We start from the raw sequence: 144179 nt of genomic DNA, 5'->3' as shown, positions 1-144179 counted from the left end.
CTTCAGCTCAGGTCATGATCTTGGGGTCCTGGGATTGGGCCCTACATCAGGCTCTCTGCTTGGCAGAGGGCCTGCTTCTCCCCCCACCCCCGCCTACTTGTGATCTCTCTCTCTCTGTGTCAAATAAATAAATTAAATATTGAAAAAAGAATCCTTAAAGAGAACACAGGCAGCAACCTTTTCTGACCTCAGCCACAGCAACTTCTTGGTCGACACATCTCGAAAGGCAAGGGAAACAAAGGCAAAAATGAACTATTGAGACTTCATCAAGATCAAAAGCTTTTGCACAGTAAAGAAACAGTCAACAAAACCAAAAGACAACTGACAGAATGGGAGAAGATATTTGCAAATGACATATCAGATAAAGGGCTAGTATCCAAAATCTATAAAGAACTTATCAGACTCAACCCCCAAAGAACAAATAATCCAATCAAGAAATGGGCAGAGGAAATGAACAGACATTTTTGCAAAGAAAACATCCAAATGGCTAACAGACACAGGAAAAAGTGCTCCACATCACTCGGCATCAGGGAAATACAAATCAAAACCACAATGAGATACCACCTCACACCAGTCAGAATGGCTAAAATTAACAAGTCAGGAAAAGACAGATGTTAGTGAGGATGTGGGGAAAGGGGACCCTCATACACTGTTGGTGGGAATGCAAGCTGGTGCAGCCACTCTGGAAAACAGTATGGAAGTTCCTCAAAAAGTTGGAAATAGAGCTACCCTCTGACCCAGCAATTGTACTACTGGGTATTTACCCCAAAAATACAAATGTGGTGATCCAAAGGGGCACCAATTTTATAGCAGCAATGTCCCCAAGAGCCAAACTATGGAAAGAGCCCAGAGGTCCATCAAAAGATGAATGGATAAAGATGTGATACACACACGCACGCACACACACACACACACACACACACAGAGAGAGAAATATTATGCAGCCATGAAAAAATGAAATCTTGCCATTTGCAACAACGTGGATGGAACTATAGGGTATTATGCTAAGTGAAATAAGTCAATCAGAGAAAGACAATTATCATATGATCTCACTGATATGCAGAATTTAAGAAACAAGAAGAGGATCATAGGGGAAGAGAGGAAAAAATGAAACAAGATGAAACCAGAGAGGGAGATGAAATGAAACAAGATGAAACCAAAAGAAACTCTTAATCTTAGGAAACAAACTGAGGGTTGCTGGAGGGAAGGGGGTTGGGGGTATCGGATATCTGGGGGATGGATGTTGGGGAGGGTATGTGTTGTGGTGAGCACTGGGTATTGTGTAAAACTGATGAATCACATACCTGTAGCCCTGAAACAAATAATACATTATATGTTCATTTATTTTAAATTTTAAATTTTAAAAATAAAGTAGTCTAAGTAATTTCAGAATTACAGTTCTCTTACTTGCATACATTTTCTTTAAATTCCTATAAGATATTACATTTTTTAAAATATATTTAGATCCCAAAATGTTACGAGTTTCACACTATTTCATACAATATCAAGAATGTTACCACTAATTTTATCATATTACTTATTCTTTCTCATCAAGGAAATGACGTCTTGGTTATTTAGAGCCCGGATCCATTTCACGAGCACCATGTTTCTATGAGGGAATTTCAATGAAAAGAGTGGTTGTCAATCTTTGCTAAGTATTAGAAACATTTGGGGCTCTTTAAAGAATATGAGTTTCACCAAAAACCTATTAATTCTGCAGGAGGGGTTGGGAACTAGCATCAAACTTTATAAAAGCTTCCTATGAAAGTCTAATGATCACCCAGGGGTATGAGTCACTGCAATAAAGTCATACTTCTACCCTTTCTCCTCATACCTCACTTACTGATCCCCAAGTGAGAAATTTACCTGCCTTGTCAGTGTTTAGAGTATAACATGCATTGCTTCAAGTCCCTCTATTGGGAGGAATTAATGTTTTAAAAAAGCAGTACACCATCTCCCTTCAAGTCAAACACATACTTACTATGCAATCCAACAATCACACTCCTGGAAATTTCCTCAAGAGAATGCAAATGTAAGTCCACACAAATACTTGTGGAAAAGTGTTTACAGGAGAATTATTCATAACAGTCCCAAACTGCAAACCCAAATGTCCAGCACCTGTTAAATGTGTAAACAAACTGTGATCCATGGTAATACAATTCAGCAATAAGAAGAAACAAACTACTAATACATGCAACAATGTGGATGCTATACATTGTACAATTCCATTTATATGATATTCTAGAATCAAAACTATAGGGACAGAAACCTGATCAGGATTGCCTGGGTGTGCAGGTTAGGGTGAAAATGAGAGGAAATTGACTACAAAAGCATAGGAGGGAACATCTTGAGATAAAGGAAATAGTCTCTATCTTGATTTTGATGGTGGTTATATGATTCTATATATTAATCCAAACTCATCCAACTATTCATTGAAAATGATTAATTTTACCATATTTATATTAATTTTCAATTTTAGGGACAAAAGTACCCAACTTACAGTCTTTTCCTTTCTGTGCTCACACTATAGGGGCTCACAGAGCATGAGGCAACAATTCTAGTTGAGTCTGATAAATAAATAAAACTTCCCCTCTAACTTCCCCTCAGGCGAGTTAACCCAAGGTCGAGAACTTGTGGGGAGGAAGCCCAATAGTGGATCCAACTGCATTTTCCAATCCACTTTACAATAACAGGGCTGGTATGTCCATCTCCTGAGTGACCCCTGAATCTACTTCTCAGATGGTTCTGGAAGGAGAAAGGGAGGAGGTGGAATTAACCATCACTCTAATACTATACTAGATGATATATATACCATCTAGTTATATGTACCCTGATATATGGCCCTATTGCTCAGGATATCTTCTAAGATCAATACCACACTAGGTGAGGACAATTGAAATAACACAGGAAAGATGAAGGAAGACACACGGCCTTGGACTTCAGTACTTTATAACTGTTGACCATTGTAGGCTTTAACACATTACATTTTGGCTGATGTTTACAGACAGAAGGCAATTTTTACTGTAAATTAGTAAGAAAGATGTTTTTTCTGACAGACTTCGAGCCAAGCAGATTGACTGAAATGAACATTAGCTTTGCAGAAAAAAAGTATTTTCATACCTATAAGACTTACAAAGCTTCATTGTATAAGATTATTAGGTATTGGTGAAATAATTTTTGCTCCCTATAACCTATTCTTTTTTTTTTAAGATTTTATGTATTTATTTGACAGAGAGATAGAGATCACAAGTAGGCAGAGAGGCAGGCAGAGGGAGAGGAAGGGAAGCAGGCTCTCTGCTGAGCAGAGAGCCAGATATGGGGCTTGATCCCAGGACTGTGGGATCATGACCTGAGCTGAAGGCAGAGGCTTTAACCCACTGAGCCACCCAGGCACCCTCCCTATAACCTATTCTTAGAAGGACAGTAGACTAAGGGCTTAAAATTACAAAAGACAGTGAATTGCACATAGACCACAGAGGATTGGCCTGTTAATTATAACATCTGGACATTAACATGTGGCAACTGTTCAGCAGACTCAGGTTTCTTTCCTCCCCAACTTATTCTGATCTTCAACAGTTCTAGGAACAAAGAAAGAACTGAGTATAAATCTCTTGAAACCCAGGTGCCTGGGTGGCTCAGTTGGTTAAGCATCTGCCTTTGGCTTGGGTCATGATCCCAGGGTCCTGGGATGGAGCCCTTTGCCAGGCTCCCTACTCAGTGGGGAGTTGGCTTCTCCCTCTCCCTCTGCCTGTCACTCCCTCTGTTTGTGTGCTCTCTCTCCCTCACTCTTTCTCTCCCAAATAAGTAAAATCTTTTTTTAAAATATTTTCAAATAAATAAATCTCTTGAAATAATTTGGCTTGTCCACTGTAATGTGTTAATTTACATAAGTTCACCACAGCTTTTTTATTTTAGAGACTCAGATTTTGGCTTCAAACACAAATGAGAAGTATCTTAGTAGAAAAAAAGAATTAGAATGCAGTGCATGAACTTTGATGGTTCTCAAAATCAACTTAAAAAAAAAACTATAAAAGACAATTTGGGGAAAATGTGAATATAGACTGAATATTAGAGGATATTGGGAAATTTGTTCCTTTCCTTTGGTGTGATAATGCTATTGTGATTCTATAAGAGACTATCCTTATTTTTATGTAATATATGATGAAAAATATTGGACAAAGTGTCCTGATATCCATAATTTGCTTTCAGGCAGTACATAAAATCATGTATTTTTTCATACACATACATACATTCGTAAACACAAAAATACATAAATATATATTTATGCATATAAATACATATAGATAAAACAAATACAATTAAATAATATTGTTGAATGTAGGTATATGAGTGTTCATACTTCTTTCAACTTTTCTTTATGTCTAAAAATTTTCATAATAAAAATTAAGAGAAGAACATAGTATTCATTCTATAGGGTGTATTTCATCTTTTTGGTGCAAGGAAGACAAACAACGAAATTGTAAACCAAAGGTTAAAAATAATTAAAATGCAACAATGTTGATAGACTTTATATTTGGAACTATACACTTAAAAATGGTTAAGACAGTTAATTTGACGTGTATTTTACCACAATTGATTTTCATTTTTCTAATTTAAATTTTAAAATGAAAAAAAAAGTTCAAAGGCCTCTTCCTGGCACACTGCCTCTGGGAATTAGTTTTGCCCAGAGAATAAGAGAAGAAATACATTGATTTTAAAGGACATACTTCAGTTTTCCTAGCAGAGTAAGAATGGGGAGGGGGTGGGTAAAAAAATAAGAGAACAGCAGTTGGCCAGGTAAGACTCTAGAGAAAGAAAGAGAATTCCTTAGGAGAAAGGAAAAGGCCCTAGAGAGAAAGATAAATCGATATAAAAGGAAAATAAGAAATTTTTAAAAACAAGCTAGAACACCAAAAAGAAAAAAGGATATACATATATTCCCATCTAACTGCCCATAAAAATTATACTCTATAATGAGAAGAGTTGATACCAGAAGAGAGAGGATATGAGGGGTACAAAGAAACCTATGGAGGAAGGGCTAGGTAAGGGAGAGAAGCTTGAAGGGAACTGTGTCCCCTCAAAATTCATATGCTGAGGTCCTAACCCCCTGTATCTCAGAATGTGACTTTATTTGGAAATAGGATCCTTGCAGATGCAATTTGTTAAAATGAAATTAGGATATACCAGATTTGGGTGGAACCCTAATCCCCAGTGTCATATTTGGACACAAGACACAAACACACATAGAGAGAAGATGATGTGAAGAGACACAGAGAGAAGATTGCCATCTACAAGCCGGAGACTCAGAGGGTTGGAACAGCTCCTTCCTGCAGAGCCTCAGAAGGAACCAATTAAAAATAAAAAAATTTAATTTAAAAAAAAAAAGGAACCAGCCCTGCCAAGACTCTGATTTCAGACTTCTAGCCTCCAGAACTGTGAGAGAATAAATTTCTGTTGTTTAAACCACACCAGGTCGTTATAGACTATGCAGGCAGATTGGGGAGGGAAAATTGAGACAGCCAGGGCAGAATTCTTAAAACCTACTGAGTCAGTTTCAAGATGACATGGCTATTTTAAGAACAGACACAAGTATTGCTTATATCCTGAGGAAACAGGCCTAGAAGTTTTAAAGTTAGGATTTTAAGATGCAGAAAAAATGAGAAAGGCTAAGAGGGAGCCAGGCAAGAAAAACATATATAGTGAGTCTAGGCCTGGACAGGTGCTAGTCTCATGGAAGAGTATCTCCTAGATGGAATTATATGCTTGAAAGTTGAAGGCAGACAAGATGCATGTCAACAATGAATGTTTCAGGCAAAGCCGAACTCCTTGATTTCATCTCTCTCATTATGAAGAAAAGCCACAGTAAAAAATCTAGAAGTGTGTGTTATGAAAAGATGACTGGTCCAGGAAAAAGAGAAAAATAAGTAAAAAGACAGGCAAAGAAGGAGGTGGTTTTGTTCCCCTGATGTATTAGAAGTTAGTCAAGCCAATGGGCGCCTGGGTGGCTCAGTGGGTTAAGCCGCTGCCTTCGGCTCAGGTCATGATCTCAGGGTCCTGGGATCAAGTCCCGCATCGGGCTCTCTGCTCAGCAGGGGGCCTGCTTCCCTTCCTCTCTCTCTGCCTGCCTCTCTGTCTACTGTGATCTCTCTCTGTCAAATAAATAAATAAAATCTTAAAAAAAAAAAAAAGAAGAAAAAGAAGAAGAAGTTAGTCAAGCCCAGAAAAAAAGGGGTGGGGGGGAGACAAGAAAAGCAAGTTCCAAGATAGAACTCACTATAGAAGTATCTATATTCACCAGGTCCCTAAGAATACATCAGAGACATTAATAAGAGTTTCAAGTCAGGGATTGGCTGAAGGAGGCAAAACTTAGGTGCCTAGGCTAGTAGTCAGCAAGCTTTTCGTAAAGGGTCAGCTAATAAATATGTTATTAGGCAATACAGTCTCAGTTGCCAGTATTCAACTCTGCTGTGGCATGTGGAAGAAGTCATAGGCAATACAGAGATGAATCAGCATGGTTTTATCACTATAAAAATTTGAATGTTAAAATTGGATTTTTCATGTCATTTTCATGTATCACAAAATATTATTCTTTTGATTTTTTCAGCCATTTAAAATGTAAAGAACATTATATTTATTAATGTTTGCAACAAATTACCATTATGTTTAAGTATAAATTAAAAAATACCATATAAAAACAAGGGAGTGGGTTGGACTCTGCCTGAAGACCATAGCGTGCAGACTCCTAGCCAGGATGATTCCAAAGCATGAGCCCGAGAAAACAGCCATTGTAGTAAAGGACTAGAAATGCCTCTCACCAAAAAAAAAAAAAAAGTGGAAGCAATGTCTTATAGAGCTCATGTTCAGTTCTACCCTAGTGGAGCGGAGACACAGGCCTCAAAAGATGGGACTAAGAAGATTTTGAAGATGTTGAACAGGAAAGGACACCTCATGTAATTGTCTGGGCATGTCACCTTTGTAAATTTCTAAATTTTACAAAAGCTATTCCCTGAGACAGGATGCATTATGCACAGATAAATTTTCCCCGAGATGCAGCAAAACACAGGGCCTCATGCCATAGTTAATCCATAATTAATCTCTTGAGGAAGATTCCCCTGAGTTTCTATTTATTGGCCATGGTCTCCAAGCAACTGACAGAGACTGACTGATATCCACCTGGTGAAGCCAAGACTAGGATGACTTGCTCTTCGCAGATGTGTGTTCCACTGTCTCTCTCCCTCCTTCAAATCCTACTGACTGTCTGGTCAGGAGCACATCAAGTTCTGAACTATCTATTACAAGCAATAACTACTCAAGAGATAAGGGATTTGATTATGTTTTAATTTTTTTTGTTCATTGCATTTCTATGTGACCTAGTCATAATTTAGACTCCTTAAAAAGTGGGGCTTTTGAAGGAATTTAGGGTGAATTAAATCAGTTTCAATATTCCTGAGTGCATCAGTCAGTATGAACTAGATTGCTATGCAGTGACAAGGAATTCCAAAACATAGTTTAGATCATAGTGACAGTTTATTTTTCAGTCCACACTGCATGTCTATTACCATTCAGCAAGGGGATTCTGCTTATCATAATAAACCAGAGACCTCATCTGCTGCAAGTTCCAACTCAACCCAATATTTCCACAAGTGCCAGGACAGAAATACAGAGCTAAGCAAAGTGCGCACTGGCTTATAAATTTTCCACCAGGAGGTGACACATCATTTCAGCTCACATTTCGCTGGTCAACGTGAGTCACATGACAAGGCCTAATTTCAAAGGCTGTTGCCAAAGTAAAATGCAATCATGTACTATGAAAGAGCAAATATTTAGTTTATGGTGCTGATAACTCTTACAGGAAACAATATCTATTCCAGTGGGGAAATGCCAAAGCGGCCAAAGGTGAAGAAATTGAAACTGATTCTACCCAGAGTCTGAGTGAAACCCCTCTGAAATTGAGCAGAATGACAAGTTAATAAAAGCTCTAATTTCTGTACTTAAATGTATATAAAGGAAATAAATGTTAGTTATTGGACTTTTGATTTGGGGACATTTTTATATTGCTGACATTATATTATTTGAAAAAGTTTATGCTGTCACCCCTGCTCACTGCCTGACTTCTGATATTCTCTGACTAACATAGCTGGGCATGAATTGAAACAAGAAATAGAACGGGGACTCGTGCCAAGAATGCAGAGCAGCCATGCTGACCACCAGTCTCCTCTTCTGTCCTGTTTCAGAGCCTTCTCATGGCAAAGGATAATCCACAGAGGAGTTGTGGTTGGTATTAGAATTGTGGTCTCAGGAAGAAAGAAGTAGGACCGTCTCGAAAAACTGACCATCTCGATCAAGGAAATTTGCCACACTGGACATAGAAAACACTAAGAACTAATAAAAGATTTTTTTAAAAAACTGAGGACTAGGGTGCTGGAGTGGCTCAGTCAGTTGGGCATCCAACTCTTGATTTTGGGTCAGGTTATGACCTCAGGGTCCTAGGACTGAGTCCCACATCAGGCTCCATGTTCAGCAGGGAGTCTGCTTGTGATGTTCTCTCTCTCTCTCTCTCCCCCTTCCCACCATGATCTCTCTTCTCTTCTCTCTCTCTCTCTCATATAAATAAATAACTTTTTAAAAAAAAACTGAGGACTATCAGAGAAAGGTATTAGTCCTACAGGTGAGTTGTCCTAAAGTTGAGTCTTGGAGAGATGGTATTGGAAAACCTGATTGTTGCCATGGATCCGGGCTGCAATCCCCAATTGAGCACTACTAATTATAAAGCTGATTTTTTTAACTCTCCATCTGACTACTGTATTTACTTCTCAAATGGTTTGAAAGTTGGAAGAGGAAAAGGTATGATTAAAACCAGAACAGAACTGGGTGTTATACGCAACCGATGAATCATTAAATTCTACCCTGAAATTAATAATACAGGATATGTTAACTAACTTGAATTTAATCCAAAAAAAGAAAAGAAAGAAAGAAAGAAAAAGGAAACCCAGAACAGAGACACTTAGAAAACCTTAGAACGTTTCTTTCAAATATCTCTTAATTTTCTTCCTGTGCTCGCACTCGTGGCCGTGGCCGTGGCTGCCAGCATGCCCTCAACATGCAGAACGAGGCTGGTGAGCCTGTGGACCTGTCCCTGCAGCAGAAATGCTCTGTCAGCAACTGCCATCATGGGCACCAAGGACCACACACCCATGCAGATGAACATGGCTGAGGTTGACAAGATGCCAGGTAGGTTCAATGGCGAGCTTATTTTTTTTAAGATTTTATTTATTTATTTGACAGAGACTGAGAGATCATGATCAGGGAGAAAGGGTAGAGGGAGTAGCAGACTTCCTGCCGAGCAGGGAGCCCGATACAGGACTCAATCCTAGGATCCTGGGATCATGACCTGAGCCAAAGGCAGCCACTTAACCAACTGAGCCACCCAGGCACCCTCAATGGCCAATTTTAAGAGTCTCTTGCTCTACCGACTGAGCTAGCCAGGCACATGCAATGGCCAATTTTAAAACCTACACTATCTGTGGGGCCATTAGAAGAGTGGGTGAGTCTAATGGCTTCATCCTCCGACCGGCCTGGAGAGGATCATGGATGTGGAATATTGTCATAAATAAATAGCAAACCCCCCACAAAAATAAAAACAAAAGACAAAAACCAGATATAATCTTGGACAGAACCTGAAAATGTAAAGCAGATAAAAATGCAATTATTTTAGTGAAAGTAGAGAAAATGAAGTTATGAAGCCCATCTCAAAATCAGGTGCCCCTCACTTCTGTGGGCCTCTGATTTTCCTCAGAGCACAGATTGAAAATCACTACCTTGAAAAAAGGAGAAGAGGAGAGGAGAAAAGAGAAGGGAAAAGTAAAAAAAAAAAAGAGAGAGAGAGAGAGAAACACTGCCTTAAAGAATTAGGGGCTTCTGGGTGGCTCAGTCCTTAAGCATCTGCCTTAGGCTCAGGTCATGATCCTGGGTCCTGGGATCAAACCCCGCATCAGGCTCCCTGCTCAGTGGGAAGCCTGCTTCTCCCTCTCCCTCTCCCTCTGTCCTTCCTCTTGCATCTGCTCTCTCTCTCTCTCAAATAAATAAATAAACTCTTGGGGCGCCTGGGTGGCTCAGTGGGTTAAGCCACTGCCTTCAGCTCAGGTCATGATCTTAGGGTCCTGGGATCAAGCCCCACGTCAGGCTCTCTGCCCAGTGGGGAGTCTGCGGCCCCCTCTCTCTCTGCCTGCTTGTGATCTCTCTCTCTCTCTGTCAAATAAATAAATAAATAGATCTTTAAAAAATAAATAAATACATAAATAAATAAACTCTTAAAAAGAAAAGGAAAGAAAGAAAGAAAGAAAGAAAGGGAAATGAATTAGAATCACCAGACTTTTGATGCATAGGATGAACTGGCCATTTTTAATGGCAGTGAAACCCCCAGAGAAGCCTAATCCCTACCTTAACCTATTAAAAAACAACAACAACAACAAAACAAAAAAAAACCACTCCTGATCTCTCTTTCCAGAGTATCCACAAAAATAAGGACTCTCCTTTTCTTCACCATTCCTGACTATACAGGGTACAATCCTGAAGTATAACATGTCTAAGAAGCAGCTAGGGTTTCTGTTTTTAGTACAGATTGTTGAGTCCCTCTCACAGAGATAGCATTCACTGTTTCTAGTGAGGTTCTTAAGAAACAACTCTCAACAAGGTCCACGTAAATCTGGGTCAGATGTCCTGAGGACAACTCTTTAAGAAACACAGACTCAAAGACAAAAAAAGAAAAATGACTGGGGCGCCTGGGTGGCTCAGTTGGTGAAGCGACTGCCTTGGGCTCAGGTCATGATCCTGGAGTCCCGGGATCAGGTCCCGCACCAGGCTCCCTGCTTAACAAGGAGTCTGCTTCTCCCGCTGCCCTCTCTCCTCTCATGCTCTCTCTCTCTCCCATTCTCTTTCTCTCTCTTAAATAAATAAATAAATAAATAAAATCTTTAAAAAAAAAAAAAGAAACTTTAAAAAAAAAAGAAAAATGATTGGAGAACATATTAAAAAGCATCCATTGGCCTACATCATGAAGGGCCTTGAATGCCAAATGAAGACATTTGAATTTTATTCAAATAACCGTAGGGAGGTATTATTTGAGCAGCAGAGTAAAAAAAATGAACTTTAAGAAAGTTAGTCTGGAAGCAGGATGTGAAATCAGCTGAATAGGGAAACATATATTAGGAGGTTATTATAAGTGAAAAAGAATATAAGGAGTTTCCAGATTTGAACAGTTACAGTGAGAATGAATACTAGGTAACAAGTAATCGCCCATGTTGTGGACTGAATGTTTGTGCCCCACCATAACTCATACTCGAAGCCTAACCCCTGATATGATGGTACTGGGTGATGGGATCTTTGGGAATGTAATAAGGATTAGATGAGATTCTGATGATGGGATTAATGCCTTTATAAGAAAGGACACCAGAGAGCTTGCTTGCTTTCTCACTCTCCCGCTCTCTCTGCCATGTGAGGACACAGCATGGCCATCTGCAAACCAGGAACACAGTCTTTATCAGCACATGACCCACGTGCTGGCATCTTGATCTTTGACTCTCCAGCCTCCAGAATCATGAGAAATAAATTTCTGTTGTTTAAGCCATCCAGTCTATAGTATTTGGGTATTGAAGCCTGAGCTGACAGTCTACAAAGAATCAATATTGTTGTGCAGGTACAAATTGGAAATCAAGAGAAAAATGGATTCAAATACGAGACCAGGGCTTTCCAACTAACTGGAATACAAGATGATTGTTTCTTTAACAAAAGGGAAGAGATTGACCCACACTGATCATTATGCTCACCCTGACTTTGGGCTTGCAAGAGGAATGAAGGACAATCTTCAGGGACCACATAATTCCTCCAGCCATAACTGGTTAGACTAGTCAACATCTGACCCAGAGGCAGCCAACTTACCGGTTGATCAGGGACCTGTGACCAGCCCTGGCTCAAAAACCTGCTCCCAGCCAATCAAATTACTTGTCTCAGGAGTCTGGGGAGAAAAAACCCACATACATACAAGGAAATCAGGCGGTTATATGTAGGTGACCCTGAAAGGATGCCAAGAAGAGTCATAAACTTAAGAAGAACCATAAAGCATAAGTAAAATGAAGACATTAAAGCTGTGAGACAGAGGGGAAAACCCAAGCCAGCAGCTAAGACAGAAGGAAGCAAGACATACAGAAAGTGAGGTCCATTGAGAATGAGTCACTAGAGTAGAAATCTACCAACAGCTACAGCTGAGGTCCTTTACTGGGTGTTTTGGGATTCCTTCCTTGCCTAGCACTTAATAAGCACTCAAAAACAGGTCCTTTGAACATTTAAAACGAAAGCCATTCATGTCTTGTCCCATCCTCCAGTCCCTGCTCTTCTGGAAGCCTTGATGTTTGCTTTCCCAGGTCCCCAGGTGCATTCTCCTCGCAACAGATCCCTCATCGCTTGGCAACCTGGATGAGAATTTGTCCACACCCAAGCAAGAGAGTGACTGAGGCAGAAACCGACTGTATTCAGGGTATTTCCAGAAAACTGAGGGGTAGAGGATGAAACCGCTGGAAATACAGAACTGAATGAAGCTCAGGGGAGAGGCCATAGCACATGTGTACATGAAGATCACGCCTCTGAAAGTATTATGTTATGCCTAGTTAGCTTGACAAAGCAGATCACACAGATCAGGAAAAGAGACAAGCATTAAGTCCTGAGGAAATCCCTCACTTAAAGGAGGAAAGTCAGAGGAGGCAAAAGACACAGGATCCATACTTTCAAAGGTCTAGCCGATTTTGTATCAGACTTATACATGATCATTTGCACTGACGGAACACGGCTGCTTTTATCCTTCACAAATCCGAGTTTAGTGCGACACCTCTTTCCCTTGGCTTTGTTTTCATGTACAGTGAAAGTAGCAAGAGTTAACAGTCCTGGCTCCTTGCCCATCCCCTTCCAGCTCCCAGGAGGAAGAGGAATGACTTACCGAATTGAAGAACAGGTGACAGGAACAGCTATAAAAAAAAAAAAAAAAAGCTTATGCGACACTCTGAGTACATTCGATTGGGAATGACAGATGAGCAAACCCGTTAGGCTCTGACCTAGCCACGTTCTCTAGTCTCCGCTCTTCAATAATCAATCTAGAGAGATCTCTGTCTTTTTGATATGTGTTCCAATCTCTCAATGAGTTCTGAAATTTGGGCAGGGCAAGGAAAAGTGTTTTGATTCTCTATCGCAGACTCATTACAGAGAAAGCTGACTCAGAGACAACAGTTAGCATGCAGGGAGCTGGTTGGGGCTGTTCTCAAGAATCAACAGCTGTGGAATAAGGAAAAGATGCATGCTTCCAGGGGAGGAAATCAGGCCCCCGATGCCTCATTGCTGCCAGATTGAGCAAGTAAACACAGAGTTAACTTTGAATTTGAGATAAACAGCGAAAAGGATTCTAGCAGCAATATGTCCCATGCAATATATAGGACACACTGATTCTAAAAAATTGTTGTTTATCTGAAACTGAAAGTTAACTGGGCATCGGTATTTACTTTATCTGGCAGCCCTAACGCTTCGGCCACCCAGCACGGAGCTTGGAAGCTGGGAAAGCCCTTTCAACCTGTTCTGAGTTGGGCAAGGAAGCTAGGGTTTTAGAGCCCCACGCAGGCCAGCCATTGGATGCAGCTGCTCCTGGGAAGGGTGCAGAAGCTGGAGCAGGGTGGTTCTTTCTAGCCATGGGCAATTCCTGGAAAGGGTTGGCAGCTGAGAAGTGTCTGTCAACTATAATCCAGGCAGCTGGGGGGATAAATCCTTCCGTCCTGAGAGGGGGACCAGGGCAGGACAACACAGCTACCATGACCTACCTCTCTCTCCTCCCCAAAGCCCTTGAACAATGATACATGATTTATTTAGTCCCTTCTGTGTTTTCAGCAATGGGTGAGGGCCCTAGAGGCATCTCTTTTTTTATTGAAAACTGTCAGTTGGTGAAAAGAGAGAGAAGCCAATCTAAATATTTTGTGAGTTCTCAAATTTTTATATTGAGATTCTCGTGCTTTTCCTTGGTCTTTTGATTTGGGTAGGGCCCTGTCACAGTTATTCTTTCAAAAATAGTTTTTTGAAGACACATATTCTATACCTATCCCAAATAGAAAATTTACAGTAAGGTAGGGGAAAAAGATACTTTCTTAAATTGAAAAGGGATTTCCATCCAAAAGCCTAAAACAATTCTTACTTTTTTATTCACCTCTATTTTTTTATTTAACCTAATTTATTATGAAAATTTCAAACATATATACACAGAAAGAATAATGAGCTCTGTGTACCAATCACTCATCTTCAACACTTATCAACATTTTGCCAATTTCCAAATATCATTCTGAAAAGTAAAATATCTGTAAACTATTCTTAATAACTAAACTATTCTTAAGAGTAAAATACCACATCTCCATAAAAGTCAGGAACAAGATAAAATGATGCCTACTTTTATGGTCAATAATTTGCCCTAGAGTTAATACCAACACAAAAAGATCAGAAAAAAAGAAATGAATAGGAAATATTTATAAATATACTGGCAAGGTAGATATATATACCCAGAAAATCCAAGGCAATCACATAATATCTCTATGGACTAATCACAATTTTCAGAAAGACAGAAACAAGATTAACATATAAAAATCTCATGCTTTTCCTAATCAGCAACAACTAATTGAAAATGTAATAGAGTGGTATAATTCAATTTCAATGAAACCTTGAATTACATAAAAAAACTTAAAAGTATGAGATGTATTGAAGACAGCCATATAATTTTAATGAAAGCCTTAAAAGATATTCCTAGATAAAAAGGTTCAATATTATATAGATATGCTCTCCAAATTAAATAATACATGTGATGCAATTTCAATCAAAATTCCAACATGGTGGGGAGCCTGGGTGGCTCAGTGTATTAAGTCTCTGCCTTCCGCTCAGGCCATGATCTCAGGGTCCTGGGATGGAGCCCCGCATTGGGCTCTCTACTCAGCAGGGAGCCTGCTTCCCCCTCTCTCTCCCTGGCTCTCTGCCTACTTGTGACCTCTCTCTCTCTCTCTGCCAAATAAATAAATAAATAAATAGTCCAAAAGGGCATTTTATAGAATTGGCAAGCTAATTCTAAAATTCACCTTAGAGATGTGGCAAAAAAAAGTCAAGATTCTTTAGAAAAAGAACAAAAAAAAGGACTTATTTAAACAGATATCAACACGTACCATAAAGTCACAATATTTAAAATAATGTGCATTGTGAAAAAAGGCAAATAGAACAGAATTAAAAATCCAGAATATATATATGCATACAGAAGATCTTCGTATATGATAAATGAGGCATTTAAAACAAGTGAGGAAATGAAAGAGTGTTTAATAAATGGTGTTAGGAGAAGGAAAAAATTAAATAAAAATGTCCTCTTCATACTACACTTTAAAATAAATTCCAGTTGTATTTAAAAATGTAAATTTTGGGGGCACCTGGGTGGCTCAGTGGGTTAAGCCTCTGCCTTTGGCTCAGGTCATGATCGCAGGGTCCTGAGATCGAGCCCCACATCGGGTTCTCTGCTTAGAGGGGAGCCTGCTTCCTCCTTTCTCTCTCTCTGCCTGCTGCTCTGCCTACTCATGATCTCTGTCTGTCAGATAAATACATAAAATCTTAAAAAAAAAAAAGCACAACTTATTTTTAAAAATGTTAATTTTTTTAAAGATTTTATTTATTTATTTGATAAAGAGAGATTACAAGTAGGCAGAGAGGCAGGCAGAGAGAGAGAGGAGGAAGCAGACTCCCTGCTGAGCAGAGAGCCCGATGCAGGACTCGATCCCAGGACCCTGAGATCATGACCTGAGCTGAAGGCAGCAGCTTAACCCACTGAGCCAGGATAAAAAATGGGAAAACATAATCTTGAGGGAAGAAAGCTGTTTTTTTTTTTAATAAACCTATAATGTATTATTAGTCCCAGAGGTAAAGGTCTGTGAATTGCCAGGTTTACACACTTCACAGCACTCACCATAGCACATACCCTCCCCAATGTCCATAACCCCACCACCCTCTCCCTACCCTCCTCCCCCCAGCAACCCTCAATTTGTTTTGTGAGATTAAGAATCTCTTATGGTTTATCTCCCTCCCGATCCCATCTTGTTTCCTTTATTCTTTTCCTACCCCCCAATCCCCCTACATTGCATCTCAGCTTCCTCATATCAGGGAGATCACATGATAGTTGTCTTTCTCCGAGTGACTTATTTCACTAAGCATAATACCCTCTAGTTCCATCCAAGTCATCGAAAATGACAAGATTTCATTTCTTCTGATGGCTGCATAGTATTCCATTGTATATATATACCACCTCTTCTTTATCCATTCTTCTGTTGATGGACATCTAGGTTCTTTCCATAGTTTCACTATTGTGGACATTGCTGCTATAAACATTCGGGTGCACATGCTCCTTCAGATCACTATATTTGTATCTTTAGGGTAAATACCCAGTAGTGCAATTGCTGGGTCACAGAGTACCTCTATTTTCAACTATTCAAGGAACCTTCATGCTGTTTTCCAGAGTGGTTGCACCAGCTTGCATTCCATCCAACAGTGTAGGAGGGTTCCCCTTTCTCTGCATCTTCTCCAACATCTGTCCTTTCCTGACTTGCTAATTTTAGCTAATCTGACTGGTGTGAGGTAATATCTCATTGTGGTTTTGGTTTGTATTTCCCTGATGCCGAGTGATGTGGAGCATTTTTTCATGTGTCTGTTGGCCATCTGGATGTCTTCTTTGCAGAAATACCTGTTCATGTCCTCTGCCCATTTCTTGATTGAATTATTTGTTCTTTCGGTGTTGAGTTTGCTAAGCTCCTTACAAATTTTGGATACTAGCCCTTTATCTGATATGTTGTTTACAAATATCTTCTCCCATTATGTCATTTGTCTTTTAGTTTTGTTGACTGTTTCCTTTGCTGTGAAAAAGCTTTTGATCTTGATGAAGTCCCGATAGTTCATTTTTGCCCTTGCTTCCCTTGCCTTTGGTGATGTCCCTAGGAAGAAGTTGTTGTGGCTGAGGTCAAAGAGGTTGCTGCCCATGTTCTCCCCAAGGATTTTGATGGATTCCTTTCTCACATTGAGGTCCATTTTGAGTCTACTTTCATGTGTGGTATAAGGAAATGGTCCACTTTCATTTTTCTGCATGTGGATGTCCAATTTTCCCAACACCATTTGTTGAAGAGACTGTCTTTTCTCCATTGGACATTCTTTCCTGCTTTGTGAAAGATTAGTTGACCATAGAGTTGAGGGCCTATTTCTGGGCTCTCTATTCTGTTCCATTGATCCTTGTGTCTGTTTTTGTGCCAGGATTATACTGTCTTGATGATGACAGATTTCTAATAGAGCTTGAAGTCCAGAATTGTGATGCCACCAAGTTGGCTTTCTTTTTCAATATTCCTTTGGCTATTCGAGGTCTTTTCTGGTTCCATATAAATTTTAGGATTATTTATTCCATTTCTTTGAAAAAACTGGATGGGATTTTGATAGGGATTGCATTAAATCTATAAATTGCTTTAGGTAGCATACACATTTGCACAATATTTGTTCTTCCAATCCAGGAACATGGAACACTTTTCCATTTCTTCGTGTCTTCTTCAATTTCTTTCATGAGTACTTTATAGTTTCTGAGTATAGATTCTTTGCCTTTTTGGTTAAGTTTATTCCTAGGTATCTTATGGTTTGGGGTGCAATTGTAAATGGGATTGACTCCTTAATTTCTTTCTTCTGTCTTGTTGTTGGTGTACAGAAATGCAACTGATTTCTGTGCATTGATTTTATATCCTAACACTCTACTGAATTCCTGTACAAGTTCTAGCAGTTTTGGAGTGGATCCTTTTGGGATTTCCACATATACTATCATAGCATCTGCAAAGAGTGAGAGTTTGAGTGTTCTTTGTCCATTCAAATGCTTTAATTTCTTTTTGTTGTCTGATTGCTGAGGCTAGGACTTCTACTACTATGTTGAATAGCAATGGTGATAATGGACATCCCTGCCATATTCCTGACCTTAGCAGAAAAGCTCTCAGTTTTTCTCCATTGAGAATGATATTCACTGTGGGATTTTCATAGATGGCTTTGATGATATTGAGGTATGTACCCTCTACACTTTGAAGAGTTTTGATCAAAAAAGGATGCTGTACTTTGTCAAAAGCTTTTTTCAGCATCTATTGAGAGTATCATATGGTTCTTGTCCTTTCTTTTATTAACGTGTTGTATGACATTGATTGATTTGTGGATGTTGAACCAAACTTGCAGCCCTGGAATAAATCCCGCTTGGTTGTGGTGAATAATCCTTTTAATGTACTGTTGGATCCTATTGGCTAGTATTTTTGTGAGAATTTTTGCATCTGTGTTCATCAAGGATATGGGTCTGTAATTCTCTTTTTTGTTGGGATCCTTGTCTGGTTTGGGATCAAGGTGATGCTGGCCTCATAAAATGAGTTTGAAATTTTTCTTCCATTTCTATTTTTTGTAACAGTTTCAGGAGAATAGGAATGAATTCTTCTTTGAATGTTTGGTAGAATTCCCCTGGGAAGCCATCTGGCCCTGGGCTCTAGTTTGTTTGGAGATTTTTGATAACTGTTTCAATCTCCTTACTGGTTATGGGTCTGGTCAGGTTTTCTATTTCTCCCTGGTTCAGTTGTGATAGTTTATAGGTCTCTGGGAATGCATCCATTTCTTCCAGATTTTCAAATTTTTTGGCGTAGAGTTGCTCATAATATGTTCTTATAATTGTTTGTATTTCTTTGGTGTTGGTTGTGATCTCTCCTCTTTCATTCATGATTTTATTTATTTGGGTCCTTTCTCTTTTCTTTTTGATAAGTCTGGCCAGGGGTTTATCAATCTTATTAATTCTTTCAATGAACCAGCTCCTAGTTTCATTGATTTGTTCTAATGTTTTTTTGGTTTCTATTTCATTGATTTCTGCTCTGATCTTTATGATTTCTCTTCTCCTGCTGAGTTTAGGCTTTCCCTGTTGTTCTTTCTCCAGCTCCTTTAGGTGTAGGGTTAGGTTGTGTATTTTAGACCTTTCTGGTTTCTTGAGAAAGGTTTGTATTGCTATATATTTTCCTCTCAGGACTGCCTTTGCTGTGTCCCACAGATTTTGAACAGTTGTGTTTTCATTATCATTTGTTTGCATGAATTTTCTCAATTCTTCTTTAATTTCCCTGGTTGACCCATTCATTCTTTAGAAGGATGCTGTTTAGTCTCCATGTATTTGGATTCTTTCCAAATTTCCTCTTGTGATTGAGTTCTAGCTTCAGAGTATTGTGGTCTGAAAATATGCAGGGAATGATCCCAATCTTTTGATACCAGTTGAGAACTGCATTATGACCCAGGATGTGATCTATTCTGGAGAATGTTCCATGTGCACTAGAGAAGAATGTGTATTCTGTTGCTTTGGGATGAAATGGTCTGAATATATCTGTGATGTCCATCTGGTCCAGTGTGTCTTTTAAGGCCTTTATTTCCTTGTTGATCTTTTGCTTGGATGATCTGTCCATTTCAGTGAGGGGGGTGTTAAAGTCCCCTACTATTATTGGATTATTGTCTATGTATTTCTTTGATTTTGTTATTAATTGGTTTATATAGTTGGCTGCTCCCATGTTAGGGGCATAGATATTTAAAATTGTTAGATCTTGTTGGACACACCCTTTGAGTAGGATATAATGTCCTTCCTCAGCTCTTATTATAGTCTTTGGCTTAAAATCTAATTTATCAGTAAAAGGATTGGCACCCCAGCTTTCTTTGGATGTCCATTAGCATGGTAAATTGTTTTCTACCCTCTCACTTTAAATCTGGAGGTGTCTTTGGGTCTAAAATGAGTTTCTTGTAGACAGCATAATGATGGGTTTTGTTTTTTGATCCATTCTGGTAACCTTTGTCTTTTGATTGGGGCATTTAGCCCATTAACACTCAGGGTAAATATTGAGAGATATGAATTTAGTGCCACTGTATTGCCTGTAGATTGACTGTTACTGTATATTGTCTCTGTTCCTTTCTGGGCTACTACTTTTGGGTCTGTCTTTGCTTAGAGGACCCCTTCCAATACTTCCTATAGAGCTAGTTTGGTATTTACAAATTCTTTCTGTTTTTGTTTTTCTTGGAAGCTTTTTATCTCTCCTTCTATTTTTAATGATAGCCTACCTGGATATAGTATTCTTGGCTGCATGTTTTTCTTGTTTAGTGCTCTGAATATATCATGGCAGTTCTTTGTGGCCTGCCAGGTCTCTGTGGATAAGTCTGCTGCCAATATAATATTTTTACCATTGTATGTTACAGACTCCTTTTCCCGGACTGCTTTCAGGATTTTCTCTTTGTCACTAAGACTTGTAAATTTTACTATTAGGTGATGGGGTGTGGACCTATTCTTATTGATTTTGAGGGGGATTCTCTGCACCTTCTGGATTTTGATGCTTGTTCCCTTTGCCATATTAGGGAAATTCTCTATAATAATTTTCTTTAATATACCTTCTGCTTCCCTCTTTCTTTCTTCTTCTTCTGGAATTCCAATTATTCTAATGTTGTTTCGTCTTATGGTGTCACTTATCTATCGAGTTCTCCCGTCGTGGTCCAGTATTTGTTTGTCTCTCTTTTGCTCAGATTCTTTATTCTCTGTCATTTGGTCTTCTATATCACTAATTCTTTCTTCTGCCTCATTTATCCTAGCACTAAGAGCCTCCACTATTTATTGCACCTCATTAATGCTTTTTAGATTTCAACTTGGTTTGTGTTTAGTTTTTTTATTTCTCCAGAAAGGGCTTTTATCTCTCCAAAGAGGATTTCTCTAATATCTCCCATGCCTTTTTCGAGCCCGGCTAGAACCTTGAGAATCATCATTCCGAACTCTAGATCTGACATATTACCAATGTCCATATTGATTAGGTCCCTAGCCTTCGGTACTGCCTCTTGTTCTTTGTGTGTGTGTGTGTGTGTGTGTGTGTGTGTGTGTGGTGGGTTTTTCCACCTTGTCATTTTCTCCAGATAAGAATATATGAAGAAGCAAAAAAAAAAAAAAAAAAGAATATACGAAGAAGCAAATAAAATACTAAAAGGGTGGCAAAGACCCCAGGAAAATGTGCTTTAACCAAATCAGAAGAGACCCCAAATCATGGTGGGGAGAAAGGGAATAAAAAAAAGTTCAGAGAAAAAAAATTTTTAAAAGAAAACAAATAAAGAAAAAATATAAAAAAGAAAATATATACATATATATATTAGACTGGTGACTAGAACAGGGTCACCCACTTAATTTTGGGAGTATTTTGGTCTCTTAGAAGAAACTACTTCCCAAAATTTTAAAGAATGAAAAACATATATAAGGGTAAACACAATGAAGGGATGGAATATGCCTATAAAGATGAAAAAATTTTTTTTATTTTTTTAAAAAAGGAGTTGATAAAGTAAATTGGTTGGGAAAATAAAAAGAAAGTGGAGAAAATTTGCTCAGGCTGGAGACTAGAACAAGCCTAGAGCTATATTTAGGGTACATTTTGATCTATTAGAAGAAGCTGTACCCCAAATTTTTTAGAAGAAAAAGCCCTATGTGTATACAAAAAATAAAGTTAGATACAATGAAGAATAAAATATGACTATAAGAATGAAGGTTCAAAAAAGATTTTTTTTTTATGAAAGGTATTGTTAAGATAAACTAGTTAAAAAAACATTAAGAGGAACGGGTAAAAGTTTTTAAAAATTACGCAGAAGAAAAAAATTAAATTAAAAAAAATTAATTAACTGCAAGACTAAAGAATCATTGGGAGAAAGCCATGAATTCCATGCTTTGCTTTCTCCTGCTCTGGAATTCCGCTGTTCTGCCTGGTAAGTGAACTTGGTCTTGGCTGGATTTCTTGTTGATCTTCTGAGGAAAGGGCCTGTCATAGTGATTCTCAAGTGTCTTTGCCTAAGGCGGAATTGCACTGCCCTTACCAGGGTCCAGGCTAAGTAATCGGCTCGGGTTCACTTTCGGGAGTTTTGTTCCCTGAACGTTTTCTGTAGAGTTCCGGAGGACGGGAATGAAAATGGTGGCCTCCCAATCTCCAGCCCGGAGGAGCCGAGAGCTCAGGTCCCCACTCCTCAGTGTGCCCTCAGAGAATAGCGCTCAATCGCTCCTATCTCCCCGGCCTCCGGCTGGGCTCCAAGCTCACCCAGCCTGTGACCAAGCATCCCTGTCTCTGGCACACAGCCCCGCCTGGAGTCTCTGAACCCCACAGACCCCTGAGCTCTTCCAGGGGGTGTTTCCCCAGATCTTGTGGGGATCCCATTCACAGAGCAGTGGCCTGTGCCACAGACCACAATTTAAGGTAACCCCAGTTGAGAACTCACTCCTCGGCTCTGTCTCTTTGGCCAGCTTCTCTGTTCTAGTACCTGTGAGCTCTGCAACACTCAGACACCTCTGATCCTTCTATGACCCCGCGGGATCTGGGGCCACGCTGACCCCACATGGACGTCACCCCGGTTTAGCCTCTGGAGTGATGTCCCTCAGTGGAGGAGCCTTCTAAAAGTCCTGATTTTGTGCTCTGTTGTTCAGCTGCTTGCCGAGAGCCGGCCCCTCCCTCAACGGTCTATCTTCCCATTGCTTTGGATTCACTTCTCCGCTAGTGCTACCTTTCAGAAAATGGTCGATTTTCTGTTTCTAGAATTGCTGTCTTCTCTTCCATCTCCTGTTGGATTTGTAGGTGTTCGCAATGGTTTGATAAGCTACCTAGCTGATCTCCTGCTACCTGATGCCGTCTCAGCCTGCTACTTCTCTGCCATCTTGACTCCTCCTCCCGAAGAAAGCTGTTTTGGTAAAACATAAAACTCAGATACATTATGGGTATGGCAGAAGACATACAAAAAAAGTCACTTAACTACAGACACCAGGGTACCTGGGTGGCTCTGCCAGTTAAGTGTATGCCTTCAGCTCGGGTCATGATCCCGAGGTCCTAGGATCAAGCCCCACACTGGGCTTCTTGCTCAGTAGGGAGACTGCTTCTCCCACTTCCTCTGCCTGACACTCCCCCTGCTTGTGCTCTCCCTCTTGTACTTTCTCTCTCTCTGCAAGTGGATAAATAAAATCTTTAAAAAAACAAACAAACAAAAAATTACAGAGAACTAACTAGTGGTTACCAAAGGAGAGATGGGTAGGGACGATGGGTGAAATAGGTGACAGAACTTAAAGAGTAACCTTATTATAAGCACCGAGTAATGTATAGTGTTTTTAAATCACTATATTTACAACTAAAACTAATATAATACTGTACGTTAACTATACCAGAGTTAAAACAAAATAAAATAGAAAGTCAAAAAGCAAGTGAACGATGACAGACAATACTGTAACTGATATATCAAAAATTTTAACTCATTTTTATGACATATACATATCAATCTCATTTTATATGAATTATCTAAACATAGATTAATATTTTATATACACACATTTATATTTTATCATATTTTATATTTTATATCATATTATATTTTATATACTATATATTGTGCTATATTATATTATATTATATTATATCAATAAGAAACAACCCAATAGGTAACCGAGGTCTATCCCCATGAGGCTTTCCTGTAGACCCACGTCACTGAAAATGCCTCATTGAGTAATGATGTGGTTTACTTTCCTAACAGAATTATTTTTTAGGTCTGTGGGAAAGAACTATAAGACACAGTTATAAAACTATGAAAGGCCGAATGGTTAAATATTTTGACCTAAGCTATTGGCATATCCCACAGTCTGCACTATACTTGGGAATGATAAATGGGGAGGAACTATGATTTGACCCTAAAAGTGGCCCTAAAGTAAATCACTTGAAGAGACTAGATCTCAAAGATTCCAGGTGGGGAAATGTTTGAAGTATGTTATCAGTATGTCCATAGTCAAGTGGAAATAAAAGAAGCCCAACTAAAATAATTATTGACTGAACACAACACTACTATGAATTAAGCATAGGTTCTTTTTAAAAGACCCATATGGAAGATAAAACCTGAGTCAAGCTTTAGAGGAACTGCTGTGAACTTGATGGGCAATGGAAGGAAACACAACATATAAAATACCTTAAATAAAAATGTATTGACTTTAAAAAATTTTCCCTAATGTTACTCATAATTTTGAAAAACATTTACATTGTAGAAAAAGAAAAAGCAATAGTAATCTACCATCCAATTAAAAATGACCCAAAACAAGTAAAAAATAAAAACAATTTGCAGACAAGATACAGATGTTCAAAAGCACATACAGAATATTATTCCTATGAACAAGTTCAGTTAATAAAATAATAAGACGTCAATTTTTTAAAGATTTTATTTATTTATTTGACAGAGAGCACAAGTAGGCAGAGAGGGAGGCAGAGAGAGAGGAGGAAGCAGGCTCCCTGTCAAGCAGAGAGCCCGATGCGGGGCTCAAACCCAGGACCCTGGGATCCTGACCTGAGCCAAAGGCAGAGGCTTTAACCCACTGAGCCACCCAGGTGCCCCACAAGATGTCAATTTTTGACCATTACCCTAAGTCAGAAAATATCAAGGGCTTTCAATTTTATCCTATTTGCAAGGTAGTAAGTTACAATATTATACACATTCTGACAGAAGAATATTTTAACACCCTCTAAAAACAAAAAGGTGCTCTGATCAGCTAATACATGTATGAAATCTGCTTGGTGTTTATGTACCAGCTATGTATCAGTCTCTTAGAGGTTTGGTTAGTATGAGTCAGTTGCCAAGTATATAATTAACTCTGAATATTGATTAATTGCTACAGTAAAACCCTTGAACGTTCAAGTCTAGGAATAGAGTGAAGATCCATAATGATTATATCAAGGTATGGTCAACCTGCTGGACAGCAGTCTTTCCCAAAGACATCTATCTCTCTGACCCCTTGCACACCTTCAAACTGAAACATTTTCAGCTGTTTCTCTCTTGAGATCATTTTCAACCCCTGTCATTATCATAGTCATATTCAGTTAGTACCTGTTAAAATGTATCATCCAAACTTGAACACCCCACTATGGATGAAATCTGAATAGCATAGAACATAGCATACATACTGGACCCTATTGCTGCATGAATGTACCCTAAATATGAACTGGCTTTTTCTCCAGCTGCTGTACTTGGAGAACCTTCTCAAGCTTATCTCTAACCCCAATTCCCAGGTCTTTTTCATGTGTGGAAGGGATCAGATGAGAGCTTGCACTGTGGAATCAGACTTCCTAAGTTTGAATTCTTGCTCTGCTGAATGTAATGTTGGAAAAATTAATGACTCTAAACCTTATTTTTCCTACCTGTAAAATAGGAGTGATAATAAAAATACCTATCTCAAAGTATTGTTGTGAGAATTAGGTAAGTCACCTCTAAAGAAATACTTGGTACAGGTTGGAGGCAAGATGATGGAGGAGTAGCAGACTGAGATGACATCAAGTCGCAGGAGTTCAGCTAGGTAGTTATCAAACCATTTCATACACCTACATACCCAACAGGAGATCAAAAATAAGAAAAGCAAGAATTCTAGGAACAGAAAATCAACCACTTTCTGAAAAGTAGGATGTGTGGAGAAGTCCAAAGCGATGGGAAGATAGGTCATAGGGGGAGGGGCTGGCTCCCAACAAGCGGTAGAGCAACGGAGCACAAAATCAGAACTTTCAGAAGTCTGCTCCGTGGAGGGCTGTCGCTCCAGAGGATAAGCAGGGGTGGTGCCCTAGTGGGGACAGTGTGGTCTCAGGTCCCACAGAGTCACAGAAAGATCGGGGATGTCTAAGTGTGGCAGAGCTCCCAGGCATTGAAGTGGGGAAGCCGGCTGCAGAGACAGAGCTGAGGAGTCAGTTCTCAGCGCAGGGTTACCTTAAACTGCGATCCACAGCACAGGCAGACCACCGCTCTTCGAGCAAGGACCCCAAAATAACAGATCCAGGGAGACTCACCTCTCTCCTCCAGAGAAGCATGCTACAGAAATCTGCTATGTTTGGAGATTCCAAATGGGGCTCTGTGCCAGAGACAAAAATGCTCAGTCACAGGCCAGGTGAGCTCAGAGCACAGCCGGGGACCAGGGAGACAGGAGTGATTGACCCCTTTTCTCTGAGGGCACACTGAGGAATTGGGCCCTGAGCTCTCGGATCCACCAGGTCGGAGATTGGGAGGCCATCATTTTCATTCCCGTCCTCCAAAGCTCTATGGAAAGCATTCAGGGAACAAAAGCTCCAAGAGAGAACCAGACCAGATTAATTAGCACAGCCCCTAGCTAGGTTGGTGAAATTCTGCCTCCAGCAAAGGCATTTAAGAATCACTGCAACAGGCTCCTGCCCCGGAAGATCAGCAAGAACATCCAGCCAAGACTAAGCTTACCAATCAATAACAGCAGAACTTCAGTGCTAGGGGAAAGCAATGAATGGAATTCATGACTTTCTCCCCAGGATCCTTTAAATTAAATTAATTTTTTTTAAAGATTTTATTTATTTATTTGACAGAGAGAGATCACAAGTAGGCAGAGAGGCAGGCAGAGAGAGAGATGGGGAAGCAGGCTCCCTGCTGAGCAGAGAGCCCGATGCGGGACTCGATCCCAGGACCCTGAGATCATGACCTGAGCCGAAGGCAGCGGCTTAACCCACTGAGCCACCCAGGTGCCCCAAATTAATTTTTTTAATTAAATTAATTTTTTTTAATTTTAATTTTATGTTCTATTTTTTTAACTTTCTTCCTTCCTTTTTTAATGTTTTTTAACTAGTTTATCTTAACAATAACTTTCTTTTTAAAAAAATCTTTTTAAACCTCCATTATTATAGTCATATTTTATCCTTCATTGTATTTAACCTTATTTGTTGTATACATTTAGGGTTTTTTTTTTTAAATTTTGGGATACAATTTCTTCTAATAGATCACAATATACCCTAAATCTAGCACAGGGCTTTGTTCTAGTCTCCAGCCTGAGCACATTCTCTCCACTTTTTGTTTTCTTTCTTTTTCCAACCAACTTATCAATTGCTTTTTTAGAATTTTTTTTTTAATTTTCATCCTTACAGTCATATTCCATCCCTTTATCAAGTTTACCCTTATTTGGGTGTGTGTGTGTGTGTGTGTGTGTGTGTATACACACACATATATATACGTATATATAGATATAGATATCTATAGATATATCTATATATACATATAGGTATGTATATATACATATAGGTATGTATATATAGATATATAGATATATCTAGATACATAGATATATATCTATGTATCTTTAAAGTTTTTCTTTCTTTAAAATTTTGGGAGGTAGTTTCTTCTAAGAGACCAAAATACAGGGGCATTTGGGTGGCTCAGTTGGTTAAGCAGCTGCCTTCGGCTAGGGTCATGATCCCAGATTCTGGGATTGAGCCTCACATCAGGCTCCATGATCAGCAGAGAGCCTTCTTCCCTATTGCCCCTCTGCCTGCCACTCTGCCTACTTGTGCTTTTTATCTCTCTGTTGAAAAAATAATAAAAATATTTTAAAAAGAGAGAGAAAGAGAGACCAAAAACACCCAAAATCAAGTGGGTGGCTCTGTTCTATTCACCAGTCTAATATATACATACTTTTTTTTTCTTCTTACCCATTTCTTCTCCCCCAATTTGGAATCTCTTCTGACTTGGTTAGCACACATTTTTTCTGGGGTCTTTGCCACTCTTACAGTATTTTATTCTCTCTTCCTATATTCTTATCTGGATAAAATGACAAGGCAGAAAAACTCACCACAAAAAAAAAAGAAAAAAAGAACAAGAGGCAGTACCGACAGCTAGGGACCGACAGCTAGACATTGTTAATATGTCAGATCTAGAGTTCAGAATGACATTTCTCATGGTGCTAGCTGGGCTCAAAAAAGGCATGGAAGATGAGCAAAAGAAGTGAGCAAACGAGAGACAAACAAATACTGGACCACGAGGGGAGAATCCGAGAGATAAGTGATACATAAGATGAAACAATATTAGAATAATAGGGATTCCAGAAGAAGAAAGAGAGAGGTGGGCAGAAGGTATACAGGAGCAAATTATAATCGAGAATTTCCCTAATATGGCAAAGGGAACAAGAAACAAAATCCAGGAGGCACAGAGAACCCCCTCAAAATCAATAAAAATGGTCCACACCCCATCATCAAATAGTAAAAGTTACAAGGCTGGGTGACAAAGAGAAAGTCCTGAAAGCATCTCGGGACAAGATGTCTGTAATATACAATGCTAAAAATATTAGATTGGCAGCGGACTTATCCACAGAGACTTGGCAGGCCACAAAGAACTGCCATGATATATTCAGAGCACTAAATGCAGCCAAGAATACCATATCCACCTAGGCTATCATTGAAAATAGAAGGAGAGATAAAAAGCTTTCAGGACAAATAAAAACTGAAAGAATTTGCAAACACCAAACCAGCCCTACAGGAAATATTGAAAGGGGTCCTCTAAGCAAAGAGAGAAACTAAAAGTAGGAGACCAGAAAGGAACAGAGACAATATACAGTAACAGTCACCCTACAGGCAATACAATGGCACTAAATTCATATCTTTCAATAGTTACCCTGAATGCAAATGGACTAGATGCCCCAATCAAAAGACAAAGGTTACCAGAATGGATCAAAAAACAAAACCCATCATTATGCTGTCTACAAGAAACTCATTTTAGACCCAAAGACACCTCCAGATTTAAAGTGAGAGGGTAGAAAACAATTTACCATGCTAATGGACATCCAAAGAAAGCTGGGGTGCCAATCCTTTTACTGATAAATTAGATTTTAAGCCAAAGACTATAATAAGAGCTGAGGAAGGACATTATATCCTACTCAAAGGGTGTGTCCAACAAGATCTAACAATTTTAAATATCTATGCCCCTAACATGGGAGCAGCCAACTATATAAACCAATTAATACAAAATCAAAGAAATGCATCGACAATAATCCAATAATTGTATGGGACTTTAACACCCCCCTCATTGAAATGGACAGATCATCCAAGCAAAAGATCAACAAGGAAATAAAGGCCTTAAAAGACACACTGGACCAGATGGACATCACAGATATATTCAGAATATTCCATCCCAAAGCAACAGAACACACGTTCTTCCCCAGTGCACATGGAACATTCTCCAGAATAGATCACATCCTGGGTCACAAATCAGATCTCAACCAGTACAAAAAGATTGGAATCGGGGCGCCTGGGTGGCTCAGTGGGTTGGGCCGCTGCCTTCGGCTCGGGTCATGATCTCGGGGTCCTGGGATTGAGTCCCACGTCAGGCTCTCTGCTCGGTGGGGAGCCTGCTTCCTCCTCTCTCTCTGCCTGCCTCTCTGCCTACTTGTGATCTCTCTCTGTCAAATAAATAAATAAAATCTTTAAAAAAAAAAAGATTGGAATCATTCTCTACGTATTTTCAGAGCACAATGTTCTGAAGCTAGAAGTCAATCACAAGAGGAAAGTTGGAAAGAAGTCAAATGCATGGAGGAGTAAAGCATCCTACTAAAGAATGAATGGGTCAACCAGGAAAATAAAGAAGAAATGAAAAAAATTCATGGAAACAAATGAGAATGAAAACACAACTGTTCAAAATCTGTGGGACACAGCAAAGGAAGTCCTGAGAGAAAAATATATAGCAATACAAGCCTTTCTCAAGAAACAAGACAGTTCTCAAGTATGCAACCTAACCCCACACCTAAAAGAGATGGAGAAAGAATAGCAAGGAAAGCCTAAACCCAGCAGGAAAAGAGAAATCATAAAGATGGGAGCAGAAATCAAGGAAATAGAAACCAAAAGAAGAAATCAAAAAAAGAAAACAAAAGAGTAGAACAAATCGACAGAACTAGGAGCTGATTCTTTGAATGAATGAATAAGATTGACAAACCCCTGGCCAGACTTATCAAAAAGAAAAGAGAAAGGACCCAACTTAATAAAATCAGGAGTGAAAGTGGAGAAATCACAACCAACACCAAAGAAATACAATTATAAGAACATACTATGAGCAACCCTTTGCCAAAAAATTTGAAAGTCTGGAAGAAATGGATGCATTCCTACAGACATATAAATTACCAAAACTGAACCAGGGAGAAATAGAAAACCTCAACAGACCCATAACCAGTCAGGAGATGGAAGCAGTCACCAAAAATCTCCAAACAAACTAGAGCCCAGGGCCAGATGGCTTCCCAGGGGAATTCTACCAAACATTTAAAGAAGAATTAATACCTACTCCCCTGAAACTGTTCCAAAAAATAGAAATGGAAGGAAAACTGCCAAACTCATCTTATGAAGCCAGCATTACCTTGATCCCAAAACCAAAGACCCCATCAAAAAGTATAATTACAGACCAATATCCTTGATGAAGACAGATGTGAAAATTCTCACCAAAATACTAGCCAATAGGATCCAACAGAACATTAAAAGGATCATTCACCATGACCAAGTGGGATTTATTCTTGGACTGCAAGGTTGGTTCAACATCCAAAAATCAATCAATGTGAAACAAAACAACTAATACAATTAATACAATTAATCAAAGAGAGAACAAGAACCATATGATACTCTCAATAGATGCTGAAAAAGCTTTTGAAAAGTACAGCATCCTTTCTTGATCAAAACTCTTCAAAGTGTGCGGTTAGAGGGTACATACCTCAATTTCATCAAAGCCATCTATGAATAACCCACAGTGAATATCATTCTTAATGGGGAAAAACTGAGAGCTTTTCCACTAAGGTCAGGAACATGGCAGGGATGTCCATTATCACCACTACTATTCAACATAGTACTAGAAGGTATCCGAATTGGCAAAGAAATCAAACTCTCACTCTTTGGAGATGATATGATACTTTATGTGGAAAGCCCAAAAGAATCCACTACAAAACTGCTAGAACTCATACAGAAATTCAGTAAAGTGTCAGGATATAAATCAATGCACAGAAGTCAGTTGCATATCTATACAACAACAAGACAGAAGAAAGAGAAATTAAGGAGTCAATCCCATTTACAATTGCACCCAAAACCATAAGATACCTAGGAATAGACCTAACCAAAGAGGCAAAGAATCTGTACTCAGAAAGCTATAAAGTACTCATGAAAGAAATTGAGGAAGACACAAAGAAATGGAAAAGTGTTCCATGCTTATGGACTGGAAGAACAAATGTCGTGAAAATGTTTATGCTACCTAAAGCAATCTAGACATTTAATGCAATCCTTATCAAAATACCATCAATTTTTTTCAAAGAAATGGAACAAATAATCCTAGAATTTATATGAAACCAGAAAAGACCCCAAATAACCAGAGGAATGTTGAAAAAGAAAGCCAAAGTGGGTGGCATCACAATTCCAGACTTCAAGCTCTTTACAAAGCTGTCATCATCAAGACAGTATAGTTCTGTCTCAAAAACAGACACATAGATCAATGGAACAGAATAGAGAGCCCAGAAATAGGTCCTCAACTCTATGGTCAACTAATCTTTCACAAAGCAGGAAGGAATGTCCAATGGAGAAAAGACAGCCTCTTCAACAAATGGTGTTGGGAAAATTGAACAGTCATGTGCAGAAAAATGAAACTGGACCATTTCCTTATACCACACACAAAAATAGACTCAAAATGGGTGAAAGACCTCAATGTAAGAAAGGAATCCATCAAAATCTTAGGGGAGAACACAGGCAGCAACCTCTTTGACCTCAGCCGCAGCAACTTCTTCCTAGAAACATTGCCAGAGTCAAGGGAAGCAAGGACAAAAATGAACTATTGGGACTTCATCAAGATCAAAAGCTTTTGCACAGCAAAGGAAACAGTCAACAAAACCAAAAGAAAACTGACAGAATGGAAGAAGATATTCACAAATGACATATCAGATAAAGGGCTAGTATCCAAAATCTATAAAGAGCTTAGCAAACTCAACACCAAAAGAACAAATAATCCAATCAAGAAATGGGCAAAGGACATGAACAGACACTTCTGCAAAGAAGACATCCAAATGACCAATAGACGCATGAAAAAGTGCTCGGCATCAGGGAAATACAAATCAAAACCACAGTGAGATACTACCTCACACGTCAGAATTGCTAAAATTAACAAGTCAGGAAAGGACAGATGTTGGAGAGGATGCAGAGAAAGGGGAAACCTCATACACTGTTGGTGGGAATGCAAGCTGGTGCAACCACTCTGAAAAACAGTATGGAAGTTCCTCAAAGAGTTGAAAATAGAGCTACCCTACAACCCAGCAATCACACTACTGCGTATTTACCCTAAAGATACAAATGTAGTAAAATAAATAAATAAAGATACAAATGTAGTGATCTGAAGGGGTACCTTCAACTGAATGTTTATAGCAGCAATGTTCACAATAGCCAAACTATGGAAAGAACCTAGATGTCAATCAACAGATGAATGGATAAAGAAGATGAGATATATAGATAGATAGATAGATAGATAGATACACTATGCAGCGATCAAAAGAAATCTTGCCATTTGCAATGATGTGGATGGAACTAGAGGGTATTATGCTGAGCGAAATAAGCCAATCAGAGAAAGACAAATATCATATGATCTCCCTGATATGAGGAATTTGAGAGGCAGAGTGGGGGGTTTGAGGGTTAGGGAAGAAAAGAAATGAAACAAGATGGGATCGGGAGGGAGACAAACCATAAGAGACTCTTAATCCCACAAAACAAACTGAGGGTTGCTGGGGGGAGGGGATTATGGAGAGGGTGGTTGGGTTATGGACATTGGGGAGGGTATGTGCTATGGTGAGTGCTGTGAAGTGTGTAAGCCTGACAATTCACAGACCTGTATCCCTGGCGCAAATAATACATTATAGGTTAATAAAATAATTACATACAAAAAGAAAAAGAAATAGTTGGTGCAAATGAGGCTATTTATTTCCCATGCATCCCACAGTGTATTGGATAGACAACATTTTACTTAATGCCCACAGGAGTGTTGTGATGTTTATATTATACTGCATCCACTTTACAAATGTGAAATCTAAGGTTTATAGAGTTTGAGTAGTAGGTCAAATAGTTGTTTAAGTAGCAGAGGCAGGGTTTTAATAAGATCTGCCTGGCTCCAAAGACCAAGTTCTATCTCTTGCACAATGGAGGGGCATTCTTCCCCTTTCTGTATTTCTACACTTTTTTTTAGCCTTCACATGGTATAATAAGGAGGTTAAGAGTGCAGGCTCCCAAGGAAGACTGCCTTGTTTGATGATCTTGAACAAGCTAATCTTTATATGATATGAGACAAATTATTTAACTCTCCAAGTCTCAATTTCCCCATCTGTAAAATGAGAATTTTAATAGCAATACCTACCTCAGAGATTTCAGGACTGATTAAATGAGATAACCATTGAACACAGTATCTACCCATTCACTAATATATAACAGATGTTAGCTGTGTAATTCCCACTCCAATTCACCTTGCTGGTTCCAGCCAAGTCTGCTTAGGAAACCATCCTACATTATTGCCAGGGTTTTGCATCAAATTTACAGAATACCTCTGAACTTCCTTAAACACATGTTTTCCTGTATCTAAGATATGTCAGATTCCATCTAGAGTTCTTTTCCTCACTTTTATGAATTCCAGGATTATAGGGTTGAAGAGATGGAGAAATCAAGGACATCATAACTCACAAAATGCATAAGATGCAGAAATAACAGAAAGTTGACAGCTATGACTCATCAAGCGTGACTCGCATCAGTTCCTACTGTTATACCACAATTCACTTCCCATATTGCTCAGCCCTATTTGTCTATCATCTGCAACTCACTTTTGAGGGCACTGATTACAAAATGTTCTTTTATATATCAACCCAGCTGCCAGGAGCTCCCCATCCTCCCTCCCCATCCCCACACTTAACAAAAATTGGTTTGGATAACTAAGTTTTCAGTATTTTGAACCTAAAGGAAAAGTAACTCATAATCCTTACCATAGGCTTTGCAAGATATTTATTCTTGTCTCCAGTTTGCACCTGAGGAAGGTAGGGCTTCTTGAGGTCACTATTTGTATTTTACCCAAAGTCACAGGGTTGATTAGGGGTGGAGATGAGTGTTGACCCTGCTCTCCCACAATGCCACTCCAGACGGAAGTAGCTTATGGGCAGCAACAGCAATGGCTCCCAAACTGGTCCTTCAGCTACATGCTACTCACCTCAGCTTTGTAATATCTTCCTTTCTCCTAAATTTTACTTTTTTTTTTTAATCAGTGCATGTTTTGCTACCTAAATAAATGTAGAGAATACTAGTCTAAACAGTATCAGCTGTGAAATCACAGGCTTTATACACTGTGCATATATTGTATAATACATCTTTTAAAGTGCATTCATTTCCAAAGTTGCCATAACAAATTATGACAAAGTGGGTGGGTTCAAACAACAAAAATGTATTCTTTCATAGTTCAAGAGACCAGAAGGTCAAAATAAATGTGTCATTAGGGTTTGTTACTTCTGGAGTTTCTGAGGGAAAAACTGTCCCACACCCCTCTCCTAGCTTCTTGATGTTCCTTGGTTTGTAGACACATCTCTTCAACCTCTATCTCCATATTCACATAACCACTTCTCTATATGTCAGTGTCCAAATCTCCTTCTCTTTCTCTCATAAAGATGCCAGTCATTGGATTCAAGGCCCACCCTAAACCTAGGATTACTTCATCTCAAGATCCTTAATTAACTATATCTGCAAAGACCTTATTTCCAAACAAAGTCATACTCTGAGGTTCTGGGTAGACAGGAACTTTGAAAAAGACACTACTGGATCCACTATAACAAGTAAATAATAATTATAATTTTTTTGAAAGTTTATCCATGTACCACCTAAAATCATCTTGCATCCTGCTAGTGGTTTGCAAACCACCCTGCAAAGACCTTGGTACATACATCTGGGCACCTCCCCTAGTTTTAAAAGCAGGAAATTTTACAGTCAAGATGTTTGGATGGTTGCATTTCCTTTACTGCATTTGAACCACTATATGTTTCGGTAAATCAAGAAGATGTTCTTCTAGATAGAGCTGATTTTCTGGTTTTGAGAACTCAGGAAATGTTATTAATCACAGGTTGTTTCAAGTGCTATTTCAAAAAGATAAATGTAGCTTATTGCATGACTCGTTATTTTCTGAAATTAGTAGCTGTGCACATACAGGTCTCTGTGGGATTGTATTGGGGATCTATTAAGTCTTCTCTCCATGGAGACATCCAAAGAATCATAAGGTGGATTTGCAATTTAAAAGAGGCCATTGGGTAACCCTGGATATTGTGAAACTCCATTTTGTGTAGGAAGACAGGCTGCCTAAGAACACTATAAGCAGGAACCCAGAGCAAGCCCAAATTTTCAGTCCAGAGAAGAAGGAGGGAAAGGGAAATTTATTTTCAGCAGCCTTTATGGACCTAGATTTCCATATGAATCATAAATTGAATAAACTTGGGGTTTTCCATCTGAGATAATATTCAGACAACCTTACTCTTATAAATGCACAGACATCAACTCTTTCTAAAAAGTATGCTTTAGATAATGAAAATTAAAGGTCTCAAGAAAGCCTTTTTTATTGATCACTTTTTATTTTTGTTTAGATCCCTTTTTGCTCCAAAATATTAAAAATGAACATTTATCAAAAACATAAGAGGAGAAACTCTCTCTAATGAAAAATTATCAGATGGTGAAGATCAATTATAAGGGCTCTATGCAAAATATTATAAAAGATGCATAAGAGCAGATGCTATGCCTGGAAACATCTAAATAAGCACATTTCCATAAACACATATGGTGTAGGAGCTTTCATATACATACCTTAATGTTTATTACAAATTAAATAATTCAAGATGGTATAACAAGCTTACAGAAATGTGATAAAAACACTTCAAATAAATTGGGTTATGGCCATGACAAATAACCTAAACAAAAGAAACAATAACAACAAAACCCACTTAGACAAGAGGAGGTGGAGAAGTTCCCAAAACTGAAAGGCTCAGTATTTGTCGGTAAAAACTCAAAGTACAAGATATTACTAATCCATATCTTGTATTTCCATCTTTAAGCAGCCCAACTTTTCACATATAAATGGGTACTGGCCTTCAAACAATATTTGCCACAATATGACCCAATATCACCCAACACTATCGCCAACATAGAGAGCTTTGTGAAACTTCTTTGCAGAATTTCCTTAGAGACTGACCACTCACCTCACAAGAAAATGTATTTTTTTGTTTTAATCATTCCCAGCTTTTCATGATGTGAGTTGCCAAATGAATAGCAAGGCTCTGGAGGGTCAAGGAGAAGCATCTCCAAATGCAAATATTGCTTTGCCAGAAATGTACATTTTTTTAAAGATTTATTTATTTATTTTAGAAAGAGTGAAAGAGAGAGAGTGTATGAGCATGGGGGAGGGGCAGAGGGAGAGAGAAACTCAAGCAGACTCCATGCTGACTGCTCAATCTCGTGACCCAGAGATCACAACCTGAGCCGAAACCAAGAATCAGACGCTTAACCAACTGCACCACCCAGGTGCCCCAAATGTGCATTTTTTAGTTTATTTTTTTTAGTCATCTCTACACCCAACATAGGGCTCAAAGTCACAACCCCAAGATCAAGAATCACATGTTCTCCCAGCTGAGCCAGCCACGTGCCCACCAAAATGTACATTTTTAACAGGTTACAGGCAGCATTCTGATAAGCTTTGACAGGGTAGGAAGTGGTGAAATGGGGAAAGGGAGAAGAGCCCACTGGAGGAAAAATTGAGAATGAGAAAAAATTTTGGTGTTATTTACTCCATTCCCTTTTCAGGGATTTAAAGCAGGTATCAATGTACTAAAAGCTCTATGAAAACTTTCTTTAACTTGGTTCAGCCTTTCCTTTCTCAAACTGACCTAACTACAAATCCCTGTAACAATTTGTAATATCACAGTTCTACAGGATGTGCTTTGGGGAATATAGTAGTCTAAGACAGCTTTAAGGCTGTCCCCATGATTCTCACCTCCTGGTACTCCCATCTTTGTGTATTCCCCTCCCACATTTACTAAGACTCCACTTGTGTAATGAAAATGATATTGCAGAAATGATAGAGCATAACCTATGAGGCTAGGCCATTAGAGACATTGTGGCTTTCACCTTGCAGTCACTTGGATTGCTCACACTGGAAAAAGCCGGCCACCATGTTGTGAGGACGCTCAAGCTACCTGTGGTGAGGCCCACATGTGGAGGGACTGAACACCATGTGAGCAAGCCATCTTAGAAGTGAATCCTACAACCCCAGTCAAGACCTCAGATAACTCAGCCCCAACTGACAACTTCACTGCAACCTCAGGAGGGACCCTGAGCCAGAACAACCGGCTAAGCCAGTCCTGAATTTCAAACCACAGAGACTATGAGAGATCTTAAATACTGACTGCTGTTTAAGCCACTAAGTTGGGGAGTAACGTGTTACAATAGATAACTAGTACAGGGACTACTCACCTAAAGCATTTGGTATCAATCATTTGGGTTTGTCATTTAATAAGCATTAGGCCATAGTGTAGAATATGTTTTTATCTTATTCTACCTCTCTAGACACAGCTAATTATTTAAGGGATGGACTCAAACCTAAAGCCAAGCCAATCAGGGTCATTCCCTAGGATTTTTGTAACTGAAGCTGAACAAAGAGATTTATTTTCTGGTGGTAAGGATAAGAGAGATGAGACTCAGAAGCTGACAGTGGCCATATTTCGTGCTGTGTAAAGAAAGCTTTTCTAAGAGAAAAAATCTGACAATACAGAGTAAAGTGGGATTGAGAGACTGGGGGAAAAAATACCTAGCAGCATTCTGGTCCCTAGTTTTAGTGACCACTGATCTGCCCCTCACCCTTCTCAGTGTGAGCCTTCCAATAAATTCCCCTTTAGGGGGGTTCCTGGGCAGCAATGTCAGTTGAGTGTCCAACTCTTGTTTTGGCTTGGATCACAGTCTCAGTTGTGACATTAAGCCCCACTTCCAGCTCCATGCTCAGCAGGGAATCTGCTCAAGATTCTTTCCCCTCCCCCTCCCTCCCCTTCTGTTCCTTCCTCTGTTCTTCATTCTGCTCTCTCTCTCTCTCAAATAAATAAAATCTTTTTTTTAATAAATCCCCTTTTTGTCTAAGTTGGTTTAAGTTGATTTTCTAAGGCTTGCCTCCAAAAGAATTTTGACTGATCCACTGATACACTCCCACATAAATTCATGCTTCCCCTAACACAGCGCTGGTAACACCAGGCTGTAATTGCTATTGCTTTTCTACCTCCCTGGACACAGTGATCTTCATGTTCTCAGCATTCTGCCCTTCTCTGGAAAACTACACTCAACAGATAGGGTAAGACTCCAACAACCATGTCTGTACCTCACAATCTTGGGGCCTGAACCATAGCTGAGTAACTCAAGGTGAACCAATCAAATTCTCCCTTTAGGAATTTGGAACCAATAGCCACAGAGATTGGACACAGAAACCCCTTCACACTAACAAGAACAGTCTCAGAGGAGGTAGTTAACCTCCAGCTAGTAAGGTGCCCCAAGCCACCTTAGTCCCTGTGAATTCTCTAAGAACCTCTAGTATTCTTCCAACAAGCCTGCAAGGACATTTTGCTTCCTAAAGCCAAAAGAAATTTGACGAATACATGCCCTTACCTACTGTAATCTCCATGTGAGCAGAAACAAATCATTCATCTCCAGATCCACAGTCAGAATTCACTAAATATTTAATGAATGACTGGATCTCCCTGCACTCAGTGGGAGATGCTCTTCTTCCCACTAGTTGGCTAAATCTTGATTATTTTTACTCCCTTGTCTTCAAGGCCCTGAAGTCCTCTGTCCTGGCCTTGGTCCCCCTTTGCTGTCAGCTATAGGGACCAATGAGTCCTTTGTAAGCAGTACATCACATCCCTGATCAACGATGCATTTTAGATACTAGAGGTCCTAGGCCTCCCATCACCCAGGAAGATTTACCTTTGACTACATGCCCAGGGCCACCAGTCTTATCATCCTGTTTTTATTGTGCATCTTGTCTGTGCTGAGCTAGAACCATGCTGACCAGATAGCTTCCATGGCCAGAGCTGGTTTTATCCTGACAATGCTAAATTTCCAGTAGGCTCTGACCCTTAGATCTTATTATTCTTCTGGTCTTTGCTCTCAGTAGTCTAGAAGGGGCTTTTTTGCATGAAGCTAAAAAGCTTTTTAGCTTTGGGTGGGAAAGAATGAGTTTCCCACCCAATAAAACCATCCTTTTAAGAACAGACCTTGTATACAAATCAAGTTCAGGAGCCTCCAACTACGAGAGAAGGAATTAAGAAATTGTAGTTAGCAGAGGATAAAGAAGCAAAGTGTGGTGGGCAATTGTTGAATGACTACCTAAAATTCATTCCCCATTTTCTCCTATTTTTAAAAGTATCCAGAGTTTCATTTGGGGAACTGCTCCCCTATGCTTAGCTATGGATGGAAGTGATACCCCTTTAGCTCCACACCCAAAGAACCTGAACCAATCATCTTTTACCTCAGGGATCAATCATTATGTGACATTTCTCTGGTCACAGCACCTGATGAGCACATTACCTAAACTGGTTTAATCAGACTGAAGCCCAGCTCCTTGATATTTGGAGGACAAAAATCTATCTTTCTCTGACATGGAAGAAATACATAGACCCAGAAGCTGTTGGCAGCCATCTTGACTCATGAGGGCAGGCAGCCTTTGGATAAAGCTGGCAGCATGACAGGTAGAGTTGAAAATGAAAATGAATTGGGGAAGGGGCACCTGGATCGCTCAGTCAGTTGAGCATACAATTCTTGATCTCTGGATGGTGAGTTCAAGCCCCACATTGGGCATAGAGTTTACAAAGAAGGAAGGAAGGAAGGAAGGAAGGAAGGAAGGAAGGAAGGAAGGAAGGAAGGAAGAAAACGAACTGGGGCACCTGGCTGGCCAAGTCAGTAGAGCATGAGACTCTTGGTCTCAGAGTCCTAGAGTTCAAGGCCCACCTTGGGGGTAGATTTACTTTAAAAAAATAATAAATAAAAATAAATTTTTTTATTTTTCTATTTTTTTATTTTTATTTTTTTTAATGAACTGAGTCCTGAGTGATGTCTTTGAGCTCCTAGAGCAAACTAACCTGTTGGCCCATTCTAGATTTGGCAGTGACATAAGCCAATAAACTCTCTAAGAGGTTAGAGTTTACATTCAGTTTTCTGATACTTAATGTCTAAAAAGTATGAACCAATACACAAGTGCTAACCAGCAAGCACCACATGCTAGAGTCTGGGCAGAACCATAGGGATGCTCTTCTACTATAGGAAGGACTCTTCCACAGTCTCTCGGTCCTGCCCCTTAGTAGATATAAACCCACTGGTTTCAAAAGGGTAGACTTAGAACCCAAGTTGACAGAAATTCATTGAATAGTTGAAATGGAGGCAGTAATTCTAAAGCTTAGCAGCAAAAAATGCCTTGTGATTTGAGCTATATTTAAAATTGCTACATCTAGTATGCTTTATTGAAAGTGTAGTTTAATCATAAGCAAATAAAAATTTACTAGCTGAACTCACTTGCAAGTTTAAATGTTGGAAACTGACAAAGGCTATTACCTTCCACTGAAATGTAGAGAATTTAGAAGTTTCTTGGGTTTGTCCAGTTTATTAGAAGGGAGGTTTTTTTTGGGGGGGGAGGAAGATCTTCAACATTTATAGGAAAATAAAGTCATTTGTTTTCCTGAAATCCCAGGAAGTTGGAAGAAAGGTGGGATGCACGTGTCCTTCCAGTGAACTCTCTCCCACAGCCCTGCATTTGATTCCTCTCTGGGCGTGTTCTACTTCCCCTACATTACAACCTTTGATAATACTGGCCAAATGAAAGGTTGTACCTAGTGAAAACTTGAGGAAAATAATTCTGCATCAGGCTGTGAGCCAGAGCCTGGGCAGGGCCGTTGGAACCCAGGCAGGCCTTTTCTCCCTCTGGGCCCTGGTCCCATTTTCCTCACCAGTGCCCTCCAGTTCACCTCTCCATTCTCTGCTGGGACCTTGATCCACATAGTACTGTGATTTCCCCCTCATTTCCAACTTCTTTTCTTCTGATTTTCCCACTTAACCTATAAACATGCTCAAATTGCTTCTCCTCCTAAAGAAAGAAAAGGGAGGAGGAGAAAACGGAAGGAAAGAAATAGAAAACACAACCTTCCTGTATCAGGTTGAATAGTGCCCACTACCGCCACCCCCACAAATTCATGTCTACTTGGAACCTCAGAATGTGACCTTATTTGGAAACAGAGTCTTTGAAGATATAATTATTTAAATTAAGATGAGATCATACTGAATTAGGGTGAGACCAAATCTAATGACCGGTATCCTTATAAGAGAAAACAGAGACCCAGAAGAGACACCCAGAGAGAATACCATGTGAGACATGGGCAAAAATTGGAGGGCTGTATCTACAAACCAAGGAACGCCAAAGATTGCCAGCAACCACTGGAAGCTAGGATGAAGCAAGGAAGGATCCTCCCCTAAAGACTTCAAAGCAACCATGGCCCTACCAACATCTTGATTTTAGACATCTATCCTCCAGAATCAAGTGAATAAACGTCTATTTTTTTAAGGCACCCAGTTTGAGGCAATTTGTTATGATAGCCCTAGGAAACCAATCCACTTCCCATTCTGTTACTTTTCTTCTTGCTCATTTGAACTTCGTAATTTTTCTACAATGGACATGGATTATTTGAACAACAAAAGCCTAAAGAGTCCAAACACTTCCTTGATTCTGCATCCTCTTGCTCCTTCCCTGCTCTCAAAGGCTACCTATACTCACTGTCTCTATTTGCTCTCTTCTCAAACCCTTCTCAACCCACTCACTGCTCTGGATTCTGCCTTCATCATCCCAATGAAACTTCCCCAGCAAAGTCTCCACATTCCCAAATCCCCTTTACAGAAAAGTTGGCTGATCGCTGTGCCATTATTATTTACTCTCTCTGTCATATCTGTCAAATACTCTTGCCTTCTTAAAAAGATCTCCTTCTAACAATGTACAACATGGAATATTTACATTAAAAACTATGGCTTAGATGTATATACATCACAGCAGACATGGATGGATTTTAAAACATAATGTTCGGTGAGAAATGTAAGAAATGGAAAAAGATCTCTAATACATCACTTATACAAACTAGAAATATATACACAAAGCATCAATATGCATTTTTTCAAATACATTAGAATGGTCTCCCACATGGTAATGGGGCAAAAGGAATAAACAAGTAAGGTCTTTCATAGACCAATGAGTTGTTCTTAGTATGCCATAAACTACACCTGGGGGTAAAGGCTCAATCCTCTACACCTGGGGTCACCTCCCTACCTCCAGAAAAACCCATCTCTCTTATCTGGGTTTTCATGACCCCACACTCACCTATCCCCCTCTTTTTTTTTTCTTCCCATAAATATTGTAGTTCCTCAGAATTCCTCAGGGTTCCTTCTACTCTTGCTTAGTCTCCCACAATTGGGCCTTCAAATATTATCAAAGGTTGATGACTCCCGTATCTATATTTCTAAATCCAGGTCCATAAATCCAGCTTCCTTATATACCAGGAATACATGTTCATGAATTTACCAGAGCTAGGATGAGCTTCCTGATCACAATGTAGTGGCTTAGGTTAAAATCCAGAGTCAGCCTTACACAGGTTAAGAGGGTGGTGTGATACAAGACAAAAAAGTAAGGCTCTCTTTATTTTTCACCCCGCCTTCTACTGCTAACTTACTTTCAGGCAAGCAGGTAGACACTGGGCTTATTTTACCTAACAGTAGCTGCTATAACACATAAGCCCTAAGTTCTCAGAATCATATTATAATCAAGGTTATTTCTCACTCACATCACAGATCAATGCAAGTGTAACTGGTGGGGCAATTATCCTCCATCAGTGATCTAGGGATGGGGCTGCCTCTTGTGACATCACCATCTTTAACATACAGCACCCGAAGTCAATGCTGGTGGATGTCTCTCCACCAGCCATGCAGAAGAAGAAACTAGTACTGAAGATGGTCCCTGGAGGATTTTATGGAACAAGCCTGCTGGTGATCACCTCTGCCCATATTCCAGTGGACAAAACTCAATATATGACCACATTTAACTGCAGAGGAGACTGGAAAATACGGCACAGCCATGTGCCGGGAAAGAAGAGGAAATCACTCAGGCAGACATAGCAATCTCTTCCACAGGGCTTTTCCTGCATTATCTCACTTACTCTTTCCACAACTACTTTATTATCTCTATTTTACCAATTAGAAAATCAAGTCATAGAGAAAAGTGAACAATGAGCCTTAAATGCTCAGTACCCTGAAGCATTTTCTCCTGGCCAAACTTACCAATCAGGTAGTCAATTAGAGCTACAAGATCCGATCGGCAAAACAAAATCACTTCCATCAGCAACTTTTTGCTAAAATCCTTGAAGATGGTATGAATTTCATTTAGGAAACAGTCGATAGTCTAAGAGTCACAATTACCAATCTGTTTTTTTCTCTCTATTTTCAGAGTTGAGCATTTGAACACAGTGATACAAAAATGGCTGGTACAGAATTCTCTTCCTGCGTAATAGCGGCTGGGTGCTATGTCTTGATGGTCTTGATTTAGAGTCATATTCCTTATTCACTATGTTCAAGTACCTTTCCTTTCAAACATATTGATGAAAGATAAAGGATTCACCTAGCCAGCTGAGAGCTGACATCTAAGTATTGTTCTATGCACTGAACTCCAATTAGCAGTTCTAAATTTTTTGAAATAATGCACTTGACTTATAACCACTTTTAAATTCTAATAATACCAAACCAAATGAAGGTCTTTACCTCCCTCTTAAAGTCTGACTAGTATGTTGATATTAGTTACATTATTCATAATTCCTGTTACAAGACTTCCGACCAATAACTCAGTGTAGGACTAGGCCAGAATGACCTTGTAGAGAAAAAAGAAAAAAAAAGTTACATATGTTTATTCTGTTCTCACGATGAGACATTGGAGCTAGAGGGCATCTGGAGAAGTTGGAAGTTGTCTGCCGAAAGAAAATAATTACCATTTTTCCAAACTTGACATGAGCCATGTGTACTTTTGTCTCTCAGAGTCATGTTTTATAACCTCTTTTATCAAAACTAAAAAAATGGGATTAAAGCAATCCCTCTGCTCCAAAATAGTCTCACTGTAAAACAGGAGGGGCTCTTCTACAGTTAACAGAGGTATAGGAAACCTCAGTGAAATTTCCCCTCGGGACCTACGCTGACATAAGACAACTATCTCATTCAACTTTATGTTTCCATAATGCTGCACATTTAAGGGGTGCATGAGTATTGGAGCACCTGGTTGACTCAGTTGGTTAAGCATCTGACTCTTCATTTTGATTCAGGTCATGAGCTCAGGGTCATGAGATCATGTCCCATGTCAGGCTCTGAGCTCAGCATGGAGTCTGCTTGTCCCTCTCCCTATGCTCCTCCCCCTCAGACTCTCTCTCTCTCTCTCTTTCTCAAATAAATAAATAATAGAAGTGCATGAGTATTAAAAAATACTTGAATTAGGGGTGTCTGGGTGGCTCGGTTGGTTAAGCTCTGCCTTCAGCTCAGGTCATGATCCCAGGATCCTAGGATTGAGCCACACATCAGGTTTCCTGCTCAGTAGGGAGCCTGCTTCTCCTTCCCCTGTTCCCCCTGCTTGGGCTCTCTCTCTGTGTCAAATGAATAAACAAAATCTTTTTGAATTATTTAATGTTAGGCCATGTCATCTTATAAAATCAAAACTTTAGAACTCTGTAAAAATTCAGTAGATTTATTCAGAAGTCTATTCCTTCATTACTGAGACAATAAAAATTGGTTGAGCTTTCATATCTTCAGGAATTTGGTATGACAAAAATATTAACAAACTTAAAGGAAATTATTTTTTTAAAGATTTTATCTGTTTATTTATTTTAGAGAAAGAGAGGGCGCATGTTGGGGGGGAGGGGAAGAGACAGGCAGAGAGCATCTCAAGCAGACGCTACACTGAGAGCAGAGACCCACCTGGGGCTCACTCTCACACACGTGAGATCATGACCTGAGCCAAAATCAAGAGTCTGATGCTTAACTGACCATGCCACTGAGGCACCCCAATTTTCTTTTTATTGTAGACATCTTAGTGCGTGTGCCTGGTATCTCACTGGGGTGGTTTTGATTTTTAAGGAAATTATTTTAATATAACTTCTTGCAATTGGTTTTTATGAGAATAAAAATTTTCTACCTTCCTCATTATTGAAACTTAAAAAAAATCAATGAACATAAACCTTTGGAAATCAAAATGTTATTTAGGTTTTGTTTTGGCAGCAGGTCTTAGATTCCTAATGCATCAATAGGTCTATTTAAGTAAAACACATCACCTGGTTTTCCTCTCTAAAAGGCTTCACTCCCAGATGATTTCTATGGCTTAAATCCTAGTACTGTACTCATTTCAGCAGTCTGGAAGCTCAGACCCTTCGTTTACTTAAGCTTTCCAAGTGTTACAATTTGCTTTAAAACACAAAATCAAAACCACAAATACACACACACTCTCTCCTTTCCAGAGTTCTTCTAATAATCTCTTTTATTTTCAAGGAGGTTGGCAGCTCCAAGAGAGTCTTCATTTTCTCTCTCTGTTTGGTTGTCCAGGAATGCCAAGCACACCCTCATAGATGATGCTGGACGGGCAAGTCAGTCTGGCAGCAAGAACATGCTCTGTTCAACAACTGCCATGAGACTGCCCAGAAAAACAGCACCCCATCTTCCCTCCCTCACTCACTGAGTCAACCTGAACCAGATATGAAATCCAGACTAGGATCCAAACTTCTAGCCCAGAGCAAACCAACTGCTCCAGGCCAGGCACGAGATTTCTTCTGACCTGGAATGAGTCAGGAGCTGGCAAGTTAAAATCCACCCACTGAAGCTTCTCTAAACCAGGGGCTGCCTCTGCATTAAACCAGCATGTACTCTTCCTCCAGGGACTTAATCAGCCTCTGATAAAATTAATCAGAGACTCAGGTGGTTTCTAATTCTACTCCTTTAAATACACTCACTTCAGTGAAAGTATTCTGTGTGGTGCCATAATGGTGGGGACATACCATCACATTTATCCAACCATAGAGAATGTGGCCCTAGGGTTACCCAGAGTGAAGACTAATGTAAACCACGGGCTTGGGATGATCATGATGTGTCCATGCAGGCTCATCAGCTGTAACAGATGTACCACTCTGGTGTTAGATCTTGATGGTGCAGAAGACTGTGCATGTGAAGGAGAAGGAGGGGAAGGCAAAGATTTATGTATCTTCTGTATTTTCCACTCAATTTTGCTATGAACCCAAACCTGCTTTAAGAAATAAAGTCTAGGCCACCTGGATGCCTCAGTGGGTTAAGAGTCTGCCTTCAACTCAGGTCATGATCTCAGAGTCCTAGGATCAAACCCCACATCAGGCTCTCTGCTCAGCGGAAGCCTGCTTCCCCTTTTCTCTCTCCCTGCCTCTCTGCTTACTTGTGATTTCTCTGTTAAATAAATAAAATAAAATAAAATAAATGTCTATTAAAAAATAATGATAGATAGGGACACCTGTGTGGCTCATTCAGTTAAGTGTATACCTTCAGCTCAGATCATGACCCCAGGTCCTGGGATCCAGTGCCACATCAGTCTCCTTGCTCAGCAGGGATCCTGCTTCCCCTTTCCCTCTGCCCTTCCTCCTTGGTTGTGTTCTCTCTCTCTCTCTCTCCCCCAAACAAGAAAATAAAATCTTTTTAAAAAAAAGAAAATGAGGGGGGGAAAAACATGATTTTTCTCACCATCCAGATGTGCATCATTCTCTTTCGTATATATATGTAACAGGACAATTTCTAAAATATTGTTTTTGCTTTCTGTTTGTTGCTCCCTACCTTCAGCCAGATGGGTGGTCAGTCACCCAATGCTTTAGAGATTTTTAGCAGAGGTACTAAAGAGAACACACCATGTGTATATGTATTTTTTTCCTTTTAATGTCAAAAGCCATATTGCAGTGTAAAACAGAAACTACTGGAAAGGATATACAAATAGTTGAAAACAGTTTTCACTGGCCCCTCCCCTACTCTACCACCCATTCCCTAAATAGCTAAGACCCTCTGAGCTGGAAAATTCAGGGAGAGTCAAAAGAGGAAGAAAGGTCAAGCACAGAGTGTAGAGTGTGCATTGAGCCCTGCAAACAGACTCTGCTGTGACCCAGTATCCATCCTCCACTTTCTTTCTTTCTTCTACAACCTCAGATTTGTTCAGGTGCCATTTTCCCAGCCTTCTTCTTACAGTAAAGTATGGCCACGTGACATAATACTAGCCTACTACATGTGAGCAAAAGTCTGCTAGAAAGTTTAAGAAAATATTTTGCTTTTTTCATATAGACACCATCTCTTCCTTCTTCCTTAAATGCAGGACTGATACCCAGTTGGCTACCATGAGGCAGCAAGTTAACAGGCTAAGAAAGGATAGCAAACAAAAAGATAAAAGCCTTAGATCTGTCTGTCCAATGCAGTAGCTGTTAGTTTCATGAGACTATTAAACAACTGAAATACAACCAGTTCAAATGAAGATGTGCCATAAGCAAAAATCCCATCAAATTTTGAAGAATTGGGACCTCCCGGAAGTGTAAAAAAGCTCTGAAATAATCTTATTTCTAACTGTATTGCAAGGACATTATTGGGAATATATTGGGTTCGATGATATATATTACTAAAATTAATTTTACCTATTTACTTTTTTAATATTGTTACTAGAAATGTTTAAATTACGTGTGTGATTCACATTATATTTCTACCAGACAGCATTGCTCTAGAATATGAATGACATCGTGGAGTCATTGCACCACTGAAGCTTATGAGAAAAAATAAATCATTATTAAATTACAGTTAGTTAGATGATCAGTTTCTTGCAATCAAATGCATTCCTGGCATATACAAGCATCCTTGGAGTGGAATTTCAGAATGGTAGAAATTTAAGAACCCCTTTAAAGTTTGGGGAGCCAAGAATAGAGATCTGTAAGCTGAGCATAAGCTGAGGATGTATAGAGTCTCCTGACAGCCTCATGGAGCAGCAATCATAGAGCAGAAGAGAGGGACATTTCCATATTAAAAGAGCCTGGTGATCCCTAGATCTCCATGGTTCCCAGATTGCCCTGCAAGAGCATCCAGAAGCTTTCCAGAGTCTAAATGGTGCTTAGAAGTAAGCTAAATGAGGAAAGGAACTGCCTGGACCATAAGATCATCCTTCAGCCCAGATAAGAAATCACTACAACAAAAGGTAGGACATGGCCTTGTTGTACTTGGGGAGTGTTGAGGATGAGGCCCCATCTCCAAAGAGTAGAAATTAGCTGGAAACAAGCCAGGGCCTGAAGACTGACAGGTGGGTAGGGAGACATTTGATGCAGAATGTCATGCACAAAAGGAAAAGCGGGCACCCCCTTTGCCCTATTGCCAGAGTGGTGTTTACATAAGCTTCCGTGAAGTTCATGAAACAAGGAGGCCACTAGACTGATGTGGCTTTAAAGCCGTGATGAGCCTACACAAGCAAACCAACTGCTAAGCCTGAAAATGTCCCAAATTTACAAAATCAAAAATGCTAAGGACAATCAACACAAACGTCCTTCTAGGCTTTAAGTTGTAGCCTTTCTTTGCTTCTGTGCATTCTCTAGATGTCTTTCCCCTAATTCCTGTCCACAGAGCGCTCCTAGCCTCTTCTGGTTTGGCACAGCCCCCACTGGAATCGACTTTTGCTCAGATAAACCAAAATGTTTAATACGCCTCCATTTATCTCTTAACACTCCCCAGGGCCTAGCATCAACTCCAGGAAGACAAGAGGAACACAGAGAGGAAACAAGCCTATGTCAGGACTCAAAGACTGAATGACTGAGAAACCACTGAGGCCAAGTGTGTTTATCAGAAGCAGCTAAGTACCATTTTCTAGATCAGGAGGAATGGGCAGATAACTAGGGATGAGAATGGGAACTGCAGTCATAAATTAAGTTTTAGAATATAATTAAGTCACATTTTTAGCACACCCAATTTTTTGTGACCTTGATAGATCATACCCTGTATACACACACACGTGCGCGCATACGCACACTTATACATGTAGAGATAGATACAGCTTTAAATATTTTTTGTAAATGGAATCATACTGTACATGCTGTTCTATAATCTGCTTTTCTCTGTTGATAACATACCTGAAAGTTCTTTACATGACCCAAACTTTCAATGCCAGGCTGAAATACGCTCAGTCCACCACACCGTTCCAGGGTCCAGGAGATTGCATTTTCCAAAGAATCTTCAACAACATCTCCTATCCCATAGGCTCTTCTGCCATGAGACCTGGCCCTCCGCCATCAGGAAGTGGAGACTAAGCCCCACCCGCTGAAATCTGGGCTAGCCTTGGTGACTCACTTATACCAAAAAAAAATGTAGCAAAAGTGACTGCTTTGTGACTTCTGACATGATGCTAGAAAAGGCCATGCAGCTTCCCCGGTACCCTTGCACAACTGGTTGTCTGAATGTGCTCTCTTGGAACAAACTGTAACAAACCTAAGCCCCACAGGAAGGCCAAATGTAGGTGCTCCAGGTAACAGTTCCAGTTAAGTCCAGCCTTCAGGATATCCCAGCTGCCCAGGCACCAGCCACTTAAGTAAAAAGTCTCCAGATGATTCCAGCCCCTCCCCTTCTAAATCATCTTTTGCTACTCAAGTCTTCCCATCTGAGGCACCAGATATTGTGGAGAAAATGCAAGCAATCTCCACAGCCTCCACTGGATTCCTGACCCACAAAATCTGGAAGCATAATAAAATTGTTCCTTTAAATTGCTAATTTTATGGTGGTTAGGTCTGCAGTGATTGAAAACCAGGACACGGGGCACCCGGGTGGCTCAGTAGGTTAAAGCCTCTGCCTTTAGCTCAGGACATGATCTCAGGGTCCTGGGATCGAACCCTACACATCGGTCTCTCTCCTCAGTGGGAAGCCTGCTTCCCCCTCTCTCTCTGCCTGCCTCTCTGCCTACGTGTGATCTCTCTCTCTGTCAAATAAAAAGAAAGAAAGAGAGAAAGAGAGAAAGAAAGAAAGAAAGAAAGAAAGAAAGAAAGAAAGAAAGAAAGAAAGAAAGAATAAATACCAGGCCACAAGTCCAACAGTATCTAGGGTGATACAGACGGAATGTATCCCAGCCAAAATTCATATATTAAGTCTTGGCCCCCCCCCATCCCACCCCCACTGTAATGGTATTAAGATGTGGGGCATTTTGGAGAGGAGTAGGTCATCAGGGTAGTACCCTTATGAAAGAGGCCCAAGAGCACCCTTATCCCTTCCACTGTAGGAAAACGTATGGAGAAGACAACCATCTGTGAACCAGTAACAGAGCCCCCAACAGGCCCCAGATCTGTCATAATTTTGATCTTAGACTTCCCATCCTTCATGCCTCTGCAAACTAGATTTCTATTGTTTCCAAGCCCCCAGTCTATGGTATTCTGCTGTAGCAGCCTGGGCAGACTAAGACCCAGGGAAAACAAATGCTGCCAGCCTAAAAACTAACTAAAAAAACAAATTCTCTATAAACATCTAATGGAGTACAATAAGAGTCAAGCCCGAATTTAAATTTATTTTGGATTCTTTCCGCCAAATATCCCCCTTGTCAATGTGTGGCTTCATCATGTGTGACCAATGCGTGTGTCAGACACTTTACAAAACACCAAACACACTAAACAGTTCATTTAATTTGCAAGAACTGTAAGAAAAGTATTTTACCCTCATGCTACAGATAATAAATCTGAGGCTCAAAACACTTAATCGGCTAATACATGGCAGAACAGAGATCTGAATGCCAACCCTTGACTCCAGAACACCAGGCTCTGCCCACTCCACTGAAGAGTTAGCTGTGTAGCATTTGCAGGAAAGCTTACATACCATAATAAACCAGCTTTTCCCACCATTCCCCTAAAAACAGAGGGAGAATTTCAGTGAAATATGATCATGGGGAAGATCCCATAGCCTCATCCCTAGTTCTTTTTTGTGAAGGTATACTCTGGCAATGTAGCCACTCATCTTCTATTTCATGGGGGTTTATATAGTTACATTTACATAGTTCATATCCTTTTCTCAACCAAAATGTTTATCAAGCCAGTCTGTCAGCATGTACACATATAAAAGACCTGCTCCACCAGGAAACACCAAAAATAACATTATCAACATCAACATTCTCTGAGTTGTTCTTTTTTCTATTTTTGATTTCTATAAGGGCATATGTTGAGTTATTACTGCCATTCTGTGATATAACAGTGGACAAAGTGGGGAGAATACACGGGTAGACAGTGAATTTGACAGAGGCATTTATAATTTATCAGGATATTGGTACTAACACCTCTTGATTTTTATTTTTTGTTGTTGTTGTTTTACCCAGAAAAGGGGGATCTGAATTTAACACTAAAATAACTCCTGGGACATATACCATCAAATGGTTTCTATAAAGGTTCAATTTTATATCCTCAGCTTTGATTGTCCTAATATCAACTATAATAACAACAACATCAAGGATAATAATATGAGCTTATAATTAGAGAGTGTTCACTAGGTTAAACGCTTTACATTTTACCATGTTTAATATTAATAGCACCTCTATGGTATTTCCACTCTTATTATCTGTAACTTATACATGAGGAAACAGGCTTGAATGGCTGACCCAGAGTGACTCCGGAGAAGCTGTAGAGCTGGTCTTGAACCAAGGCCCATCTGACTCCAAAATCTAAGCTCTTAGCCCCTTGGGTTCTCTTTCCCTTTGGCTGTCTTGCTGCCTTCACTGTGGCCCAATATCTACTGTACATTCTTCCTGTTTGGAGAATTTCTCACATGACAAGTCCCACACTCAAAGGCAGAAATCAGAGACTTGCTTTCTCAGCCTCTCTTGCACCTAGGCAAAGCTCAACTAATCAGATGCATCCATATAAAAATTCAACTTGCAGAACCAGAGGAGACATCAGGCAGTGTCTTCTGGGAAAGGTGCCAATGGAGTCGCCAGCCTCTGGAGGCAGCAGGGGTAGATGTTCCAGTGGAGGTCTTCACCATGGACAGCAGTACAGAGCACTCGAACAGGGCCTTTGGTGTGGCCACCATGTCATTTGTTTCTGGCTGTGAGGCCCCAAGCCTGACTCTGACCCTCTCAGAGTTTCTCTGAGCTGTCAGTCAGTCCTCCATAAATTCTGCTTCTGCTAAACTAGCTGCTAAGCTCTGTTACATGGTACTAAGAACTCAACTGGCACAATACCTTCAGAACTCAACAAATATTTCAAAAGGAACTACACAGTCCTGTTTGTTTTGTTTTTCACAAGCTACATTTAAATTTATTAGTAATCATTTATTTTAAATGCACACAGATTTTGGGGCACCTGGCTGGCTCTGTTGGTGGAGGATACAACTCTTGATCTCAGGGTCATGAGCTCGAGCCCCCCATTGGGTATGGAGCCTAGTTCAGAAAAATTAAGAATTAAACACACACAACTTTTTCTAAGTGGATGAGCTCCCTAATAATTCATCAAAAGTGGTAGGACTAACTAACCTCCTCAGCTATATAGAACAGATCACTGACTTTTTCACCAACCAAGAACCATTTCTTTTATGAACGGAAATCTCCAAAAAACTTCAAATATACTTTTTTCCCTTTGGAAATATTTTCTTTCTTGGCTTTTTTGCAATTAACATCAATGTGGTATACCTGGTTCTAATTATGAATTTCTTCAAATTTGTATTACACTGCCTTAACTTTATTCCTAAAGCCAAACTCTAAAAATTTTGCTCACCCTTATCCTTGACCTCTGTTCTACTGACAGACTGATCACTGCACCCTAAATGATGTTACATAATTGCAAAGCACTCAAAACACTTTTAAAGACCCACAGCCGCCTCTGAAAAGAGGTGCGCGCAAGCCGGGCACTCCCAGCCAGGGCCGGCGGCAAAATCTCAGTGTGCGATCGCTGCTTGGAACCTCTCTGGCGGTCAGGAGCTCCCAGACAGCCGCCACTGCCTTGGCTTTGGGGACGAGCAAAAGATCCTGCGCCCCCAGGGTCTGCAACGTGGAACCTGCACTGCCAGCGTCCACGGGGGAATTTATTCAGCTTCTGCACCCAGACTGAGGCTTCTCTCTGAGACGGAGATCAGGAAGTGTTCCAGGGTGCACCTTGACTGCACCAGAGCTGATACATCCAGCTACATCTGTTCAGTCTTCTCCCACCAAAATGACTAGGAGGAGGAATGCCCAACAGAAGAAAAATACAGAGGATGGACCTTCTGCAACAGAGCTAACGGCTATCAACATAGACAATATGTCGGAAAGAGAATTCAGGCTAACAATTATCCAGGCAATAGCTAGGTTGGAGAAAGCCATGGATGACCAAACAGAATTGATTAGGGCCAAACTGAAAGCGACCAGACAGGATGTTCACAATGTTAGGGCGGAGCTTAAAGCTACCAGGGAGGAGGTCCACAATGCTCTCAATGAGTTCCAATCTAATCTAAACTCTCTCAAAGCTAGGGTAACTGAGACAGAAGATAGAATTAGTGATCTGGAAGACAAACAGATAGAGAGAAAGGATCAGGAGGAAGCCTGGAACAAACAGCTTAGATCCCACGAAAGCAGAATCAGGGAAATAAATGATGCCATGAAGCGTTCCAACGTCAGAATTATTGGAATTCCTGAAGGGGAGGAGAAAGAAAGAAATCTAGAAGATATCGTGGAACAAGTCCTTCATGAAAATTTTCCGAATCTCGCGAATGAAACCAGCGTTCATGTACTAGAGGCTGAACGGTCTCCACCCAAGATTATACACTCCAAAAAAACATCACGACACCTGATAGTCAAATTGAGAAATTATAATTGTAGGTATAATCTCTTGAAAGCCGCCAGGGCAAAGAGGCTCCTTACTTACAGAGGGAAGCCCATCAGAATAACGTCAGACCTGTCCACAGAGACCTGGCAAGCCAGAAGAGGCTGGCAAGATATATTCAGGGCACTAAATGAGAAGAACATGCAGCCAAGAATACTTTATCCAGCAAGACTGACATTCAAAATGGATGGAGAGATAAAGAGTTTCCAAGACCGGCAAGGCTTAAAAGACTATGCAACCACCAAGCCGATACTGCAGGAAATATTAAGGGGGGTTCTATAAAAGAGGAAAAATCCAAAGAATAGCATTGAACAGAAATATAGAGACAGTCTACAGAAAGAAAGACTTCAAAGGTAACTCGATGTCAATAAAAACGTATCTATCAATAATCACTCTCAATGTGAATGGCCTAAATGCACCCATAAAACGGCACAGGGTTGCAGATTGGATAAAACGACAGGACCCATCCATATGCTGTCTACAAGAGACCCATTTTGAACCTAAAGATACACGCAGACTGAAAGTGAAGGGGTGGAGAAGCATCTTTCATGCCAAAGGGACCCAAAAGAAGGCTGGGGTAGCGATTCTCATATCAGATAAATTAGACTTCAAACTAAAGACTGTAGTCAGAGATACAGAAGGACACTACATAATCCTTAAAGGGACTATCAACCAAGATGATCTAACAATTGTAAATATCTATGCTCCCAATATGGGAGCAGCCAATTACTTAAGAAAACTGTTAATCAAGATAAAGAGTCATATTGATATGAATACACTAATCGTAGGAGATCTTAACACGCCTCTTTCAGAATTAGACAGATCATCGAAGCAGAAAATCAATAAAGAAACAAGAGCATTGAATGACACATTGGACCAGATGGACCTCATAGATATATACAGAACATTCCACCCTAAAAGAGCAGAATACTCATTCTTCTCAACTGCACACGGAACCTTCTCCAGAATAGACCACATACTGGGTCACAAATCAGGACTCAACCGATACCAAAAGACTGAGATGATTCCCTGCATATTCTCAGAACACAATGCTTTGAAACTGGAGCTCAATCACAAGGAAAAGTTCCGAAGGAACTCAAACACCTGGAAGCTAAAGACCACCTTGCTTAAGAATGCTTGGATCAACCAGGAGATCAAAGAAGAACTGAAACAATTCATGGAAACCAATGAGAATGAAGACACTTCGGTCCAAAACCTATGGGATACAGCAAAGGCGGTCCTAAGGGGAAAATATATAGCCATCCAAGCCTTGCTCAAAAAAATTGAAAAATCCAGAACACACCAGCTGTCTCTACACCTTAAAGAACTGGAGGATCAACAACAAATCAAACCAACTCCACACATAAGAAGGGAAATCATCAAGATTAGAGCTGAGATCAATGAGGGAGAAACCAGAGATACAGTAGAACGTATCAATGAAACTAGAAGCTGGTTTTTTGAAAGAATCAATAAGATTGATAAGCTACTGGCTACACTAATCCGAAAGAAAAGAGAGAAATCCCAAATTCATAAAATTATGAATGAAAAGGGAGAGATCACAACTAACGCCAAGGAAGTAGAAACAATCATCAGAAGTTATTACGAACAGTTATATGCCAATAAGCTTAGCAACCTAGATGAAATGGATGCATTCCTGGAAAAATATAAACTACCAACATTGAGCCAGGAAGAAATTGACAACCTGAATAGACCGATATCTAATAACGAGATTGAATCAGTGATCAAAAACCTCCCAAAAAACAAGAGCCCAGGACCTGACGGATTCCCTGGGGAATTCTACCAAACCTTCAAAGAAGAAATAACACCTATTCTCCTGAAGCTGTTTCAAAAAATTGAAGCAGAAGGAATACTTCCAGACTCTTTCTATGAAGCCAGCATTACCCTGATCCCCAAACCAGGCAAGGACCCTACCAAAAAGGAGAATTTCAGACCAATATCACTGATGAATATGGATGCTAAGATTCTCAACAAGATCCTAGCCAACAGGATCCAACAGCACATTAAAAAGATTATCCACCATGATCAGGTGGGATTCATCCCTGGGCTACAAGGATGGTTCAACATTTGCAAATCAATAATGTGATACAACAAATTAATATGAGAAGAGAGAAGAACCACATGGTCCTCTCAATTGATGCAGAAAAAGCATTTGACAAAATCCAGCATCCGTTCCTGATTAAAACGCTTCAAAGTATAGGGATAGAGGGAACATTCCTGAACCTCATCAAATCTATCTATGAAAGACCCACAGCAAATATCATCCTCAATGGGAAAAAGCTTGCAGCCTTCCCATTGAGATCAGGAACAAGACAAGGATGCCCACTTTCACCACTCTTGTTCAACATAGTATTAGAAGCCCTAGCAACAGCAATCAGAAAACAGAGAGAAATAAAAGGTATCCAAATTGGTAATGAAGAAGTCAAACTCTCTCTCTTCGCAGATGACATGATTCTTTATATGGAAAACCCAAAAGACTCCACCCCCAAACTACTAGAACTCATACAGCAATTCAGCAACGTGGCAGGATACAAAGTCAATGTGCAGAAATCAGTGGCTTTCTTATACACTAACAATGAAAATACAGAAAGGGAAATTAGAGAATCGATTCCATTTACTATAGCACCAAGAACCATAAGATACCTTGGAATAAACCTAACTAAAGAGGTAAAGGATCTGTACTTGAGGAACTATAGAACACTCATGAAAGAAATTGAAGAAGACACAAAAAGATGGAAGACCATGCCATGCTCTTGGATCGGAAGAATAAACATTGTTAAAATGTCTATACTGCCTAGAGCAATCTATACTTTTAATGCCATTCCAATCAAAATTCCACCGGCATTCTTCAAAGAGCTGGAGCAAATAATCCTAAAATTTGTATGGAATCAGAAGAGACCCCGAATCGCTAAGGAAATGTTGAAAAACAAAAATAAAGCTGGCGGCATCACCTTACCTGATTTCAAGCTTTATTACAAAGCTGTGATCACCAAGACAGTATGGTACTGGCATAAAAACAGACACATAGACCAGTGGAACAGAGTAGAGAGCCCTGATATGGACCCTCAACTCTATGGTCAATTAATCTTTGACAAAACAGGAAAAAATATACAGTGGAAAAAAGACAGTCTCTTCAATAAATGGTGCTGGGAAAACTGGACAGCTATATGTAGAAGAATGAAACTCGACCATTCTCTTACACCGTACACAAAGATCAACTCAAAATGGATAAAAGACCTCAACGTGAGACAGGAATCCATCAGAATCTTAGAGGAGAACATAGGCAGTAATCTCTTTTGATATCAGCCACAGCAACTTCTTTCAAGATACGTCTCCAAAGGCAAAGGAAACAAAAGCTAAAATAAACTTCTGGGACTTCATCAAAATCAAAAGCTTCTGCACAGCAAAGGAAACAGTCAAAAAAACAAAGAGACAACCCACAGAATGGGAGAAGATATTTGCAAATGACAGTACAGACAAAAGGTTGATATCCAGGATCTATAATGAACTCCTCAAACTCAACCCACACGAAACAGACAAACACATCAAAAAATGGGCAGAAGATATGAACAGACACTTCTCCAATCAAGACATACAAATGGCTATCAGACACATGAAAAAATGCTCATCATCATTAGCCCTCAGGGAGATTCAAATTAAAACCACATTGAGATATCACCTTACACCAGTTAGAATGGCCAAAATTAACAAAACAGGAAACAACATGTGTTGGAGAGGATGTGGAGAAAGGGGAACCCTCTTCCACTGTTGGTGGGAATGCAAGTTGGTGCAGCCTCTTTGGAGAACAGTGTGGAGATTCCTCAAGAAATTAAAAATAGAGCTTCCCTACGACCCTGCAATTGCACTCCTGGGTATTTACCCCAAAGATACAGATGTCGTGAAAAGAAGGGCCATCTGTACCCCAATATTTATAGCAGCAATGGCCATAGTCGCCAAACTATGGAAAGAACCAAGATGCCCTTCAACAGATGAATGGATAAGGAAGATGTGGTCCATATACACTATGGAGTATTATGCCTCCATCAGAAAGGATGAATACCCAACTTTTGTAGCAACATCGACGGGACTGGAAGAGATTATGCTGAGTGAAATAAGTCAAGCAGAGAGAGTCAATTATCATATGGTTTCACTTATTTGTGGAGCATAACAAATAGCATGGAGGACAAGGGGCGTTAGAGAGGAGTAGGGAATTTGGGTAAACTGGAAGGGGAGGTGAACCATGAGAGACTATGGACTCTGAAAAACAGTCTGAGGGGTTTGAAGTGGCGGGGGGGTGGGAGGTTGGGGTACCAGGTGGTGGGTATTATAGAGGGCACGGCTTGCATGGAGCACAGGGTGTGGTGAAAAAATAATGAATAATGTTTTTCTGAAAATAAATAAATTGGAAAAAAAAATAAAGAAGAGATTTATTTACTTGAGAGAGAGAGGGAAAGAAAGAGAATCTCAAGCACAGATCTCAATCTCACAACCCCGAGATCATGACCTGAGCAGAAATCAAGAGTCAGACACCCAACCAACTGAGCAAGACTAGTGTCCTCAAAACACTTTTGATATGCTCTTGCCTACTGGTTGCCATCTAATCAACAGTCTTCAGGGTTCAGTGACATCACGGATGCTGTACTGAAATTGGGTGTATTAAATAACTGTGTTCACAGAAGGCTGAATGCTGAGACTCTCAGTTCTCTTTCCTTATTTGTCTCCCGAAATGTTGGCAACAGGATCTGAATCCTCCAGGTAGATAACTGAAACACTCTCTGAGATAAACAGCTCACGAGGAAAGAACTAAAGAGAGTCATGGGAATTGAGAATGGTTACTCAGGGCACCTACACAGTGAGGTTCCCAAAGTGAACAAGATTTACCTGCACTCTCAAAAGTGCAAAGTGGGGCACCTGGGTGGCTCAGTGGGTTAAGCCGCTGCCTTCGGCTCAGGTCATGATCTCAGGGTCCTGGGATCGAGTCCCGCATCGGGCTCTCTGCTCAGCGGGGAGCCTGCTTCCTCCTCTCTCTCTGCCTACTTGTGATCCCTCTCTGTTAAATAAATAAATAAAATCTTTAAAAAAAAAAGTGCAAAGTGCCTCTTGGGTACTCACTCTTCATCAGGAGTGAGACAACCCAAGGTTTCCAATCATCTGAGAAAAATCCATAGCATATATAAAATATATATATAATATAAATATTACATATAATATATAAATATATATTTATAAGCATATACAGAAAAACCCTCTGACTGAGGGTCAGAGAGATGATTCTACCAGCCTGCAGAGAGAAGAAAAAGACCACATATAAAATATGGAGCATCAAAATTGCTTCAGATTTCCACACAGCAAAACAACTGTACGAATCAGGGTCTATCCAAGAAAACAGAAGTTACTCTATGAAAAAAAAAAAAGTTACTCTAAGCAGATAAATAGGAAGGGTTTGAGTAGAGGGAATAGAGGCTTATATAACCAAGGGTTGAGGGAATGAAGGTCAGGGAGAAGCCAGTCGAAGCCAGTGATTAGAGGACTTCATCTGCAAACCTCTGAACATCTCAGCGCCCTAAGACAAGCCACTGCCTTTGGTCGTACCTGCTGAGCAAGGATCTGAGGACCACCTCTAAAAGATGAGAGAGGTCCCCACCAATACCCAGCAAGACAATAGGGACTTCCATCCTAGAGCTGCAAGGAAATGAATTCTGCTAATCTGAAGAAGCATGGACATGTAGCTTTCCCAGTCAAGCCTCCAGATGAAACACAACCAATAGACACCCTGATTTCAGCCTTGCAATACCCTGGACAGAAGGGCCAGCTAAAATGTACTGGACTCCTAGCCTGTGGAAACTAAGGCATAATAGGTGGGTGTTGTTTTAAGCCACTACATTTGGTACTCGGCAACAGGAAACATACTCACCATGGCCTGCTGTCTGGGTGAGCTGAAGAACTTTACTTCACCCCATAAAAGGGGACAGCTTTGATTTCCTCTTGAGAACAGCAGAGAGGCCACAGAGAGCTAGAAAGCTGCCCACCCCGACTATATTTCTGCAGATGGGCAATACCTGATACAAACTACACATTTACCAGGTGTCCCAACTGTGGTATAGCCCGTGTTTCCCAGAACTCACTCTGGATCCTGACCCCTGACCTCCCAAAGGAGTTTGTGGATTCTCTGAAGAATGCTGGGGCTAGACTTTTCTTGGAGATCTATTCAGCCTGACTTTTGAGAGCCTGCGGCTACAGTTGTGTTTGCCACTCAGTAGTCAAGGATCCTAACAACGTTTTTTTTTTTTCCAAAATTTTCTTTTAATTCTAGTTAATTAACATAGAGTGTAATACTGGTTTCAGGGGCAAACAGTGTATTTTCTAAGGATAGAGATAGGTGGTAAAAGCATAAAACAAAACAAAGAATAATTACCAAAAAATAAGGATAGCGGTTACCTTTTGAGTAGGTGAGCAGAGAATATGATTAAAATACAGCACAGGAAGGAATCTCAGATTACTGGCCGTTTTCACTTGTGAAACTGGGTAACAGGTACATAAGTGTCATTTTACCATTATTCTTTATATTCTACAGACGTTTCATACAGTCTTCTGTGTGTATTACACTCAACACAAAAGTGCTTAGCAAAAGGTGGTATTAATTATAAAATGGAGAAGAGTAAGACATGAAACTAAAGACTAATTTTCATCCTGACTCCTCTGCCCTTGAATTCCTTTCCTTAGAATTCAATGGAGTATTCACGGTACGGGGCGCCTGGGTGGCTCAGTTGTTGAGCATCTGCTTTCAGCTCAGGTCATGATCCCTGGATCCTGGGATTGAGCCCCACATGGGGCTCCCTGCTCCACAGTAAGCCTGCTTCGTCCTCTCCCACTCCCCCTGCTTGTGTTCCTTCTCTCACTGTCTGTCTCTCTCTCTCTCTGTCAAAAAAAAATAAAATCTTTAAAAAAAAAAAAAAAAAAGTACTAGTCATAAGAAATGGGGTCTCTGGGGCACCTGGCTGGCTCAGTCAGTAGAGCATGCAACTCTTGATCTCAAGGTTATGAGTTCAAACCTACATTGGATGTAGAGATCACTTAAAAAAAATAAATTCTTATGGGCGCCTGGGTGTCTCAGTCCTTAAGCGTCTGCCTTTCACTCAGGTCATGATCTCAGGGTCCTGGGATTGAGCCCCGCATTGGACTCCCTGCTCCACAGAAAGCCTGCTTCTCCTTCTCCCACTCCACCTTCTTCTGCTCCCTCTCTCCCTGTGTATCCCTCTGTCAAATAAATTTAAAAAAAAAAAAAACTTGAAAAAATAATAATAATAAAATCTTTAAAAATAAAATGGAGTCCCTGAAAATCAGGAAACTTTTAGATTCCCATTAGTAGTAAAAAGGTGGGATCTTTGATAAACATAATAAATTGACTTCATACCTCAAAACTTACACAGAAATAAATCCCAGATGGATCAAGATTTATATGTGGAAAACTGAAAACCTGAAAGTACAGGCATACAATATGGAAGAATTATTTTATAATCTGGGAGTAGGGAAAGCCTTTGTGAGCATAATACAAAACATGGAAGCTATAAAAGGAAAGAAGCTAAATATAAATACTTTTTTTTAGTATATGTGCTGCCGAAGTGAGCACTAAATACATTTTTTTTTAATCCTACTTAGGAAAAAAAAAAAGCCATAAACAAACTCAGAAGACATAAAAAACTAGGAACAACAATTTCTATTCCTACAAATCAATCAGAAAAAGACCGATAACTTAATTGAAAGTGGGCAAAGGAAATGAACAAAAGTTCCCAGAAACGGAATTTCAAATGGCTTTTAAATATATGAAAATATGCTCAATCTTCTCCATAATAAGGGAAATGCAAATTAAAACTACCAGATTGTCAGATTAAAATTTTGATAACACCATGTAGATGAAGGTTAGGAAAACAGATGCTCTCACATATTGCTGGTGGGAGTATAAACTGGCTCAGCCCCTGAGGAGAACAATTTGACAATATCTATCAAAATCTGAAATGCATATTTTGGCAGGCACCATTAGTTGTAGACCCCAAAATCATTCCTCCAGATTCCCTGCTAACAGAATCCAGTTGCTCAGGTGGCAATGTGCCAAGCTCCAAGTAATGAGTTTATTTATTGAGTCATTCATATTTAAGCATTTTCTGTTCTAGTTCTGGGGATACAACATTGAAGGAAGCAGACCAAACCCTAGTCTTCATGATAAACCTGCACCAACTAATGGAGAGTCCAGATTTTGATGTATACTTCAAATAAGAGGTGACTATATAATTTTCATCCAAACTAAGACACTTTTGAGAGTGAATGGAGTGCTATTAATAAAATACACTGGGACAGGGGCACCAGGGTGGCTCAGTGGGTTAAGCCTCTACCTTCGGCCCAGGTCATGATCTCAGAGTCTGGGGAATGAGCCCCACATCGGGCTCTCTGCTCAGCAGGGAGCCTTTTTCCTCCCTCTCTCACTGCCTGCCTCTCTGCCTACTTGAGATTATTCTCTCTGTCAAATAAATAAATAAAATCTTAAAAAAAAAAATACACGGGGACAACAAAGTGCTAGCTGGGGCTGTTCCAGGCAAACTGGGAAACACGGTCATCTCTAGTAATCCTTAAGTAAAGATGATACCACCACTGGTTCAGTTGCTATTCTAAACTATGCCCTTCCATTCTAACATGTCTCCACCTGGAGTCCTCCAGTCCACTCTGGAAGAAAATTAGGACCCAAACTAGTTTTAGAGAAAGTACAAATGACAGATAAGTTATGAAAAGATACTCATTAATAATGAGGAAAAATGGAATTAAAGCAACAGTAAGAAGACTTGGAAGGATTTCAAAAAAAGAAAGGATGTGATCAGAATGCTTTCAAAACATATGCCTTTGATTTAAATGTTAATGCAATTATATAATTTTCTGGGCATATCTCCAGACATAAAAGTGATTAAAACATTATTGTTAAATTAAGGAAAAACAGTGTTATGCTAACAAATTTCAGTTCTTAAAAATAGCAAAGAAGACTAGAATACTAAAAACTGATATTTTAATCACTACTCATTTCCTTTTGCCAAATAGTCACTTTCCCAATCTCCTTGTGATCCAATACTGGCTAAAGAAACAGGAAAATAACCTCAGAGTGCTTCCAGAATGATTTTCTTCCTGTTAAAAGGGACAAATTCAAAAGGAGCATTTGCTCAAATTGTTTCCTACCTCTTGCTCCAACCTCAAAAGTGGCCATGATGTCTGGAGCAGCAACTTGTAACCATGAAGGGACAATCATGAAAAGTTTATTTGTATAGGATTGTAGAAAAAACACACCTGATGAAAAAGAAGACCCCAGAGCTCTGGATGACCTCAGTGAGCTACCGAATCCTCACATCACTTGGGATGGAAGAGAGACTTTCTTCTATATACACTTTGGTACTTACTGAATTTCATATTTTGTGCACAAATCACCTATGAAAGGTAGCAGAACATGTCACCCCAAAATATGCCAGTTTGGCATAAGAATTATTTTGGAAAAATAATTTGGAAAACAGCAGGTTTTCCTTCCTAAAAGCAGGAGATAAAACTCACATGTGAAAAGTATCCTTCTTACACCAAAAGGAAAGAACTATGCTTATCACCAGAGATGGGGTTTCAAGGCTGAGAGAATTCCGTACAAACAGATCTTGTTAAAATAACTCTTGTCTTCCTCTAGCCTCCCCACATATTTTGGTTTCTTGTCCAAAATTGGCTCTCTTTGTTCAAACTGATAATATAAGCATTTAGGTTTTGCAGCTTCTTTGAGCCTTCATTTTCCTACGGGTGGGGGGGGGGGGGGCGCGGGGGGGAGCGGGGCACACACACATTTTGTAAAAACTAGATGTTTTTCTCCTGTTAGTCTGTTTTATGTCAGATTAATTCTCAGACCCAGTATAGAGCCCTAAGAGAACAGAGGTAAAGTTTTGCCTTCTCAACAGCCATTCAAATAAAGCTTAAAGCCTGGGATCTTGTCAGTTCATAAATATTTAAAACAAAATTATTATTTGCCTATATTGTTTTGCTTTGTGGGGTTTTTGTTTTTACTGTTTTATTTCTTCAGTGGAAATGTAATTTTTAAAAACACACAGTTTGATGAAAAATGCAATATGAATAATTTACATTAGAAAAGGACTTTCAGGGTTGCCTGGCTGGCTCAGAAGAGCACGTGACTCTTGATCTGAGCATTGTGAGTTTGAGCCCCACGTGGGGTGCTGAGATTACTTACATACATGCATGCATACATACTTATATAAGCAAACAAACAAAAAGGACTTTCAGTATCAACTCTTGTAGTATTGTGATAAACCTAAAAGTGGTAGAAATCATTATCAGGAGTCAAGCTAAAGTCTAAGACGTCTTTCACCTAATGTGCTGGCAATTACTCCGAAGTATTGAGTTGCTAGAATTACAGAACTAAATTTGGCTTTCTTAGGTTCAGAAGCCAGAAACCTAAGCTGACTACTTTCAGAATAGACTTACTATTAGATCTCTTTTAAATATGCAGATACTGATTTTAAGTGTTTTTTAAAAAACTCAATAGCCACACCTATAGTTTCAAAAAGAGTAAACGTGCCAAGCTTTTTTTTTTTTTTCGTGCCAAGCTTTTTGACGTGTGATTTCTTCCTCTAAAATGCCAGACGTTCTCGTCTCCAGGCATCATCATATGCGGTGAGTGTTGTGTGAAAATGGCCGTGATCTTCGTGGGTTATGTCTAGTTATACCTCGCTGGGACACCAGAGGGCGCGCGGAGGGCCGGCCCTTGTTTTTCTTTAAATCCTCAATCAAAATCCTTGTCGAGAACAACAAAAGACTGGGAACGCAGGGGCCGGAAGACAAAGGGACAAGGAAAAAAGGCTGCACACCCAGTTTTACTGACGTTGAAGTTCGCTTCCTCATCCCTTCACGTCCCTACCTTAAGGAAGTAAAACAATTTAAACTGCAAAATGAAATCTTCAACAAGGAAAATCAGAGTAGAATAGGTTTTTATTATAGTTCTAGGGAAGACTATATCACAGGTGTGCATTTATGCTGTTTGCTTTGCTTGGTATTAGTAACTTTTTCTTAAAAAGTTACTGTTTTTCTGAGTTCAAGAATAATATATGCCCAGGGTAGAAAATTTGGAAAATAGAGAAAAGCAAAAAGAATAGGGATCATCAACACGCTTTCACCCAGATATAACTACTTTTAATATTTGCACATATTTCTTTCCGGACTTCTTTCAGCATTTATAAATGCAGGGGCTCCTGGCTGTCTCAGTCCAAGGAGCAGGAGGCTCTTGATCTTAGGGGTGGGTGGGAGGTTTTGAGTTTGAGCCCCAGCTTATGTGTAAGGATTACTTAAATAAATAAACTTTTTAAGAAAGATTTTAAAATATTTATAAATGCATAGAAAAATAGTATTCTACATCCTATTTTGTGCTAGTTTTGTTCTCATTTACTGTATTATCAATTTCATTTTTACCAATAAATTCTGATAACCTTGCTAATCACAGGAGTGACTCACAAATAGAAGAAATTTCAAAAGTGTTAGAGGCATCTTTTTTCCTAAGATGGCAACTTCAATGCCAGACCTGAGTATTTAAGGCAGAAAGTTTTGTTTCTTTGCATTTAGAAGAAGAAAGAGCTAAAGACAAAGTAAAGAAGTAGACGCTATTTCATCCCACCCCAAATAAGCTGAATGAATTTGTCCTTCCAGTGTCTGCAAACTGACCCCAAAACTGATCTCAAAGGGTTAGGAGAGAGTGTGGGTCAACAGGACCCAGTGGTCCTCCCAGTGGGGCCAGTGCTTGCCCCAAGGCCAGATAGATCAACAAGTGTCATTATTAACACCAGCAAACCAGAGCAGGTGGTCTGCAAGGCACGAAAAGTCAGGAACAGGAAATCAATGACCCTGAAGCTTGTAGCCAATGCCAGCAGGTGCCTTCCTCAAAGGAAAAGAAGCTGAGAACAGCCCAAGAGGAGTTATCCACAGGAAAGGTGATGCCAAAATCTGATGCCCTGAATTCCCTTGCATCACTGCAACAAATTAAGGGAAAAGGGGTGATATTCTCCACCCTGAAAATAAGTAAAATCACTGGAGCCCTCTGGGCCTCAGTTTCCTTACCTATATAAATGAAAGGGTTGAAAAGATCTGTAAGGTTCCTGCCAGCTCCTCAAAGTCTGTGATTTTTAACTATCCCCAACTGTGCATTATAATGAACAGTGAAGACATTTCTTGCCTCCCGCAACCCTATCCCAACAGCAGCAGGCCTTGGACTTGGTGTTTCCGAGTCTTTCACATACTCTTTCACAAGCTCTGAGCCTTTGTTAGTGCTTCCCTCTTCCAGAAGTGCTGGAAAGTCTTTCCTTTTCCCTTCTCTTTCAAACCTCATCATCATCTTTTAAAGACCCAGCTCAAAGTGGTTTTCTTTGAAACCCACCCCTCCCTCTGCCTCCACAGACCCAGTCTTTCCTTTTTTGGAATCCCACAGTAGTTTACACTACTATGCATAACTTTGTTTTTTTGTGACCGTAACCTTCTTATGCCTCAGTTTCATCATCTGTAAAAGGGGAAGAATTACTGTACCAAATTTACAGGATTGAAACAAACAGTAAATAGTTTTCTTATTCTTTTCTTTTTTCCAAGATTTTTACTTATTTATTTGACAGACAGAGATCACAAGCAGGCAGAGAGGCAGGCAGAGAGAGAGAGAGTGGAAGAAGCAAGCTCCCTGTTGGCAGAAAGCCCGATGCGGGGCTTGATCCCAGAATCCTAAGATCATGACCTGAGCCGAAGGCAGAGGCTTTAACCCACTGAGCCACCCAGGCGCCCCTAGTTTTCTTATTCTTAAACACTTAAAAATGTAAAACACTTAAAACAGCCTATTCACGGTAGGCTCTCAGGAAGCATGGACAATGTTCCCACCAAGCATTTAACAAACTATCAGCAAGAGGGTCCACCCCACCACCCCCACCACCCTGCCCCATGGAAACTGAGTTGTTTGAGGGCAGGAAGTGACTATTACTCATATCTTTGTCCCCATTGTCTATCTCCATACCTGGCACAAATACTGGATCAACAAAGTTGGGGTTTTTGTTGTAGTTTGTTGTTTTGGGGGGATTAATGAGAAGGAAAAGACTACAGTGTTGATTGGACTGGGTGGGTGGGGGAGATTTGCCTCTCAGTTTTAACCCTGGATTATTTAGATAATTAGGCTGGGAGATGGTGAAGTATGAGCATGCTCAATAGAAATTTTTTTCCTTTAATAATCTAAACTTATACCCACCTAAGTCTGTCTTCCAGGCCCAAATCATAAACATTCACCTTTATATTGGATTTTAATGTTTATGGAGGGTTCGCTTCATATTTGCATAGAAGTGCTGCATTTTAATAAATGTAAATTATGTTTCTGTGAATGAATGATTCTAGAATCCAAAAACTACCAGGAGCAATTTAGACTCTTCTTTATTTATGGAGGAGGAAGAAAGGGAAAAGAGAATGTTGAGTAGTGAGCTGGTCCAAGCTCTGGTTTACACTGTGTTCAAAGGTTAAGTTGAAAAAAAAAAAAAAAAGGTTAAGTTGAGGAAGTGAAAATAATACAGAAAATAAAGGGAAGAAACACACAGTCATTATGCTCTGATAAAATAAAAAATTCTTTACTCTTGTTCCACATCAGGCTCCCAGCTCCATGGGGAGTCTGCTTCTCCCTCTGACCTTCTCCTCGCTCATGCTCTCTCTCACTGTCTCTCTCTCAAATAAATAAATAAAATCTTTAAAAAAAAAAATTCTTTACTCTTCTATGTAGGAAACAAACTGAGGGCTGCTGGAGGGGCAGTGGGTGAGTGAATGGGGTAACAGGCTGATGGGTATTAAGGAGGGCACATGATGTGATGAGCCCTGGGTGTTACATGCAACTGATGAATTATTGAGCTCCACATCTGAAACTAATGAGGTACTTACTATATGTTGACTAATTGAATTTAAATGTTTTTTAAAAAGCTATACAAGTTAAAATTTTTAAAAAAAATCAAAAATTCTTTAAGAGAGGGGTGCGGGTGCCTGGGTGGCTCAGTGGATTAAGCCTCTGACTTCAGCTCACATCATGATCTCAGGGTCCTGGGATCGAGCCCCACACTGGGCTCTCTGCTCAGCAAAGAGCCTGCTTCCCCCTCTCTCACTGCCTGCCTCTCTGCCTACTTGTGATCTCTCTCTCTGTCAAATAAATAAATAAAATCTTTATGAAAAAAAATTCTTTGAGAGTGAAAAAAGCCAGGCACAGCTTGAGAGAAAATGCATCTCCCAAGATATATCATATATGTGTTGATATATCCCAAGATATATATCAGATTTTTAAAAACAAGTAATTAGAATATAAAAAAAAAAACTTTCAAAATCCAGTAAGAAAACAACCCAATTGAAAACTAGGCAAAATATTAAGATCCTTAAATAAACCCATGAAAATATGCTCAACATCATTATTCATTAGGGAAAGACCTATTCACCACACCAGAGATTCTACTACACACCTAACAGAATGACTCAAACAAAAACTACTTACAATCTCAAGTGCTAGCAAAGATGGGGAACAACAAGAATGCTCATGTATGGTCAGTGGGAATGCAAAATATTCCAGTCAGTTTGGTGGTTTCTTATAAAGGCAAACTTACACGCACGCCAAGACCCAGCTAGCCTACTCCTAGGTATTGACCCAAAAGAAATGAAGATACAAAAACCTGTGTACTGTTAAAACACAAAACTCAACTGAATAAATTTGAAGACTTAATTGACTTTATTCAGTGATTCATAAATCGGGCAGCATCCCATCTTCCAAGTAGAAAGGAGCTGCAGGGAACTGTACCAAATAGAATTTTATAGGCAGAAACAGGAAGATTGCTAGCAAAAGAAAAGATTGTTTCAGGCAAGTTCACCTTCCCCTTAAGGGGCAGAGCAGGTGGTCTTACCCATATTACCTCACAAGTGTGGAGGAGGAAATTCCAGACTGATTAGTTTAAAATTTCACTCCTTGGGCGCCTGGGTGGCTCAGTGGGTTAAGCCGCTGCCTTCGTCTCAGGTCATGATCTCAGGGTCCTGGGATCGAGTCCCGCATCGGGCTCTCTGCTCGGCAGGGAGCCTGCTTCCTCCTCTCTCTCTCTCTGCCTACTTGTAATCTTTCTCTGTCAAATAAATAAATAAAATCTTAAAAAAAAAAAAAAAAAGCATTAAAATTTCACTCCTCCAGTGCCTGGGTGGCTCAGTCGGTTGAGCGGCTGCCTTTGGCTCAGGTCATGATCTCAGGGTCCTGGAATCGAGTCCCACATGGCGCTCTCCGCTTGGCGGGGAACCAGCTTCACCCTCTCCCTCTGCCTGCCGCCCTGCCTGCTTGTGCTCTCTAACTCTCTGTCAAATAAATAAATAATCTTTAAAAAAAATTTTTTAAATAAATAAAATAAAATTTCACTCCTCTCAGAGAGGCTGAAACTGCAAACAGGTCTTGGTGGAGTATAGCAAAGTGACTCTGTTTTGGTCCTTTGTTTCTTTTTAACAACACTAATGTTTATAATAGCTGTATTTATAATAGTCAAAAACTGGAAACGACTCAAACGTCCATCAGCTAGTGAGTGGATAAACATCCATACAGTGGTACACTAATCAGCAAGAGGGAAAAAAAATCTCGCTGGTATAGGAAACACTGAAAAGCATCACGCTAACCAAAAGATGCCATATTCAAAAGAATACGAACTGTACCTTTCCATGAATTTGATATTCTGGACACGGAAATCACATCAGTAGTGCCTGGGGCTGGAAGGAAGGGACTGACTGCAAAAGAACTTAAGGGAAGTTTGTGGTGGGAGTGAAAGGAGTGACGGAAACAGTCTATAACTTGATTGTGGTCAAAACGGATAGAACAGTACACCTAAAAAAGAATTAATTTTACTAGATATAAATTATACTTCAGGGGCACCTGGGTGGCTCAATCCGTTAAGTGCCTGCCTTTGGGTCAAGTCATGATCTCAGAGTCCCGAGATCAAGCCCTGTGTCAGGCTCCCTGCTCCGTGGGGAGCTACTACTCCCTCTCCTTCTACCTGCTTGTGTTCCTAAAAATAGTAAATGAGCAAAAAACACTTTTATTTTTAAATGAACAAGAGGCCAAGAGAAGGTTAACACAGCTTGAGAGATCCTGCACCGCCCAGCCTACTGCCATGGGCCTTTCACCATCATCTCTCCCCTGGTCCTCCTCAGGATCCCCAGCCACTTCCACCCTCTTTCAACCCCTCTACTCACCACACTTCCTGAGTTCCTATAACCTCTGCACATACAACTCTATCTACCAAGAAAGCTCTTCCTTCTGCATCATCTTCTTAGTAACTGTCACGATTGTAATTTTACTTTCTTGTTATTATTCTTTGGTTAATGATATGTGTCTCCTTCGCTCAAATGAAAGTTCCTTGAGATCAGGGTCTTTGTTCTTCCTGGCACCTCCAGCACAGAGCACAACGTGTGGCTTATACCATGAGTATTCAACAGTAATGTTCAACCGCCTACTCCGTGTCTCAATCTTAACACAACCCAAACTGAAATACTGATTATCACCCCCCACCCAAATACTGCTCCACATGCAGAGCTGCCATGTTGTACACTTCCAAGGAGGGCCAACCACAGCATTTGTGTGAATGGTGCCCTGCCTCCTCTCCAGTGTGCTTGTTGGGGGCCAAGGCAAGGCTGCCCCAAAATGGGCCATGTTGGCATTAATATTATTTTGAGTTAAAAAGCAATCCAAACCAAGCTGATTCAGAAAAAGCTCATGAGCCAATCATGAGCTGCGTAAAAGAATTGAGATATAAGTAACTACATTACAATATGACAAAGTATGGTAGACAGGGAGAAACCTAGCAAGGCCTATTTGGTTAAAGTCCTCTCTTTGTCCCATTGTTTCTGAGTAGGCCAGCACACACTCTTTAACAAAGTATTTACTCCTTTTCATTCTGCCTGAAGAATACATGCCTTCCCTTTGAAGACCAAGACCCCTACCCCTTCTCAGTTCCTAATGACATATATGCCTCATTTTGCCTGTCTTTGGAATTTCCATGTCTAAATGGATTCCCTGTATGTATGTTATTAAATTTTTTTTCCTATTAATATGTCTCATGTCAATTTTTTCCTTTTTTTAAGAGGGTTGGGGAGGAGCAGAGGGAGAGAGAATCTTAAGCAGGCCCCATGCCCAGCACCGAGCCCAATGTAGGGCTCAATCTCACAACCCTGAAATCTGTCTCATGTCAGTTTGATTCTCAGTCTAGCAAGAAGGACCTTCAAGGGGACAGGAATTCTTGCTCCCTTCACAGAGACTATCAGTATCGTTCATGCCATCTGAAGTGGTGCACTACTCTTCTTCACTTCATTTGAAACCAACTTTATCCTTCCAGTTGCTTAAGCCAAAAAATCTGGAAGCATCTTTCATTTCTCTTTTACTCTTACACCTCACATTCATGCTGTCGGGGGGGTTCTGTCAGGAAGGCTCTACCTTCAAATTATCTGAGCACCTCTCCCATTCTCCACAACTGTCAGGCTGGCCTGAACCACATCACCTCCAACGTGGGTTATTACAATAGACCTCAATGATCTCCCTGCTTCTGCTCCTGGCCCTCTACAGTCTATTCTCAACCCAGTAGCCCAAAACTCTAAAACATAAATTAGACCAGGTCATTTCTCTGTTCAAAACCCTACAGCAGCTCATTTCCCCTTAGAACAAAAACCAAAGTCTTGGGGTACCTGGGTGGCTCCGCCGGTTGGACAGCCGCCTTCAGCTTGGGTCATGATGCCAGGGTCCTGGGTTTGAGCCCCCTGTTGGGCTCTCTGCTCAGTGGAAAGACTGCTTCTCCCTCTCCCTCTGCCTGTTCGTTCTCTCTCTCTCTCTCTCTCTCTCTGTGTCAAATAAATAAATAAAATCTTAAAAAAAAAAGTCAAAGTCTTTATAATAACCTCTAAAGCCTCACAAATCTTCTAGATAACATATTACTACATCCCTTACTTCAAGTCTGTTCAAATGCTACCTTACTAAAATGAGGCCTCTTTGACCATTGAATTTAATTTGCTACTCTCTAAAGTCCCTTATAATGCTACTTTTTTCTATTTCCACTCTTGTCACCATCTGGCATATTCATATATTATATGAATAAACAAGGGTGTTTATTGTCTACATTCCTTCTATTAGAATATAAGCTCCACCAGAACAAAACGTATCCATTAAAACCTCCCCATGTGTCTAAACCAATGTCTGGCACATTGTAGGTTCAATAGTGAATGTATAACTACAGTGCCTAAGCAATTAGAGACGAGTAAATATTAATACAGGAACGAGTGTGACACAGTATGTTGATACTAGTGATAAAGAATTTTCTCTCCATAACGCACTATTTGTTAATGTACAGGTATGTGGAACTATACAGCAGGGTGAATTCTGTACAAGATTTGCAGTCGAGGCTTGAGTGAGTCCTGGCCTCTCACCACTTCCTATCTGTGTGACTCTACAAGATTCTCTTTCTCCTCCTGTAAAAGAGGGATAAAACACCCGCCCTAGTAACCTCCCAGGACTGTGGAGGAAACGAAATGAATGTGAATGGTTCTACAAGCTGTGATAAGCTAGACAACCAATTACTTAGGTAGAACAAGATTTGAAACTTTCAATAACATTGTCACCATGCTATTCACCTCCAAAGAGAGTTCCGTGCCCTCTCTACTGCCAGTCAGATTTTAACCTTTACTTTCACCCAGTGCTGACAGTGAGGAATCTCTGAGCTCCCTTACCCTCTTCAGGTTAATTGTCCTCTCTTCCTTTCCATTTTAGGAAAATGGGCAGCAGGTGGTGTTTCCTGCTCCATGATCTCTGCTGACTCAGGCTGCTTCTTCATTTCCCTAGGGAGGAAAAAAAAACCACATAGAAACACATGTATGAACACTGGCATAGCTTTACCACAGCTTAGGTGAAGAGGATGATGTCTCTTCTGAGGGACAAGGATCAAGCTTCCCCAGTGGGAGTGGGGGAGGGTAAAGACAAGCTGTGTTAAATTAATTTGGGTTCCAACTGCTGTTGGAATTTTGCCAAAAGAGACACCTGGGACAAATTCTTTAACTCTTACAAGGAAAAAGAAATCATAATAGTCATCACAGTGCCTTTTAGACTTCATAAGAGTCACTAGAGAGAAGTAGGAGGAGGCCACAGGACATGGAGTTTTACTGAGGATTTTGGTGCATTTAAGAGTGAAAATATATGCCAAAACAGGCCTCAAAAATGGCTGTTTTTTAGTCTGCATTAAATAATCCCTTTCATCAGATGGAAAACACCATGTAACCGATGATCCCCCCAAACTGTGTTAATTCATTACACTACAAGGAATGGATTCCATAAATTCAAGTTCTACAACGAAAACTTTCAATCATGTCAGTTTGTGATCCTACAAATTTGCTTATTTAGAGTTAATGCCAAAGGTTTATGTGGGGGTCGTCCTTGGAACAAGTTTGATCCTGTTTATGAAGAAGCTAACAATGGTACAAATTATTCTATTAGCACACCTCCTTAACCCTCTGTTTAATTAATGGCACATCCTTATTGAGTTATTTAAGTGTATTATTATTTTGCCACTTATGTGTTTATCATTTTCAAGCAAACTGTAGATGCCTCAGGAAAAAGACCGAAATACAGGGAGAAAAAAATCAGCCAACAGAATTGCATTTGGCCGCAGCTGGTCCAGTGCATGAGCCCCTTTGTGTCATAAAAGCTTAAGAATTGTTTGAAGAGGCACTGCATTGTGGGACAACCCTGACTGCCCTGGACATCTGGCAACCATATGATACCCTTGAACTTCGACTTCAGAATGAAAATAAGAACTTGTGAAGGTAAAGTTCTGCTTCAAGTCACATCCCCTTGGTCACTATTAAATTAAAAAAAACCTCCCTCCAGAAACCTAAATCATCTGGAAAGCATAGAGCTCCGGAAAACAATTTTCATTAATTCATCACTACTTAAACTGGAAGCGCATTTTGTTTTACTTATTCTGAATAATTTACCATTTCCACCAAGGACAGGTCGAAGTGCCCAGAGGGGTTAGTGAGAGGAAGAGCTGTCCAAAGGGCTCGCATTTTCCACACTTCCGGGAGGTAAGCGGAAAGGAAACAAGCCTGGGGAGGGAATTGTTCCTACATTTGAAGGGCTGTTTGGAAAACATCAGAAGCGGCTCCTCGTTAGTATAGTGGTTAGTATCCCCGCCTGTCACGCGGGAGACCGGGGTTCAATTCCCCGACGGGGAGATGGTTTCCTTTTACTCATCCAACTGCTCTTTTCCTTAGACTTCAACTCCATGGCATCAAACCTACTGACAAATACAATATGCAGATGTGTCTTTTACCACGAGTGCCTCTTAAACTTAATGGTCGCCTTGAAATAAAAGCCTTCCCTGACATTAAAAGCTCCGTATTGTTGGTGGAAGAGAAAGGGAACCAAACGCTCCTCCACGGCTAGCTACTCGAGGCGCGCTGGCACAGACGTGCGCCTGCGCAGCGACGCCCGCCAAATTCCAACTTGAGGTCATGAACTTGGCGCCGAACCCGACGGGGGGGAGGGGAGAGAGAAGGCGGAGTTTCCGCCCCTAAAGGGGCGGCTAAGAACGGAAATTGATGTCGAAGAGGAAGGAGCAGTTTCCCTTGACCCTGGGGACCCGACTGAAAGGGAAACTCAGTTCTCCCGCCTTCGCTGGTCCCGTCTCAAGTTAAGTGGAAGGCTGGCGATCAGTAAAATTTGGGCGCTAAAGTGATCAGTCTCCAGCTTCAACGTGTACCGGGTGGAGGGGCAAGGAAAGAATTGGAAAGAGATGCATGGCCGAAGAAACGCCATGTTACTTGAGTCCTAAGAAACTGCGCGAGCCACAGCCCAGCAGGACCTCGTGGCGCAACGGTAGCGCGTCTGACTCCAGATCAGAAGGCTGCGTGTTCGAATCACGTCGGGGTCATGGGCTTTTATAAGCTTTTTAAAAAAAAAAAAAAAAAAACACTGGCTTCTAGACATCCAGGAGTATTCCCGCCGTTTTTCGAAAATGCTTTAATTTTAAGATTAAATCTTACTTCTTCAAATGTAATCCTAGTAATCCTTAGAGTGCGAAAAGATAAGGCTGACTTTATATCGCATTCTTAACGCTGATCGTTTTGTACTGTTTGGATTTGTAAATTGAGTTTTTTGTCATTTAATGTTCATAATACATAGAAATGTGGATTATTACTACTGTGCACTAGTAGGCATATCAGTCCAACCCTCCTTCAGAAGAACTGTGCAAGCTGTTTTCTCAAAAATGGTGTTAGACCCTTTTGAAAGCAAGGACAATAGAGTAAAATTTCTAACTTTGAATATTGCTGCAGTTTACACATCTTAGCCTGTGTGCCAATAAGCAATCTTACAATGTGTGATTAGTATCCCACTTTTACAGTCCCTATTCCTCTGACACACAGAGGAATAGGGACTTGCCAAGGGTCACCCAAGTTGCCAAACAAGGTACCTTACTACATATCCTTGTCTTTACTAAGTATTTTATAATAAAGGTGGGGAAATTGTTGAAAGAACGTGCTAGAAGCCTTTGGGCCTAAGTGATGTTATCAATGCCTCTTTGTATTTTCACCAATTCATATGAGTGGGGACAAGTCAGATATCACTTTCAATTAATCTCTTTAATAGGGAGCAAAGTTTAGTCAACCTTTGTGAGCTCCAGAACTCGTAGTACTGAGTATTTCCTGACAAGCATGTATCAAACATTTGTTGTACAAAAAATGAATAGCAAGATTATGAGAAATATTTTTAGATCTTTATTGGCCATGTTCCATAAAAGTCCCTGAGTGTTTCTGCTCAGTGTTTTGAAAATATCAAGTACTAATTTCTTATGATTTTACCTAATACAGCAGTATAGCTGGACATCGTATTTTCACTTTGTGTAGTTTGTTCTTCTTTCTTCTATTTGGATGGATTGAGATTAGACCATTCCAACAGATATGAACCGCCAACTATGATGAGCCTGATACTGTGCTCAGCACTGAGGGATACACTAAGTAACCAAATACTGTAGTATGTTGGGCTAAGTGCCATGAAAGTAACATGAACAGAATGGTATGTAGATTCTAAAATAGGGACATTAACTCTGCCTTGGGTAGCTCAATAAGGCCTCATAAAGGAGGCTCTTCAAAAATAAAAGTTTGCTGTGTTAATTTAAGGCAGTAGATATATATGAATGTCTTCCATGAGTCAAGCATTGTCACTTAATATACCTGGGGTGTGGTTTATTCAATTACAAAAGTAGTTCATATTAGTTTGCTAGAGCTGCCATAACAAAAGACCACAGACTGGGAGGCTTAAACAAGAAATTTATTTTCTCATAGTTCTGGAGCCAAGAAATCCAAGTGACAGCAGGGGTGGTTTCTTCTGACACCTGACCTTGGCTTATAGGTGGCCACCTTCTCACTGTATCCTAACATGGTCATTCCTCTGGATGTGCACATCCACACATCCCTGCTGATGTCCAAGTTTCCTTTTACAAGGAAACCAGTCAGTTTGGATTAGGGCCCACTCTAATGGCCTCATTTTACCTTAATTACCTCTCAAAAGCCCTTTTCTCCAAATAAAGTCACATTTTGAAATACTGGGGGTTAGGGCTTCAACATATGAATTGTGAAGGGTCACAATTCTGCCCATAACAGAAGTTATATGCCTTCTCCCCTGGCAACCTTTACATGTATAGCATATAACTATAAAAATACTCACTTGATCTTAGCTTGGACCAAACATGTTATCCATTCGTACAAAATCATACTCTTGTGAGGTAGAGCAGGTAATGCTGTTACCTTATTAATCATTTTGTGGTAGCAGCCCTAGCAAACTAATACAGCGTCTTTGGAGAACTTCTAGTACTCCAGCATGGCTAGAGAGGAAAAGAGAGAGAAATCTATTAAGGTAAAACAGGAATCAGATCAGTCAGGACCTTCTAACTAATTTTGGATTTTATTTGAAAAGTAATGTAAATATTCAAGACTATGACAAGATCAGTTCTGGCTTTACAAAGAATGTTAAAAAAAAAAAAAAAGCCTAAATCTGTTGTTTCCAGACCAGTACCCCCTGTGAACAAGTTAGAAATGCAAATGTTCAGGCCCTATACCATACCTACAGACTCAGAAAAGTATGGAAATGGGGCCTAACAATCAGAGTTTTAACCAGCCTTCCAAGTGATTCCAATGACAGCTAAAGTTTGAGAACCACTGGCCTATAGAGCAAGGCCAGACTGAAGGTCCCACTTACCTGTCAGGGTTGTTAAGAGAATCAAATAAGGCATAGCATAGGGAATATTGTTAATGATATTATAACAGCATTGTATGATGACAGATGTTAGCTACACTTGCATTGAGCATAAAAGAAGTCAAGTCACTACGTTGTACACCTGAAACTAATGTTAACATTGTGTCAACTATACTAAAAAAAAAACTTTAAAAAAAAGAATCAGGGACGCCTGGGTGGCTCAGTTGGTTGGACGACTGCCTTCGGCTCAGGGCGTGATCCTGGAGTCCCAGGATCGAGTCCCACATCAGGCTCCCAGCTCCATGGGGAGTCTGCTTCGCTCTCTGACCTTCTCCTCCCTCTCATGCTCTCTCTCACTGTCTCTCTCTCGCAAATAAATAAAATCTTTAAAAAAAAAAAAAAAAGAATCAAATGAGACATACATAAAAACGTTGTAAGGCAATATATATATATATATATATGTCATCATTTACACTGCTATAGCTTTAAAACTGTTACTTCACAGGTTCCAGCTTCTTTCCAAGTTTGGACATCTGTACTTTCCTAGAATAGCCCATTTGCTGACTTGGTATAACTCTGAAACAACTTGAAACCCAACACTTCATTTTAACTTCTACAACCAATATATAGGAATGATGTCAGGAAAGAGGCTCTGAAATATAGATCCATATTTGAATTCCCACTTAATAGATCTGTGATTTTGTTCTTTTCCTCTAAAAACTTTCCAAGTATTTATTCCTCCAGGTGGATTTATCCACTAGTACAGAATGCTCTGAGTATTTATTTCACCTGTTTAATAAACTAGCTTTCTCTTTTGAAATTATTTTTAATCAGTTACCGAAGACTGATGAGATGATAAAATGGAGGTTTTGGAAATATAAAACCGAAAGACTGAATTCTGATTGATCAACTGATTTCCAAATTTCTCACACTAATTCCAAAAGAAAAGTAGTTAGGTTGGTAAAAGCATGTGTTCATCATAGAAATTTTGATAAATAAGAAAGAAAACAAAAATTACTTGTTCTCCACCATCTAAACAAAATTACTACAAACACTTTGGTCTATATCTAGTCTTTTTTCTTTGTATATATTAAAAAAAAAAAACCAAATATCCATACACACTGTTCTTTACAGAACTGAGATCTTACTTCAATATGGCTCTCTTTTTGTTTTCTTATTTTTTACTTAATGCTGTATTGTGAAAACACTTTCATATTCTTAAAAAAAAAAAGTCAAAAACATGACTTTTATGACCATGTAGTATTTGGTCATCTGCTTTTGTTTGAGGTGACACCTTTAAATTCACAACCAAGCTCTATGCAAAATGGAATAATGACAAACAAAAAAGTCAGCTGTACGTTAATAACATTTAAAACTTCAAAAAGGAAAATGAAGGCAGTTATCCAAGTGATTTATGGGGAAAAAAAAAGTTTCAGAACAGTTTTCTGGCAAAGTCATTGCACTGATTTATTTTTTTAAGCTGTGGCTTCACATAAGATTATCTTTCCACTGTCTCCCAAGGTTTTAGGTATCAATACTGCAACATTTTAAATAGTTTAAAAAAAAAAAAACAAAAACCCTAATATCTGTTTCAACATAAAAGGTAATTTTTTTTAATTTTATTTGTATGAATATAACAAAATAAAATATTAAGTCTTTTTTTTTTTAATTAAGAAATTTCACAGGGCAGTAGAGCATGTGACTCTTGATCTCAGGGTCATGAATGAGTTCAAGTGCTATGTTGGGCATGGAACCTACTTAAAACTTAAAAAAAAAAAAAAAAGAAAAAGATCTAAGAAACTTCACAAGCATTGATTGAAGAATCAAGTCCTTGAGCAGGAGAGAAGGATGAGATCCAGAGTACAAGGGGTGTTCTTTCTTTCTGATAGGAGTTCTCTTCCATTGAAACAAAAAAGATGCAAGAGCAAGTGATCACAGAAATGATCTTCTGAAGTTGAGGCATTCCCTGCAAATGGTCTCCAGTTTCTCAAGTATGATGCAAGTTCACAAGCTAAAAATGGGCATAGGTGGGGAGAAAAGGATGTAAAAGATTTGAGTAGAGAAGCCAAGGTATGAATGGTTAATCCAGTGAATGAATACTTTTGCCAGACAATATAAAGTGCTCCCATGAGGTCTGAGGTCATGAATTAAAACCAGTCAGGCCTGTCGTATGATTTTTCTTTTTTTTTTTTTTTTAAAGATTTTATTTTTATTTATTTGACAGAGAGAGATCACAAGTAGATGGAGAGGCAGGCAGAGAGAGAGAGATAGAGGGAAGCAGGCTCCCTGCTCGGGACTTGATCCCAGGACCCTGAGATCATGACCTGATCCGAAGACAGCGGCTTAACCCACTGAGCCACCCAGGCGCCCTGTTGTATGATTTTTCTATAGCAGTCTTTGCTACTTGGATGCAGCAACGAAATGGAAAAGTTTGTTTCAGTAGGTTTCAATCCAAACATGACTAAGTAAGAGTCTACCTTGAGGTTCCTCCAAGTAAGAAAGATAGAGACATTAGGGTAAGAGAGTTGAAAATGTCTGCAAAAGAGCAATTACAAGGATTAATCGAGGAACCTAAGCTGGGTAAGTTGGAAGTGTTTATGATGTCAGAAGCATAGTAATAGGTTTTTTTTTAAGTGTTGGGCTTAATAGAATGGAGGTGGTAATAGGTCAGTGACAGTATAATGAGTTGAGGTAAAAGGCTAGTGATTGACAACTATGATGCTTGAAATTGAGATTTAGAAGGCAAAACAGTTACTGATTGCAAGGTTCAAAGTTAGCACTTGCAGTGGATGGATGATACGGAATAGAGGAACAAGTTGCTGGAGATGAAGAGATTAAAATTCTACAAGGCCAAGTGCTGAGGGTGCCCAGCTAGCTCAGTTGGAAGAACACGTAACTTTTGATCTCACAGGTCATGAGTTTGAGCTTCATGCTGGGTGTAGAGATTATTTAAATAAACTTTAAGGGGTACCTGGGTGGCTCAGTTGGTAAAGCGTCTGCCTTCAGTTCAGGTCATGATCCCAGGGTCCTGGGATGGAGCCCCGCATTGAGCCCCACATGGGGCTCCTTGCTTGGTGGAAGCCTGCTTTTCCTTCTTCCACTTCCCCCTGCTTGTATTCCCTCTCCCTCACTGTGTCTCTCTCTGCTGGTGTCCCATGGGCTATCTATAAGAATGTTAAATTCAGGGGCGCCTGGGTGGCTCAGTGGGTTAAGCCTCTGGCTTTGGCTCAGGTCATGATCCCAGAGTTCTGGGATCAAGCTCCGCCTTGGGCTTTCTGCTTCATGGAGAGCCTGCTTCCTCCCCTCTCTCTGCCTGCCTCTCTGCCTACTTGTGATCTCTGTCTGTCAAATAAAGAAATAAAATCTTTAAAAAAAAATGTTAAATTCACAGAGAAGATAGGGATGGCAAGAAAAGCTAGAGCAAGGAAAAATAGCCTATGATATCTGGGGGAGAGTGGTCAAAAGGTTGATACATGATAAAGATGTTAAAGGTGATTTAGCAAGATGATACGAACTTCAAACGTTTCTGAACAAAGAAAGAAGAGAAATAGTTTTGTAGTAGTAATCAGGAACAAAGAAGCCACCCAAATTCTGTAGCCCAACCTCTTGGCCTTAAGGTACACGGAGTATGGGGAAAAAATAACTCCTACTTAAGAGCTCTACAGCAGAGTTAAAAGCAAAAATTACCTTCATCCCTAAAAATTAATAGTGCTAGGGATATAGCTGGGTGCATCTAGGACAATTGCAAGTCTGAATTTGATAAGTCATGACTTAGTGGATGATGTAGAAAGGTGATCTGTCTGATAGCTTATGACATCATCCATGTCTCCTGGGAAGCATAGAATCTGCAAGAAACCTCTCGTTGATAAGTGTCTAAAGATAAGAAAAGGAGAGGTAATTAATGAAAGGGAATGAAATGTTTTTGCTCAAGGAATATTCGTTTCAAGCATCTAGAATGCAGTTCTTTGTGAATTATAGTATCTTTACTGTTGGTTGGCCTGTAAGGCATAGTACTTGTCTATTTATTTTAAAGATTTTATTTATTTGAGAGAGAGAAAGGAGGGGTGGGGAGAAGTAGAGGGAGAGGGACAAGCAGACTCCATGCTGAGCTCAGAAACCACCCCATATGGGGCTCGATCTCACAACCCTGAGATCATGGCCTGAGCTGAAATCAGAAGTTGGATGCATAACAAACTGAGCCACTCAGGTGCCCCATACAGCATCTATTTAAAACAACTTGCAAAAACAAACACCTTGCAAACTCAACAGGTGACTGATTTCTTTTAGCTTGTGGTTAAAAAGTAGGATGAATCTCCAAGGATTAAACAGCCTGGAAAATGGAAAAATATCTGGTGCAAGGACCCTATGAAAAAAGTCACTGCACTATCCTTGGGTAATTCTGTGACTTCATTACTGTATTCTACTGACATCAAATTTAGCTACAATATTATCCTCAGGTATCAATGATGCCTCCCTCTCTAAGGATCCATTTCAAGGACCAAGCTCCTCAGGTATCCTCAGACCATAGGGCAGCTGTCAGAGCCAGGAGACCCTTCTATGCACCCAATCTGGTCAGATCATATATAGCCTTGGTAACTCACCCTTTTCAGATACAGCAGCAAAACCTACCTCTTAAAAACTGTTAATATAATCAGGCCGGAGCCAAATTCTTCAACTGCAAGTTAACAATTTAGTAGGATAATTTGCTAATCCAAATAGGGTAGACTAGACCCATCAAATGTGGTCTTGCCAAGATTATGCAGACTAGGACTATCCCACGTGCATTAATTACGTTTGTGGTGCAAAATCATGGTCCTTTGCCTCTCAGCTCAGTCACCCTATGAAGATAAAAGCAATTGCCTATGTGCCCAGGGAAGCTGTGGAGAGAAAAATGAGGTAACTTTCACAAGGCACCCTAAAAATGTACCCCAAAATTTGCTACTTAAAATACAATTTTTAATTTGCATTACTAGCTAATTACGATTGCTGAAATAAATGGAATACTGAGAGTTCTAGAAAATAATTTAAATAAAAAATTGCCCCTAGGAAAAGAATCCATCATTAAACACCCATCTCCTCAATTTGAACAAAATATAATAACTTATAGAGAACATTTTTAATGAAGGCACTTCTAAAAAATTTCCTCAAACAACAATGCAGAAATCAGATAAACATTTTTTTTAAATTAAGCACCTTATAAAACAGCTTGGAGGTCAGAATTTGGGGGAAATGATTAAAGTACCCTAAATGCAAGGTCAGTTTCTTTTCTTTCTTGGAGGAAAGCATCTTGGAACATGTACCTTCGTAAGAAACACAAATATTTGTCATCACTGGTATTTGTTTTCAGGAAGACATTTTAATCTTATGAAATTCCTGATACTTTTCTATTTGGATCAGTAATATGGGCTTGATTAGGGTTCCCGGCCTGATTATAGGTCACCAGGCTCTGCTATGATTGAAATCTAGGTATGCACCATCTCAGTTATCTTATGTTGCCCATTAAGGCATTCCTGTTTTGCTTCAACCTGTTTTAATATTTAACAGGTTTGATGAAGTTATGGTAAGATACTTATGGGTGTAAGAATCTAACCCAGAGATGCTCTCAACAAAAATGCAGTTAGCTGTGCCCCAGTGTTCAAAATGAAATTTGGAAACGTCCCGATCTGTAGGGGAAGGAACGAATGAAATATTTGACGATACAATTTTGTCACAGATACAGGAACATTTTAAAGTGCCCAGTCGTTGAGGTCTGGCTTTTCCCGAATTTCAGAAACAAAAGAAGCACCTGCAAGCAGAGAGGGATTTTACTGCTTGCCCTCCCCTTTCCTCCCCCCCAGGTAAACCAAATCAAGGAAGCGGAGTGCCGATGAGCACACCTAGCTCCTTTTGTTTCCCTTCGGGGCGAGCGTTTGGGGAAGGAAAGGCTGCGGTCATTCTTCGGTAAATCAGTGTCCTACGATTGGGAAAGGCCCAGTCCAGGGTCCTTGCAGCTGGCGTGAAAGTCGGCCCATTAGAAGGCGATCGACCCCAGAGAAAAAAGATCCTTCTCAAGCAGGGCGGGGGGGTGGGGAGGACGGGGGAGAAACCTCACACACATTAGTACGACTTGTCCCTTATCGGTGTCTTAAAGGAAGGGTGGAGAAAAGGGAAATAGAAACGGACCAGGCGCCGGAGCTCCCGCCCCAGCGGCTTTTAAACTGCGTTTCTACAACCTCTCGCACCGTGCAGCGGCTAATGGAACCCGCGCGAGGGGTCCTACCAATCACCGCCCGGCTTCCTCCCACCGCGGGCCAATGGCGGCGCGCGTTCTTGGGGCGTGGGTGAAACAGGCTGATCTCTCCTTGCTTGTGTAGTGTGTGGGCTGGGGTTGGTGGAGGCTCTTATCTTGGCCGCACTTGGTCCGCACTTGTGCTCTGGGGGCTTTTGTGTCCGGCTTTTGCTTTGCTTTGTGTGTGCGAGTTTTTGCTTTGCTCCGCGGCGCTCCTCTCGGGCAAGAGTCGTAGGGCTCGGAGGCAGCAGCGCGGTCCCCCCCGGGCAAAGAGCGAGCGCGCCGGCGTGAGCTGCGGGTGTGAGGTCTGCGGGGAAGGGGATTCGCCGCGGAGATGCCGGAGTTCCTGGAAGACCCCTCGGTCCTGACGAAAGAGAAGTTAAAGAGTGAGTTGGTCGCCAACAATGTGACGCTCCCGGTCGGGGAGCAGCGCAAAGACGTATACGTGCAGCTCTATCTGCAGCACCTCACGGCGCGCAACCGGCCGCCGCTCGCCGCCGGCGCCAACAGCAAGGGGCCCCCGGACTTCTCCAGCGACGAGGAGCGCGAGCCCACCCCGGTCCTCGGCTCCGGGGCCGCCGTCTCAGGCCGCAGCCGGGCCGCCGTCGGCAGGGTAAGGACGCTCAGCCGGGGCCACAAAGGCGGGCGGTTGGCGGTTGTCGCCCCTACCCCCGCCTCCCCGCGCGCGCTCGCAGCCCTTCCTCCTTGGCGCCCCCTCTTGCCTCCTCGGCGGCGGGGCTGTCCCCGCGCGGGACCGAGAGGCTGGCCTGTGGCTCTGCGGACGCAGGATTCAGCTAGCACCTCTGGAAGGGGAGGCCGCTGGAGGGAAGAGTCGCGAAGTTGGGGCCGCAGGACTAGCGGTTGTGTGTGTGGAAGGTGTGAAGTCGGCGTTTGCTGTTCTGTGGCGCGCGGATAGCTCGGTGTCCCTCGACCGTCCGGATAGCTCGGTGTCCCTCGACCGTCCGGAGTGGGTATTTCGGCGGGGACTTCCGTGCCCGATTCGAAAGCCCTTTGGGGAGGGTCAGCCTGAAACTGCAGTAGGTTACGTTCGAGCGTTTTCCCGCTTTATTAACTGAAATGACTAGTAACCGAGTCTCAGAGCGCTCCCTGGAGGGCAATTTGTGACATACTAATTTCTAACCAAAATTTGAAATAAAGAAATTCCCGCCTTTTTATGGTTTTGCATATGGAGGGCTTTTTGAACCGTTTATGTTTTTCTCGTTAAGTGTTCCAGCAACAGGCTATGTTTTGGCGGGGCAGTGTTGTTCTAAATTAAAATGAGCACTTAAAAATAACATCGTTAAGCGGTTATCGTGGGCGCCTAGAATATTTGGAAATTCTAGAGGGCTTGGGTTTTTGCTTCTCTTTTCTTTTTTTTTAACTTTTTGGTAAATTTTGCATAAGAAAAGGAAAGATTTCGGAAGCCGGAGTTGCTCATTTCTTGACATTCTGATGTATCAGTGATTGCAATTTGGATTTTCTAATCCCGATTAAGTCTCAGATTGGTTTTACCAAATGCATAATCTGTTTGAGAATAGTTTGGGTTTTGTTCTGTGGGTTTTTATATGCTGTTTTGTTGGAGTGAACTGCGTACTTCTCAGATTTCAAATCATGACAGACCATAGTTCATATTGGTGATTGGATGTAATCAATCACGTTGCTTTGTAAGGCTTTGAATGTAGTTCATGGTTGTTGAGTTTGATAACTCAGAAGTACTGCGTTCTTGAAAGTTGTGTTGTTCAGTTTTTAAGAAATCTGTGTGATGTGTTTTTCTGGACTACCAGGGTGGAAATGAAAGAAAGATGTAATGTAGACTTAACTGAAAGTCTTAATCTGAGCTTAAGAGAAATTGAAAATCTTAATGTCTTAATTTAGTGCCTGGCAACTGGGAGTGTCAAATATTTATTCGTTGAATGAAAGACCAACTGCACCTTATTGCTTGGAATGTCTTAGTGGATTTGAAGAAAGCCAGTTTACTTCTCCATAATAAAGAGAAATTTAAGAGATTCTTAAAGACAAAGCATATTGATTATCTGCTTTTTCCCAGGCCTCATGGAAAAAAATATTCAAATGATTTTAGTAAAGATTTTGGTGGAAATGAAATCTTTCCATTTAAGTCAGCACACTAAAAAAAAATGTTCTTCTGTAGAACCCTATATTATATTCTGTGTAAATGTATTATTCTTGAACCCTCGAAGTACTTGGATGTGTTTATAATAGGATTGTTTGTTCTTAATTTGATTCGTTTTCAGCGGAAACCTCCACCTTGGTTTTGATGCTTTTCCTTCAAAAATTTTAAAGAGTGTGTCCCAACTAATATAACATTGCATGTTAAGTATACTTCAGTTTAAAAAAAAGAAAAAGTATGTCACAATCTGCTCTGTGTTTTGGAGGTGTAAAAATTTGAGTTCAGTTAGCCAGCATTTTTTAATTCCTACCAAGTGTTCATAACTACCGGAGATTGATTTCTGCAGACCCTACCCACTACCATAATTATATAATTTGTTGGATTTTTTTTGTATTTTAATTGACTGTGTTTGTTACACATTTCATCTCAAATTTCCCATGGTATCAGAGTTGGTCAGCACCACTCAAATAAGTTCTGGGTGAAAGGAATTAATATTTTAAGAGAATCTACAATCTCCAGTGACATGTTACGCCGTTTATATCTCATTTAATGTTTTAACCCATATAAAAAACTATCTCGCAGCTATATATTCAAGTCTTATCTGCCTTGAGTTTGTTGTTGTTGTTGTTTTGTTTTTTTTTTTTGTTTTCTGCCTTGAGTTTTTAAAACTCAAATACCAGGTTCAGTGGTGTGAACAACTTGAGAAAGTAGTGGTAGTTGGGCGGTAGCATCACTCTCTGTTTTAAAGCACATTAAGTAAAAGTGACTTTAAATTGAATTTTTAAGTGATAAATTTTTAGCATTGTATTTATTTATTAAAGATTTTATTTATTTATTTGATAGAGAAAGATCATAAGCAGGCAGAGAGGCAGGCAGAGAGAGAGGAGGAAGCAGGCTCCCTAAGCAGAGAGCCCGATGCAGGACTCGATCCCAGGACCCTGAGGTCATGACCCAAGCCGAAGGCAGAGGCTTAACCCACTGAGCCACCCAGGCACCTCAATTTTTAGCATTTTAAAACAAACCAAACATTACTGTGGCTTGGCCAAGGACTGAGGATATACCTTCTATTTAAACATGGGTTTATGAAGAGTATTTTTGATTGAAGGAGAAATTTTCAATTTAGCCGTGGCCACGGTCTTTTAGATTCATTTGGTGTGATATGACAAATATTTGCATGTTCAAATTTTTGGTTTTGGTTTTCAGTTTTCTTGTTTCTGAGCTTTTTATTTTATGCATCTTGATTATGCCAGTGTTTTTAGGTGTTGAAATTACCTAGATTGTTGACACAAAAATAAACAATCACAAAGTTGGCAATCTGCCTTATTGTTCCAAGGTACAAAGCACAGGTATAGCTATTTGGAATCCAGTGGAGCATAGCATTCTTTTTTTTTTTAATTTTATTTATTTATTTATTTGACAGAGAGAAATTACAAGTAGATGGAGAGGCAGGCAGAGAGAGAGAGAGAGGGAAGCAGGCTCCCCGCTGAGCAGAGAGCCCGATGCGGGACTCGATCCCAGGACCCTGAGATCATGACCTGAGCCGAAGGCAGCGGCGTAACCCACTGAGCCACCCAGGCGCCTGGAGCATAGCATTCTTGAATGGTCTGATCTAGCGGATCATGAATTTTTAACAGGAAATATTTAAAGACATAGAATAGAACAGTAAAAGTATGCTAGCAATGGTGAGTGTTACTTAAATCATAAATTGACTGCCATAGTCTTCAGTAAGGTGTTAAATGTAGACTTTTGAATTAGAGTGTTCTAGAGTGGGGATTAAAATCCCAGGTCTGCCTCCTATTCAGATGACCTTGAACAATTAACATTGTCTATCAAATGCTCAGTTTTCATTTGGAAAATAAGAATAATCTAGTAACTACTAGTAGCTACTTAATTGAGGATTATTAAAGGTTGCATTTGTTACGGTATCTAATGCTTAGTGGTTGATACCTATTACATGTGATTTCTGAATTTTTTGTGTGTTTTTTTAGCTCCCGAGCAATACAATGTTACCATAATATTTTTTTCAGAATTTGATGAGGTAAATTTGTGAAAGTGATACAGGCCTAAAGTCTGTTCAAATGTTTCTATATTGCTGGAGTTAGCTGTGCCTCTTTGAACTTCATTTTCCTCTCCTAAAACGGGGATGGATGTTAGTGTCTATCTCATAGGATTTTTAGGATTCTGTATAAGTTAATACATGTAGGAAGCTATCCAGAACACAACTTGGTATATAGTAAGTGCTCAGTAGAATCTGTTTTATAATGATAATTATTGTTGTGCTTCATCTTGGCTACTAATGGTGGAAATTTAAAAATAAGGGTAGCTGGAGACGCCTGCTGGCTCAGTCAGTAGAGCATGCAACTCTTACTAATCTCGGGGTAGTGAGTTTAAGCCCTGCGTTGGTCGTGGAGCCCGAAGTTTTAAAAAGTAATGAAATAAACAGTAGCTCATAGGTGATATTATCAAAGAACTGTTGGATTTTTAAAGTTGAAAAAGACATTAGAGATCATCTGGTAGTTGGGAAGAAACTGGAGAACAGTGCCTGGCATGTAGTAGATACCTGGTATTTTTGACTGAATGAAACTAAGATTGTGTGATTTACTCAAAGGAACAAAAACTCTGGATGCAGAAATAAGTACAAATAATGGTTCCTTCTTCCTGATTGAAACTGCTGGCTTGATAATTATGCATAAGATACTAACCTGTCTCCCAGTTTGTAATTCTATTAAATTTGATATTTCATAAAAATAGCAATACAGGGGCGCCTGGGTGGCTCAGTGGGTTGGGCCTCTGCCTTTGGCTCAGGTCATGATCAGGGTCCTGGGATCTGCCCTGCATTGGGCTCTCTGCTCAGTGGGGAACCTGCTTCCCCCTCTCTCGCTTCCTGCCTCTCTGCCTATTTGTGATCTCTCTCTCTGTCAACTAAGTAAATAAAATCTTTTTTAAAAATAGCATTACAGGGGCGCCTGGGTGGCTCAGTGGGTTAAGCCGCTGCCTTCGGCTCAGGTCATGATCTCAGGGTCCTGGGATCGAGTCCCACATGGGGCTCTCTGCTCAGCAGGGAGCCTGCTTCCTCCTCTCTCTCTCTGTCTGCCTCTCTGCCTACTTGTGATCTCTGTCTGTCAAATAAATAAATAAAATCTTTAAAAAAAAATAGCATTACATTTCTGGAACTTTTCTGCCTGCAAATTAAAGATAAAAATCAGGTAGCTTGTTAATTCCCTCTTTATTTGACATACCTTGTGCTACTTTATTCCCCTCTGAAGATTTTGTACAGCTGTAATCTTTCATTATGTTTTAAGAAAATAGAAGACTGTTGGATTCTGCTTTGATTTGATAAGCCTTTGTTATTTCTTTTTTTAAAATATTTTTAATTTTTATTTATGTATGTGAGAGAGAGAGTAGGGGTGGGCAGGGGGAGAGAATCTGAAGCAGACAACCCACTGAGCTTGGAGCCGATGCGGGGCTCTGTCCCAAAACCCATGAGATCATGACCTGAGCTGAAATCAAGAGTCAGACACTTAACCCACTGAGCCACCCAGGTGCCCCAAGCCTTTTGTTATTTCTTAATGAGAAATGGATTTTTAAAAATAAGTGACTTATTTCTCCCTCACTAGATGACACTTTCATTCACTCAGCCAAACATCTGTCAGATACTTACTCTTCTTTCAGGCAGTCTTTTTTTTTTTTTTTTTTTTTTTTTAAGATGCTTGGGATACAATATGAATATGACAGTGCATCTTCTTTCTGCTACCCTCTTAAATGTTGCATCCAAAACACCTGATATACGTGTTAAAATACAGATTCTCAGGCCCAAGGTTAGGACTCAGACTGGGGTAAAACTTTTTAAAATAGGGGCTAACTTTTCCAAAAGTTTTAAAGTTCTGATAATAAATCAAACTTAGGCACTATTGCTCAAGGAATTTACCATCTGGAGAAGATGAAGTACGTTTACAAGTAGTGGTGTGTGGTGAGTGCCAAAGGCAGAGATTTCTTGAAAACCTCAGGCTGTTGTAAGAAATTAAAATTCTTGGATGTTTTCTTGATAATAAAATGTGAAAATTCTTAAGGTGGGAGGGATTATCTACCTGTAATCTGTATTTGATTGATTTTCTTTTATTTAAAGTATATATGTTGTTGTTGTTGGGTTTTTTAAAGATTTTATTAATTTATTTGTCTGAGAGAGATATCACAAGTAGGAGGAGAGGCAGGCAGAGAGAGAGAGGAGGAAGCAGGCTCTCTACCGAGCAGAGAGCCGAATGCGGGGGGCCCCCGATCCCAGGACCCTGGGATCATGACCCGAGCCGAAGGCAAAGACTTTAACCCACTGAGCCACCCAGGCGCCCCTAAAGTATATATGTTTTATATATTTATATAAGGGAGCTTTTGTTCCCAACCTTCCCACAATTTTTGGAAAATTCAAGTAGGTCATCAACACAGGATTTGGTCTATTTGATATTTTTAAAAGTCTTTAAAGAATTCAGGGCTATGCTATATAGAGCTCTTAGATTCTTGGCAGTTATTTTGACATTAACGTGTAAGTTGCTTACAGATTTGAGCCTGATCCTATCAGTGCAATGTGTATTAAAGCCTTCTGAAGGTACCCTAACTTTCATAGCCATTTTTTAGTTATATAAAAGATTTCTCTTGGTAAGATTTCTCTTATTGGCAGTATCTTTAAAAACTAATTTCTCATAATCTTGCTTTATATAAAATACTTCAAATTTGTATTTGGCTGATCCCCCCCCCAAATTATTAAAAGTAAACAGTCTGTGCAACTATTGTTTTAACCATTTTACGTAAAATATTTCTAGGATTCAATATTGACTCATTTGCCTTAAATAACAGTTTGCCTAAATTGACTTTGATATTTGTGAACGTTATTTAAAAAGCCTTTTTTTTTTTTTTTTTTTTTTTGTTCAGTTCTCTGAGGCTTTCTGGGGTTACTGAAGCATTTTGTAAGGCTGTCTGCCACAACCCTAGAAGACGCCCATACTTTTGCTCTCTTCTCTTGGTTAGCCTTGGAAGTTTATGTAGTTTGGATAGTTCTTCCAGTACAGACTGCTATTGCTTAAGTTGAAATTTCTCTCAAAGCTTGTTCCATGTTCTTTCGCCTTTTCTAAGTAAAACAGCCACATAGAACTAAGTGTGGTGACAAAGCTGTGTCAGGTGGTGATAGCCATAAAGTTTGACTTCCTTCATAGGTCAAAAACTGGGCACTAAAGTCACTGTATTTCAGTATTCATTTGGACTTCTTAAATTCTTATATGCTTGTTTAAAGGAAATTATTTTTAAATATAAGTAAGACATATCTTTATGGTAAAGTCTTACTTTCATAGAATAAGTTAAACCTTTAAGGATTTTTAAAAGAGGTCAATAGTAAATTATTTCTGGGTGAAAATCTTTAATCCCAGTGTGTTTACTCTTGAATTTTTTATGCCATCATCTCCTCTATAGATAGATTAGCCAAAACTGACCATTTTAATAGTAATATTTTAAAAGTATGAGTTACTTATTATAATATCTTCAAATAATGAGTTGCTTTTAATTTAATTATATTGTTAAGGCCTGATAAAGCTATAAATCAACAGAGGGTATGTTTGCAGGTTTATCGTATACAGTCTTAATTATATAGTAGTAAAGTAAAAAGAACATTTTTTTTAACTCTGTGCAAATAATAACTGGACTTTCTTTACAGAAAGCCACAAAGAAAACTGATAGACCCAGACTAGAAGATAAAGATGATCTAGATGTAACAGAGCTCACTAATGAAGATCTTCTGGATCAGCTTGTGAAATATGGAGTGAATCCTGGTCCTATTGTTGGTAAGTTGGTAAAATTTCCTTTTCTGTGAGTGCCCTACATTGTTTTCTTGTCTTGTCTAGCAGTTAGAGTTTGGGTTCTAAGAACAGTGTGTCATTATTTATGTGGCCAGGACACAAGTTCCTTGACTATAAATGAGGAAAATAAAATGAGAAAAATGAATTTAGATAATCTCCAAGATTATCACTGTTGTTGAAATTGTTTCATATGGTGTTCATGTCACAAGTACCTGGTGAGACATAGGGATCTAACATGACAACTGAGGAAAATATGAGGTGACCTAGTGGGCCAGGTTCATCCAAATCAGTAAATGGGTGACAGACTTATTAATATAACCCAAGTTAATCAATTCCTAGCATAGTACTCATTTTTAGTTATCACTAAAAGTACCGTTTTTAAAGTCTTGTTTTGATTAGAAATCAAGAATGGTCCCTTAAAGAACAAACTAAAAAAAGAAGACTTGAAACTAAATACAATGGATTTCTATCATTTGGTTACTATTGGTGATTTTTGCCTTAATTTTGGAGGGTCTTGACAGCAACCTCAAGATGAGAAATGTCTGTTTTGGTATTCTGAATTGTGTAAAATTTTAAACACTGGACAAATCACAAGAGACTTAACCATAGGAAATTGAGGGTTGCTAGAGGAGAAGGGGGTGAGGGATGAGGTAACTGGGTAAGGGGCATTAAGGAGGGCACATAATGTAATGAGCACAGGGTATTATGTAAGACTGATGATCACAGACCTTTACCTCTGAAACTAATGATATACTATATGCCAATTAATTTAAATTAAATTTTAAAAAATTTTTTAAAATATTATTTATTTGACAGAGAGAGAGAGATCTCAAGTAGGCAGAGAGGCAGGCAGGTGCCAGAGGAGTGAAATTTTAACCCAGTCAGTCTGGAATTTCCTTGTCCACACTTGTGACGTAATATGGATAAGACCACCTGCTCTGCCCCTTAAAGGCAAGGTGAACTTGCCTGAAACAATCTTTTCTTTTGCTAGCAATCTTCCTGTTTCTGCCTTTAAAATTCTATTCGGTATAGTTCCTTGCAGCTCCTTTCTACTTGGAAGATGGGATGCTGCCCAATTTATGAATCATTGAATAAAGTCAATTAAGTCTTCAAATTTATTAAGTTGAGTTTTGTGTTTTAATAGTACACAGGTTTTTGTATCTTCATTTCTCTTAGGTCAGTACCTAGGAGTAGACTAGCTGGGTCTTGGCATGCATGCGTGTAAGTTTGCTTTTATAAGAAACCACAAACTGACTGGAATATTTTGCATTCCCACTGACCATACATGAGCATTCTTGTTGTTCCCCATCTTTGCTAGCACATGAGATTGCTAGCACTTGAGATTGAGTTTTTGAGTCATTCTGATTGGTGTGTAGTAGGATCTCTGTATGGTGAATAGGTCCCTAATGAATAATGATGTTGAGCATATTTTCATGGGTTTATTTAAGGATTTTAATATTTTGCGTATTTTTCAATTGGGTGGTTTTCTTACTGAATTTTGAAAGTTTTTTTTTAATATTCTGATTACTTGTTTTTAAAAATCTGATATATATCTTGGGATATATCAACACATACATGATATATCTTGGGAGATGCATTTTTTCTCAAGCTGTGCCTGGTTTTTTTCGCTCTTTTAAAGAACTTTTTTTTTTAAGATTTTATTTGTATGACAGAGAGAGAGATCACAAGTAGGCAGAGAGGCAGGCAGTGAGAGAGGGGGAAGCAGGCTTCCTGTTGAGCAGAGAGCCCAATGCAGGGCTCTATCCCAGGACTCTGAGACCATGACCTGACCCAAAGGCAGAGGCTTAACCCACTGAGCCACCCGGGTGCCCCAAATTAAATAAAATTTTTTAAAAATTTGAACACTGGCAATTTGGGGATTTGTTTTTGTTTTATCTATAGGTGAAGTTGCAAACAAAAATTTAGAATGTTATCTTTCATTTTATTTATTATAGTACTTCCAAGTAGCTGGAAGTAAACCTATGAATATAATTACCAACAGACATTTGGTGCACTTTTTAATTTTTCATTTAAAATTCCAAAAGGGAGATGCTACAAAAATGTGTATTATGTATCAATATATATAGTAAGTTACATGGTGGCATACCAGCTGTTCATTTTTTCTCAACCTTTTTGGGGCATAATTGACAAGTTACATATATTTAGTATGTATAACTTGATGTTTTTGTAGTATATATTATGAAGTGATCACTGTGATCAAGCCAGTTAATATATCTATCACCTCACAGTTTTAGTTTGTGTATGGATGTGTGATGAGAGAGCACTTAAGGTCTGCTTCTGCAGATTTGAAGTATATATAGGCCATTCTAGATATTAGATTTCCAGAACTTAATTCATCTTGCAGAAATTTTGTACCTTTTGACCAACATCCTCCAGTTCCCCCTCCATCTTAAAACTGCTTATGTAGCATTTTGAGATGTGTTGTTTCTAAAATATGTATATTTATCATCATTGTATTCATCTTATAGAAACCAGGGAGACATGCAGCTAGTGTAAAATAGAAAATAAAAGCTATTTTTGGTTTTAAATTGTCATTCATGCTGAAATGTGTTAAAAAATGTCTTTATAATCCATTTTATTTTGCTGTCTAATTGGTATGTAATTTCTGCTTGTGGCACACATTTTCCATAATAGGTTATTTTAATCTCAAAGTAGTTTTATCTAAAATGATTTAACGCCTTAAATATGTACAATTTTTTTTTTTAAAGATTTTATTTATTTGAGAGAGAGGGCACAAGTAGGGGTGGGGGGAAAGGGCAATGGGAGAGAGAGAAGCAGGCTTTCCACTGAGCAGGGAGCCTGATGTGGGGCTCAATCCCAGGATTCCAGGATCGGGACCCGAGCCAAAGGCAGACACCCAACCCCCTGAGCGACCCAGGTTCCCTCAAAATTTATACAGTGTTATATGAAAATATATTCAACTAAAAAAGTTGTTTATATGCCTTTTCTTTTCCCCTGAGTGGCTCTTTTTAGGCTTATTAAACTCTGAGAGTCATGGGGTTTTAATCATAGTATTCAGAGGAATACGGTTTATAAAAGTGATTTTTTTCTACGAGGCAAATACTATTACATAGTACTGGGGAAAAATATACAGAGTCCAAGACTTTTCAGTCAAAAATACTTGGTCATTCATGGCTCTTTAATAGGTGATCTATAGTAAGATTTATATCAATCTACTATGTATTTCACGTTACTAAAAGAAACGTTGTAATCAGGGGCGCCTGGGTGGCTCAGTGGGTTAAAGCCCCTGCCTTTGGCTTGGGTCATGATCCTGGAGTCCTGGGATCGAGCCCCACATCGGGCTCTCTGCTCCGCAGGGAGCTTGCTTCCTCCTCCCTGCCTGCCTCTCTGCCTACTTGTGGTCTCTATCTGTCAAATAAATAAATAAAATATTAAAAAAAAAAAAAAAGAAAAGAAACGTTGTAATCATGTATTAAAATCTCAGAAAAACACCTATTTTTTTTTTTAAGATTTTTATTTATTAATTTGACAGAGAGAAATCACAAGTAGATGGAGAGGCAGCCAGAGAGAGAGAGAGATAGGGAAGCAGGCTCCCGGCTGAGCAGAGAGCCCGATGCGGGACTCGATCCCAGGATCCTGAGATCATGACCTGAGCCGAAGGCAGCGGCTTAACCCACTGAGCCACCCAGGTGCCCCGAAAAACACCTATTTTAAAAAAGAATCCTTTATATAGTTTTTAAAGCACTTACATGTAGGAAAGGAAAGAGTGAATATAACATTTTAATGTTGTTAAAGACAGTGAGTAGTATCTTAAACAAGACAATACAAATGCTAAACCAAGTTCTGCCTTAATACAGGAACAACCAGGAAACTGTATGAGAAAAAACTGTTGAAACTGAGGGAACAGGGAACAGAGTCAAGATCATCTACTCCTCTGCCAGCAATTTCTTCATCAGCAGAAAATACAAGACAGAATGGAAGTAATGACTCTGACAGATACAGTGACAATGAAGAAGGTAAAATTTTAAATGACGTTAGTCAAATATATGTAATTTTTTTCAGACTCATAAGGTACAGTAACCATGAAGAAGATAAAATTTTAAATATTACCAAGTTACATGTAATTTTTGTTCATATCATCAGTAATCCTCTAAGTAATTTCATTTGAGTACATTTTGAGAATTCTAAGAAACAGAAATGTACAAATGTCTGATTTTTTTTGGTCACCTAAAATTGCCAGGTACTTTTTTTCTTCAAATTTCATTTTTCTAAAAGACTAAAGTATTAAAAATAAAGATGAGGTTCCCCCACTTACCCTTTCCAAGTATTATTAACACAGAAGCAACCACTGTAATTTGTTGCTAATCTTTCCAATTCATTTTTAAATACCTTTTTTTTTTTTTTTTTTTTTTTTTAAAAGTAGGCTCCATGCCTAGTCTGGAGCCCATTATGGGCTTGAATTCACAATCCTGAGATCAACACTTGAGCTGAGATGAACAGTCGGATACTTGACCGACTGAGCCACATAGGCGCCCCAAATACTTTTTTATATGCATCTAAAACATAATATTATTTTGAACTTTTAAAAATTTTATATAAATAGCATGCCAAATCTTTTCACTTGCTTTTGAGATCGCATCCTACTGATAGATTATGTGTCCAGTTTATTATAATTAATATACAGTGGTAGTATTTATAATATGGCATATGTTCTGTTCTCTGTTAATATTTAAATTTATAGTTTTGCTAGATAATGTGATTTCAGGGCACCTATGAAGCAAATATTTTGATGTATTTTTAGTGGACTGTTATAGGAAAATTTGACCATAATATTTAAGTATTTTTTGAAAATAGTATGTGAAATTAATGACCTTTCTATAATAAGAACAACTTGATACTTTTTAATTTTTAATTTCATATAACTTGTTTGTCAGTTTCATGATATTTAATTTGATTCAAATTACTTATATCTTCATAAGCACTGCCTGCCAGGGCACAGTGTGTTGATTGGTTGTTCAGAATATGAAATATAGTCTTTTCCTTCAACAGCACTATGTTAGCAAGGAGGCAAAGAATAAAATTAGCTTGAACACAAGTAATGCTTAAACTTCCTGCCTCTTTTGCCTCTACAGGAAAGAAGAAAGAACACAAGAAAGTGAAGTCCACTAGGGATTTTGTTCCTTTTTCTGAACTTCCAACTACTCCCTCTGGTGGATTTTTTCAGGGTATTTCTTTTCCTGAAATCTCCACCCGTCCTCCTTTGGGCAGGACTGAACTACAGGCAGCTAAGAAAGTTCATACTTCTAAGGGAGACCCACCTAGGGAACCTCTTATTGCCACAACCTTGCCTGGCAGGGAACAATTGCAGAAGTTAGCCTCTGGAGGGAATTTGTTTACTTCCTCCAAGTCTAGCCATGATAGATGTTTAGAGAAAAGTTCTTCGGCATCTTCTCAGCATGAACTCGCTGCCATGTTGGTCTCTGCTGCAGCTTCTCCTTCAATGATTAAAGAAACCACCACTACTTGCTATAAAGATATAGTAGAAAATATTTACCATGGAGAGAAAAGTGGAATTCAACCATTGTGTACTGAGAGGTCCCGTGTTTCAGATCAGTCAGTTCTCTCCAGTGAAAGGAAAGCACTAGAAGAGTCTGAGAGATCACAAGTAATTTCTCCACCACTTGCTCAGGCAATCAGAGATTATGTCAATTCTTTGTTGGTCCAGGGTGGGGTAGGTAGTTTACCTGGGACTTCAAACTCTACAGCCCCACTGGATGTAGAAAACAGATGGAAGAGAATTGATCGATCTAATTATCAAGACACTGAGTCCCTGTCTCCTCCACGAAAATTCCCTCGGCTCAGTGAAAAGTCAGTAGAGGAAAAGGATTCAGGTTCCTTTGTGACATTTCAAAATACACCTGGATCTGAACTGATGTCATCTTTTGCCAAAACTGTTGTCTCTCACTCACTCACTACCTTAGGCATAGAAGTGTCTAAGCAATCACAACATGAGAATATAGATGCCCCAGAACTATCTTTTCCCTTCCATGAATCTATTTTAAAGGTAATTGAACAGGAGTGGCAGCAAATTGACAAACAACTGCCTTCATTGGCATGCAAGTATCCAATTTCCTCCAGAGAGGCAACACAGATATTATCAGTTCCAAAAGTAGATGATGAAATACTGGAGTTTATTTCTGAAGCCACTCCACCAGTAGGTATTCAGGCAGCTTCCATGGACTCTTGTGATAAACAGTTAGACTTAGTACTTTGTAGAACATATGAAGCTGCAGCATCAGCATTGCAGATTGCAACCCATACTGCCTTCGTAGTTAGGGCTCTACAGGCAGACATTAGTCAGGCTGCACAAATTCTTAGCTCAGATCCTAGTCATTTGCACCAGGCACTTGGGATTCTGAGCAAAACATATGATGCAGCCTCATTTCTTTGTGAAGCTGCATTTGATGAAGTCAAGATGGCTGCCCATAGCATGGGATCTTCCACTTTAGGTCGCCGCCATCTCTGGCTGAAGGATTGTAAAATTAATCCAGCTTCGAAGAATAAGCTGGTGGTTACTCCCTTTAAAGGTGGAACATTATTTGGAGGAGAAGTGTATAAAGTAACTAAAAAGCGTGGAAATAAACGCTGATAAAGTTAAGAATAAAAATACCTATTTGATCTTTGATACGGGGAACTTAGCAGCTTCCCTAAGAATTTCAAGTGCTTTTATGCCAAGATTTTGAAGATCTTTTTAGACTCCAGATTGGGCTATTTTCGAAGTCAAGCTTCTGCCCATCAAATTATAGTATCAAAACTATTTGCCTACATAGAACTGCCTATATTTTTTCAGTTGCACAGATAGAAAATGCCTGATAGAAACAATTTAAAGATTCCTGGGTCACATTTTTGCCTCATACAGTTCATTCTTTCCTATTAAGATTTTACAATTCTCCAAGACTAAGAAAACGTAATAGCTAGAATATAAGTGGAGTCTTCACTGATTTAAATATTCCTATATATTTTTTCACTTTCTGGAACTTGTCTACATTTTTTTCTTTTATTCTCACTTTTGTTTGTTTTTCCTTCTGTATTCCTTCATAATATTCTAGATCAATGAAATTCAAAGTGCTAGTCTATAGACAGTTACTGATCCACAGATAAATATGCACCAGAATTTGGATCTAGAGACACTTTTTAGATGAATGACCGTGTTTATTTTTGTGGGAAATTTTTATTGATAGAACAGTGTGCCAGTTTACATTCTGGTGCAAGTGTCTCATTTCTTCAAGGACTGGTACCACACAGTTCATGGACCACACCTTACAAAGTACTGCTTTAAACCATGTAATTGTGGAATGGTGCATTCTAACTATAACTGTAGTGTGTCAGATGAACTAGACACTGGAAAAGTGGGGCTTTTTTTTTTTTTTTTTAATAATTTCAGGTTATGTTGTGGTTCATGGATGGTTAGATTTAATCTAAATTCTAAAAGCAGATTTAAGCTATTTTTTAAAAATTCCTAAGAAACACTATATTCCTTTGTGTAAAGCAGTATATTGTGTTTTCATTTCTATGATTGTAAGATGAGTCTAACTATAGAAACATTTAATAATCAAATTTCTTTGTATTTTTATGGAAAATAGTAGTGTTAAGTATCAGCAAAGTTCAGTCCCTTTGGTACTCCTGGCAATTATTATATTTTTACTATACATGTCCATCTTTGCATCTTCCTGGGAGTAATTTTGTCATTTGTCTTCTGGAATGTACATGTATACATGTACCTACTAAGTGCTATGTGACTTTTTCTAATGTATTACTGTAGAATGCTTCTGCAAATTCAATAAAGTTGTAATTTGAACAGTTTCGTGTGGTCTCAAGAAACATGTTGTATGTGTGTTTTATTCTTGGAGTTGCAACAAGTTAGGTGTTTGTTCTTGAACATTTCCTTTCCATTTCTTCATTGAAACTTGCTTGAGATTCCAATGGTATAGTTTAAAATACTCTACTTATTCTTGTGTGGTTTTTCTTCTGTTAAAGACCATGTTTTTATTGGCTGTTGGAATTTAAATTTGAAAGGAATTAATCTATAACCAGATACTTTATTTGTTTAATCAATTTCTGCTCAATTACCATTGGGTTCTTTGCTTTGTGATTTCTCATTCTTAGATTTTGAATTAATAAAACAAGGTTTATAATGCTAAAGGTTGTCACAAACTTAAATATATCAAAAGATAGATTAATAGACATTTGGGGAGGTGGGGGTGGGGTTGATACATTAATCCTAAGTAAAATTGAACTATTTGAACTAACATAGTAAAAATTACTAGTTGGGAGAAAATTGTAAGTAGACTCTGGACTGACTAGTACTAGACTAGATAGTAAAATCTAACTGTCCTAACTACTTTTTAGCACCAGCGCGTCAAGTTCATGAAAAGCTAAGCTTTTTAAGAATTAACGCTATTTCTATCTTTGGTACGAAAGTACTCTAACTTAAATTTTTGATAATACAAGTTTTAGTAGTCACAGCAGACATTAATTTTGCTATACTATGATAAATGATGACAAAAATGTGGGGCTTAACTGAAACTTTTATAAGTCTTTAAAAATCTAGCTCTTCAGGGGCACGTGGCAGGCTCAGTCGGTAGAACATAGGACTCTTGGGGTCATGAATTCAAGCCCCATGTTGGGTTTAGACATTTCTTTTAAAAAAAAAAAACCAACTAGCTCTTCAAATGATGATAAAAATGAAGGCTAGGAGAATGGAATATTGAAGACTATAAAAAGATATATTTGAGTTGGTTAGCATTACGGTGAAATGCTAATTAATATATATGCACTGGCTTCTTTTCAAATAAATGTTACTTTTATTATGGAGTGACCTGTGAGTATTACTTTCTGTGATCAGGATTCTTTATTACCTCCTTAGTTGTACCCAGTTTTTATAATCACATCAAAACAGAAGTGAGGACTTTTATTAAACTACACTGAAGTATCAAAGTCACTGCAATTACTTTTTTTAGAGGCTTAATACTATACAGTTGTTTTCAGTCTTAAAGTTCCTATAGCTTTTTTCTCCCATATTTCAAATTTTAATGACTAACCTTTGTTTATATAGTAGTAATGCACTGTATGAACAAAAGAATATTAGCAACTGTGTATTTAATAGCCTCTTCCTTTATCCAAGTAGTTTTTTTGTGAAAAGCCTCCGTGGGCAGTTTGAATTCACTTTATGTTTTAGGCTATTAGTCCCAGAAAAAGGGAAGAATAGGAAGAAGCAGTGAACAGATGGAGTAGGGGAGATGAACAAAACTGGAATAAAATAATGGAAAAGTAAAGTTTTTAAAGACAAATTGCAGTTGAATAGTCACGGTCTGTTGAGGTAATAACCAATAGGCAAACTTGTTTTATGTAAGAATGCCTAAAACCAAGCTTCCAGAATAATGTTAGGATGACATTGTAATTTATTGTATATTTCAGAGAGTAATGTTTCTCCGATATTATTTCCAGACTCTAAAATAGAGCTCAAGCTTGAGAAGAGAGAACCACTAAAGGGCAGAGCAAAGACTCCAGTAACACTCAAGCAAAGAAGAGTTGAACACAATCAGGTATCTTGAGTTTTATGATCACTGTGTTCAGGTATAAGTAATCTGACAACACTAATTTGCTTGTGTCCTAGCCTTTGGTTAAATAAACTCCAGCGCACTCAATGAAGTGTTCATTCCATTGTTCATTAAATGGCATTACAAATCTAAACTTCATGTTTTTTGTCAGTAGTGTAGCCTGTGCTTACTGCAAAAGCAAGTGTTTAATAAATGTCTCATTTGTGTTTGATTTTGTGCTGAGCATGGTTCAAGGCCAGTCATATACTGCCTTTTAAGGGAAATATTTTAAAAGGTGGAAATAAATGCCTAAGCATTTTTTTTTAAAGGAAAGGAAGGATTTTATATTTAATCTTTATCTGGGTTTCTAACTTTGCTTTTACTTTTGCTTATCTTCTGTGGCTTTTCCCTCAACTCTGAAGCTAGTCTGTTCCTAAGACCACACTTTTCTTTCCTTATCTGAGGTGAAAATTTATCTTTTTCATTGTAGGTGAGGCAAGATACAATTTTTCAAAAGGAAAATGTAGGAAACTAAGTGAGAACTAATAAACACAGGTATAAATGAACTAATTTACGGAGAACAAATTATTGACTAATCTAGCATTGATTTGGCTGACCATTACAAGATAGCTATCCCAGGAGTGATTTTCCTTACCCTTATTTTGTCTAGCTTAAAAGATTTGTCTAGTTGGTTATTTATCTGTTCCATCTTCTCTTTGTCATTTTAAAGCCACGCATCCTCAGAGTAAGTTCTTGATTTCTTAAGCCAAGTCTGTCTGGGTTTGATGACTTGATAAGTTGAATTTCAGAATTCTTTGTTAGAAATAATCTTGGTGATTATGGAGAATGTATAGAGCGCTCAGTGGAAGATTTTGTTTAATATAGAACCAAATACTGGAATAAAGATATTGCCCTTTTATTTAGTAGGGAAGAACTCCAGGGTCATGCTGAAGAATAAGGAAATAATAAAACAAGAGAAACTAAGAAAATCTAGTGAAGGACGATGAAATAGACAAGTATGGAGAATTTTAGTACACAGTATGAAGGCGGGATGGTATAGTGCCATCAAGAATGCTGGACTGATCAGATAATAGGTTAAAAGCCGGGATGAAGGATGGTATTATAGATGGTTTAATTGAGTTGGGGAATCCAAACTGAAGGACAGGGTAAGTAGATTTAGGAGATGATTATGGCCCTCACAAAATTTAAAAACATCAAGAGAATTGGAGGGAAGAGTTTAATGACCCTCTAGTCCCAGAGCCTCACAAGTTTTAACATTTTACTGGCTTTATTTCATCTTCACCTGTACCTTCCAGCTCTTTTAATTCCTTTTGGTATTGCTATTAATATTTTTTGCTGGAATATATTAAAGTGAATCTCTGACATCATTTCACACATTAAAATGTCAGTATTTCAGTGTATATCTCAAAAAGATAGCTGTTTCATACATATATATATAACAACAATGCCACTATCACACCTAATAAAATTAATAATTCTTTCATGTCTAATCTATTATTTCTCCAGTTTCAGAAATACCTCTTATGATTAAATTACTCAAATCAGGATCCAAGTAAGCTACACATAGATTGGTATTTGTTTTGTTTTGTTTTGTTTTTATCTCGTAAGTCTATAGCTGTCTCCACTGCAAGTTTCTCCTCTATTAATTTGGTGAAGAGACCAGGTCCGTTCTCTCCAAAATTTCCCACATTCTGGATTTGGAGGATTGCTTCTTCAAGTGTCATTTAATCTCTTATTCTATAACTGGGCTTTCTGGAGACTGGAGTTAGACCTGTAGTAAACTGTGTAGTTAGCAGACCTTTTCTGTGATGATAGAAGTGTTCTTTGTATCTGCTGTCCATTGTGGTAGCATGTGGCTATTGAATACTTGAAATGTGGCTTGTGTGGTATAGAAACTATAACTTTAATGTTCCTTAAATTTAATTAGCTACATATGGCTAGTAGTTACCATGTAGTTACCATGTTGAACAGCATAGATCGAGAGAATTGGTTAGATTCAGGTTCAGTTTCTTTGGCACAAATATTTCATAAATGGTGTTCTGGTTTTCGTATTGCATCATTTCATGAGGCAAATGACACTAAGTTAGTAGGTTCAGGTGTTGAAAGCATGATCCATCCATTTTAAAGTCCCATATCACCCTTTCATTTAATGGTTATGACTGTCATTTATGATTATTGCCTAGATCTACTATTTTGGTTTTAAGGTAATGATTTTTCTCATTCTCTTACTCCATTACATTTGTAACTGGAATTCTTTTAAAGAGAATTTTTCCCTCATGACCTGCATAGTTTTCTTCAAATAAAATTCACACAGGAGAGCCAGCATAATTTGCCAGCTTTCAAATTAAAGCCTAGTCACTTTGAAAGGTGATCAATAAAATCTTTTTTAACTAGTATGGTTTTTATCTATTTCATTTATGACCAGTTACCACTGTATAGATGTTTCTTTTTCCATGTTTAGACTGTGCCATCTTTAGCCATTAGGTTCCTCTTGTTCTGTGTTGGTTCCTGTGTCATTTTATTGACCCTGTTTGTCTTTGATAGTTTCTTGTTTTCTGCCACAGTAAGATGTCCCAGGCCTGCCTTTTACCAAATCAGCCCTTTTCCCAAAGAACCCTAATCCTTTTCATTACAAATATTATTTGGAGGCTACCTACAGTCTGCATGGTAGGTTGGTCATTTCTGCTGGGTTGTCATTGCTTCTAGGCATTTTTACTGGTAGAGCTAGGAGTACTTATTTTTTAGAAAGAGAAATCATGAGTTCATCAAATTTATGAATGCAAACTATCTAACTTCTGGGTGTTCTGCCTATATCTTATGCTGAGTGTCTTGGTTCTTAAAATAATGTGATTTATGTAGTTACCACTGTATAGATGTTTCAACATAATACAGTGCTCTTGGTCATAAGGCTGCTAAATGGCAGTTTTGACGGGGGCGGGGCAGGGTTGCAGTTTTGTCTTTTGAGCATAAAATTAAAATACTGTGCTTCAAATCACTTGAATGAATTTTCTTTCATAACTTTTCAAATATTGAATATATAGTTTTATTTAGGCAAAATAAGATGGAGTCAGAAATTTGACTTTTATCTTTGTTCCTTCCATTTATAGGCAACTTGCTGTTATGTTGGGGTTAATTTCTTTTTGAATACAATAAGTAAATACATAGATTTATACACTTATTTTAGCTTCCCTCCTTACATAAAAGGCAGTAAACTTTGCACATTTCTACCTTTCTGGTAATGTAAACATGGAGGTCACTCTGAATCAGAATATACAGTCTAGCCATCTTCCTCATTGCTCTGTACCACTGAATGTCCTTGCATTTTATGGATGTACTGTATTTTATTCAGCTGTTTTCCTTCTAGTGGGTATTTGGATTATTTTCAGTCATACTGTTTAGGTAATGCAAAGATGAATTGATGAGCAATGGTTTGCATGTATCTTTTCATATTTTAGCCAATTTATCTTGAGGAAATCTAGAATTGAAATTACTGGGTAATTTTGCTAGATGTTATACAAATCCCCTGCATAAGAGTTGAAGCATTTTGCATTCCCACCAGCAATGTATGAGTGTACCTTTCTCTAATGGAGGGATAGGACACTGTTTTGAGAAAAAAATTAATATGAGTTAACCGGATTACTAAACTGGTAGTTCTTCAGAGTAAAGTGGCTTTTAATTATACTGTTTCTTTTTATAACTTAGCTTTATGTGAACATTTTGTTCAGAGCTTATATTTTTACTGACAGATCTATAGCTACCTTTTAATAGCCCAGCTCCTGCATTCTCTTGTGCCTCAACTGCCTACTGTCCTTTTTGCCTGATAGCTTATTGAAAGGCAATGTGAGGTTTTTGTTTCTTTCTCCTGTTGGTTTCCTGATAAATTAAGAGGAGTTGCTGCAGAACATCTTGCTGCAGTTAGTTTTTGATACAGAGTATATAGCATCACCTGAACTAATTTTACATAACAATGAATTTCTTTTCAGTCAATAATTTTCACTTGTTTGTAGTGGACTCTGGTAGAAAAAAATCTTCAGAATATCTTTTCTGGTGTGTGAAGAGGTGTCAGTTAGTTTTCTGTGAAGGTGATTAATTCTAAATAGATAATAATAGTGAAAGAACTAATAAAACTAGTTGACAGTCCTCAACCAAAGAATTCAATAAACTTGGACAAAAGGAAATATAAATGATTTTTAGTAAAAAGTTGCTTTCCCCACCCCTTCCTTGGTATTCCCACAGGCAACCAATGTATTTCTTGTGTTTCCTTCCATAGAAGAAAATAAAAGAATCTTTAAATGGAACTTGATTTTAATGTCAAAGATGAGTAATATAAATATAAACATGTTATTTTTTATCAACCATAATAGTTTCAGTAGATGTTGGTAAAATTTTTGGTGAAGAGCTCATTTCTGTTCAAAATATAACATGGAAAATCGTGGAATTTGGTAGAAAACCCAATTTTAAGGAAGTGATTCTTCCCCTCATTCCCACCTTCATGGACAAAAATAAAATATCTGGTCTTTATATTTTATTAGTTTTATTGGCCCTTTCAAGAAATAGGGGTGCCTGGGTGACTCTGATCCCAGAGTCCTGGGATCAACCCCTCATTGGGCTCCCCACTTGGTAGGGGGCCTGTTTTTCCCTCTCCCTCTGCCACTCCCCCTGCTTGTGCTCTCTTGCTTTCACTCACTCTCTCAAATAAATAAATAAATAAAATCATTTAATTAAAAAAAAATGTAGTTTTTAGGGGCGCCTTGGTGGCTCAGTCAGTTGGGCGTCTGTCTTCAGCTCAGGCCATGATATCAGGGTCTTCCTCAGTGGGGAGTCTGTATCTCCCTCTCCCTCTGCCCCTCTCCCTGACTTGTGCATGCTCTCGCTCTCTCCCTCTCTCTCTCTCTCTCTCTCTCTCTCCCTCCCCGTCTTTCAAATAAACAAAATCTTGGGGCACCAGGGTGGCTCAGTGGGTTAATCCTCTGCCTTCGGCTCAGGTCATGATCCCAGAGTCCTGGGATCAAGCCCTATATCCGGTTCCCTGCTCAGCGGGGAACATGCTTCCCCCTCTCTCTCTGCCTGCTTGTGACCTCTCTCTCTCTCTGTGTCAAATAAATTTTTTTTTAATGTAGTTTTAATTCTTTGAAGAGTTTCAAAATACTTAGTATCTACTAATAATACCAGATAGGCTGTCAAACCAGAATATTATTAAAATAGTGCTTTTAATTAATTTTACTGGCACTGAGCAATTGACTATGAAAGAGGAAACAGAATTGAATGTAGTTTTAAGAAGATACTTGACTTTGAGATGCATCACAATTCAGTTACAAGGTCTTAAACCAGGTGTTCTCAATGCTGGCTGCACATTAGAATTCCCTCAGGAGTTATAAAAATTAACTATTCCCAAGGCCCTTCTAGAAGAGATTCTGACTTAATTGGACCAAAGTAAGGTTTGGGGCATTTGATATTTCTCAGAAGCTCCCAGTTGATAATTGTGCTGCCAGATTGAGAACCTCAGATTAAAACTATTTATTGTAACTATATAACTTAACAGATTTGACCTTAGATTTGCATTCAGCAGATATTTCCTAATGGATGGCAGGAAAAGGAGCCCAGAGTTTCCAACTGTGAGTTAAAGAGAAACTCTTACATGTTAAATCCCAAATATAGAGAAATACAAAATTAGGAATGAGACTATGTTTGTTACTTGTGGGGTTCTGGTAGTAATGTTGCCATGAAATAAGCATCCTTACCGGATAAGTGTTCTTGTCCCAGGATAAGAGTGAAATACATCTGTCTTTAAAATTAATAGGCACTCACTGGAATATAAAAAATCAGTTACATAGATAAAATACTAGCTTGAGAGCAGAAGCGACAATGTATGCACACTCTAGTACAATACTGATCATTGGTGGATGGTCTCTGGTTAATTTATCTGGTAATAGTGGCTTCAAAGTTGAATAAATTGCTACTTGGAATGCAGAATCTCGGGCCATATCCCAGAGCTGCTGAATCAGAATCTACATTTTAACAAAAGCTCCACATGATTAATATGCATATTATAGTTTGAGAAGTATTAGTCTAGTGGCTTTTAAGCTATTATGTAAGGACTACTAAATTATTTTTTAAGTGAAGAAAAATCAGTTCCCTTCTCAGGGAGACAGGAGTCTGGGACTGGAAGATACCAGTGACCCATCACTAACGCTCTCTTTCTGTAGTGAGGAGTGGGTAATCACTTGGGTTTGGCATTGAGGTTACAGGCTTGCCAGTTTGTGAAAGAGGTGACCACCAGATTTTTGTTGTCAATTTTGTTGCTCAATGTTGTCAGTGACATCTGGGAACTTTTAAGTTCAGATAGCTGTGTGTAGATTATAATTTAAACTGAACCTATTTAATCCTACTTGGAAAGGATAATGTTTAATTTGTGCTAACAATTATAAAATTTTATTTTGTTTTTAAAGGAAACTGCCTTGTTACAATAAATGACTTTCTTACAAGTCATGATCAGCCTGCTTTTTGTTTAGACAGCCAAAGAGATGCAGTTGTGATACAAGAGCCAAATAGCAAGTCACAGAAGGAGCTGGTGATAAATTAAGTGCTTTTTTTTCTTCTTGCTTTTATTACAATTTGTGAGCTCCTATGTGTTTTACCATAGTCTAAGTGTCTTCCGATGCCTGCATATTGGTTCAGTCAATACATTTTAGAAATATTTTGAGGGCATTGCATTGTTTGCAAAAGATGGCATTTAGAGATTTTTTATGACTTCTCAGTGCACTAGCTAATGGCCATTATTAAGGTGTTTGATGTTAGAATCTGACTTTTTTAATGTGTCGATGCTTGAATAGAGCTATTCTCAAGCTGGAATAACTGAGACTGAATGGACAAGTGGATCTTCAAAAGGCGGACCTCTGCAGGCATTAACTAGGGAATCCACAAGAGGGTCAAGAAGAACTCCAAGAAAAAGGGTGATGCAAGGCTTATTGCTTAGAATTGGGTTTTCAGATCGGTAGGGTTTTAGTGATTATTTTATATTTATTGTTTTTGTTTTGTTTTCAAACTAACAGGTGGAAACTTCAGAACATTTTCGTATAGATGGTGCAATAATTTCAGAGAGTACTCCCATAGCTGAAACTATAATGGCTTCAAGCAACGAAACCTTAGTAAATATGTTTCATAAACTATACAAGTGGTATTCTTTGTAAATTACCCTTTAATTAGAATTGGGGAGGTGGTAAATTTCAGCAAATGTCAAACTTGTGTTTTAAACAATTATATTTTTAAACTCATTTTCCCATATAATTCTGAATTTTAGAATTTTTTAGTATAGCCACGATATATACATATATAAATTTGTACAAGACTCTTACCTCTAAGTATTATAAGGAAACTTTTTTGCTAAAATATCTCGAGTGCTAAGGCTTCATATGAGAAGCACTGAATTTCATTTCTAGGTTCTTTTGCCTAAATTTTTATTAAGGGAAAGTTTTCAAATGTTACAGAAATAGAGTATCTTTTTTTCTTTTTACATGTCTTTGTTATGTTTGGATAATTCTGAGTCTGAATAATTTGAATCTTGGCAGGTTGTCAATAGGGTGACTGGAAATTTCAAGCATGCAGCTCCTATTCTGCCAATCACTGAATTCTCAGACATACCCAGAAGAACACCAAAGAAACCATTGACAAGAGCTGAAGTAAATGCATAAAATTTAGATCGATGCTATCATTGATCTTTTAAAGAGAAGATTTTTTTATATTTGTTTTTTTGCAGTGGGAGGGAGCAGAGCTTTCTTAACTGGGTGGGGTGTGTTTGTGTGTGTGTGTGTGTGTGTGTGTGTGTTTAAAGACACTTTTATTAGTGACGATCAAAAGTAATATAGTATAATAAGCTAATACTATCTGCTTGCTACTGTGTGCCTCTTAAGTTCTGCTTTTCAAGGGAATATTTATGTGCTGCTTCTAATATGTTCTCTTTATTATTGATGTGGGTTGAAAGTGTTACTGGGCTGTTGGGAAGGCTATACTGTCTTTCACTGAAAGGTCAAATAATGGGACTTTAAAGTGACTTTGAATGATGCTTGAATTGATTAACTCCTTATAATTAAGCTTTAAAGTACTAACTGCATGATGCATTATAATTTTAATGAATTTTTACCAAAGGTTGTTTTGATCCGGGCTAATGGTAAACAGCAAAACAATCAGGTTGTTTAAAAAATCATTTTATGGCTTTTTAAGTTAAGAAGATTGAATTGACTATGTTAATTTGATATCCTCCATATTTGATCATTTATTTTATTAAAAATTCTTAACAGAAGAAACAGTGTACTCTTAATATTAATGAGAAGCATGGGAAAATCCAGTGGGGGAACTTAATGCTGCCATATTAGCTATTCTGAATTTTAGTTTTGTGGGGTTTGTTTTGGTTTTGGTTTTTTTTTTTGTTTTGTTTTTTTTTTTTTTTGGTTTTGTTTTTTCTTAAACTTGGTTGAATGTGTTGTAATCCCCCATTACCACGTTAACATATCTCCACATTGAAGAAATTTGAAGAGAGCTTTGGAAGTTTATTGATACTTAGGTAATGATGAATTTAGAAAGGGCAGCTGGGGCAGACTTGAATGCTCTCTGTTCTCTGAAACTTTTTTAAAATTATGTTTTAATTGCACATTTACACTAAATGTTAACTTGTGGTTGTTTGTTTCTTATTAGGTGGGAGAAAAAACAGAGGAAAGAAGAATAGAAAGGGATATTCTTAAGGAAATGTTTCCCTTTGAAGCATCTACACCAACAGGAATTAGGTATTCAGATACATTAAAACAAGAATTAGTGTATTCTGCTAGGGCGTTTTTATTTATTTACTTTTAATTGAAGTGTGGTTAGCATATAATGGGCATTTTAATTTTTAATTCTTCACACAGTTATTTATTGTACCTGTGTCCTCAAAATTAAACTGTTCTTTTGAGAGCAGTTTAATTTTTAAGTCACTAGTTCATACTCTTGAAAGTTGAGTCAGATTCAAAGTTAACTTGGATAAGCTGAAATATTATAAATTATTTGCCTACTATCTAATTCTGATTTTTCATAGTAAGGAAGAAATACTTGTTTTCCTTAAAGGTTTCCCTTTTCTCATTGAAAAGACTTTAGGTAAGAGCTAAATTGTTTCCTGACTAAAAGAATCACAACCAAACTACCTTATTTTTCTTCTGTCTCCTAAATATATTGGCCCGGAAAAGAAGTCAAGTTTAGTGAATATTTACCAATGTTCTGAAAAAGTTATTTTTTAATAGAGCAAGCATCCAGCATTTTAAATGAAAAATGTATAGAGATTTTAAATAGGCTGACCTCACTGTTTACATGTGACAGTTTTCTACTATTGTCTCAAGAATGTGTTTGAAATTAGGAGTGGTAATGACATTTTATATTTTATATTATACATCTAAATCATGACTTTTATCTAAATTTATTTTTTTCTTCCTGTTTTCACTCCCAACAGTGCTAGTTGCCGCAGACCAATCAAAGGGGCTGCAGGCCGGCCATTAGAACTCAGTGATTTCAGGATGGAGGAATCTTTTTCATCTAAATATATTCCTAAGTATGTTCCCTTGGCAGATGTCAAGTCAGAAAAGACAAAAAAGGGACGCTCTATTCCCATGTGGATAAAAATTTTGCTGTTTGTTGTTGTGGCCATTTTTTTGTTTTTGGTGTATCAAGCTATGGAAACCAACCAAGGAAATCCCTTCACTAATTTTCTTCGTAATGACTCTGGAAAATCCATCTGAATGAAATCTCTTTGGCACACTCAATTTGGTCTCCTATTTTTACTAATAACTATATAAAAAAAAATTTGTGTACACCTGTTGACTTGAGAACTAAAAATAATGTGATTTCACCTCAATTAAAGTAGTATTCCATTGAAAAGCAAACAGGATATATAAATGGACTTCATTTAAATGTTTTGGACCTTGGATTAGTAGGAGATCACTTCGTGCCATATGAATAATCTTTTTTAGCTCTGGAACTTTTTTGTAGGCTTTATTTTTTTAATGTGGACATCTTATTTCACTTTTGAGAAAAATGTATATTGTTTTTGTGTATTTGGGAAACAAGAAGGGCAAAACATGGTAGTATAATGTGAAGCTACACATTTAAATACTTCAAATTCTTACAGAAAAGATTTTAAGAATTATTCTCTGCTGTATAAAAACTTTAGAGATATGTGAAACATGAAATTTGGTAAGAAAAAGAGTAACTTGGGTTGTACTTTTTGTAACTGCCACAGGTTTGATGTGTTTATGGGGGAACATACAGCAATAATCTCTTCTGTAACTTTTATTAATAGTAATATTATTGTAGTCCTATTGTACTCACTTTTTAAAAGATTTCTAGTATCATGAATGTCCTACTTCAGTAAGACCCATTTAAATGCTGTTGATATTTTAGCAGGGATCTTTAGTGCAACATACACATGTTTTAGAGAATTGTTAGCTGGCTGTACATGTTTTTAGAAACTGTTTAGCTAGCTATAAGGCCGTAATTGGAAACTTGTACTTTTTATTTACAGCAAAACATTTATTCTCTCAATCCGATTTGCTACCAAAATATTTTTTAGATAAATAAGTGTGTGTCTGTTTAGAAGTTAGAAACTTTAAAACAGTGGTCTGAGGTTCCATTTTGATTCATTTTTGCATTGCCTTCTGTTACCAAAAAAAAATTTGTCAGGTTTTTTCTTTGCCCTACATTTTCCAACAGAATTGGATTTAAAGGTACAAAAAGGGTTTCCTTTAAAATTACATAGTAAACTTTTCTTAGATACAAAGTAGTTAATACATAAATTTATAAACTCTGAATATGAAGTGGGCATTATGATTTTTGTGTACTCTTGAAATGGTTAACTTATCTTTGTGGTTGATTTATTTTTTAGCTAAAGCTTACCTCATGTATAACTTGGTTAAGTAAAGTTGTAGGTAATTGAAATTTTAGTAGAATCAAGTAAAACAGAAATTTGAACTTACTCATTTGAATTTCAACTTTACAGTCATTGACCATAAAGCACACTAAAAATATAAGTTATTTTAAATATCATCTGAAATAAAAAAAATACTTTTTAAAAAGAAAAAAGCTTAATATGTATATTTAGGCCAGCACACAATTTTGATTTCATTAGCTGTATTCTGTGTTTAGCTTTGAAATGTTTTGTAGACATTTTTTACTTACTTTGCAATTGATCAGAAACTTTTGTAGGTCTGGTCCCATGAGAGAGTGGGAAACTTACTCCTAGATCAGAAATGCTTGCCTCTCTGAGTAAAAGTGTTTCTTTGAGATGAGCCACAGAGGGGGCACATTTTACTCTTTTTTCTGCAGTACAGTAATAGCAATACGCTTTTTCCTTGCTTCTAAATTTTACTTCCCGTAGTTTTCTATCTTTTCTTTTTGATTAGAAATTGTGAGAAGCTTCATTTATTGTTTAAAAATATGGGAAAATAAATTGAACTTGTATGTATGTAAGATCAGTTTTCTAATAGAAAGGTATGGTCCAAAATAGTAAAAGAAGGACCACGTAAAACATGTAGTCTTTTTTTTTTTTTTTCCCTTTTAATGTGTACGTGGTCTTTTGTCTGTGTCTGTTTTATTCCACTAGAATAAATGTGTCCTTGATGTAAATGCAAAGCATTTCTTCCTGATTAAATTGTAGATGTAGACTTTACAATATAATTCAATAATAAAAATGTAATTAATCTCTAGTTTTGTCATTGTAATAAATGCTTTTCAGACAACACAAACAGTAAGATACCTGATAACATTTCTTAGGTGATTTTTATGGATTTTTGGGCTTTAGTTCTCATTTCAGTTTTCTCCTTTATGTTTTGCTTCGAATCATTTCATAATCAACTCCTGGATTATGGATAAGCAGTTCATGGATAAGCAGTGTATAGCCATTATACTCACCATCTTAGGGAAGCTTTCAAAGGCACCTTTCCCACTCTACAATACAGTAATATAGTAAATATAATATACTTTTTTCAGTCTCCCTTTCCTTTTTTTCCCCTGGTTGTACTGTCTTAGTACTTATATCTGACACTCATTGTTAGTCTTGCTTTGAGATTAAGCAAAGATGTTGTCAAGGTATATTATCATGGAGCTGTGTTCATAACATGAAAGTGCTTTTCTCTTTCCATCATTCATGTTCCCCAAAGAAGTTGTGTGAGTTTATATAAATTAGTGACTCTTAAAGCAATATATATCCTATAATTAATTAGAAAGCACATAGCACCAAAGACATACTGTGCTTTTTTTTTTTTTTTTAAGATTTTATTTATCCATTTGTCAGAGATCACAAGTGGGCAGAGAGGCTGGCAGAGAGAGGAAGGGAAGCAGGCTCCCCGCTGAGCAGAAAGCTGGACTCGGGGCTCTATCCCAGGACCCCTGGGATCATGACCCAAGCCCAAGGCAGAGGCCTTAACCCACCGAGCCGCCCAGGCATCCCAAGACTTAACCATGCTTATTGTATGCTTACCATGTGCTAGATACTGCTTTATGCCCTTGACATGTATTCACTTACTTAATCCTTGTGATAATCCTATGAAGTAGGTATTTTCTTACTGTCTCATTACAGATGAGAAAATTCATGCTCAGAGGTGTTAAGAAACTTGAAGTTTGCATAGCTGGGAAATGATGGGTCTGGTTACATATGTATGATATGGCAGAAGAGACATGAAAGAACCAACATCCCATCCCACATGTATACTGTGTATCCATTTTCTTGTTCGCCTTGCTCCTTACACAGTTTTGGTGCCTCTAAGTTCCTAATTTCATTGGGGGTTCCTTTTTTTTTTTCTTTTTTTTTAAGATTTTATTTTATTTGTCAGAGAGAAAGAGCGAGTGACCACAAGCAGGGAGAGCAGCAGGAAAAGGGAGAAGCAGGCTCCCCACTGAGCTGGGAGCCTGATGTGGGACTCGATCCCAGGACCCTGGAATCATGACCTGAGAGGAAGGCAGCCGCTTAACTGACTGAGCCACCCAGCTGTCCCAAATTAGGGGTTCTTTAAGTTCCACTTCTAGTTTTAATAATTCTCTGTAGCCATTTAAGTTTTTTGTTTGTTTTTTAATAAATTTGATACTACGTTTTATAAATTAGTGTGTACATGTTACTTTGATATATTTACTTATTGTAATATGATTGCTGTTGTAATTTATCACATTATACAATTAATGGTGTAATGTCATTTATACTAAAGACCAAGCATTCTTCAAAATAATGGGATCTCTTTTCAAAGTTCAAATTTTGTTGAAAGTTATGTTTAGTTTGGCATCATAGTCGTAGTACATTAAAACACATTGGTCAGTATCACCCATCCTATCATGAATTATATACCAACATTTTTGGATAGGGTCCTTTTTTATTTAAATTCAACTAATTAGGGGCGCTTGGGTGGCTCAGTGGGTTAAGGCCTCTGCCTTCGGCTCAGGTCATGATCCCAGGGTCCTGGGATGGAGCCCCCCATTGGGCTCTCTGCCCAGCAGGGAGCCTGCTTCCCTTCCTCTCTCTCTGCCTGCCTCTCTGCCTACTTGTGATCTCTGTCAAAGAAATAAATAAAATCTTTAAAAAAAAAATTCAACTAATTAACATAATAGTGTAGTATTAGTTTCAGAGATAGTTCAGTGATTCATCCGTTGCATAGAACACCCAGTGCTCATTCCATCAAGTGCCCCCCCTTAATGCCCATCATCCTGTTAGCCCATCCCCACACCCCCCTCCCTCCAGCAACCCTCAGGGTTTATTTCCTATGCTTAAAAGTCTCTTACGGTTTGTCTCTGATTATATCTTGTTTTATTTTTCCCAGGTGTTTTTTTTTTAAGATTTTATTTATTTATTTGATCACAAGAAGGCAGAGAGGCAGGTAGAGAGAGAGAGAGGAAGGGAAGCAGACTCCCCGCTGAGCAGAGAGCCCAATGTGGGGCTGGATCCCAGGACTTTGGAATCATGACCTGAGCCAAAGGCAGAGGCTTTAACCCACTGAGCCACCCAGGCACCCCAGTTTCTTTTACTAACCAGAATCATGCTGTATGTATCTTTGATGGGCTTGTTGGAGATGTTCTCAGCCTAGCACACTCCTTTTATCCATTATATATTCCAGAGAATCAGTGTCACTGTTTGGGTTGCTTCGTTCTGCTGTTATTATGCCCACTTTTTTGCACAAACTGACTTGGACATTGAGCAGGTGGCAGGCCATGCATGCTGACTTGGGCAGGAGAGTGGCTGGACAATGAGTTTGGGACAGACACGTCCATGGTATCATCACAAGACAGGGCTGGTTTTGCTCTTAACTTTTTTTTTCTGGGGGAACTAACTCTCTCCTAGATGAAAGCCTTCCTGGGTAGAGTATTCTTAGCTGTAGATTTTTTTCCTTTTAGCCATTGGAATTTATCATGCCATTCCCTTCTGGCCTGCAGAGTTTCTGCTATAAAACCCGATGATAGCAGTATGGGGTTTCCCTTGTATGTCACTGCTTTCCTTTCTCTTGCAGCTTTAAAAATTCTCTCTTTTGGCCATCTTACTTACTTTGTGTCTTTGTGCAGACCTCTTTGGAATGGTTTTGTTGAGGGCTCTCTCTGCCTCTTGTATCTAGATTTCTCTTTAATTCTCCAGAATCAGGAAGTTTTTAGCTGTTATTTCTTCAGACAAATCATCTGCCCCCTTTTTTTGCTCTTCTCCTTCTGGGATCCCTGTCATGCAACTGTTACGTTTGACAGTGTCGCTGAGTTCCCTGGGTCTATTCTCATTCAGCATATTTTTTCCCCTCTCATCTGCTCAGCTTGATTACTTTCCATTACTCTGTCCTCCATGTGGCTGATCCATTCTTCTACTTTCTCTTGTTTGCTGTTTATTCTGGGCAGTCTATTTTTATTTCCATTTAGTGAGTCTAGCATCTCTAATTGGTCCTTTGTTGGAGGGTCTCATGGAGGGCCTGCACTCTTCTCAAGTCCAGTGAGTATCTTTATGAGCATTACTTTAAATTCTTTGTCAGACGTATTTATTATCTCTATTTCTCTTAGGTCTCTTGCTCTGATTTTGTTCTGTTCTTTCATTTGGAACATACTCCTCTGTCTCCTTATTCTCTTTCTTGCTGTGTCTATTTCTGTGTTAGGAAAGTCAGTTATTTCTACCACACGTGGAAGTAATGGCTTTATAAAGAAGAGGTCCTGGAATGCAGTGTCTCCTTTTCACCAGAAAATGGTCCTTCAGGGGTATCTCCTATGTGTTTTGCTACGGGGGTGTCCTGCTTTTGTGGCAAAGCTGTGTTTGCCTTGAGTCCAGCCTGCGATGGCTCTCTGCCTATTGTGGGCAGAGTCTGGTGCTTGTGGTGTTAGTGGGCCTGTCAAAAGCTGCCTTGGGCATGAGTTGAGTCAGACCAGGTGTTTGCCAGAGCTGAAGTAGCACCAAACTGCAGGCATTTTGTGAGAAATGTGGGCTGGCACACTGCCAGGCTTGTGGTACCTCTTTGATGGGATCTTGCCAAGAGTGATCGGCAGAGGGCGGCGGGAGGGATGTGGATCTGCTTTGCTGTGGTCTCTTGTCTATGTCAGGCTGCGGAGAGTCTATTCTTCCAGTGTCCCGGTTGCTTTCTGGGTTATTTATGCCAATGTAGGTGTTCTCTAGGTGGCCACGCGGCAAGAGGTGAACCCAGGGTCCTCCTCCACCATCTTCTATATACCAAGTTTTAAATGCATAAATACTAACACTTTTTCTCCTTAAATTTAAAACAATGATTTCAGGGGCTCCTGGCTGGTTTGCTTAATGGAACATGTGACTCTTGGTATTGGGGCTGTAAACTAGAGTCCCATATTGGGTGTAGAGATTTACTATAAATAAATAAACTTTAAAAAAAAAAATGAAACTGGGGCACCTGGGTGGCTCAGTTGTTAAGCATCTGCCTTCGGCTCAGGTCATGATCCCAGGGTTCTAGAATTGAGCCCCACATCAGGCTCCCTGCTCAGCAGAAAGCCTGCTTCTCTCTCTCTCTCCCACTTCCCCTGTTTGTGTTCCTCTCTTGCTCTTTCTCTGTCAAATAAAATCTTTTTTAAAAAAATAAAGATTTCAAAATAATTCTTGTGATTATGTTAATTTCCTTAAATAAGTTATTTTCTGATTTATATCATCTGCACACCCTGTTTTTTCCTCTTTAAGTTTCATTTTCATTTTAATTATAGTATAGTTAACATGGTGTATATTAGTTTCAGGTCTACAGTATAGTGATTCAACAATCCTATATATTACTCATTGTTCATTAAGATTAAGTGTACTCTTAATCCCTTTTACCTGTTTCACTCAACCCTAACCTACCTTCCCCCTAGGAACCATCGTTTTTCATAGTTAAGGATCTCTTTTTTGGTTTGTCTTTTCATAGTTCACTTTTTTTCCCCCTTAAATTCCACATATAAATGAAATATGGTTGTTGTTTTTTTTTTTTAAATAGGCTCCACACCTAGCATGCAGCCTGTGAAAGTTCTTGATCTCACAACTGTGAGATCAAGACCTGAGCCAAGATCAGGAGTCAGACATCTAACTGACTGAACCACCCAGGCACCCACATGAAATCTTTGTCTTTGATTGACTTATTTCACTTAGCATTATACTCTCTAGATGCATCCATATTGTTGCAAATGGCAAGATTTTGTTCTTTCCTATAACTGCATAATATTCTGTTTTGTGTATGCGTACACCACATTTTTTTATCCATTCATTTATCAACAGACAGTTGGATTATTTCCATAACTTGACTGGTGTAAGGAATGCTTCAATAAACATAGGGGTGCATATATCCTTTCAAATTAGTGTTTTCATATTCTTTGGGTAAATATCCAGTAGTGGAATTACTGGATCATAGTGTAGTTCTGTTTTTAATTTTTGGGGGAATTTCTGTACTGTTCTCCACAGTGGCCATACCAGTTGCATTCCCATTTTACCACCCACTTGGAAAGTGCATGAGGGTTCCTTTTTCTTCACATCCTTGCCAATACTTCTTGAGTTTTTTATTTTAACCATTCTGGCAGTTGTGAGGTGATATCTCATTGTGGTTTTGATTTGCATTTCCCTGATGATGAGTGATGAGCATCTTCATGTGTCTGTTGGCTATCTGTAGGTCTGCTTTGGAAAGGTGTCTGTTCATGTCTTTTGCCCACTTATAATTGGATTGTGTGTGTGTGTTCAGTTGCATAAGTTCTTTATATATTTTGGGTACTAACCCTTTATTGGATATGTCATTAACACATATCTTATCTCTCATGAGACTCCAGGGTGGCTCAGTCAGTTAAGCGGCTGCCTTCAGCTCATGATCCCAGAGTTCTGGGATCGAGTCCTGCACTGGGCTCCTTGCTTGGTGGAGAGCCTGCTTCTCTCTTTTCCCTCTGCCTGCCACTCTGCCTGCTTGTGCTCGCTCTCTGTCAAATAAATAAATACAATCTTTAAATATATATATATTTTTCTCTCATTGAGTAGGTTGTCTTTTGTTGATTTGTTTCCTTTGCTGTGCAGAAGCTTTTTTTTTCCTAATATATTCCCAATAGTTTATTTTTGCTTTTGTTTCCCCTGCCTCAGGAGACATTCTAGAAAATAATGTTGCTATGGCTAATGTCAGAGAAATTACTGCCTGTGCTCTCTTCTAGGATTTTTATGGTTTTAGTTCTTACATTTAGGTCCTTAGTCCATTTTGAGTTTATTTTGTATACAGTGTAAGAAAGTGGTCCAGTTTTATTCTTTTCTATGTTGCTGTCCAGTTTCCCCAGCACCATTTGTTGAAGAGACTTTCTTTTTCCTATTGCATATTTTTACCTTTTTTGTTGAGGATTTTGTTTCTTAATCTGTTTTTTAATCTGTTTTCCATCTTCATACTGTTTTTTCAAATATATTGATATATTGTCTTTGACATCTCACTTCTCTCCCATTCTGTCATTGTGGTAAACTTTTTTTTTTTTTTTTTTTTGTGGTAAACATTTTTAAATCCCTTTTCAGTAATAGAATCCCAACAGGAAGAGGCTATGTAGTCAGGCTGTCACCTTGAATTAGCAGTCCCAAACTGCTTTTCAGAATTCATATAACATCCTCCTGCCAATGATTTGGGAAGGAAGTAGAGGAGACCCCGAGTCTTGAGTGCAGGGCAACTGCAACAGATTGATTCCATTGTGTTCTGGTATAGAATCATCAGCTTAGCTGACATTTGATGGCATTTATGCTATCTTCATAGTGTTTTGAAATTGATTGCTTGTAAAATTTTACCAGCCACTTGAACAAATACTTATTTGATGCATCTATGCCAGGTATAATTTTTTTCACTGCAGGATGCAGTTTTAGAAATATGTTTGAACTTGTCTTGGGCATTCTTATGAGAAGTAGTTTTTAAAAATTTAAAAAAATTATTCCATTAAGTAACAACAGTATAGGTTTTTCAGCAGTTTAAATATTGTTGCCAGTTTTCTTTACCTTATTGAGAATAAATTCATAATGTTTAACCCTTGTAAGTCAAAGAACCAAACATTTGTCAGATCTTGTTGGGAATAAGTTACGAAAATACAATTCTAATCAAACTCTAATATCCTAGACCACTATGGACTTTGTAGTTGAGAATTTAACACAGTGCTGTTTTGGTAGTGCATAATTTGAAACTGAGGCAGTGTAAAGTGTACCTATGTTTATTTGTCCTAGTAACAGAAATTATAGTTTATCACAGCTATGGTTTAATTAGAAGAAATAAGTGATCTGTTGGTATGTAATCAAGACTTAATTTAATTATGGCCATTTCTATGGGTCAGAAATAAGGGAGTGACTTGCCTGTGTGTATGGTTGTGACTAATGGTCTCATAAACTGCCAGCCAGGGCTGCAGTATCATCTAAAAGCTTGACTAGGGCAGAATCTTAATGAAGCTCACAGTATAGTTGGTACGCCTTTGAGGTTCCTTACTGAGTTCCTCCAACTGTTGAGAGACATAGGTTACCTAGGTCCTCTCGTGACATGGCAGCTGGCTTCTCCCGGAGCAGTTCAAGAGAGAAAGTGCATACATGATTGAAGGAAGACACAGCATTTACATTACCTTATCTTGAAGTGACACACCATCACTTTGCTGTGTGTTGACCTGGTCTTACAGATAGAGATGACTGTTAAAATGGAGACGGTACTACAGAAGATTGGGTACCAGGAGGCAGGGATGATTGAGGTTCATCATGAAGTTTCCTACCACAACTGTCTTAAACTGACGGGTTATATGCATATTTAATTTGACAGTGCTATACCACTTGGAAACAGTTGCTTTGGAATAAATATTGCTTTGGAATTGATATGAACATTTCTTTATTTGCTTTAATTTGTTCATTATTTCAAATACTGATTATAAAATTAAATGTGAATGAACAGCAATGAGACTGGGGAGATACGTAAATTTATCTTTCAGAGGTAAGTCCAACAGACTTGATTAATAAGATGGTTAGAGAGGGATAATTAAAACATTACCTTTAAGTCTTTTACTTAGTTGGTCTAGTGGAAAGTGGTACCAGTCACTGAAAGAATTCTAAAGGAAGACTAAATATGGGAGAAAGAAGATAGACTTTGGGTTTAATTATATTGAATTTGATATCCCTCTGAGAAATTCTAGCACCTAACACAATCCTTAGCACATAGTAAGCACTTAGATACAATGTGAATAAATTCAAATAGAAATCATCTGTTGGCAGTATGATCTGAAGCTTGGGAGAGAAACTGGGAATAGTTAGGTGTCTATAAGAAACCTATAAATTCCAAGTGACAGTAATATATAATACCATCCACAGATTTGAAAGTGGGAAAGAGCTAAGTGTGAATGTCCGTATTTAAGGAATGGATGATGTAGGAAGACCAGGAGAATGCATTGTCACTGAAGAGAGCATTTTTTTTTTAAGATTTTATTTATTTGACAAAGAGATCACAAGTAGGCAGAGAGGCAGGCAGAGAGAGAGAGAGGGAAGCAGGCTCCCTGCTGAGCAGAGAACCCGATGTGGGACTTGATCCCAGAACCCTGAGATCATGACCTGAGCTGAAGGCAGCAGCTTAACCCACTGAGCCACCCATGAAGGTGCCCCATGAAGAGAGCATTTTAAGAGGAGTGGTCCATAGTTAGGCTGCCTGAATGTGGGCAGAGAAATGACGCCTACTAAATTTGCTATCAGATGACTTTGCTGAGAATTTCAGTGTTGTGGCAGGGACAGAAGTGTAGACAACTCTTAAGAATAGAGCAGTGGTTTGAGAGTTGGTGATTTGTTAAAGGAGGATTTGGGTTTGTGTCTAAAATGAGACCATACAGCCCCACACAGTTCAAGAAATAATATTACCAATCCCCCAGAATCCTCTCCCTTCTAGTTTCTGCCCCTCCACAACTCACTACCTGTTGTAACCACTGCTCTAACAACACATTTTCTTTTTTTTTTTTCTTTTGTTGCTTCATAAATAGTCATACATTTCTTATACTCCTTTGAGTGGCTTTCACTTAATATTGTAAAATTAATCCATATAATTACATGTAGTGGTAGATTGTTTATCGTCATTGCTATGTTGTATTTTTAGTATGGTTTATGTTTAAATTTTTTTTATAGAGATTTTATTTACTTGAGAGACAGCGCACAAGCAGGGGGAGGGGTAGAGGGAGAGGAAGAAGCAGACGTCCCACTGAACAGGAAGCCCAATGTGGGATTCGATCCCAGGACCTGGGATCATGACCTGAGCCAAAGATAGACGCTTAGCTGACTGAGCCACCCAGGTGCCCCTATTTCCTTTTAACTTCCAGTGGGCATTTGGGTTGTTCCAGAGTTTTGGCTATTAACCAAAAATGCTACGAACATTTCTTTGTGTCTTTTGGTGGGTATATATGTGCATTTCTGTCTGCTGGGTTATAAGGTCTGCTTATGTACCAGTGACAACTTTTATACTGATTTATAGTTCTTAAATGTTCTGGATACTAGCCCTTTGGCAGTCTACCGGATTCTAATCAGGAGGCAGAAATGACACCAGTTATTTGAACAGAAATAATTTAAAGAATTAATTAATTGGGAACCTGGCTGGCTCATTTGGTAGAGCATGTGACCCTTGCTCTTGGGGTTGTGAGTTTGAGCCCCATGTTGGTGATAGAGATTAAAAAAAAACAATCATTAACCAAAGTTATTAACTAGATAACTGAAAGAATAACATAAGAATTATGCTGTAATGTGGCTATAGCAATTGAAGCAGAAATATATGAGTCACTACATACTTTGTTCATGTAGTTCTATCCATGAAAGGATGATTTTTTAAAAATATAAGGAATATAGTCAGTGATATTTTAATAGTGTTGTCTGATGACAGATGGTAGCTACACTTGAGCTATCATAGCATAGATACAGACTTGGGTTCATGTAACCTTGTCCACTACAAAAAAAAAAAAATAAAAATAAAAAAAATCCCTAGAAGAAAGTTCCCCAGTGGAACTTGAGATACAGAAAAAGAACTTTCTCACCCAAGCATCAACAAAACCACATAGTATTGTGTTCAGCACATCACAAAACCTTTTAACAATTCTGTTAGAACAGTTGTAAATATTCACAAATACAGACCCAGATATGCAGTGTATTTTTGATTCTCAACTTCAGTTGGCTGGTCCTACACCCCCATTATGCTGTTTCAGTAAAAAACTAAGCACTGCCAAGTTTTAAAAAAAAAACAAAGATTTCTATATAGGAAGAACCCCTAATTCCTTCAATGCACAAAAAATTAATTTGAGGTAGATCATTGACCTAAATGTGAAAGTTAAATCAAGCTTCTAGAAGAAAATGGAAATATCTTTTTTTTTTAAGATTTTATTAATTTGAGAGCATGAGCTGGGTGGCAGGCAGAGGGAGAGGGACAAGCAAACTCTCCACTGAGCAGGGAGCCAAACGTGGGGCTCTATCCCAGGACCCTGAGATTATGACCTAAGCTGAAAGCAGACGCTTAACCAACTGAACCACCCGTTTGTCCCAAAACCTCCAAATGTTAAAAGACTGAAATATTTTATAGTGTATTTTGTGACTACAGTGCATTTGAGCTAGAAATCAATGAAGAACAGTATTATTGAGAAAACCTTTTCCTGGGAATTAAACACTGCACTTTGAAATAACTGTTGAATCAAAGAAGGATACAATAGAAATTGGAAAATATTTTGACCTGAATGATAACTAAAGATACAACTATGAAAATTTGTGAGGTATAATCAGTAATTAGAGCAAACATCATACTGTAGTAAAATTTTAAAATCTATTTAAAATCAAGAGTAAGACAATGTCCTCCATCAGCATTTTTATTCAACATTGTACTGGAGTTCTTTTTTTTTTTTTAATTTAAGATTTTATTTATTTATTTGACTGATCCCAAGTAGGCAGGGAGGCAGGGAGCAGGCTCCCTGTTGAGCAGAGAGCCCTATGCGGGGCTCCATCCCAGGACTCAGATCCTGACCTGAGCTGAAGGCAGAGACTCAACCTACTGAGCCACCCAGGCGCCCCTGTACTGGAGTTCTTAACAGGAAGACAGAAAAAATAAAAAGGAAAAGCTGGGAAGGAATAAATAAAATTCTTATTCACAGATGACATGACTGTATATGTAGAAAAACCAAAATAAGAACCTATAGCTAAACAATTAGAACTAATAGGTTTATTTACTTAGCAAGGCCTCGGAATATAAGGTCATTGCATTGAGGTCAGTTATGTTGCTGTATATCAATAACAACAACAACAAATAGAAAATGAAATTCTGAAAAATGCCACTTAATAAGACAAAAAACATCAAGCACATGGAAGTAAATCTAACAAATAATGTGAGAGACCTTTCACTGAAAACTACTAATTTTAAAAGAAATTAAAGGAAATCCAAATGAATAACATAAAGATGTTAAATTTTCCTGAACTCACAGATTCAGTGTAATTCCAATCAAAATCCCAGCAGACTTTTGATTTAAAAATTGACACAAAATTTTGATTGAGCTGATTCTGATATTTAGATGGCAATGCATAGAGTTAAAAATAGCTATGGCAATTTTAAAGAAGAACAAAGCTGAACAATAACACTGCCAAATAGCTTGACCTATTACAAAGCTGTGGAAATTTAGTTTGGTCTCGTTCCAACAATGGACAAATAAAACAATGGAACAGCACAGAGAGTTCACAGACAGGTTGAATAGAGTCACCTGACAGATGACAAAGACTATATTTCTGTGTAGTGCAAAAAGAATGGTCTTAATATGGGTTAATTGAATATTCACATTAAAAAATTAACCCCAACCTCACAATCACATAAAAATTCCAGATGGATTATCCTAAAAATTGGAAAGATCTGGCAATAAAGAATTTTTTTTAGTATAGCAAATATAATATAGGAAAATAGTATCTCTTTTTGAACTTGAAGAAATGTAAAGCTTTCTTCAGACGAAAATCAATGCCCATTAACAAAATAATTGATAAATTGAACTCTATCTAGTAAAATTAAAAACTTTGTTCACCAAAATACATCATTTAAAGAGAGTACAAAGGCAAGGCAAAGATACTTTGCCTTGAAGATATTTGCTATATATGTGTGTCTGATAAAGGGCTTGTATTTGGAATAAGTGAAGAATTTCTAAAAATTATATATATATTTTTAAGATTTTATTTATTTATTTGGCAGAGAGAGAGATCACAAGTAGGCAGAGAGGCAGGCAGAGAGAGAGGGGGAAGCAGAGCAGAGAGCCTGATGCAGGGCTCAATCCCAGGACCCTGAGATTGTGACCTGAGCTGAAGGCAGAGGCTTTAACCCACTGAGCCACCCAGGCACCCCTAAAAATCTATATTTTAAAAAAAGCAACTGGGGCACACGTGTGACTCAGTGAGTTAAGTGGCCGACGCTTAATTTTGGCTCAGGTCATCTCACGGTCCTGAGATTGAGCCTCTGTCAGACTCCATGCTGGGCATGGAGCCTTCTTAAGATTCTCTCTCTCTCAAAAAACAAACAAACAAAAAAATGAAAGCAACTAGTAGAAAAATGGGCAAAAGAGTCATTTCACAAAGGAATATGCTCAAATTTCCTGTGTATATATTTCCTGTGTATATGTGGACTTCAACCATAAACAAACAAAAAAACCATAACTTTTACTACATTAAAATTAAGACCTTCATTTAGGGGCACCTGGGTAGCTCAGTGGGTTAAGCCTCTGCCTTTGACTTTGGTTGTGATCTCAGGGTCCTGGGGTTGAGCCCTGGGCTCTCTGCTCAGCAGGGAGCCTGCTTTTCCCTCTCTCTCTCTCTGCCTCTCTGCCTACTTGTGATATCTGTCAAATAAATAAATAAAATCTTTTAAAAATATTTAAAAAATAAATTTAAGACCTTCATTTTATCAAGAGACCTCATAAAGAGAGAAAACACAGAACATGAGAGAAAATATTTACAACATATATAGGTGGCAAAAGATGATCCAGAACATAGAGAATTCCTACAAATAAATGACAATCTTTTGCCAAAAATGAGCAAAAAGTCTTTAACACATCACAGATAAACATAAAAAGTTTGGCGTCATTGGTAAGTAATTAGGCTCATGTAAAGCAAAACCACAGATACTATTCCACATTCACCAACCTGCCAAAAATTAGTGTTACACCAAAAAAGCATGTGGAGTATAATGGGAATATCCATGAGCAACTGGTGAGACTTGTAAATTGGGACATCTTTGAAAAACAAGACATAGATGTTGAATATAAGTGTACCCTAAGAATGAGTAATACTACTCAAATATATACCCTGGATAGACTCTTACACTTGAGCATCAAGATGCATGTGGGGGTGCCTGGCTGACTCAGTAGAGTATGCAACTTTTGATCTCAGGGCTCTGAGTTCAACTCTGGGGGGCATAGAGATTACTTTTAAAAAAGAAGAAGACGCACGTAAAGAAGGTTTATATACAGTACTGGTAATAATTCCAAAAGAGGGACTACTGGGTGGCTCAGTTGGGTAAGCATCTGCATTCAGCTCAGGTCATGATCCTGGGGTCCTGGCTTTGAGCTCTGCATTGGGCTCCTTGCTCAAAGAGGAGCCTGCTTCTCTCTCTGCCTGCTGCTCCCCCTGCTTGTTCTCTCTCTCTCTGACAAATAAATAAAATCTTAAAAAAAGTAATTATCTAAAGAACTTTATAAGCTATCCATCAGTAGTAAAACAGATGGGTAAATTGTTTTATATTTGTACACTGGAATATTATAATGTATGAATTATAGCTAGGCAGCATGGAAGAACTTCACGATATTGAGCAAAAAATGCAAGGTAAAAATAATATAATACAAATTAGAGTTCCAAAACAGGTAAAATTACATTGTTTGAGGACATAGAGTTAAGTAGTAAAACTATAATGAGAGGAAAATAATTTTCAGGAAAGGCTGAATACGGGTAGCCTCCTGTGAATGGAGGGGATTGTGATCCAGGAAGAACACAGAATAAGAAAGTAACTGGAGGGTAGTGTTGCATTTCTTGACCAGGGTGTGGTTTTATGGTCATGAAATTGTACATTTATTATATGTACCTTCCTTATGATATAGCTCATATTCTTTTAAGTCCAAAAAGCTTCCCAAAATCAGCTAAAAAGTGGTTGAGATTATCAATGTGAGAAAATGATTTTAATAATTATAAATGATCTATACTTGGTTTTTCAAGTCAGACCCTGAATAGCCAATAAAATCTTGAAAAGAACAAAGTTGGACTGGTTTCAAAATGTATTACAAAACTCAATAATTAAAACAGTGTGGTACTCACATAAGACAGACATATTGACCAGTGGAATAGAATAGAGCCCAAAAAAGAATTCTTACACATATGGTTAAATGATTATCAACAAGGTTGCCAAGACCCCTCAATGGTGAAAATCTTCAATAAACAGAGTTTGGAAAACTGGATATCCATCTGCAGGGTAATTAAGTTGGACCTTTATACTATACACGAAAATTAGCTCAAAGACTTAAATACAAAATTTAAAACTAAAAATCCTAGAAGAGAACATAGGATTAAGCATTCATGACATTGGATTTGGCAATGATTTCATGGAAATGACACTAAAACCCATAGGCAACAAAGGCAAAAATACACAAGTGGGTCTAAACCAAGCTTTAAAACTTCTGTGCATCAAAGGATACAATTAACAGAGTAAAAATGCAACCTACGGAATGGGAGAAAATATTTGCAAATCATACATCTAATAAATTAGTATCCAAAATATATATTTTTAAAACTCCTACAACTCAACAGCAACAAAAAAACCCAAGTAGCCCAATTTTAAAATGAGCAAAGGTCTTGAATAGATAGTGCTCCAAAGAAGATAGACAAATGGCCAAGAAGCACAGGGAAATTGTTCAATATCACTGCTCATTACAGAAATGCAAATCTAATGAGATAACAGCTCACACCCACCATCAGGACGAACACTATTAAAAAAAAAAAAAAAAAAAAACCCGCTGTGCAAAACAAGTGTTGGCCCAGATGTGGAGAAAAAGGAACCTTTGTGCATTGTTGGTGGGAATGCAAACTGGTATAGCATTGTGGAAGACAGTATGGAGGCTCCTCAAAAATTTTAAAAATAAAACTATCATATGATCCAGTATCACACAACTGTATATTTAGCTAAAAAATACAAAAACACCAATTTGAAGGGATACATGCACCCATGTTTATAGCAGCAGTATTTACAATAGCCAAGATATGGAAGCAGCCCAAGTGTCCATTGATTAGTGATAGGATAAAGAAGATGTGGTATATACACACGATGGAATATTATTCAGCCATAAAAAGACACTGAAATCTTGCCATTTGCAACAACATGGATGGGTCTAGAGAAAATAGTGCTAAGGGAAATAATCAGAGAACCAGCAATTCGACACTTAATGTATATAATCTGATTACATCTTGCACATATGCACCAGGAATTGTACAAGAATTTTCATGACAGTAAAAATCCTAGACAGTAAATCATGACAGTAAAAAACTGAAATTCCATGGGGTGCCTGCATGGCTCAGTCGGGTAAGCTTCAGCCTTCAGCTTAGGTTATGATTCCAGGACCTTGGGATTGAGCCCCGCATGCATCCGGCTCTCTGCTCAGCAGGGAGCCTGCTTCTCCTTCTCCCTCTGCCCACCGCCCCCATCTGCTTGTACTCACTCACTCACTCTCACTCTGTCTCTCTCAAATAAATAAAATATTTAAAAAATCAAAAAATTAAGTGCCACTCATTATTTAAAAAAAGAAAAACAAAAACTTTGCAACCTAACAATAAATGGGAAAGTCCTTAATTGATAAAGATTACCTATCAAAAACCTATAGTGATATATTACATTTAACAATAAAACAATAGACTATTGCTTTACTCAAAAAAAATAGGAATTTAAAAACAGTTGCTAAAAAATTATTTTAGGAACTAAATAAGAATGCTTATTTTCATCACTATTTGTTCATCTCTAGGAGGCAGATTAAATCCTCATTTTGACACTGAGGAAACTAAAATGCAAGTGGATTAAGTAATTTTCAGAAGGCCACAAAGCTATAATCAAGATGGAAGTTTTGAACCCAAAGCTGACCAAAGAGTTTATATTTTTACTTGTGATAACAAAGGAATGTCAAACCAGACACAACCAAGTAACTCCAAACATTCAGACTCAACTCCTTAGTTAGGTGAGGATTTTATGGATAGCTTTGATTAATAAAATGAGGGCTGTCATAATCAGATAACAGAATAAGTCCAATTTTTTCTTTGGTGATGGGACCAGAAGGGCTGTAATTGAGGTTTATTCAGTTAAATTGGCGTGGTGACCTAACACTGAAGTATTTGTTTCTAAGGTATCATAGTAACAGTGACACTTTTCTTAAGACCATTCCAAATCAATATAACAGGAAAAAGTTATATGGCATTGTCAGTAAATAGTCACTTTATGGATTGTTTGGTTTTTGTAAATGAGTCACTTTGAAGATATTTGGATCTTTTTATCACACTAGATATGTACTGTGAGAACCCCAAACAATACCACATTTTATACTTGAATCTAAGGATTAATAAGCAGACTTTGGTTAGGCTGTTTACTTAAGGATTTTAAAAATAGTGGCTAGTCATATGTCCACAAGATACGATCTCAGAAATACCCAGGGATAAGCAATCTTACAAGAAGGGTCCACTAGATGTCACTGTAGAACTCACTGTTCTTGTAATACGGGTTTCCTTCCTCCGCCAACTACCACCCCATCCAAAAGTAGAGTATTCCTATGAAACCTTTCATAAATCAATATGATATAAAGTGAAGAGGCACTCAGCATTTTGTAAAAGCAAAAATTCTCTTTGGATTTCTTTTGGTTAGTGAAAAACAATAGTAACATAGTCTTCTGTGAAAGTAAAGTGGCCTAAAGCAAACTTTCCAGTAGCAGGGAAAACCCGTATTTCTTACTGTGGGAGAACTTTACTAAATAGAATCTTGTCATTTGTCAATAACAGTTAAAATGTTGAGTCGCGAGGGGTTCTTGGCCAGCTAAGTTGGTAGAGCATGCAACTCTTAATTTCTGGGTTGTAAGTTTGAGCCCCACATTAGGTATGGAGATTACTTAAAAATAAGATCTTAAAAAAAAAAAGGTTGAGTTGCTATCATTGCATGCTGCATCAAAAATGGTATTAGAGGGTGCCTGGGTGGCTCAGTGGGTTAGGCCGCTGCCTTCGGCTCAGGTCATGATCTCAGGGTCCTGGGATCGAGTCCCGCATCGGGCTCTCTGCTCAGCAGGGAGCCTGCTTCCTCCTCTCTCTCTCTGCCTGCCTCTCTGCCTACTTGTGATCTCTCTCTGTCAAATAAATAAATAAAATCTTTTAAAAAAATGGTATTAGAGAATTCCTGGCTAGCTCAGTCCATAGAGTGTGCAAGTCTTGATCTTGGGGTCGAGAGTTTGAGCCCTACATCCGGCATAGAGTTTACTTGAGATTTCTGTTTTGTTTTTTTTTTTCCTAAGCTATTAGACTCCAGGAGTGCCTGGGCGACTCAGTCAGTTGGGTGTCCAGGCCTTGATCTCAGCTCAGATCTTGATCCCAGTGTTGTGAATTCGAGCCCATGTTGGGCTCCACGCAGGGCATGGAGTCTACTTAAAAAAAAAGAAAAAAGCTATTAGATTTCAATCATTATGCTCATGTCATTACACTAAAATGAGCATAAAGGTAGAGTAATAGAAAGTCAGTAAATAGGAAATAAGCAACCTTAATTTTGACTTACTATTTCCAATAAAATATAACTTGTTTATCAAGGTTTTTAAGTAATTTAGGTTAATTTACCCTCCACTGACAACATAATTTTTTTAAAAACTTTATTTATTTTACTTGAGAGCAGGGGAGAGAGCAAAAGCAGGGGAGCAGCAAAAAGAAGGAGAAACAGGCTCCCTACAACCAGGGAGCCCGAGGCAGGACTCCATTCCAGGATCCCAGATCATGACCTGAGCCAAAGGCAGACACTTAGCCAACTGAGCCACACAGGTACCCCAATATTTCATTTATTTTTTTGAAAGAGAGATAGAGCACGCACAGAGGAGAGTGAAAGGGAGAAGTAGACTCCCCACTGAGCAGGAAGCCCCAGGTAGGGTGGATCCCAGGACCCAGAAATCATGACCAGAGCCGAAATCAAGAGTGGACATTCAACCGACAGAGCCACACAGGCATCCCAACACCTCAGTCTTTATAGAATGTCCATACTGCCTCACTCTCGGTAAAAGGATGAACATTGACTGAAATAACTCCTAGCGATCTAGAAAATCTTAAAAACAGGACTGTGTTGAAAAAAAGGACAATGAAAAATGTTTTGTGGACTTAACTGCTGGCCTTTTAAAAAATGTAATACAATATAAAAACATCAAGGTAAATTATAGGACACATAGTCTATTTTAAGCCATGAATCTGTAGCTGCAAATGGCTATAATAAATGAAAGGAAAGAATGTAACTAGTCTATGGTGATCCTTGAACTTGAAATTGAAACCATATCTTCAACACATTTCTCTAAGACAGGCTTGATAGCATGCAAACTTGTTCAGTAAATATTTATGGAACACTTTGTATGCACACCTGGATCTAGGTGCTGAGAATCCACATACAAGGGCAAAAAAGACACTTGTATGAGCTTCCAGATAATGGAAAGGAGGGAAATGCTTTCTCAACCTTAGCAAATGGAACTAACTCAGTTCTACAGTTTAGAATGCCCAAAATAAGTAGGATTCAAGAAGAAATGACAATTCCAGGACCAGAGAATGAAAAGAACAAGTGAGTTAGGAGTATCTTGCATCAGAAAGCAAGGATGTGCTCAAAAAATGATGGAACATGTTAAAAGAACACAAAAGCCAGGTTGCAGGGGCTCTCTGAGCTAATATGAACATCAAAATAACAGTAACATATTATAACCAGAACCCACTGAAACAGAATCCAGAGTCTACACTGAAACAAACAAACAAGAAGGAAAGAAAGAGAAAGTGTTAAGGGGTGCCTGGATCTCTCAGTCAGCTAAGTGTCTTGCTCTTGATTTCTGCCCAGGTCATGATCTCAGGGTCATGAGATCAAGTTCCACATCAGGCTCCATGCTCAGCGTGAAGTCACTTGAGATTCTCTCTCCTCTTCCCACTTGCATGCTCTCTCTCCCTCTCTCTTTCTCTCTTTCTCTCTCTCTCTTTCTCTCATAAATAAATCTCTAAGAAGATGTTAAGAGGGGGGCTTGGGGAGCTCACTCAGTTAAGCACCTGCCTTCAGCTCAGGTCATGATCCCAGCATCCTGGATCAAGTCCCGCATTGGACTTGCTTGGCAGGGAGCCTGCTTCTCCCTCTCCCTCTGCCTGCCGCTCCCCTTGCTTGTGCTCTCTCTCTGCGTCAAATGAATAAATAAAATCTTCTGAAAAAAAAAAACTAAAAAATGTTAAGAAATAAGGATTTAGAAAATTTCCATCTTGCAACCATCATCGTAGTCATTGGCTACGATGGCAAGAATCATCAGTGGATATAAATACAAGTAGGTACAAGATTCTTCAGAAACAGGGTATTTAGTCTCAAAAGTATTTCCCCACAAATTACTTGCCAATTACAAAGGGAAAAATAAGATCTTTACAGTGAAGAAACGATAGACTCCCCTAAACCCCATGATTAAAGTTAACCTCACCAGTAATGGTGTGAATTAACAAAAATGCCTCCTCAGGGAGGCACTGAGAAGCACATTATCACTTACATAGTCATCTTTCCCTAAAAGCACAGCTTCAGTCTAATCATAAAAAAACATCAGACAAGCTGAAATTGTGGGACATTTTACAAATTAGCTGGCCTGGACTCCCGAAAAATGTCAATGGCATGAAAGACTGAGAAATACAAAAACTTCTAGAGCAAAGAAACGAGAGAGACCGCACCACTAAACTTAGTGTGCCATCCTGGACTGGATACAAGCCTGAGAAAAGGCATTGCTATGAAAGGACATGATTGAGGGCACCTGGGTGGCTCAGTGGGTTAAGCTTCTGCCTTTGGCTCAGATCATGATCTCATGGTCCTGGAATCAAGCCCCACATCAGGCTCCCTGCTCAGCAGGGAGTCTGCTTCCCTTCTTCTCTCTCTGCCTCCCTTTCTGCCTACTTGTGATCTCTCTCTCTGTCCAATAAATAAGTAAAATCTTTAAAAAAAAAAAATAAAAGGACATGATTGGGATTACTGGTAAGTTTTGAATGTGGATTGTAGATTCAACTATCAATGTTAAATTTTCTGATTTTGATCATTGTACAGTGCTCATGTAAGATAATATCTTTGTTCTTAAGAAATACATTCTGGGGGTACCTGGGTGGCTCAGATGGTTAAGTATCTGCCTTCGGCCCAGGTCATGATCCTGAGGTCCTGTGGTTGAGCCCCGCATCGGGCTCCTTGCTCAGTGGGGAGCCTGCTTCTCCCTCTCCCTCTGCCTGCCACTCCTTCTGCTTGTGTTCTCTCTCAATCTCTGGCAAATAAATAAATGAAATCTAAAAAAAGGAAGAAAAATACATTCTGAAGTATTTAGGGGTAAAACATCGTTAAGTCTGCAACTTACTCTGGAAGGGTTCAAATTAGCGAGGCCTGGGTAGCTTAATCAGTTAAGCATCTGCCTTTAGCTCGGGTCATGATCCTAGGTGTTGAAGTCAAGTCCATGTCAGACTCTTTGCTCAGCCAGGAGCCTGTTTCTCCTTCTGCCCTTCTCCCTGCGTGTGCTCTCTCTTTCTGACAAATAAAATCTTTTTAAAAAATGGTTCAAATTTTATGAATGAATGGATGGACAGATGCATAGATCAATAGATGGATGGATAGATTTAAGAGAAACTTGTAGTGGTTGCAGCAAAATGTTAAAAAAATACTGGTAAATCTGGATGAAGTATATATGAGAATTCTTTATTCTTACATCTTTTAAATTTGAAGTTATTTCAGACTCCTATTTTATTTAAAGTTTTTTTTTTTATTTATTAATTTGAGAGACAGTGTGAGCGAGCGAGCAAGAGAGAGAGAGAGAGATAAAGAGAGGATGCACGAGCAGGGGGAGGGAGAAGCAGACTCCCTCTGTGGAGTGAGGAGCCCGATGCAGCGCTGGATCCCACGACCTGGAGATCATGACCTGAGACAAAGCCAGATGCTTTAACTGACTGAGCCACCCAGGCATCCCAAAAGTGGCTTTAAATAAACTAATCCAACACCTAATAATTTTTATAGATGACTACTGCATTTTACTTGTGTGTATTGAAGGGCTGTACGTAAGAGGTTTACTCATTGTTTTCTGGTCACCTCCTTGTTACCTTCCTAGAAGACTCATCAGGAAGCTACATCGTAGTCATCTAGATATAAACAGAATCTATTCAAAAGTGTCTACAGTGGTTAAGAATGAGACTGTCACCGGTCCCTCAAAATCCATATGCTCCTCTTCCTTTCTCAGTCCTCTGCATCTGGGTGGTGTCGTGAGATTAATTCTCATTCAAGGAACATAAGCAGAAGGGATGTGTCACTTTCTCTCTGAGGCAGGTGAATGTGGGCGTGCCTTCCCCTGTTTCTTCTCTTCCCCTTTGGCCAAACTTAGAATGGTCATGTGTTCAGATGGCAGAACCATAAGAGAAAGCAGCTTGGATCCATGAGTCACCCCTGGGAGGAGAACTCTCTGGAGAACTACCTGATCAGCAATAAACTTTATAGGTGCCAGAGGCAAACTTTATTGCGTTGTACTGATTAGATGTTAATCTGCTAAATTGAAATACTCAGAGCTGCTTTCAATTCCTCTTTCTCTTCTCCCTCTCTCTTTTTCTTTTTTTTCGTTAGAAAATATCAATTGGTTTCTCTTCTCTGGATTATTGGTTTCTTTCCTAGCTAGGGCAAGTAAGATCGGTAAGGTTGATGCCAAGGAGGCAGTCAGCAGGACTGGGAAGGTGGTTACCTACAGGGGAATGAGCAAGTAAGGGACAATATATTGAAGATAATGAAAACCAATTTAATCTCTGTCAGAGAAAGTAGTTACAAATGTGAAAAGGAAAAAAAGCTAGAATGAGTCCTGTGGTATTCTGACTTGGAATTGGAGGTATTAGTTGAACTAATACCTCCAAAAATCTTTTTAAAAATATTTTTATTGATTTATTTGAGAGAGAGAGATCACAAGTAGGCAGAGAGAGAGAGACAGGGGGAAGCAAGCCCCCTGCTGAGCAGAGAGCCCAATGGGGGGCTCGATCCTAGGACCCTGAGACCATGACCTGAGCCGAAGGCAGAGGCTTAACCCACTGAGCCACCCAGGTGCCCCTGAACTCATGGTTTTAAAAGAAGAGAGAGAGAAATGTGTATGTGTGTGTATGTATATATACTGAGAGAGCCTAAAATCAATAATGCCCCAGAGAATAAGCACATTCTGCTCTCAGATCAAATGCTTTTCTCTCCTAAAGAGAACCAGAGCTCTTTGGAGAAATGGCGGATTCCAGAGCTGGGGAAGAAAAAGTAGATGATGAGTCTGGGGGAAGTTGGGTGGGGGGATGGGTGAAATAGGTGATGGGAATTAAGGTGTGTATTTGTCGTGATGAGCACCAGGTGTTGTATGGAAATGCATACACTGAAACTAATATTACACTGTTTTAACCAACTGGAATTTATATAAAAACTTAAAAATAATAGCAAAAAAAGGATAAATAAATAAATGAGATGAGTCTGGAAAATTTGCTGTACCAGAAAGTAACAAAGTGCTTAAAAACTGATGGGGACTTATCAGAGGAATACAGGATCAATTTAAAGAGGTTTCTACTGGCCAAATCTGTGTTAATACAAGCATCAAAAGAATGTTTTATTAGATTATAATTCATTGAATAAAATAGGAATTCATATGTCCATACTGATATAAATAAATGAAGAATGAACTAAATAAATAAAGAGAAAGTAAAGCACTTCCTTAGTGTAGAATAATAAATGTAGGACCAATAGAGTTAGAAAATCACCATCTGCCAATTATCTCATAATAATTGATCCAGGCAACAATCAATGATAGATGCAAATTACTTATTAGTTAACATAAAAATAGTAACTTTACAATGAAAAAACTTGGCTAACACCACCTTCATCAAGTGATCAAAATTCATCTCACCAGGGGCTGGCTCAGTTGGTGGAGCATGCAATTCTTCATCTCAGAGTTGTGAGGGGCAGCTGCATGGTTCAGTTGGTTGAGTATCTGCGTTCAGCTCAGGTCATGATCTCAGGGTCCTTGGATCGAGTCCCACATTGGGCTCCTTGCTCAGCAGGGAGTCTGCTTCTCCTGCCCCTATCCCTTCTCCTGCTCTGTCAAATAAATTTTAAAAAACCTAAAAAAAAAAGAAGAAGAAAAGAAACCAAGCCCCACATTGGATGTAAAGATTATTTAAGGGATAAAATCTTGGTTTTGTTTTTTTTTAAGATTTATTTATTTGGGATGCCTGGGTGGTTCAGTTGGTTAAGCACCTGCCTTCAGCTCAAGTCATGATCCTGGAGTCCCAGGATGGAGTGCTGCTGTGTCAGGAGTCTGCTTCTCCCTTTGACCCTCCCCTCTCTTGTGCTCTCTCTCAAACAAACAAACAAACAAATAAATAAATAGATCTTTAAAAAAATAAAGATCTATTTATTTATTTGAGAGAGGGGGTGCAGGGAGGGGCAGAGGGAGGAGAGAGAATCTCCAGCAGACTCCCTGCTGAGTGCAGAGCCTGAGGCAGGGCTTGATCCCACAACCTCAAGACCTGAGCTGAGCTGAAATCAAGAGTCTTACACTTAACTGACTGAGCCATCCAGGTGCCCCAGAATAAAATATTTTTTTAAAATTCACCTTACCAGTAATAGGACAAATCAGCATTATGCGCCTTCTGGTATGAGACTCTGAAAAAAAAACAACAACAACAAAGGATCACTTCCATGATATTCCTACCTTAAATGCAAACTCTAGATCTAATCATGAGAAAACTCCAGAGAAATCCAAATTGTCTATCTTGTACTTCAAAATAAGTGTCTGATACTCTTCAAAAATGTCTGGGTCATGAATGACAAAGGTAGGTAGAAAGCCTGTTCCTGATGGAAGAAGCTTAAAGAGACATGAAAATTACATGGAATGTCCTCTTGGACTGGATACTGGATTAGAAGAAAAAACATTTTTTGTTTGTTTTGATTTATTTTTTATAAGCTATAAATGATGTTATTGGGAAATTTGGATATAGGATCTATGGATTGGATGGTAGTATTATACCAATGCCCATATCCTGATTTTTGATGGCTGTGCTTTGTTTTTTAGGAAATACCCACTGAAGTATTAAGGAGTAATAAGGCATCGTGTATTTTTTTTTTTAAGATTTTATTTATTTATTTGACAGAGAGAGATCACAAGTAGGCAGAGAGGCAGGCAGACAGAGAGGAGGAAGCAGCCTCCCCGATGAGCAGAGAGCCTGATGCGGGGATCGATTCCAGAACCCTGGGTTCATGACCTGAGCTGAAGGCAGAGGCTTTAACCTACTGAGCCACCCAAGCGCTCCAAGGCATCGTGTATTTAACTTCACCCTCAGCTGGTTCAGGAAAAATATGTCTTTGCATGTGCATATAGGTATGCATGTATATTTCTGTGCATATTCATAATCTATATCTCTATACATATAAGCATATTATTATGTGTATGTAGGAAAATGTTAACAATTGGGAAAACGGAGTGAAGGATATATAAAAGTTCTTTGTACTAGTCATGTATCTTTTCTGTAAAATTACTTCAAAATTTAAAAAAGTAAGCAAATACCCAAAGCCAGAAAATGTGAAGAATAAGATGTTGAGAATTTTCCCATAAATAATGAAAGCTAATCCCATGGGAGTGAAGGAGAGTCCTAGGAAGAGAATGTAAGAGAGGCCAAAGACAGAACTTTGGAAACAGTCACAGTATCCTAAACTGGCTGTTCAATAGATATTAGATAATTTTAAAATATAGCCTAGGGGCACATAGGTGACTCAGAAGAATCTGCCTTTGTCTCAGGTCATGATCTCAGGGCCCTGTGACAGAGCTGGAGTCAGACTCCCTGCTTAGCATCTGCTGCTTCCTGCTCACCCTGCCCCCTCACCACCTTATGATCCTCCTCCTCTCTCTCTCAAATAAAGAAATAAAATCTTATTTAAAAAAAAAAAGGTAGGCTGGGGTGCCTGGGTGGTTCAGTGGGTTAAGCCTCTGCCTTCGGCTCAGGTCATGGTCTCAGGGTCCTGGGATGGAGCCCTACATTGGGCTCTCTGCTCAGCGGGGAGCCTGCTTCCCCCTCCTGTCTCTGTCTGCCTCTCTGCCTACTTGTGATCTCTCTCTGTCAAATAAATAAATAAAATCTTAAAAAAAAAAAAAGGTAGCCTAGACTAATCTAGCCATTATATTGATTTTCAAAATTAGTGTACTAAGATATTTGTATTTTTCCTAGATGTATTTATGGTTGTTTTTATTTGTTTGGTTTTTGTTTTGTTTGTTTTATTTTAAGTAGGCTCTTTGCTCAATGTGGGGCTTGAACTCACCACCCTGAGATCAAGAGTTACCTGCTCTATCAGCTGAGCCAGCCAGGCATCCCATATTTACATTTTTTATTTTTTTTAAGATTTCACCTATTTATTTGAGAGAGAGACAGAGATAGTATGAGCCGAGAGGGCATGAGCAGGGAGGGGTGGGAGAAGCAGGCTCCCTGCTGAGCAGGGAGCCTCACATGGAGCTCGATCCCAGGGCCCCAGGATCATGACCTGAGCCAAAAGTAGACACTTAACTGACTGAGCCACCCAGGCGCCCCCATATTTACGTATTTTAACAATCATGCTACCTTACATATTTTAAGTTAAAACATGCCTTTTTAAAAACATGCCTTTTAAAATTACCCTTGAATCCATTATGTTAAGGCAAATCTCAAATGTTTCAACAATTCTTTAAAATAGATGTTACCTTTCTTTGTTTTTATATTTTAATTATATTTCTTAAAGTAAATAGTACTCCAAAAATCTTTAAGTTGTCTAGATTATTGTTACATTGAGCAGTTTCAATATATTTTGGCAAATGGGCAAGAAGGGAGGATGCTTTGATAGTTCTTGAAAAATGAGACCTAACTGGGAGATTGTCGTAACAGAAAAACAATGACTACAAGTAGCCAGCAAACTGAAACATAGCAAATAAGAAGTTCTTAATGCTAAGACTAAAGATTGTCGACGTAACTCAGAAGATTTGTTTATGTAATGAAAATTATGAAAGCAGTGATATATAAAGACAATTCAGGTTGGGTACGATTTGTTTGAAAGACCGTAGTGAGGGACGTCTCGGTGGCTTAGTCAGTTAAGTGCCTGCCTTTGGCACAGGTCATGATTCAGGGTCCTGGGATGGAGCTCTGCATTGGGCTCCCTGCTCCGCAGTGAGTCTGCTTGTCCTTGTCCCTCTGCCCCATCCCCCCTCCCCTTGTGCTCCTGAGCTCTCTCTCTCTAATAAATAAATAAAAATCTTAAAAGACAGAAGTGATATTGGAACAAATAATATTGTTCATGTGCAAGAACACAGTATAAGGAATCTTAGAATCCACTAATGTACAAACAACATATACCAATTTAGTTCCAAGAGTCATCACATTTCCAGGACACCTCGCTGGCTCGGTCAGAAGAACAATCGATTCATGATCTCAGGGTCATTAGTTTGAGCCACACATTGGGTGTAAAGATTACTAAAAACTAACTGAATAAATAAATAAGTCAAAAAATTTTTTAAGAGTTATTGCATTTCCATTTACACAGACTTCAGGTGTTTTATCATATTTTTTTTAAGTAAAAAATTGGTCCTTAGCTTCAGCCATACCACTTAAATAATGAAATAAATAATACTGCTATTTATTTGTTTGTTTTTAAGACTTTTATTAATTTGAGAGAGAAAGAGAGCAAGTAAGCGAGTGTGTGAGCAGGGAAAGTGTGGGGTTGGGGGGGCTGCGCAGAGAGAGGGACAAACGCACTCTTTTCTGAGACCCTGAGTGTAGAGCCCCCATGCAGGGCTGGGTCTGGAGAACCTGAAATCATGACCTGAACTGAAATCAAGAGTTGACCGCTTAACCAACTGAACCACCCAGGCACCCTTATTTATTTATTTTTAATAATACTGATTTTTAAAAAGATTTTATTTATTTATTTATTTGACAGACAGAGAGATCACAAGTAGGCAGAGAGGCAGGCAGAGAGGAGGAAGCAGGCTCCCCACTGAGTGAAGAGCCCAATGCGGGCGGGGCTTGATCCCAGAACCCTGGGATCATGAGCTGAGCTAAAGGCAGAGGCTTTAACCCACTGAGCCACCCAGGTGCCCCTTCTTTTTCTTTTTTTTAAAAGAAGAATATATTTTTTAAAGGTTCTGTTTATTTATTTGACAGAGAAGAAGAGAGAGTGAGCGCAAGCAGGGGGAACGGCAGACAGAGGGAGAGGGAGAAGCAGGTTTCCCACTGAGCAGGGGGTCTGACGCAGGGCTCTATCGCCAGGACCCAGGGATCATGAACTGAGCTGAAGACAGATGCTTAACAGACTGAGCCCCTAGGTGCCCCTAAATATTTTTCAAATTGGCATTCTTAATATCGAAAGAAAAATGTTTCTTTTCCACCTGTTTTAAAACAGCACAAATTATAGAAAATTTGAGGAATTGCTTGTGTTAGTAGGTTAATTATAATTGTGTAGCAATCAACAATATTCAGTTTCTTTCAGAAGAATAAAGTCAGTTAATTCTACTAACATTTGAAGTTACTGCTGTTTAAAGAATGCATTTGATTCCCTAAAGCAACTACTTCCCAAATGACTATCTTTCAAGTTTAGAGATATAAGAGTAGAATTCAAGAATTTTTCCTGAAATTTCATTACGTATGCAAATTTTAATTTCATTTAGGATTGCCTGCAATTGCACTGTATTCATGTGTGAGTAGGCCCCTCGGTTACCTACAGCAAAAATATCATGAGTGACATGAGGTTTGAATTACAACCAATTACAATACATTTTGTCTCATAATGACCCAGGGCATAAACAGAAACTTAGGTAGACTCTATTTTACATCTGTAAGGCTGAATAGAACTAGTAAAGCCTCATTCCTTCATTTTATATTCATTACTTCTCATATTTGCTATTTTGGGGGGGTATATATATTTCTCCCTACAATTTCCTGTATGGTTACCAAGTCTGTAGCTGTGTCCACCTTTGAGCAGCTGATATTCCCCTGTGCCCCTTTATACTTAAGCAGTTGCCCCTTCTTGTATGGAGTACTGATGGCACACACCACAGCCTTGCACCTTGTTCTTGCAGGTGTAATAACAATGTGAACAGTCAGTTGGAAGCAAGTCAGATCAGCTGGGATTCCATTCTAGTAAACTGAGCACTTCACATCCATGGCAAACCAGGTAATTCAGGAAGTCGTCTCATTTTCTAGATAGGAAACTTATGTCAGACTCGTTCTGTGGGCTCATGCTTTGAATTCCTTATATCATTGGTTTCTAAACCTGACTATTTACAGGAATCACCCGGGGATCTTTAAAAAATGGTAGATTCCAGGACTCCTCATCAAACTTAGCAGAATCTTTTGCCGCCTCAGAACATCTGTGTCTAAGAAGCTCTCCAGGTGCTTTGATGAGAAGCCATATTCGGGAACTTTTTTTTTTTTTTTTTTTTTTTTTCATATTTGGGAACTTCTAACTTGTGATGATGACCAGCCTCATTTAAAACCTGTAAAGGGCACCTGGGTGGCTCAGTGGGTTAAAGCCTCTGCTTTCGGCTCAGGTCATGATCCCGGGATCTTGGGATCAAGCCCTGCATCGGGCTCTCTGCTCGGCAGGGAGCCTGCTTCCTCCTCTCTCTCTGCCTGCTTGTGGTCTCTGTCTGTCAAATAAATAAATAAAATCTTAAAAAAAAAAAAAAAGCTGTCCAATGGGGCTCCTGGGTGCTCGGTTGGTTAAAGTTTCTGGATCTTGGTTTCAGCTCAGATTGCAATCTCAGAGTCGTGAGATCGAGCCCTGCATCAGGCTCCCTGCTCAGTGGAGAGCCTACTTCTTCCTCTCCCTCTGACCCTGCTTGTGTGCTCTCTCTTTCTCTGTCAAATAAATAAATAAAATCTTAAAAAATAAATAAAAAGGCTGTCCAAGTGGTGGATTATAGCCAAGCAGTGACTGAAGTTGCCATCTACGTGTGCACCTTCTATGTGGACTCTTAGTCTCTGCCATATCTAGGTATGCCTCTCTTCTGAGCCAAACCATATTTTATGCTTTTAGTTGCAGAAAGAAGGAAATGTCGAAACATCAAGATATAAAGACCGAGTAAAAGCAGTCACCTGATTTATTTCCTATAAAATACAATATCCCCAAATAGGCAGATCTAACTTGGACAATTTTCATCCCCCTGCACAAAAATGCATAACTTCAAGAGTTTGAACTGGGGTCCCAGAGCTCTTGGGGTGCACTTAGGGTACACTTTGTGCTCTTAGGGTACACTTTGGTAAAGGGATTGCCCCTAGTCTTATAGCCAAGGTACTCTAGGCCACCTATGATACCCTTCCAAAGAAGGATGTGGATGGTTTGCCCTTTTAAAACTTTTTTCAGAATGGAAATTACAAGTGAAGTCCATTTTATTTTATTTCAGATAGAAAAAGACAAATCTCTCCCTAGTCTCTTTAAGGAGACACGAAAACAAGATTTCTAATTAAAAAAAGACAGTAACTGGGGCGGCTGGGTGGCTCAGTCAGTTGGGCAGCTGCCTTTGGCTCAGGTCATGATCCCGGAGTCCTGGGATCGAGCCCCGCATCGGGCTCTCTGCTCAGTGGAGAGCCTGTTTCTCCCTCACCCTCTCCCTCTGCCTGCCGCTCTGCCTACTTGTGCTCTCTCTATGTCTCTGTCAAATAAATAAATAAAGAAAATCCTTTGGGGAAAAAAAAAGACAGTAACTAAGGTGCTAGAGGGTGCTACCCTTTTTTCTCAAGGAAGATATGAAAAGGGACTTTCGTCTACCTTGCATAATTTGTTACAACCCTCCATTAGATGGCTGTGGTAGGACTTATTTTGGGTTTTTTTGTGTGGCTTCCCCATGACAGGCACGATCCTCAAATCTATCAGTGCCACCTTGACCTCTGGCTGTAGGTGTACAAGGGCCTTTAGGAAAGTTCCACTTGAATGTCCTCTCTCTATCTAGCATCTCAAATTCTCTTTATCTCTCAGATATGCTTCTGTGTTGAGACTGGCCACAAGGGAAATTTGTGCAAGATTTCAAAGGCAGAAGTGAAGCCCTCACGCTCTGAAGGTCAGTGTGAGCTGTGAGGTGCTGGGGCAGCTCATGCGCACGGATGCTGATCTTCTGCCTAACCTGGGAGTGGGACAGCGGCCGCGTTTGGAGCTCTTTCAGCAACTCCAGGACCTTCAGTTTCTCTGAGTCCTGGGCCAGATGGGTGTGCAGCACCTTGGCTCCTAGGAGCACGTGCAGCATGGCTCCTGCCGGCACATGCATTATTGAGATTGTAGGTGTCAAGAGACAGATGCACAGTCTAGTTTACCCTCATGCGATCCAGTTGGTCTTTGTGGATTCCGCTTTGTCCCTGTTCATCCTCACTTCATGTCCAGCTTTCCCAACTGACTCTAAGCTCTATTGATTTACAGAAATTTCAGGTCAAACCCCAGACACAGAGGCAACCACTTCTCCAGGTCCCACAGTTGTTTAAGACTTAGTCCATGTGGGCTCTCTGCTCAGCAGGGAGCCTGTTTCCTCCTCTCTCTCTGCCTGCGTCTCGGCCTACTTGTGATCTCTCTCTGTCAAGTGAATAAAAAATCTTAAAAAAAAAAAAAAAGACTTATTCCCTAAAATAAACTTCTTATTTCATAAGGCTCATAGCGCTGGTCAAACCCTGATCCAGACAATGGTACTGGAAGTGATTCCAGAAGAACTAAAACTTAAGAATGGGTTCCATGAATCTGTTCCAGGTTATTTCATCTAGTTGGATTTAAAGGTACTGACCACCAGCTGTCAATGACAAAGGTGACACTGGTTATCCATGGCATGCATTAGCCAAAAACAGTTTCTTAAATCATCACCTACGGACACCTGTAATCAAGTACCTAAAGAAGATAAGGCTGGGGCGCCTGGGTGGCTCAGTGGGTTAAAGCCTCTGCCTTCAGCTCAGGTCATGAGCCTAGGGTCCTGGGATGGAGCCCCGCATCTGGCTCTCTGCTCAGTGGGGAGCCTGCTTCTTTTTCTCTCTCTGTCTACTTGTGATCTCTCTGTCAAATAAATAAAATCTTAAAAAAAATAAAGAAGATAAGGCTTTGGGTAACCACGTGGATACTTTAAAAAAAATATTTAAACGAAAACAATGAGTATAATGGAGTTGGTTGGTTTATACTAATTAATTATACTGGATAAGTGGGGGAAAGGAAATGATGAACTTAGGGCTTTAAATGTTCAGTTCAAGATAAAGGATCAGAAATCTTATGTAAAAAAAAAAAAAGAGAGAGAGAGAGAAGAAAAAGAAATCCTATGATTGTCTTCCTACATTTGCAACGTTGTACTTTCTAAAAGCCAAATCCAAAATCTAATCCTGATTTAAAATGCAATTGAATTTCCAATCTTGAAGGTCTCATGTTAAAATTT

At 39.0% G+C, this 144179-nt stretch overlaps 1 protein-coding gene and 3 non-coding genes across 9 annotated transcripts; all 4 read left to right on the top strand.

Annotated features, from left to right (window-relative positions):
- The first annotated feature begins 23572 nt into the window (after positions 1 to 23572).
- On the top strand, positions 23573 to 23702 carry LOC122892847. Its single transcript, XR_006381520.1, has one exon. It is a non-coding gene; the product is annotated as a small nucleolar RNA SNORA18 (small nucleolar RNA).
- A 50411-nt stretch (positions 23703 to 74113) lies between these two features.
- Positions 74114 to 74185, top strand: TRNAD-GUC. The gene has a single exon. It is a non-coding gene; the product is annotated as a tRNA-Asp (tRNA).
- Positions 74186 to 74811: 626 nt separating this feature from the next.
- On the top strand, positions 74812 to 74883 carry TRNAW-CCA. The gene has a single exon. It is a non-coding gene; the product is annotated as a tRNA-Trp (tRNA).
- Positions 74884 to 83545: 8662 nt separating this feature from the next.
- Positions 83546 to 140943, top strand: TMPO (thymopoietin). Of its 6 annotated transcripts, XM_044228587.1 has the most exons (10): positions 83546 to 84085; positions 91299 to 91425; positions 95280 to 95438; positions 100930 to 101027; positions 107876 to 107995; positions 108095 to 108190; positions 108611 to 108721; positions 109734 to 109822; positions 110518 to 110616; positions 140859 to 140943. In XM_044228587.1, exons 1-10 carry the CDS (start codon positions 83807 to 83809, stop codon positions 140926 to 140928), a joined length of 1248 nt encoding a protein of 415 aa, XP_044084522.1. In that variant the 5' UTR covers positions 83546 to 83806; the 3' UTR covers positions 140929 to 140943. The 6 variants fall into 6 exon arrangements, with proteins under 6 accessions (XP_044084522.1, XP_044084521.1, XP_044084523.1 ...); XM_044228586.1 differs by lacking the exon at positions 140859 to 140943 and having other exon boundaries at positions 110518 to 112765; XM_044228588.1 differs by lacking the exons at positions 107876 to 107995; positions 140859 to 140943 and having other exon boundaries at positions 110518 to 112765.
- The last annotated feature ends 3236 nt before the right edge of the window (positions 140944 to 144179 follow it).

This window comes from Neovison vison, chromosome 12 (assembly GCF_020171115.1).
Source record: "Neovison vison isolate M4711 chromosome 12, ASM_NN_V1, whole genome shotgun sequence".
NCBI lineage: Eukaryota > Metazoa > Chordata > Mammalia > Carnivora > Mustelidae > Neogale > Neogale vison.
This window is presented reverse-complemented; position numbering and strand designations above follow the sequence as displayed.

Excerpts from the sequence above, each read along its gene's own strand:
- TMPO (XM_044228585.1), top strand. The coding sequence starts at position 83,807 with ATGCCGGAGTTCCTGGAAGACCCCTCGGTCCTGACGAAAGAGAAGTTA. Across the intron at positions 84,086-91,298 it reads GCCGGGCCGCCGTCGGCAGG|AAAGCCACAAAGAAAACTGA; the intron begins GTAAGGACGCTC and ends CTTTCTTTACAG. Across the intron at positions 91,426-95,279 it reads GAATCCTGGTCCTATTGTTG|GAACAACCAGGAAACTGTAT; the intron begins GTAAGTTGGTAA and ends GCCTTAATACAG.